Below are 144,179 nucleotides of genomic sequence, written 5' to 3' on the forward strand. Positions count from 1 at the left end.
AGGATAGGTGGGAGGAGAAAACAGGACAGAACACTGGGAGGAAGAGGAAGTGAGGTCAGAGACTCCACAGCTCTCTCGGGAGCAGATGCCTCAGAGAGAGACGCCATGCCCTTCTCCCGGGATGAAGCTCCGACCCAGGATGGACTAGGCTAGAATCTCCCCGGTAAGCGCACCTTGGGGTGCTACATACAGATGATTAGAAATGGGTTAAATTAATATGTGAGAATTAGCCTAGAAGAGAATGGGCCAAGCAGTGATTAAAAGAATACAGTGTCTGTGTAATTATTTTGGGGCATAAGCTAGCCAAGCAGGCGGCCGGGGTTCTGGGAACGCAGCCCCGCTGCCCTTATTACTTCATATGGCGCCCACGTGGACAACTGCTTCCACATAAAGCCTGAGACAGCTTGGGAAGTAATTCTAGAACAAAATGAAAGCATTGTGCCTGGTTTCTTGGTAGCAGCAATTTCTCGGTTCTACTCTGCTTGCTAGAGGCAAGCAAGCGCCTCATCTAAGAGAGGCTTCCTGACTCAGCTTTAGCTGCAAAGCCTGCAGCTCATTAAGAGGTCCTGCCACGAAACACTTAAACAGTGTTGACGAAAAGCTGAACGCATGCTTTTCGGTTTTCAGCCGTAGCAGGAAAAAAGCTGCGCCGTTTAAAAATGCCGGCTTTCTGGGCTGTCCTGCCAGGGCAAACTCTGACTATTTGAGGCAGGAGGGCCGGCTACCAAGAGAGGACTTGAGTGTTGTCTGTTGTAGCTCACTTGCTGGCAGGGACCTTGAAATGCCATACACAGTTGTTGCAGTAAACATGGCTACAGCCTGTATATCCGCCACGAGGCTGGAAAGCTAAGGAATGGACTGGATCCAGCCTGCAAAGCCACGCCTTTAATCCTACTGATATTGCTTGGTAAATTAAAGACTCGTGTGGTCAGAAAAAGAGAGATATACAGTAAAGAGAGATTCAAAGACAGAGAAAATTTCTGAATGGTTTACAGTGTGTTAAAAATATATGCAGACTAAAAGTTGAAGTTCTTGAAGTAAAAAACAAAAAAAGGAAGAGAGTTGTTATGTGTGGTAGCACACGCCTTTAATCCCAGTACCTAGAAGGTAGAGGCAAACAGATCTCTGTGAGTTCGTTCAAGGTGTAGTAGTGTACACCTTTAATCCCGAATGCCTGGGAGGCAGAGACAGGCGGATCTCTGAGAGTTCAAAGACAGCCTGGTCTACAGGGTTATTCCAGGTCAAAGATATACGCTCAAAAAGCAAAAAGTTAACCTAGGAATGTCACAGCTTAGATTCTTAAGCGCCTAGTGATTTAAAGGCGCAAATCAAAAGTGCTCCTGGATAGTAAAAAATTGATTCACAATAGGACAGATTCAGACCACTAAATGAGTCACACTGTTGGATGAATGTACGTAGGCTTGAGAGAGAGAAGAAAAAAAAATATAGAAAATAAAGTTAATGTTAAAAAAAAGGTAAAGTCTTTAAAGAGACAGAATAAAGTAAAGTGATAGAGTAAAAAATAAGCCACGTAAAAATGGAAAATTCACAGAGAGTCTGGATTATGTACATTGTGTTTTCTTTAAATTTTTTGACTGTGAAGGAGCTAAGTACAGAGAGACATTTCATTATATGGGCTGCCAAGTGGAACCAGAACGGATATCATGAGGGTATGATTTCAAAATTTGGATCTAAGGATATGATACTTTGGAAAAGAGTTTCTTATTTTGTTTTCACAGAGGATGAGACGCTGTTCACTTCTTCTATTCCGATGTGGTATGATGGACCACGCCCTCCTGAAGGGTTGGTGTGAACACCTTCAGAAAATTGCTTCGCTCAACTGCCAACTGAGATGAAACTAGCAAACAGGTTATACCGTGAAAGACCTAATTAACGACGCCCCCATTCAGCAGGAAGCAGTTTGGAGAGAAATAACTGCGCCCATGTTCCCAAATATGGTTTATAAACGTTCTTTTACATTTAAAGGGGGATATGATATAGGTATGAATAATTTGCATTAGTATAGATTTTGCTTTATTGATAGAGATTTAAGGTCAATTTTGTTATATGTATAAGTGTTTCTGATTTTGATTAAGGTATTGTGATTGTGCAGTTCATTTAAATATGTACTGTATAATTAAGAAATATAGGTTGTTAATGGATAATCATCGATAATAGTAAAGATTATAGTCATGTTAGTTAGATTTTCTAGATATATAGAGATATATTTTAGATAGACATTCTTCATGTCTTTCAAAGATTACAGAATAGGACATTTAATGTTTTAATAACTGAGGACTTTTCATGACAATGAGACACGTCTGCTCCTGGCAGCACCAATCTACTTCAAGAGGAAGATGGGCATCGAAGAGGCACCTTATGGAGTTTGATAGCCATTTGGGCAAGAAACTGCTCTTGCCTGGACTATTGCATAAACTGGACACAGAGAACCCGCAGAGAGAGGACTACTGAACTTGCCTAAGGTGAGATGATCTTTCGGGGTTCCTGATTCATTTTGAAAGAGTCTGCGAGACATTCTGCAGGACACAACAGATAGTGACTGAACTGACTTTGAATTTTCCTGCTTTATGGAAATGTCTGCTGGATACCATGGGCCTGAAGGCTGAAGATGGATGCCCCAACGGTACAAAAGAACGTTGGGTGACTGTCCAGGCAGCGAGATGTCTTTGTCATTTCTAGAACTAAGTTTCTTAGTTCTTGTTTACTTAGGTAATATATCTTTCTGGAGTCTTTGATGGAGTTAAGAATAGTTAGTTATAGTTATAGTTTTCCTTAGTTATGATAAAGATTATTGTAACTTTTACTTGATAACTGTTTTGTTATATGTAATTTTGCTATGTTAAATCCTTTTTTTTTTGTTTAAACCGAAAAAGGGGAAATGATGGAGGAAGGTCATTGGCTAATAAAGGCACTGCCCTGGCCCATTTTATTGGTTAGAGGATAGGTGGGAGGAGAAAACAGGACAGAACACTGGGAGGAAGAGGAAGTGAGGTCAGAGACTCCACAGCTCTCTCGGGAGCAGATGCCTCAGAGAGAGACGCCATGCCCTTCTCCCGGGATGAAGCTCCGACCCAGGATGGACTAGGCTAGAATCTCCCCGGTAAGCGCACCTTGGGGTGCTACATACAGATGATTAGAAATGGGTTAAATTAATATGTGAGAATTAGCCTAGAAGAGAATGGGCCAAGCAGTGATTAAAAGAATACAGTGTCTGTGTAATTATTTTGGGGCATAAGCTAGCCATGTGGGCGGCCGGGTGTGGGGGACGCAGCCCTGCCGCCCCATATTACTACACTCTCTTAGTTGAACAGATCTAGAAACTCCTTCACAGACATACTGAAGAGTTTCTCTTCTAGGTGACTGTAGACCCTACCAAGTTGACAATACTAACCATTGCAAAGTCACTCCTTGTCAACTTGACACCAAAACGTGTTGATTTTAAGTAATAACACTCTTTTTCTTGGCCTCATAGGCTCATAGCCTTCTCATGATACAAAGTGCATTCAGTTCAAGTGAAAAAGTCTGTAGTTCCATGACAGAGGGGGCATGGGAAAAACAGAACCCCAACCCCAGGAGTGAGAAATCCTCTTTGGAGTTGTTGGTCAGCTTTGTCAAATATACTCCGAAAATAGTATAGCCTGTTGTTACCATTCTTTTTGCCCCACCCCCAGAAATGGATGTTAAGTTCCTAATGCTGAAGACACCATGCACTTCAGGCACACGGCTGAGAGGACCTAAGTTGGATCTGACTTGAAAGCCTACTCCTTGAGGACTAGCTTTTGGGGGTACCAAAAGGAACTATGAGAGATTCCAAAGGAGGAAAGCAACCAATAGTCCTACTCAGCAATGACACTTATGAATTACAACAGTAACCATCATGGCTTAATCACACCTAGGGTGCAATCCACCTTGCAGCTTGGCAATAACCAACAGTTCTCTAATTGAACTGAAAGCCCAATCAACAGAAGAGAAATCATGCCTGGTGCTGGAAATCTAGCCAAGCCAGCCCTGAGTAGTTGTCACAGATCTTATAGAAGAACCTACAATGACCACTTTCCTAAACCAGTATAATTCCCAACCGCATTCTAAATATGTACCCTTATACTCAAGGGTAAGTCTAGCTTTCAGCCCTCAGCTTTCTAAAGAAATGTCTCTTGCAATACACAGAGACCATTACGGAAAATCACAACCAATAATAATGCAGAGAACAAGCCATTGAGTGGTACCCAACACCAACACCATTTATAACACAACTCCTGCACCCAAGGCTCAGGAACGCTTGAGAAGAGGGGACAGTAAGATTGTAAGGGTCAGAGGAACAGGATGTCTTCTGTGAGATGGTGCCCCGTAGAAATGTCAGGGAATCTACACCCATGAATCTCAACAACATAAGTGCCTAAACAAGACCTAAATCAGGATAACAACTACAGACTTGCGAAGGTGGACGGGGTAAAGCTCACAGAATCTCAGGTCCTGGACAGAGCTACAGGCAACTAAGGAATGCTGAGAGCAGGAGCTCTCTAATTGGCTCTCCAATTCCAAGTGGTCAACATACAAGTAATATTAAATAGACTGAACAGGTTTTAGTTACATATTTAGGGATTTATATGATATATAGACAAAAATATATATGTAAACATACAGAATATATATATATACATCAAAATATATTTATCAACAACAATTAAAGAAAAAGAGGACAGTGGCCCAACATTTGAGTATGGTGGTGGGAGAGACTATAGGGAGGAAAAGGAAGATGATATAATTATATTTTAATTTCAAAGAACTGAACGATAAGGAGAACATTTCTAGCACTATTCAAAGTGTAAGTACAGAGTCTCTTCTGCGATTCGGGTGATCTCTTAACTGTGAAGCCCTACAAAATAAAAAATAAATCACATACTTCCAATATGCAGTGGTGTGGAGGAAGCATTCCCATTCCAAAACGGAGGGATTGGAGGCATAAGAAGGAAATAGCATAACAGATCAAAGGGAGACCAAAGCTCACCATGTCAAACACTGAATCCCACAGCTTCATGATGGATATATGGAGTTATGGCAGAATCATACAGATTCCAAAGGTAATTCTCAATCTGGGGGTCTCGAACCCATCAGGCATTGACATTACATAACAGAACAGCAGCAACTTTGTATATCAGGTATTTACATTACATAACATACCAGTAGCAAGGTTACAGTTAGGAAGTAACAACGAAAAGATCTTATGGTTGGGGATCACCGCAACATGAGGAAGTGTATTAAAGGGTTGCAGTGTTAGGGAGGTTGAGAACCACTGGCTCAGTTCTGCCACTCCACTTCTGCTGTGCACAACATACGCAGTCTCTCTTTGCTGGTTCTACTCCCTGCATGCCACTTTCTTCGGTGGCTATCTGAGACACCCTGGGATTTCCATGGCAATTTGTGTTTTCAGAGCCTCTTGGCAGGGAATTCAACCTTGCCACATAGGCCAGCTTTGTTGGCTTTCTGGAACCTCGGCACAAGCCTCCATGACCCCCTCACCCTGCATCTTTGCTGCCCATAAACCAACATCATGTGGATGATGCTACCAACCAGCTTGACTTGGAGGCTGGCAGGCCCAGATGGCAGTTTTGCAGCAGCCTCTCTGCACTGACCCTGGAGAAACTCTTCCCTACATGCTTGTGTCTGACCAGGGAACCTCCTCAATAGCATCCTTACTTTAGACTCACTCTCCTTTTAAACAGACTTGGGTTTTCACAAGACGAAGTCTTCTGTGGCTAGTGTTTTGCCCTATGGCATCTTTCCTGTTGTCTCAAAGCAGAGCAGGAGGTTTCTCTTGAATAGCACGGCTGTCTCTAGCAATCACAGCTGCTTCCTCAGCACCTCCTTGTCAGTAAGTACCACCTCTCCTTGTCAAATTCCATATTTTCCTACACTTTTCCTGCGCTCATGGGTTGCTTTCTCTCACTGGGGACCTGGGTTAACAGTAGGGAGCTGTAGACATGCCACAGTCTTTTTTTTTAAAGATTTATTTATTTATTATGTATACAACATTCTGCCTCCGTGTATGCCCACATGCCAGAAGAGGGAGCCAGATCTCATTACAAATGGTTGTAAGCCACCATGTGGTTGCTGGGAATTGAACTCAGAACCTCTGGAAGAGCAGCCAGTGCTCTTAACCACTGAGCCATCTCTGCAGCAGTCTTATTCCTAGCCTGTCTTGAGTTCTCCTCCACCAGAGAAGTGAGTCCATTACTTTTGAATTCCGCCGTACTTGGGTTCTCAGAATATGGGCAGAATGCAGCCAAATTCTTATCCAAAACATAACAGAATTTGCCAGCAGTGCGTGACAAGATGAAGACACAGCTCTGTGCTGTCACCTGAAACAGCCTAGGGAGTTTGCCCTAACCTTTTAGGGACTTTGGCTCTGGTGAAACAGGTTCCTTAGCTTTGACACAGAAGACAATTTTAGGGGGACACAGCATGAAGTGGAGCTGGAGTTTCTTAATGACATTTGAATATAGAGTTTCTTCAGCACTAGGTTTAAAGGAAGGAGAGAAATGTGTGAGAAGAAAGGAAGTCACACCCGAGAACATGGGTGTGGGCTTCTCTGAGAAACTCACACCCCATTGTCTTTAATAATAGTCATGTATAGGATTTGTGTAGTTTTGAAGCTAATAATTTCGGAGTTGCTAAGGAACTTAAATGAGATTACAGGGTGGCTCCCAAGGGGCCTGGGGACAGGGTGACACTGACAAAGTAAAGCTGACACTCCTGAGGACAGGCGTGTGGGGCTGCATCTTTACCACAAAAAGAGAGTTCCAGAAAACGTCTAGGGAAAGGAATGAGCGTTCCCCCTTAAGGTTATGTACATGTTCGGGGCCCCCCTTGTTAGCTATTTTAACTCATAATATTCATATAAGAAAGGAATATTAGCTCTGTGTCAGTAATGTTTAATTTTAATTGTGCTAGGATTCTCTCTCTCTCTCTCTCTCTCTCTCTCTCTCTCTCTCTCTCCTTTAGGGTCTTGTTATCAAACTTAAGGGTCATAACCTGTGCCCTGACTCAGGCCTGGCTACCTGTCCTCACTAAGTCAATTAAAAGAGTCAAATGAAAAGCGCATGTTTTCAATGTGGCCACATCAGGAAGAGGGACAAAGGGGTCCAGCAAACCCCTCAAATCTGTCTTCATCTTCCAAGTCCTGAGGTAAGATCCAAGTTTAAATGGAGGGCCAAGGATATGCACATCTAAGCAGTCCTGGTCAAGGTGTGGTCCTGCCCACTGTAGACACATCATTCTCTGGATTTTAGTCAGATAAAGTTGAAACAGCGTGACATTTCTTTCTAAGAGACAAGTTTCTCCTCTGACAGGCTCTTTTGGCTTCTCCAAGCTCTAGTTTTCTGGAGAAATTTTCAGTTTTTTGGGGTCCATTATTTCAACAGTCTGATAGTTTAACTGAGAGACACAAGTGTCTCTTTAGAGTATCTTCATTTCTGCCAGCCCAATTACAGTCTTACTGTATAATTCTGACTGGCCTGGCATTCACTATGTAGGCTGGCCTACAACTCACAGAAACCTACCTGCCTTTGCGTTTGCTCCGCAGTGCTGGCATCTAAAGCTACCACAGTATGGTCTTCTAGGCTCTGCTCACACATTCTAGGCTTTTTCAAAGGCTTAAGAACCACAGGGTCAGATTTACCATAGCAACCGCCCCACTTCCAAGTACTAATTTTCTGTATTTCTTACGTTTCTCGTTGCTGTGATAAAATACACAAAACTAAAAGAAGGGACTGTTTTGGCTCACCGTCTTTGCTTTTAATGGTGTGTAGCTTCAACTTTACCATTATGAGGAAATGTAGCGTTTTGATTTACTTGTCCTGCTGTGTGGATCAATGTCAAAACTTTGGTCATGCTAGGCAACCATGGTACTGCTCAACTCCATTCCTCCCCAGATGTACGTTTTAAAAAGATTAATAATAACTTCTTCAAATTTTCTAATTGGTTATCTACTATCAGCTGATGTTTGTTTCATTTTGGCATACTTTTTTTAAAACTTATTTTCATTTTTTCCACATTCGTCTATTATTTTAATTGCATTTGGACCAAATTCTATTTCCCTTGCTACATTTTTGTCTTGTCTTTCTTAGTATTACATCTATTCTAAAGTTTTGAAATCTCCCCGAGAGCTAGCGCATGCCTCTCTCTCACCACCATGAAAGTATATCTAGGAGACATAGACCACATTAGCAGTGACAATGGCATACTGAAGATCACTTTTTAAGTAGCTCCATTCTTTCTCTAAACAGGTACCAACATGCAAACCAACATCCATTATCAAGTAGGGAGATGAGATTCAGGCAAGTTATCAATTGCTGTGTAACAAATGTCAGAAAAACTTGGTATCCACAGTCAGCAGTGACGTTCTCAAGATTATTATTTCTGCTGATTCTGTTGGTTGACTAGAAGGTTATATTGCTCCGCAGAGTACAGGCTGAAGTCATCCCATCCAAGTAGAGCTTCTCTAAATCTGGGATGACCAATGGGGGTCTCATTCTTCAGCCCCTTTCTCCCTATGACTGTTCTCATTTAACACCTTGCTTGGGCTTCTTCACGTACATGATCATTGGATTTCAAGGGGAAAGATTCCAACAGGGCACGGACCAGTCTGTAAACACTTGGCAAGCATTTGCTGCACTTCCGTTGCTGAGAGTATTTTTGGTGAAGCAAGCCACAAGGTCAAATCTCAGACTCGATGCAGGAGGGAGTTGAATAAAGTATCAATTGACAGGTGGTTTATTGAAGGCCACCATGTAAAAGTCTCTCACAGACTAGTTTCTGTCCATAGTCACACATGGATCCTGCCATATCCAGTATTGTACAGGAGCTAACCACTGGTCCATATTTTACTGCCACCAAGTACAATGTCTTGGGCTTATGTAACTTTTAGTCTTAAGAGTTTGAGCTTTTGATTCTGTATCTGTTGGGTTCCAAAAAAAAAACCACACAACAAAGCATATACCTTTTTCGTTTATATTATATGCGATTTTTCTATTTGGAGCAGAAAAAGGAAAAGAGTCACAGAATAATGATTGAAAAATGTCCCATTTGCTGGCAATCTGGGTCAGCATCAAGTATATTTTCTTCAGGAAATTTTCGTAAGCACTAATTCTTACTGGCAATGCCATTATTCTGCCCCCATCTCTTCCCTATCTCTTTCTTGTATAATTACACACAAATATCCACTTAACAGTAAGCATCTGCCTCTGTATCCTCATTCATTGTTTTCTTGAAGGGCTCTTGCTCTTAACTTGTATGGATACCTTCTACTCATTGTTTCATAAATGCTAGCAGAGAGAAATATTCTTTGCCTTGAAATTCCCAGCATGTTCCTTGCACTTCTCTTATGACATTTAGCAATTCCTTTTCTCATAGTCCATTTTATATGCGTTAGTTTATATTTTTTTTCCTTTTTGGTTTTTCGAGACAGGGTTTCTCTGTGTAACAGCCCTGGCTGTCCTGGAACTCACTCTGTAGACCAGGCTGGCCTCGAACTCACAGAGATCCACCTGTCTCTGCCTCCTGAGTGCTAGCATGAAAGGCGTGCGCCACCACCGCCCATCTCAAATGCTTCAGTTTATATCTTGGCTTGGAAACAGTCCTCATGCCAGATTTTCCCTTCATCTACTTGCATATAGTTAGCAAGCTTTCAATGCATGTGTGATGCCTTCCAACTCTAAAATTATCCAAGGGAGCTTATTTACATACGAACTGGCAAAGAACTAAATTTCAAGGGAAGATGATACCTACATCTATTTTACATCTTTTCTGTTTAGGACATTTGATAGTTCAAGTGGTTCTGGCTTTCATATTTTAAGTATCATCAGAACATACTGGACAACAATATTTTAGTCAAATTTTAGTGGCTTTCAATAACATTCTCTAAAGCAATGATTTTCAACCTTCCTAATGCTTTAAACCCTTTAGTACAGTTCCTCGTGTTGTGCTGACCATAAAATTAGTTTCATTGCTTCTTCATAACTGTAATTTTGCTACTGTGATGGATCATAATGGAAAGATCTGGCATGCAGGATATCTGATATGTGACCCCTGTGAAAGGGTGGTTTGACCCCAAAGGGGTCGAGACCCACAGGTTAGGAACTGCTGCTCTGAATGCATGCTTCGAAGTCGTTCATGCAGAATACTACAATTAAAATCATCCCCAGATTTAACTCAACTCAGCTATTTTGACTTTTAGAAAATAGCCTTAACTTTAGCACAAGTTTCAAAAGGATGCCGGTCACGGTGATGGTAATGTTGCTCAGAAAAGAATTTAGTCTAGAAAGCACAGAAGTGGCAGTGCCAAGGAACTGCAAGTACCAACTGTAAAGAGTGGGTGACCACTAACTAGAACAATCAGATGGAGTCTGCATTCTCAGCCAAGCACCACTTCGTCATGACCTGACTCCAGACCTCAAGACACTTTTGACTGAGGACTGCAACAATTGGGAGGGGAGCATTTCAGGTTATACTTAAGATTTCTTCCCGCCTGGACTGTAGCGTTCTACGACAAAAATCTCAAATCAGAACTTTTAAAAGGAATGTCCTCAATCTTTGGGACATTCATAGAAAAGTAGATCTGAAATTCAAAGTTCATAATTTCGTTTTTGACTTGCTGTGGGTTCTTTTTCGTATCCGTGTACTTTTATTTATTGCATTTAGCAACCGTGTCAGAGTGCAGAGTGATAAGAACCAGCGTGATTGAGTAGGCTAAGGTACTGATCATAAACTGCCCTGACCCTGATTTCCCCAGCCTTCCTCTGGCAAGTCTCTCTAACTGGAAGGAGGCGGAGAGAGACAGGGCTTCCTGAAAAGAGACGCTGTAACTAGGCAACTAGGGTACGTCCGCCCGGGACCTTCCGCAGCTCTTTGGAGACGTGCTCCAGCACTCGCTGACGCTAGGATCTGGCGCTGGAGAGTTGGGAATGACTGGGCGTCTCTCTTCTACGTGTATTCAGAACTTCTATGTGATTGGCTATCAAGGGGGCGCGGCGCTCGGGTCGCGGACGCTTCTGATTGGTGCTTTGGAACAGCGGGGCGGGATTCCGCTTACAGCCGCAGGAGGTCCGGACAGAGGCGGCCATGGGACTCGAGGGTAAGTGCGCGTCTTGGCTGTCCTTTACAATGTTCTGCCGCGCTTTCGGACGAGCTTGTGCCGTTCTTGTAAGAGCGTTGCAAACTGTGGAGGAGATGAATCCCACCCGGCCGGAGGCACTGAAGTCGGGTCCGAGGGAGACGGAGTTGAATGGGGCTGAGGGTTCATTGAGAGCTGGAGCCGGTTCCTCGGCTGAGTTTAGTAGAGCAAGGTACTGGAACCTCAGGACGCTTTTTGACTCCCTTTGGGTCTGCTCAGACCTTGCCTGATCTCGGAGGGGTGACTGATGGACCCAGGCTGACCCTCGCTTTGGCTCTAGTGCAGTCATGCGGGGGCGCTGTCCTGGAACTAGATTGAAGTCCTGATCTCTTGATTCCTCAGCCCTGTCCAATCCCGCTCTAAGGCGCCTCAGGAGCTTCTGCTAATAAGCGAGTTCCCTGGCCATGATCGAGAATTTTGAGGCGTTCTTGACTTTGTCATTTACGTTGGACAGACTGCTCAACTTGTAACGTTCGAGTGAGAATTCACCAGATTTACAGCCTCCCTTAACCTATAGAAGCTAAGATTCAATGAGTATGCAATATGTTGAGCTTTTACGCAATAAAGATTTTAGGATAGCCTGCTGGCAGGCAGACTTCTAACAGAACATTGGAAGTGGGTGACAGTCTTTCAGGTAATTTCATTTGATTTATTACTCTATTTTCCTTATCATTCATTTCTTAAAGCTGAATTGGACTAAAGATTCAGATTTAGGTGACACACCGCAGTAGAAGCGTTAAGCTACTTAAAAGTGTTAACGAGACTTTCCTTTCTTTCTGCAAACTTGATGTTTTCTTGCTTTCGTTATTTATTTATTGGTTGCAAGTTCGACCTTCTCTCTTTTCTTCTTTTTCCAGTTTTATATGGCAGAGTACCCCCACATAGCCCAGTCTTAGCTGCTCGGGAGCCCTTTAACCCTCTGCCTCCCAACTCCATGCTCCTCCCTTGCCTCTCCACTCTGTGTTTCCGAGAGTATTTAGAAGTATAGATGAGTTTGTTGGGGAAACTCAACACAAATAGTTTTCAAGTGAGACCTGAAACTCAGCTTTTAGGACAGTAATTCTCCATTGAGTTCTTACAGCGTTATAGATCTAATATAAGGATTTTTGCCATCTTAGACCTCCAAGGCTCTAGTGTTAAAAGTGTAAGCATCTATTGAACTGAGTTTTGAATGAGCGTTTCATATTAGCGTAGCTTTAGGGGACTCCTAAAGAAGCATTTCTTCCAGGTGTTGGTGGCACACACCTTTAATCCCAGCACTTGGGAGGCAGAGACAGGCAGATCTCTCAGTTCAAAGCCAGCCTGGTCTACAGAGCAAGTTCCAGGACAGCCAGAGATACATAGAGAAGCCCGGTCTCAAAAAACCAGAATTTAAAAAAAGAAGAGGTAGGAAAGAGCCCACACAAATAGCCCATGCCCAGTTCTGTGTTTCTTTCCAGAGTCTGTGCTGAAAGAAGGGCACTCATTTAGGAAAGGCCTACATAACTAAAAGGGGCTCAGAAAAGAGAAGGGAGCAGTTTGAGTGTCAGCATTCTTGAATAAGAAAGGAGAAGCTGGATGGTCTGCAGCATGAGTTCCAGGTAATACTTGAAGAGAAACCTCTAGCTCCCGGTGTGTTTTAGTGGAAACCACAAAGCTAACCAGCAGAACCCCTATGGATAAACTGGATCGCTAGCCGAACTGCGCAGCAGCCATCGGGACATTTTCTGTGAGGAGCCAGATGGCAAATATTTTAGGCTCTATGGGTCATATGATCTCTTTCAAAGCCTCTCTGCATTGTAGCATAGAAGTAGCCATTCACATAAGTGAATGAGCCACGTTTCTGTAAATTTTTTTTAATAAAAATAGACAATGTGCCAGTATAATTAGGTTCAGAACCTAGCCTGTTTTAGTATCCTTTTCTGCCTCATAATAATCCAGAACAAAAGGTAACGCTAGAAAGCAACAGTCTTTGTGCTATTCTGTATAATTCTGGAACCTGCTCCTAGTCTTAACTAGTGATACTTTTATGAGTCTTTTTAGGGGTTGCTTGGGTGGCTGCATTTAGCTAATAGTCTGCCTAGAGATTAGGCACAGGTCAGGACATAGAGATGGCTGAGTCCCTTCCTCTCCATGTAGCTTGGAAGCACTTTTTCTCTTTATTGTCTCCCCCATGTCCTCCTTTTGTTTTAGTTTTTTTGGTTGTTTTCGAGACAGGATTTCTCTGTGTAGCTCTGGTTGTCCTGGAACTCACTCTGTAGACCAGGCTGGCCTTGAACTCACAGAGATCCACGCCCCTCTGCCTCCTGAGTGCTGGGATTAAAGGTGTGCGCCACCATTCCTGGCTTCCCCCATGTCCTTCTAGCCAAATAGTTGTGTGACTTCTGTGCTAACTACAGAAGTGAAAGCCATCAGACATTTTATATGCTGAGGTCAAAGATTTGTGTGTCACTTGTACCATGTCCTGTGACTTAAATAGTCCAAATGTAAGGGACATTCTGGGGTGTGGTGGTGCATGCCGGTAATCCCAGCCCTCAGGAGGCAGAGGCTGGGAATATTAGAATTCAAGGCCAGTGTGAGCTATATAGATAAAATCTGGTTTAAGAAAATATGGGTAAAAACCTGCCATATTGTGTTCCCTCTAACTTCTTTAAGCTTTAGAATTTACATTTGTATTATAGAATTGATGCTTCATTTAGATGTGTCAACTAGACACATATAGCATATAGAAAACTCTGTGTAGTGTTGGATGTATAGTGACTTAAGATGTAGACGCTGATAAAGTGATAAGAGGAAAGGGGGAACATATGGGTATATGCTTAATTATTGGGAAGAATTGGTTTGTTACTGTGGCAAACCATTAAGTACTATGGCCTAACATTTAAAGTGTACCAGTTTCCAAGCCAGGTGGTGGTGGCGCACGCCTTTAATCCCAGCACTCGGGAGGCAGAGGCAGGTGGATCTCTGTGAGTTTGAGGCCAGCCTGGTCTACAAGAGCTAGTTCCAGGACAGGAACCAAAGCTACACAGAGAAATCCTGTCTCAAAAAAACCAAAAAAGGACCAGTTTCCTAGCTCAGTTAACACATTGTAGGATCTAGTTTTGCCATATAACATGTCACCATGCTAAGCAAGTAAATGACCAATGAATAAATTTAGGGGGAAAACTTTAAAAATTGCCTTAACGTTACACCTATTTCTTACAGGATTTGGAATAGAAAATGGGATGTGCCTTGAGCTGATGTCCTGTTTTTATCTTTCAGGTGACCAAAGACACATTTCTTAATTGGCTTGTTTTGAGAACTGATGCCTGAACCACGTCAGTATGGCTAATAGAAGACGAGGTGGGCATGGCCAGCCTCCCTCCGTGAAGCCATCCCGGGTTAGCCCTCGAAGTTTTTCCACCAACAGGACCTGCACCCACAATATATGCATGGTGTCTGACTTTTTCTACCCGAACATGGGAGGTGTGGAAAGCCACATTTACCAGCTCTCTCAGTGCCTCATTGAGAGGGGGCACAAGGTCATAATCGTCACCCATGCGTACGGAAATCGAAAGGGCATCCGTTACCTCACCAATGGCCTCAAAGTTTATTACTTGCCTCTCAGAGTCATGTACAACCAATCCACAGCCACGACTCTCTTTCAAAGTCTGCCATTGCTCAGGTACATATTTGTTCGGGAGAGAGTTACCATAATCCATTCCCACAGTTCTTTTTCTGCCATGGCCCATGATGCCCTCTTCCACGCCAAGACAATGGGGCTTCAGACAGTCTTCACAGACCATTCCCTTTTCGGATTTGCTGATGTCAGCTCGGTGCTCACAAACAAGCTTCTAACTGTGTCTCTCTGTGACACAAACCACATCATTTGTGTCTCTTATACTAGTTAGGAAAACACTGTCCTAAGAGCAGCACTGAATCCTGAAATAGTGTCCGTCATTCCTAACGCTGTAGATCCTACTGACTTCACTCCAGAGCCATTTAGGAGGCAAGATAGTGTAATAACTATTGTTGTTGTCAGCAGACTTGTTTACAGAAAATGTAATGAAACAGTAGCTCTATTTGCATTGACGACTTTTTTTTATTCCTTGTAGAAAACTGTTTGATACTTGTATATTATGATTGCTTGCCTTTTTATTTTGGGTGGTGGTTTTATAATGACGTGTAACTATTGCAAGGGAAGGCTGGATGTTAAGTTTATACATCTAATAAGAGAAATGGATAGAGTGGCTACGAATGCTGCCCCAAACTTTGATGTTGTAATGATCACTGAACAACAACAACCAAAGCGTTCACACAATGTTCTCTGATCAGATCTTCGTAAACGCTCAGGAGCCCTGCATGGGTAGTCCGAACAGAATGTGCTGTGTGGCCTTTGCTTTTTGATTGCAGAAGTAATGGTTTCCTAATTGCAGTTTTTCAAAGTTCACGTAGCACATCTGTGACTGTTTTCTTCAGAGATGGCCCTAATGACGGTTCTTATTGGTAACTTCTTATCTTTTGTACTGCTGTATGCGTTATTCAAAATCAGTAGGCCCTTTGGGCACCTGCTGTCCTGAGGCTTGCTGATTTTATCTGGTCATCTGCAAGGCATTGATATAAGCAGTCAAGTGATGAAGGAGTAGGTGGCCCAGGGTCAGAACCTGGCTCATTGCTGATCAAAGATAGGTCACTTCATAGTTCTGCATCCCTTTTTTATTTGTTTGGGTCACAACAGGAACTTAGTGATGGATCAGAGATAACTCTTATAAAGATCTTTGCCTAGATTATCCTCCACTTCCAACTTCTGTTATCTCTCCCGAGTATTGTGTTCTTGCTGCTGGTTTTTCAGTTTCTGTGGCACTAATGGTCCCATGTAGCATTCGTCTTTATTACACATATGAAGCCACCTGCTTATTAACATGGAACTGGTCTCCTGGTGCTATGTGAAAAGCTGTCCGATAGTCAGAAATACCATTGAAGGTTTGCGGGGCGGGAAGTCAGTAACAAATGCTACCTGCTCCCCTTAACTATTTGAATTTGAAACGTTTACACATGGCCGAATTGTAGGGAGCTTTGAGAGCTCTAGGACTGGAGGATGAGCTCACTGCATCCTGCCGCGCTGTCTTGCAGGGGTGCTTTCACAGAGCCAACCATTGCTATTCGGGGTTTCCTTTAAAGGAGGGGACTAGAATGTTTGAAACCATGGGCTGGATTAAAAACTTTTTTTTTCAGTTTTACTCTCCAGTTTAGGTCACCTCTCATCTGACAAGGACTGTTTTTTTTTTGGGGGGGGCATTCATTTATTTGGCTCCTTCAAACTATTGAGCCTTTTTAGAAACTTGTCAGCTTATGTGATAGATACTTAGATTATTCAACACAGTCATAAGGTAAATGGGTACAAGATGAATCTGTGGAGAAATGCCAACAGCCTATGCTCTGTCATGTAGCAGTGTATTTGGGAGCTGGCAGTGGTCGGTATAGGTGATGATTGTCATACTTCTGAACAACGCCCTTAAGTTAGAAAACTTGGTCTCAGTTACATTCTCTGGGATAAAGGAAATCATGTCTTGCTGTTTAATCAAGATGATGTGAGTGGAATTCTGTATTCTATACCCTTTGTGGGATACTGGTGATGTATATATTATAACTTTAAAACTTTGCCCCATTTTTTTTAATCAGATAGCTTACCTTGCTGAGATAGATGAGAAAGTATGACGGTTTGTGTGATTGAAGATCTCTACAGCTACTCATACAAAGGTTAAACATGTTACTTTATCTCGTGAATGTGGTAGTTTAACCATCAGAACTAGCAAGAATGGAGTCAAAATATGGTCGTTCCTGTTTTCAATTCAGTAGTTCAACAGATATACTGAACTGTCACCATAGGCCAGGCGCCTGCAGAATGTAACGTGAAGAGCAAAGGCCATGTCCATAGCTCACATGTGAGAGTTATGATATGATCCATTCCTTCCTAATACTGTAATTAGGGTGGACCAGATTTCTAAGGCCCATTGAAGTAGATTAAGAGGATAAAGCCATGTTGTCCTTGCCTAGCTTTTGTAGAGAAAAGGCTGGCTTCTGAACCTTCTTCTATCTAGTCAGGGTTTCCCACCGTTCTCTGTGTGTGCAGGCACCTCCAGCTGCTTGCTGCAGTGGTAAAGACAACATTTGTATTCTGCAGTCGATAGCCTGTGCATGGCACAGTACCCCACTTGCCCCAACAACTGTAGGGTAGATCTTACCTGCACGTAACAGACAAAAAATCAGTTCTCAGAGAGGGTAAGTAACTCACCCAAGGTTACACAGTAAGTAACAGATCACAAATGTGTCCAGCTCTTGAGTCAAGGTCTGGCCAGTGTTACCCTGGATCAGATCTGAACGTTCTTAAAACATGGTTGGACTGTGCTTTAAAGTCAGTTGGAATCAGAGGGGTTTTTTGGTCTATTTTGTGTAAATGTGGTGATTGGTGGTCATTTTGTGTGTGTGGTTTGTGTTAAAGTCATCTTAGAATCTAGCCAGAGGAAGCTTGTTGCTTTTTGGTTGTTTGTTTTATAGTGAGGAGGGGAAAACCTGCTTTATTCCTGGAGTACTATAACACAGCATTGATCGTGCTGACTGACTCCGTTGCGTATAAGTTTTTTTTTTTAAAATCAGGTTTAAATGACCCTGTACATTTGAAGTAGATTGTGAATATAGCCAGTTCAGTAAATGTCGCCATTGTCTACAGCTGTGATGATTGCTCCCTTCTTTTTTGTATGAAGAATGGGCACTTAATATTTTCTTTCAAAGGCAGGAAAAGGAGAAAGTGTAGGAAGCTAAATGTTAAGTGGTTCTAAGGCATTTCCTGGCTCTCCAGCAATTCAGTTGATGTGTGTAGACTGGAAACGAGGATGGCTAATGGTAAGCTTTCATCATTCAGGAACCCTACAACTCAATTGATTTTTGGTGTACATAGTCATTTTGAAAAACCCGTTGGTGATTGCACAAAGTGGCTAAATTTTGAGCAGCTTCCAGAGACACGGGCAACTTCAAAACCTCACAATAGCCAAAGCAAAATTTCTTACGAAGGAAAGAATCTGTGGGAGAAATGATTTTGTTATGGTTTATCTTGTCAGGTTGAAGCTTAGAGCAGAAAATGTCCCCAAAGAAGTCAGATACGTGGAGCGAATATTTTTTATCTCTATGTTCAGTATCTCAAAGTAAAGACTAAAGGGATTTCCTTTGTCTTTTGAAATTCACTTCTTTGGATCCCTAATGAATGCGGGGACGGCCATTCTGAGGGTGCAAATTGAGACTGTACGTGTAGTGGTGAAGTACCCGAGTGTTTGCCAGGGTAACGTGACTGGGCAATGACAAACCACACTCGCCATCTGATTGTTCCTTTTAGTTGGATCAAAAGAACACTGGATGAGAATCCATAGGGATTCATCATTATCCACATAATTCATGCAATATGAAAGAAGGTGTGGGTTTGTAATCTATGAAGAAAAGACATGCGACCTGTATTTTCCCATCGTGCGTTATAATTGGTCTGTCTATTTTGAGGAAGATTGATGGGAAAAATGGACTTTGTGTGCATATGCAAATTTATGTGTATGCATTTTTTTAATTGAATAAACTCGGCTCAATAGATTATTTCATGTTTACTTTTGAACGTATGGTTGGTAATTGTCGATGAACCAAGTTCCCAAGTAGTGTCAGCTTTACTGTGGCTTTAGCTAGCTACTCTTTATACCTGTAGGCTGTGCCTTATTCTATTGCTTTATATCTCCTGAGATTATGCTTACATATTAGATGAAAACCATTTCTTTTTTGAAAGCAAAAGGAAGCTATAGCCTTAGGTCTCTGAACTATAATGATCTTCCAGCCGAGGTCCTGCCACCTGCATTCCCAGGTGTTCATTCTGAAATTCCCTGTATAAACTGCAGTCTCAACAGAGTGAAAGCAGTAGCTAAGGTGATTGCTTAGCCCTTTCCTGCTGCAAGAAGTGGAGTCATAGACCTGTTGACTTTTATAGCTGGAGACTTTGGACTTTAGAGATATGTTTCTGCATCTACTAGGGCATGATAGGGTGGACGGGTTTTAAAAACTAAAGCTGGAGCGAGACCTAGATTTCTAGTCAGCTGTGTGCTCTGGAGAAAGCTAACAAATGTTAGCTATCTTCATTGCCATTTCCAAGTAGGCAGTATGGACAAGTGAATGTCTTAAAGACTACAAAGTTGAAACAGGATTGCTCATGATTTGGGTATGTAGCAGTAGCAACGCATGTCCGTACCTGTATCTTCGGGTGTTGTAACTCTTGGGAACCAATGGCAGTTGGTTGACGACTCTCCGCTTCTGAGAAGGGGTTAAGAGGCTTGGTATGTCTATTTTAAGGAGGCTAGCTATAGTTGATTCTTAAGACGAGTAGATTCTCAGGGACTCTGGTGAGTTTTTTAAGTGTTAAATATTAATATTTCCGATATTTAACTTTATGATTTCAGGGACTGATTTGCTTAGTGGTATAATCCCTGAACTCTGTCAGAAATACCAAGAATTAAATTTCCTAATTGGAGGAGAGGGGCCAAAGAGAATCATTTTGGAAGAAGTACGGGAAAGATACCAACTACATGACAGGTATTAACGGCTTCCAAGGCATTGTGGTGTGAAAATGACAGTTGTTCATGTTTGCTTTTGACCACACTCCTGACTTATCTGTGCTCCTGCTTCTCTTTAGAAGGGACATGCAAATAGAAGGCATGTTAGTTTCTAGTGTGAATTTCTACCAAATAAGAAAGCTTACAGAATACACAGCTTTTGTCCCTTAGCTGAATATTGACTTGGGTTCAGGAGTTGGAGGCACGGGGTTGGGGGAGAACCTTGGCTGGAAATGGTTGCAGGTTTCCAAGCCATCTTAAGTTATGATTTACGCGTCATGATCTAGTCATGTAAATTGCTGTACACATACAAGTTTGAACATATCTTTTCCTCCATAATTTCTTTAACACACAATGCATGTTATATGAAGTGCTGATTTTTAAAAGGTTTTTCCCCACTTAGAAATGACACTTTTAAACATTTAATTATGATTCTGTTATTAATTTGTTCATTAGCTAGGTGTAGTGGTTCATGCCTTTAATCCCAGTACTTGGGTGGAAGAGGCAGAGGCAGGCGGATCTCTGTGAGTTTGACTAGCCTGGTCTGTGGAGTGAGTTCCAGGACATCCAGACCTACATAGTAAGATCCTGTCTTAAAAAAATTAATATAATATTCATTAAACACAAACTAGTTTTGGAAAAGATGAAATTGCATTGTATGAGCTGTAACCCAACAGGTTTCTAGAGTTGTTTCTATTATGTTGGGGTTTGGCCATATCTTTTGAGGTAGGAAGCATTAGTATCAATAAGAGTAATACAAATGACAAGCTTGGCTTAGAAATTAAATTTCTTTTGTGTCATGACTTTTAAATTTTTTTTACACCTTTCCTTTTCTTCCTCTCATTACAAAAATTAGGGTGCAACTTTTGGGCGCTTTAGAACACAAGGAATTTAGAAATGTCTTAGTTCAAGGACATATTTTTCTTAACACCTCCCTCACTGAAGCATTCTGCATGGCAATCGTGGAAGCCGCCAGTTGTGGTCTGCAGGTAAAACATTCTAAGGGCTTCTCTTGTGGGATTCGTGGGATTCGGTATTTGCAGTACATGCCAAATTAATATCGTTTAGCTTGATCTTTCGCTTTTCCTGAGAAATGGTCCCAGTGCATCACATGCTCTCTCTGGTCTTTTCAAGGTTGTCAGCACGAAGGTTGGTGGCATTCCTGAAGTCCTTCCGGAAAACCTTATTATTTTATGTGAGCCTTCAGTAAAATCTCTGTGTGAAGGCCTGGAAAAAGCTATTTTCCAAGTGAAGTCGGGAACGTTGCCAACTCCAGAAAATATCCACAATGTAGTAAAGGCTTTCTACACCTGGAGGAATGTGGCAGAGCGAACTGAGAAGGTGGGTCACGTGTCGGTAAAAGATTTGCGAGTTCCTCCGTGTTTGCATGCACCTTTGCTTTCTCTCGTGAACAGGCTTGCCCCTTGAGTTTTGGTTTAAGAGCATGAGCCCTTCCAAAAGGAAAGAAGTAATTATTTCTGCATCAGGTTTGGTGCATACGCTTGGCTGATTTTCTACAGAAATCACTGCCCCGGCCTCTGACAATAGGAACAACACAGTCTAGTTTCATTAAACCCCCTAAAGAAGTCACAAAAGTTTCTAGAAGTTCCAGCAGTCAGAAGCAGAAAAAGAAGTGGCATCTTTGTGTTGGGGATGTTTCTAATTCTGCAGCGCATAGGGCCTATTGCTAGCAAATGGGTAGGTGATGGCAGTGTCTGCTCTAAATTATGAATGTCGAGTCAGAATACTTCCCAGAGCTCTTGGAATTCTTCTCCTGATGACTGATACACCGAGGCCACAAAGGAGTATCAAAAATTTAGGTCAATTGATACTATATTAGAATTCAAAATATATGTGAAATTAAGGACAAATAGTCACCAATAAGAAAAGAGCCACAGGGACTTTCCAAAAAGACACATGCCGGATTGACAGATCCTTCAAAAGGACAATTGTGGGAAATGCTGTGGTATTTATTCTGCTCGGTTCCCCTTGTGTTTATTTCTGCCTCATTGCTCATGTTACCGCTTGCCAAGCTGAGGAAAACAACTTGCTTTCTTCGTATATAGAGATCCTGTACCAGGCGGGCGGTGTTGGTGCATGTCCCCAGTCTCAGTACTTGGGAGACTTAGGCAGGTGACTCTCTGTGAGTATGAAGCCAGTCTGATCTACAGACCTAGATCTAGGAAAGCCAAGACTACACAGAGAAACCCTTTCTTAAAAGAAAAGAAAAGAAAAGAAAAAAAGCAAACCAGTAAATCCTGTACCAGAAAGAGAGTTGAGGAGCATGGTGAGGGTTGCAGTTTAGAGTCGGGGATTTATGCTTTGGGTGTTAAATACAGGGAGCAGTAGATGTCCAGCCTGGAGAATCTTTCTTGGTTTGAGATACAAGTTCTCGTTTATGAGATCTATCTCTAAAAGTAGACATATACTATATGTTTCATTGATATAAAAGGTGTTGGAAACAGACATAACTTTTACTGAAGAGGTATATCAACTTAGTGAAATAAGTACCTTTTTTTCTGGAAGTTGGACTGAGTGCCAGTTGCCCGTGGGGGTGCATGTCAGAATCATGTGGACAGCTTCTTCAGACTGCGTACTCATTCTTGCATCCGCTTACCGCCCCAACCACGCCTTAAATTCTGACTTGTTCCTTGTGGAACAGAAATGCAGTTTGGATTATGGTTGGCAGGACTCTTTGGCCAGACAGGTTTTTTTGGTGATCTTGACTCCACCCTGATTTGAAATCATAGCTCTGTAAATTGTGATTTGACTTTGTCATCATGCAAACCTCCAAAGTCTGAGCTGAGTAAGCCAACTCAGGGAAGAATTGCAATGGTGATTTATCAGCCAGTGTTAAAGGTGCTAACCAGCATTTTTGTAATGGTATTTTTTCTTACAGTTTTGCTTTGAGATAATAGTAAAGCATCCTATATGTTTTTCTTTTATATTTCTGCTAATTTGTGCCACAAAAATATTCATAAAAAAGAAAAGGGGGCAAAAAAGAAAAAAAGTCCAGTCCGGCATGGTGATTTACACTTGGGAGTCTGAGGCAGGAGGATGACCATGAGTTCAGGCCAACCTGGCGGAACAGTGAGTTCCAGGATAGTTCTTTGCTATACTATCTCAAAAAGACAGATAAACAGAAAAAAGTAAATCCTTATTTAAAATAGTTATGTTCTCTTCATAGTCGTAAATTGTTTATTACTTAGGATAATAAATGAATTGACCTCAAGTGAAGATGGACAAAAAAGTTATTCTGTCTTTTACCTCACAGACATTTTGATCCTTTTCGACTCCTTTTAATTTGACTGGGTTGCTTAGAACACTGATTGAAAAGTAATTTGGAAAGTTGGGCATGGTGGTAGACACCTCTGAGCCCAGCATTCTGGAGGTAGTAACAAAACGAGCACTTCAGGACTATCCTCAGCTACCTATGGAATTTGAGGCCAGTCTGTGCTGCACGAAACCCTGTCTCCAAATGAAGTTAGAGTTCCTGCTAATAAGGAACATTTTTACTTTTATTTTTTAGTTACAATCCATTGGCCTCAGTCTCTCAACATCATTCTGATTAAAGTGTTTGTATTTAAATTGTCCCCGGGGTAGAAGAGCTAGACACAGGCCTCATGCCTTCGAAGGCCACCCATTGTGACTTTCTCCAGTTTCCAGGGAGACAAGTTTGCACGTCTAAGGTTTTCAGGATGCGGGATGAGCAGCGTTTTACAGAGAAAGCACCAACCCCCAGTTCTTAGCACAGTCCTCTTGGTTCTCCTTAGCGTTGTTTTTACTGACTCTGCAGCTCAGCATCTACCCTGTCTCCTCCCTGCTTTACTTGCAGTGTAGAAGCCCTTTCCCTGTAGTGTCTCCATCCATCCTCAGTACGTTCTGTGATTGTGTGTGCTGCCTGCTAGGCGTTTGTGAGCGCTTTCTTCACCCTGTTGAGGCATTGGCCCAACTCAAGTATGCTTGCCTGCTGAAACCATCTTCTAACCTTATAGGACTTGTGGTATTCTGGAGTCAGCTGACTGCTCTCTGTGCTACTCTGTGTTTAGCCCAGAATTAAGTCGGTGGTAAGCACAGTGCAAAGTGACAGCAAACATGGGAGATTCTCTCAACATGTGCTTGCCAGATGCTCCTGGTCATTGTGGGTCATGGATCACCCTTTGTTACAGGCATGTGGTGGCTCAGAGTGCTCATTGTCACCTTCTCTCTTCTAGGTGTACGAGCGTGTGTCGAAGGAAACTGTGTTGCCAATGCACAAGAGATTGAACAGGCTCATCTCTCATTGTGGCCCAGTGACAGGCTACATTTTTGCTTTGCTGGCGGTGTTCAGCTATCTCTTCCTCATTTTCCTGCAGTGGATGACTCCAGATTCTATCGTTGATGTTGCCGTAGATGCTACTGGGCCAAGGGGAGCCTGGATGTATCAATGTCCTTGTGATAAGAAAGGAGATGAGAATGATAAGGTGTCCAAAAGCAGGTACAAGCAGGCCCAAGTCCACAAGTCTTAGCCTCTTGCAATTCTCCTGTTAGCATTTGAACATTACCTTGCTCTTTTGTGTTTGGGCTTCAGAGTTGGTTTAGTAAATTATGCTACCTCTGTATCATTCACCATTTTTGTTTTCTGAAGAAAGGTAAAACTTATGCAATTCCTGAGTGTGGAAACTCCTTGCACTTCTTAAGATTTTAGGGGAGAATGGTCTAACCACTCAGGCCTGATGTTTTTCAGACGACTGAGATCCCTCTAGCAGAGATGTTTTAATATTATATTTTGGGAGCCTTGGGTGCTGAAAGGCCAAACGTTTCTGGATCTTTTTTGGCCAATTTTAAACACTATCCCATTAATTCTCCGTTACCAGATGTTTACAAGCTTTCTTTAGGGAGGTACAACAGTTGTGTGAACTGTTTTCAGTCCAGTTCATGTAACCTTCATTGAGCATTGAAATCATGTTCTTAGACAGCTACGTGGTCCACTCAAGGGTTACATGTAATCTGATTTCTTGAGCAAGACCACTGATTGGTTGCTGAGACTAAGGACTAGTGAACCCGAAGTGGTGAAACAGCAAACATGCCAAATGCTCAAGCTACCGAACGTCAGGAGATCATCCCTGGTGTGCTCCAAGTACCTCTCTGAACCGGTTTTATGCATTCTCTTAGGAAGAGTCCTTGTCTGCGTGCGTGTGTGTGTGCGTGTGTGCCTGTGTGTGTGTGTATTTGTGCATGTGTGTATGCATGTGTGTGCATGTGAAGAAATGTTGATTTTTTAAGTTCTACAGACCGATACCACTGTTGACCCTAGTACAGGCCCATCCTCTGCTTTTGTAGTGCCCAGTTAAGTCCCCGGAAACACCTTTGTGGTTTCTGAGTAGAACAGAAGAGGTGTACCATCTCAAAACCAGCTGCTATCCTGTCTTCTGTATAGAAGTCCCTCCCCGTCGCTATGGCCTAACTGATTTCTGATAAGTGTTGCCAGGGTACAGAGAGGTTTTCCTCCAGAATGGTTTATTTATAGAGTATCAAATCTGCAAGGTATCAGAGAACACAATCCCTTTGTGGGTGGAATTTCTCAGTCATAGTCATGGCCATCTAGAGCCATGGGTTGTTGACTCCCAAATTACCTATGATATGTATTATTAAGCCTTTTGCATGGGTTTTTGTGGGAAAAGGATGAAATAAAAAGCAGCAAGGCGCTTGTGGGCATTCGATTCTGTCAGTATTGTGATTCTGTACAGGATTTTTTTAATGACATTTGTAAACCTTTTTAATGAGTATCTTAACATGCCTATTACCTGGTTGCCATGAATATAAAAGAGATATATTTGTGTTTTGTTTATATGAAAACACAAATGCTAGAGAGTACTTTTTAAAATGCGGAAGTTAGGGCAGGGCTTCTTTTATTGGAGATAAATTGACCTGGTCCAAACTGTTGAGTCTTACTCAAATTACGATGCATTGAGACAGGTGTACAGAGAGTAAACAGGGCCAGTATTCATGGTAGCCTGAGACATGTTAACGCTTGGCTTTATTTATTCTATACTACTATTTCTTCTTTTGTGTTTGCTTCTAGTTTTTGCCAAAATTATCATTGAATGCTTTGATTGTTCTTTATTTAAGATAAAAATAGAATTGAAAATTAATTTGTTCTTGTACGTAAATATGTAATTTATGAGTTAAAATTGTTTTCCTTTTTTTTTTTTGAACAAGTGGAAATAAACTTATTTGTCTGCCCGAAATGACTTTCAGGCTTCCTGGATACATTAATTGTAACGATCAGTGTTGCACTACTCAGCGTGGAAACTCTGTTCCACACTGCTGCTCACAATTATTGATCAAGGAAATCAACGTGGATGAGGAATTTGTTGAAAAGACGCTGTATTATTTTGATGTTGCAGCCACACACATAAAACCCATCTATTAAAACATGCTCATATCCAATAATAAAGACAAGAATGATTTTTTAGTAGTTTTTTCAGTTTGTCTTATTTTGCGACCAGGATGTTATTTATGGAAACACCCTCTCCTCCCGTTTTCTAAGTAGAGCTAATGTGTTGCTTGGTCTCTTAGAAAAACAGGAAGTGTCCTTTGTCTGATGCACCACTCTGTCATCTTTTATTTCTAGAATATGTGCTCTTTTGTATTCTTGAAATAGCAAGTTCAATTGTACCTTTGTTTCCTGATTCCAATAAGCCCTTGTTTTTCACTGTCAGTTATCACAGAAGGCAAATGAATACATCCACACACTATTGTGTGTGAACTACGTAATTATACTTTGTATGTTGCCAGCTGTTTTAAGAGAAATTTGAATTTGACTTTATTTAAAGAGCTTATTGTTCCCCAACGATAAGTAGTGGTAAGCAATTATTTTCATTTATGCTTAGATTTGTCTCACAAAGGAAGGTGGCTTGATCTTTTAAAGTTTTTTTTTTAATTTTAAAATTTGTGTTTGTGTGTGTGTGTGTTTTGTCTGTTTGTATATCTGTGCAACATTTACATATATGGTGCCCATGGAGGCCAGAAGGTGTTTGATCTCCTGGAACTGGAGTTGTAAATGGTTATGAGCCCCAGAATAACCACATAGAACCTATATGAATTAAACCACTGCTTGGCCTATTAGCTCTAGATTCTTATTGGCTAGCTCTTATATCTTAATTTAACTCATTTCTATTAATCTGTGTAGCGCCACATGGCTGTGACTTACCAGCAAGGTTTTGTCAGGCGTCTGTCTCTGGCTGGTCTATATGGCTTCTCTTGACTCCACCTTCTTTCTCTCAGCATTCAGTTTAGTTCCCCCCCACCAGCTCTATGCTGCCATATCACCGGCCAAGGCAGATTCTTTATTCAGTAACCAATATAAACAAAGCATATACAGAAGGACTTCCCACACCAAGGTTCTCTGTAAGAGCAGCCAGTGCTCTTTTTTTTTTTTTTTTTTTTTTTTTTTTTTATTTTAATTTATTTATTTATTAAGAATTTCTGCCTCGTCCCCACAACCGCTTCCCATTTCCCTCCCCCTCCCCCGATCAATGATAGCCTTTGCTGGAGAGGTTGTGGAGAAAGGGGTACACTCACCCATTGCTGGTGGGAATGCAAACTTGTGCAACCACTCTGGAAAGCAGTGTTTCGGTTTCTCAGGAAATTCGGGATCAACCTACCCCTGGATCCAGCAATACCACTCTTGGGAATATACCCAAGAGAGGCCCTATCATACAACAAAAGTATATGCTCAACTATGTTCATGGCAGCATTGTTTGTAATAGCCAGAACCTGGAAACAGCCAGTGCTCTTAACTCTTGAGCCATCTCTCCGGCTCCAAGGTGGCTTGATCTAAAATGAGATTATCCTGTGGCTGGATTGGGGATGGGCAGGTGCAAGTGAATCTTTGTGTGCATGTATGTGTAGAGGTTGACAATGTCTAGTGTCATTCCACAAGCATCCCCATTTAAAAAAAAAACGAGAGTAAAATATTTTATTATGTTATGGATTCTTTGATAAATACAGCTGGGAGGTGGAAAGTAAGTATTGTCCCCCAGAAGATGCCTTTAAAAAGATTTGCAGACCTTAAGCTGGGCATGGTGGTGCATGCCTTTTATCCCTTTTATTCAAGAGGCAGAGGGTCTCTACCAGCCTAGTCCAGAATTGTTACACAGAGAAACCCCATCTCAAAAAAGAAAAGTTTACTAAATCAGTTCCTATAGAGATAGTTATTCCAATTTGCTGGAGAAAGTCATATTTTTTGACACAAAGCATTTATTTAAAAAGTGCTCTTGGGGCTGGAGAGATGGCTTAGGGGGTAAGATATCCTTGCAGACATCAGTTGGAGGATTCAACACTCATTTCTGACTTTCAACACATACCAGGCACTCATGTGGTGCACATATATACATATAGGCAAAATATTCACATATATAAAATATTTCTTTTAAAGTCACTCTGCTCTTAAAATTGTACTTTTGCTTTCTGTGAGGGCTGCCCTTGGTTTTCAGCTGGAATCCATCTGGAATTAACTAAAACACAAATGGCTGGGCCTATCTGTGAGGGATTATTTTTTCTTAAATCATCTAAAGTGGGAAAACCCACTTCTAATCCGGATCTTTGAGATGTGGGCCACACCTTCTACTGGCAGCCTGTGTAATGGGCATGGAAGAAGGGAGCTTGCTCTTGGCCTGCTTGCCCTCCCTCCTGCTGGCAAGTTCATTCTTTCACTGGCTTTGGAGCCGACTTCTTCAGGATTCCTGTATTTACTGAAGACCAGCTGAGACATCCAACCTTGTCAGATGAACAACCACTGGATTCTTGGACCTTCCATTGGTAGATAGCCATTGTTGGACTAGCTGGACCACAGTCTGTAAGTCGTTCTAATAAATCCTTCTGTTTCTCTCTCGCGCGCGCGTGTGTATTTGTTTTATAAGGTCTCTTCCTCTAGAAATCCCTGATTAATGCACTTGCACTTTCAGTAGATTTTAGAAATTTATTAAAAAAACTCATAGAAACAAGAATAAAAGAAGAAACTTATTAGTGAGGGAAACTAAACACAAATGAGTTTTACTTGTATCGGCCAGCTGCTATGAAAACCCTGCCCAGCTAAGGAAGGTACTGATTCATGGAATCTTCATCTGGAAGCTAGGGCATGGCATTCATCCATTTTGGTATCACACTTCCAAGATTGAGAATGGGTCACATCCTCCAGGAGGAGTGGCCATCCTCTCTGAAGCTTCAAACAAGTGAACAAGCGAGAAGGACCTTGCTGGGGTACCTTGTCACAGGTGTCAGGACTGTCACCAGAATCGTCTCAGCAGTCCAGTCACACTCCCAACTTTCATCTGTAGAAACATGTAAGATAGGCCTTGTATTTACTATTACCTTACCACCAAGAGTTTTTTTTGACTAGTCATCGTTTAGATTGGGACTTAATCTTTTGTAAACCACTACATGAAAAGCAAGTGAAGAACCCCTACGTATTTTCTATGATGAATACAGTGTATTCCCACTTTCTTGTGTTGCTTTGTTACTGTAGCAATGTAGAAGTTCCTTTTATTTTTCCAATCCCATTTTCCATCCTACTATACCAAAACTAAAAGTTTAGAAGGAACATTAAAGTGCAGTTAGGATAGGAATTCCTTATTTTTTTTTTCTTGTTTGAGACTTCTATACATGCATCCAATGTGTTTTGATCAAAGTCAATGTTGGGTGTGAACACCAAGTGTTTTTAACGTTCTTTTTATTATTTATCTTATATGTGTGGGTGCTTTGCCTCCATGTCTCATACCTACAGAGGCCAGAAGAGACCACTGGAGTTACAGATGGTCTGGAATGGCCATGTGCTGGGAGTCGAATCCATCCATCCTTCCAGGCCAGTACTGAGTGTTTCTTATTAGAAGGAAGTTGTTTAACATTGCCATAAATATCAACATACCCAGTGTTAATCTAACTCTCCACATCAGTGTTAGATTAGAACCTACAAACAGTTCTTGGTAACAGGAGCACCGAGTGCTAGGAGGCTTAAAAATAGAAGTCATATGATGCCAATTATAACTCGGTAAAAATTTGTAGCCCTCGGAACCTATGCCGAGAAGAAGCCAACATGGAAGATGGTCCTGCTTTCTATGACTTTAAAAACATTTTTCTGACCATGTTTGCCACATTTTTTTTTTCTTCAAGCTTTTAATTAAAGTTTTCTTGGCTCTCCTAACCCATTTCTATGTCGCCAAAGGAAACAGAAAAGAGGCAGCTAGGGTAGCAGAAGAGATCTATGGTGGACTGTCAGGTAAAAGAAATCCTTCAATTTATTCCCAACACCTCCAAAATTCCTCCTTGAAAATTCAGATGAAGAGTGTTTCTAGAAGGTAAGCTTTCCTTGTACTTTTGTGCTGAGTGCATAGATTAACGTGTACCCTGTCACTTGAAGTAGCAACTGACGTCTGTACCAATTGCTGAAGGATCTGCAGCTTGATTTTCTTGAAAATTGATGGGTCTGGTCACAGTTAGTATCTAAGTAAACAGAATAGTTGGTTCTAAAGGCTATCTCAAGAGACTTTCTACTAACCAAAAGAATTCTTATATAACTTTATTTTTCTGCAGCACTTTGAGTCAAACTAACAAGAAAGGGCATTGTAATAAGACTGGTTTTCCTTGGGAAATGAAATGACCTATTAATTTGCTTGAAAAGCAATCAGTATGGCATGCTGTATGTATGCCTATTGTAGCATCCTTTGCAAAGGGAACTGATGGGCCATTTGTCCCAGGAAAACTTCGTTAAACCCATTTGTACACTAGTGGCTCCACAGAAAGCACCAAAAATGGAGGTTTCCTCCCACTATGAAATTGCTACGATTTGGTTAAAACCTAAAACATCTCATGCTTTGTAGAGGCCAGTCTCCATCCCTTTCCAGAAACAATTCGCCTTAATTGCGGTGCCATCGCGCCAAAGTAACTGAAGCAGATAGGTCCTCATTGCTGGGACTGCCCCTTCACAGAGGAGGAGCAGTCTTTATTCATAAACACTGTCCAGAGTTGCTGTATGTATTTTTAGTGTTCCCGGGGGTTCCTGGATTGCATCATGCTTTAGTTGGTGTCTGTTTCAATTTGCGTCCAGGATTCTCTTTCAAAATAGACATGCTTTGTGATTTCAATGCGCTAGACAGCTTGGAAAACGCTAGGCATCAGTGGCCTTACATAAAGACACAAGAACTCTAAGGCAAGCCATCAGAATGCTTCAGCTAGCTGGTGAAGGAAGTGTCAGAAGGCCTGGACTGTGGAAAGAGATCTCTTTTGGGGATTATATTTGTCACACATTTCAGGGAGGTATGTAACTGGTGGGGGAAAAACCATTAATGCTTCTTTTTCGCTTCAAAGGAAGTGTGATCTAGGAACGTATTTTTGACTTATAAATTTGGGCCAGGACTTCCTAGCATTTGATGCTCTGTTAGATGTGATTTAAATTAGGGACAACCTAATGGGGATAGTTCCGGCAGAGTCTGTAAAAGTTGTTCCTGTGCGTGACTCCTGTCTTCGTGGTCCATAGTGAAGTGTACTCGTTAGGGAGTTAGAGGACTCAGAACCTGTGTAAGCATGCTGTGTATTTTAATCATGAGATTTTAATATGGGGCCAGACTTCCAATCTCTTGAAGAGACTCATTTACTCTAGCACAGCCATGTTGTTCGGGCTGTTGGGATGGTGCCCATTTCCAGATACTGTTAAAGGCAGGTGCTGGGGAGGCTAGTGCATGTAAGTCTAGTTTATTTATTTCATATATATATATATATATATATATATATATATATATATGTGTGTGTGTGTGTGTATGTGCTGTATATGTATTTGTCTATGTATGTGTGTGTCCTATACCTTTCACATGTATGATAATACACTCAGATTTGATGTCTTTCTATAATAAACTGATAGTTACATACCCAAAACAAGGTTTTTTTCTTTTTTGCATGATTCTAACAGTTATTTTTCTTTTGCCATTATTTAGAGTTATCTATATACAGCAGCAGCAGGACTTTGGGAGCCAGGAATAGCGGGGCATACCTTTAATTAAAGCACTTAGGAGGCAGAGGCAGGTGGATCCCTGTGAGTTGGAGGCCAGCCTGGTCTACAAAGTGAGTCCCAGGATAACCATGGCTACCTAGCGAAACCCTGTCTTGAAAAAAAAACCAGGAAGATATTTGTGACAGTGTTATTCTCAAATCAGAAGTCATCTTTGTGGTTCATTCGTCAGACAAAGGTTTGTTTGGAAAATGCATGATAATTACTCAGTAAGTTGACTTAACAAGACTCTCAGCTTGAGGCAAAATTGCTTGGTTCTTCTAGTATGCAAACATATTTGCACCAAATGAAAAGGAGAAATTGCTTAACCTGAATCCTGGCTGCATTTGCTGCCAAAGCTGTAGCCATAAAAGTGGGTGGGGGATTTAGAAGTTGGAACATTTTACAGTTGCTGATATGAGCTTGTAAAAATAATAGAATCTTTTCTTAAAAAGAAAAAAAGCAATTTTAAGGGAAGGGCTAAAACATTAGTTCATTTTTCAATTGCTACACTCAAAATCATTTTTCCCCCAAAGGGACTGATTTTTTTACTGGACAGCCAGCCTTGCCTGACTCCTGGCCATTCCTCTTCAGTATTCTTGCCTTTGTTCCTTTTTGTTTATGTCCCAGCACATATGTAGTCTTTTGTCTTATTTAATTCCCTCGTTACTTCCTTCAACCGTGGCCTAACTGTCCTCTGGGCAGTTCATAGCTCAGGTGCCTGCTGACTGTTTCCAGGTGGGAACAGCGAGTTCCTGGCAGAGGTTCTGCCTCCGCAGGTCACCTGTAGCTCAGCTCTTCGGCTCCTAATGGGTTCAAAGAAGCTTTCTTAATCCAGGTCACTGACCAGACTTCATCTTCCTATGAGAACTGGATGTTCTAGTGAATAACCACTTAATTCCATTATATTATAACATTTCAGGGTTCTCAGAATTTGCATTATGCCCCCCCCCCGCCCCGAGCGAACCCTGTGTTCTTAAAATCTCATCAATTCTAAGTCCTTATCATTATTGTGATTCAGAAATAAGATTCACTTCTTTGTTCTCTTTGATAAATGCCATGGATGTTGCTTCCTACGATTTCAAAGCTTGAACAAAAATTGTACACCATGAGGACCAAATATTGTCAACAGGCCGTCTTCTAGAATCATCTCACATTGTTATTAAAATTTGACAAGGGGTAAAGTCCTTGAATTAAATGTAAAAGAATTACTGGCTTTTATTTTGAATTCTTGGAACTTAAACATATTCCATCTAAATGGATTTTGTTATTAAATAGATAATTGGGGGGGGTTGTCATGAGTTTTATTCAAAGACTCCGAAAACCAGAGCCACAAATCAGAGTTTGAAAGATGTGAGGGAAGAGGTGAAAATGCTCTTGAACACTTTCCCTCCACTTCATCAGGCACGAGCATATTTGTAAACTATCTTCATAATGTATTTGTAGCCCTGTGACCCAGGCAGGGCGCCAAGGAAGTAAAAATAGAGTATCTTGGACAGGAGGAATTGAGTCCTATTTAAGTATTCATGTACTTGGAGAGCTCGGTTACATATTTACTAAAAGCAATGGAAAAATTTTGGATCTGCCAAATAGCTTTATTCCTTAATGTTTTACAATCTGCTCCAATTTGCAGCTAAGAAGGGTATGAGATACTGTGTTGGGAACAAGAATAAAACAAGGCGACCTACACTGTGGCAGATTCAGGAAGATAGTTGTGTGAAGACCCTAACAGGTCCTTTTCAGGGGGCAGTCATCCATAGTGGGACAGAAAAGGTTATTTCCTGGAGAGCGATTTTGTTTCCAGTTGAGAATACAGCAAATTTATTGCACTTTTTTTTTTACAAGGTCCCACTCTGCAGCTCTGGCTGACTTGGAACTTCCCAGGCTGGCTGGCGGACCTCGAGTTCATAGAGATCTGCTAGCTTCTTGAGCACTGGGATTGCAGGTGTATACGACCAATGCCCATCTCAAACTTTGTTTCCCCTGAGACAGACTCAGTCTGAGGCTGTTTTCAAACTCTCTTTGTAGCCGAGGGTGGCCTTGAACGTTGATCCTTCCTTGGGCCTTCTTCTCTAGAGTACAGCATGCTCCAGCTCCCCTGGTTTATACAGCACAGGGCTTCCTGCATGCGAAGCCAGCGCTTTTCCAGCTTAGCTACCTACATCCTCTGCACCTATTTCACACTCTCAGCAGGAATAAGTGGATGCCAAAGCATCCCAAATACAAGTGAATGTAGCACAGGATAAGCAGAATTTAGAGACCAATTGTTCTTAAAGAAAGAACAAGGTCTTTTTTTTTTGGTTTTTTGAGACAGGGTTTCTCTGTAGCTTTGGAACATATCCTGGAACTAGCTCTTGTAGACCAGACTGGCCTCAAATTCACAGAGATCCACCTGCCTCTGCCTCCAGAGTGCTGGGATTAAAAGCATGTGCCACCACCGCCCGACTTCTGAAGTTCTAAACCCTGGCTTTTGGTGTTATTTCTAATGCTTACTAAGCCACGAGACTTTTTTAGTAGGAGCAAAATGAAAAATGGTTGTCATTCATTTTGGCGTGTTCTTATGCATAAAACAACATTCTCCCTTTCTCTCATGGAAGGGTCACTGGGGCTTGAGGCAAAAGGCAGATCAGGGGAAAGAATCTGCTTAGGCAATAGCCTGAATGAATTGTCCCGGTGCTGTACAACCTGGGGCTGTGCCATGGAGATGGGGTGGCAAAGCAGAGATGAAGTGAGGAAGAAATCCAAGGCAGCCACCATTCCCTCTTTCTTGGTGCAGTGGCAGGTGGCAGGCAGCACAGGCTTACCCAGGCGACCTCGGAATCATGGGTGGGAGTCGGGGGGCATCCCAGGAGACTGCATTGATAAGTAGAGGCTAGCAGATGTAAGCAGCTGTCTGTGGGTGAGCAAGCAGCTGAGCCACAGGCCTGGTGGTGCAGGGCTCACATGCCCAGAAGACACCTGCAGCATTTGGCAGTAGATCTCATGATGCTGAAAGTCCCCCACCTCTAATGGTGACAGACTCCCAATAGTGACAGACTTTCGACAGGGACCATGGCATCGGAAAGGCAAGAGCTCATCTCCTGGGGGGAGATTGCATGTGACTCTTTCCACAGCTACTGGTTCGTGCTTCCTGGCTGTTGTCTCCAAGTTGTAAGATGGCTACAGGGAAAGTCAGAAGAAATCAGGAGGGTTTTTGTTTTGTTCTCCTTCCCTCAGTTTAGACAACGTATACAAAACCCATTTTTTTTGTGTGTTTTCAAGACAGGTTTTCTCTGTAGCTTTGGAGCCTGTCCTGGAACTAACTTTGTAGACCAGGCTGGCCTCAAACTCACAGAGATTTGCCTTCCTCTGCCTCCCAAGTGCTGGGATTAAAGGCATGCACCACCATTGCCTGGCCCAAACCCATTTTTTCAAACCTAATTTTGGTGCCCTAATTTCCATTTCAACAGTGAGTAGGAGCACTACAAATGCTAGCGTATCCTGTGACATGCTGAGGCCTAGTGCGTGGGGCTGATTGCCCCTTGGTTCTTTTCATCCACAAAGTACCAGAGAAACCAACACCTGGAAGAAAGAGGTGGGAGGCCCATGAAGAACATGCTGTCCCTTGGACCTCTGCTGCTTGGTGGACCAGAGAGAGCCATGTTCTCTGCTGGGAGCAGGGAGAGATGCTAAGGGCAAATTTAGGAAGGGGTGGAGTCATTTTAAAGGCCATGAGCACAGAGAAGTCCACAAGGGTTTAGTGAACACAGACAGGGCCGGCACCCATAGCATAAGAGACTTCCATCAGTTTGGCTCCTACTATGCCCACTCCCCGTCAGCCCTCATCCCTCCTGAGTTTGCTTTTGACTCCTAATACTCAAGGTGAGTGCGTATTCCTTCTTTCCATGACAGAAACAGAACCCCACAGTGCTGCCTTCTTTGTTTAGGGCTGTTTTCATTCAACATTAGTCTCGTGTGCTTTATCCAAATACTGCCTAGGGTTTGGGTCTAATGGGACTGATAAATAATGGAACGCTATGAGAGAGTCTGGAATTGGCTAACGGATGTGCTTAAGGCTCTTGCTTCTCACAGGGCAAATGACCATCAGATCCTGCGCAGAGGCAAACCCAGTTCATGTTGATATCCTAAGCTAATACTTTTAGGAGTCAGTGGCTGCCGTAGTCTTGTTTTTATGCTTGAACAGGTTACCTCTACAACTTGAGTCTCCCTTACATGAAATGCTTGGAACCAAGACATTTTAGATTTCAGATTTTTTTTTCTCCCAGAGTTGAGAAAATTTGCTATCTTGGGGGGAGGAAACCCTAGCTTAAATACTAAATTCATTCATGAAAATTTCATGTAATATTTAAAATAATTGGGGGACATGAATCTGGGTTTCATGTGGTGGAATTTTCTATTCTATGCATAGCAGTGTTGGGTCAGTGCTCCAGAAGTTTGGGATTTGGGAGCAGTCTATTTTTTTTCTAAAATTTTGACCTCTAGAGTAGAAATGCTTACTACTACTAAGCTGACTAGCTAGCATTAGAAGGACAGAATGCCAAAGGCACACTGAAGAGTTGCTGCTTCCGTTGCTCAGGCTGCTGAACTGCGGGATTGGGTAAAGACTGTCCCGAAACCCCGAGGGCCTGTGTTCATGGCCAGCGTGTCTGAAGCAGAGCTGCCAAGGACTGAGATGGAGACTAACGATGAGAGGCCAGAAGATGTTCAAGGAGATTCAGAAATACTCTGCTCTGCAGATGGACTCTGCCCTCTGATTGACCATTTCATTAGTAGAAGTGATTTGCAGCTAGTTTTTATATCCAGACATGGTATGAAAGTCTACGGTATTCAGTAAATGAAAACGAGGATACAGGAAAGAAGGCTAAGTGAGCCATGTCTTGAAATTCACTTTTCATTGTCATGGTGGATAGCCAAGCAAGGTCCACAAGACATAAACTATATGTAAAACAAATAAAAAACTATCGGTTAATTTGACTTAAAAGTTCATTTTCCCCCTTATGTCCATTTTTTTACCAATTTTTTCCCCTGTTTTACTGGTATAGAGTGTGTTGGGCTCCCCTTTTCTACAGGGTATAATTTTTTGCTCTCAGGGAAACTTGTCTGAAGGTGTTAATTTGGGTGCCCTTAAGAACCAACGTGATGCAAATTTACCGGATTTGCTTCGCTCCAACATGATTGGTTCTCTCACACCATCAATCTTACAAAGTTCCCGTTCTTCTCTAAGGACACATCACCACAGTTTTAGTTGGTCCTTGGAAACTCTGAGTTGGGGAAGGGTGGTACAATGAGAAACACTTCTCTTTTAAGTAAACTGTCACACTCACCAGCTGTGGGCCATCTCGGAAATAAATAGAGATAAAACACAGCATATGTTTGTTTATAGCAAGCCCTTTTTATTTTTTCTTTATTATAAAAGCATTTCTCATTCATTACAGGAGTATAAGATGACAAACCATTTTTATCTATTTGTTTATTTTCTCTTGGTTAAAAATTATTTTCTGGAATTACTTTTAACAGAACAATTACAAGGTCAGTACAAAGAATTCCCAGTCTCTGGCTCCATTCGTGTTTAGCTAACTGCTCCAATAATATCTCTTCAAGCAAAGGGGTCCCACTCCAGGTCAAAGAGTGCATCAGATGTTGTTATGTCTTGCCTTCCACACTCACCTTCCGTCTAGAAAAGGTCCCTATCTCTTCTGCAATTGGCTCCGGGCCAATTCATTTATTGACTGTCCCTTGGTGTGAGCTGCTGCAGGGTTTGCTCCTAAGAGTCAGGTTATGCTTTGGGGGCATGAACAGCACAGATAGGATGATAGGATGTTCTTAACACTGTGTTCCCTCTCATGCCATACACTGTGGCTCATGGCATTTAATCAGATGGCACATGGTGCCAACGTTTTTTAAAATTTTTTTCTTGCCAATGCTTGTGTTTTTCTTTTTTTCTTTCTATTTATTTATTTATTTATTTATCTATCTATCTATCTATCTATTTATTTATTTATTTATTTATTATGTATACAGTATTGTGTCTGCCTGCAGGCCAGAAGAGGGCACCAGATCTCATTACAGATGGTTGTGAGACACCATGTGGTTGCTGGGAATTGAACTCAGGACCTTTGGAAGAGCAGGAAGTGCTCTTAACTGCTGAGCCATCTTTTTCTTTGAAACCTGGGCTGGTCAAAATGATTTGTACAATTTTTTCCAGAATAAAATATGCACATTCCCTTTATAATTAATATAGTGATAATTTGAACCTGATCCTGTTATTTATTCTACTTTTTTTCAGTTAGTGTATTTTAGGAAGAAGCACATTATCCATATTGATGTATTACGTATATCAGCAAGGACTTACGGGCTCCTGTTTTGATAGCATGTATTTTCTTACTCTCTGTTTATTTTGATGGGCAAATTGTCCCATATTTGACTAGAAGAAGCCCTTTTGTGTCTTCCTCTACCTTCTCAACATCTTCTGTCTTTCCTCATCCTTCCTTCATTTCTGTTAGAGGCCACACCACACATGCAAGCGCACGCATGTGCCCGTGCACACACACACACCTCCAGCCTGGGGTCAGCTATTCCTTCAAAAAGCCCTGGTTTAGATTTTCTCGGGGCGTGACTACACTGTTTAAGTTTACTTTTATGTTTACATATTATGAAAATCACATTTTCATACCACTTGTTCCAGTATCACTCCAACCCCGTTGAGTACATTGTTAACCCCCTTCAGTGTTCTAACTAGACCCCTCTAACGGGAGAGATGCGCTGGGCTCTAATGTTGATGAGAGACTTCTTGCAATGCTTGCGGCTTCCAATCTCATCCGCTGGAGAACACTGTTTGCTCGAGGCTTGTAGTGTTTTAAATTTGCACACTTCCATTTCTGGTGAGATTTTGTTTTTAACAAGTTTGTGGACAATGGGAAATCTGAACCCTGGCCACCATCGGGATCACGTAGAAGACACTGACCAGAAGGACCCTTTGCTTTTAAAGAAAGTCCAAGTCCATGGCATTCCATTCAGTATGGAAAGAGGATAGCCACACTTTTAAAACTGCACAGATTTCGCAAACTGGAGCAGGTCTGTTTCCGAAACAAAATATTGTCCTTTGGGATTTTTCTTATGTGGTTACTTCTCAAATGCCCATCGAAGCTGATCAGTCTTAGTGGCAGAGAAATAATTACAGAAAAATAAATACACTCATAAAACAGGGAGGAGCCTGTCCCTTAGATAGCTGCCCTGCGATCTTCTTATTAATCGATCACAAATGGCCCTGAGCACCTGACTCTGTGGCTATCCTAGACTGGCCTTCAGAGAGCCCTGCCAAATAGATTACTGTCTCTCTGGTTTACAGCTAGGAAAACTGAGGTTCAAATGTTTATGGCAAAGGCTGCTTTTGGCAGAGAGTGGTCCAAGTAGGACATGAGCTCAGGCAGCCTGGCTCTACTGGCCCCATGTGCACAACTTTCTAGGGTAAAGTTTGGGGGATCATATCATCTGAAAAGGGTATTTTACATTAAAATGCATAGATATTATTATCAAAAGAATCAGAGAAAATTACTTAAGCAATTCAGAAAAACATCTTTCTTCCTTCCTTCTTTCCTTTCTTCCTCCCTTCCTCCATCCCTCCCTTCCTTTCTTCCTTCACCTTTTCTTTTAACTAAAAGCTTCACCAAGTGTTCTTCCACTGAGCTGTGTTTCAGGTCTTTTCTCTTATTTCTTCAGGTTTACAAAGCATAGGCTTTGAATTTTGGGGTATAGATGGAGGTGAGATAATATTATGGGAAATAGTAAAAACCTAATTGGTTCATTTAGTTCTTCACTTGACCTTAGAGTTACCAGGGACAAGCCCTTAGTTTTGTTTGAAAAAAAAGTATTTCATGTTAAAACCACCCATGGAAAGGCAGCAGAAGCTGAGGTGCCCAGCTCCCTGAATCCAGCAAGTTCTGAAGCATGGTGCAGGTTAGGTTCTTCTCTCCCCTCAAGAGCCGCAGCGGGTGGACAGCAGGAACAGCTGCAAGTCTCCTGACCTTGACCAGAAACCTGATTTGTGTTTCAGACTGCTGGGCTGACCGATCACCGCTCCACGAGGCTGCGGCCCAGGGGCGCTTGCTGGCTCTTAAAACTTTGCACAAGTAAGTAAGACTCTGTCCTCTGTGCTGTGGCTCTAATCTAGAATCTCTCTGTATTTAGAGCGTTGGCCACAGCTGTGCTCAGCCTCCATGCTGTGGCTCTAATCTAGAATCTCTCTGTATTTAGCGATGGCCACAGCTGTGCTCAGGTCCCAGCACTGCCATTCCGTGTCTTCATCTTGCCCCCACCCATACCGTGGCCTCCTCTTGCCTCTGCTTTCTCTAAGAGCTGCTTCAATTTCGGCCCACTTCGCTTCCTTTCCCCTTTGGGAAAACTTCCTGACAGGAAGTTTCTCTCTTAAGGACAATGAAGGGGATCCCCAAATTTATGTCATGCTAACAAGAGCACCTCATGCTCTTGGGGATTGCATTTGTTGGCTATCGATGTGCTATGAATCTCCTCAAAGCAAGGCGATGCTAATCAACAACAAACACTCGGGGATTCTTGAAGTTTCTAATTGCTTGGGGTGCAGGTTCCGGGCAGGGAAGTGGCAGCTAGGTCATGTGATGATTCATGGTGGGGGGAGGGGCGATCTGTTTTCACACACAGTCTCAGGGGCTTCACCACAGGGCTGTGTTATGAAGTATCAGCTGACTTTCTCCAGAGAGGGTGCCTAAGAAGGAAGTCACATTTTTACAAAAACCTTTATTTTAATTGTATATGTATGGGTATTTTAGCGGCTTGTATGCCTGTGGACTATGTGCATGCAGTGCCCTCGGGAGCCAGAAGAGGGCGCCTGATTTTCTGCGACCAGAGTTTCAGACAGTTCTGTGCTGCCATATGGGTGCTGGGAACTGAACCCTGGGTCCTCCGGAAGGGCTGAACCAGCTCCCTAGCCCCTTCACTCTTTAAAGCCTAGTCTTGGAAGTGACATCATTTCGTTCCCTGACGCTCACATTTCAAGGAGAAAGCATTACCCAACTGAGGCAGAGTTAGGAACTGGGCATCACTGGGTACCACTGAGAGGTTGCCCACTTCAACAATGCACATTTCAAGTAGGCTCTGAGATAGGTTAGTAATCACATAAATCTTAGGGCAGATTTAGCTATTGGCAGCACTGTATTTTTATTGCTGAGTGTATCCCACACAGCTAAGGGCAATTGTTTTTAGCCAGCTGGGATAGTGATATTTTGTGTGTGTCCCTCTCTTTTTAGTGATTCATTACTTTTGTTCAGTTTTACATTTTTTATTTTAAATTTATTTTGTATGGACTTCTTTATTTTGCAAACTATATATTTATGTGTGTGTGTATAGGGACGGAGGGGGCATACCGTGGTGAGCATTTAGCAGACCACTGGTGATGGGTCTCTTCTTCTACCATATGGGGACCGGGATCGACTTAGGTCATCAGGCTTGGCGGCAATTGCCCTTACCTGTGGAACCATCTCCATGGCCACTTGTTTGTGAGACATAGTCTCCTGTATCCCAGGCTAGTCTCAGTTTTCTAGTTGGAGCACAAGGTGACCTTGAACTTTTAACCTTCCTGCTTGCACTTTCCGTGTTCTGGAATTCAATCGAAGTATGTCCCTCACCAATTTATGCTGGACTGAGGATCAAACCAGCCAGACAAGCACTTCACCAACTCAGTTCATCCCCAGCTTAACAGTTGTGCCATTTCCTAAAAACAACGTCATCTTAAAGCCTCTCCATTTGAGCTTCAGCACTTAGCATTTCATAGGTTCTTTTTCTTTTGTTTGTTTTTTTGTTTGTGAAGACAGGGTTTCTCTGTAGCTTTGGAGCCTGTCCTGGAACTAGCTCTGTCGACCAGGCTGGCCTCGAACTCACAGAGATCCTCCTGCCTCTGCCTCCTGAGTGCAAATAGAGGCAAAATGAAAACAGAACTACTAGCAACGATGGACTTTGTATTTGATCTTGTCACTAATCTAGTCTCCCCTCGAGTTGTGTTTCTGACTGAACTCAAGGGCGTCACACAATAGGCGGCTCTCTACACTGCCTTTCCTTCCCGCACAGGGCCTTCTTAGGCTCTGAGAGTGGCCTCCAGGTCCTGCATGTGCTAAGCAAGTGACCTACCATGGAGGGCTCCTGTTTGTTTATTTATTTTTGCTTTGCTGAGACAGGATTTCTCTGTGTAGCCCTGGCTATCCCAGAACTCACTCTGTAGACCAGGCTGGCCCCTGCCTCCCCAATGCTAGTGTTGGGCTTCAAGGCGTGCGCCGCTGCCACCCAGCTTGATTCTTTATATGTAAGCACTTTACACAATCATCGGATTCTATCCCCTTTTTGTTGTTTCTTTGCTCTTTGAGACAGAGTCTCATGTTGTTTGGACAGGTCCCAAAATTAGTAGAGGCTGACCTCAAATTCATAATCTTCGTGCCTCGACCTCCCTCCCAAGTGCTGGGATTATAGTGGTGCACCAGCAGGCCTGGCAATGATATCGCCACTACTCTGAAACTTGTTATTTTAGTAGTGTGATTAAGTGAGTAAGGGCACTACAGAGAAGAATTTCAGTTGGTTTGCTACAGACTCAATTCTTTGCTCTTTGCACTAGTCAAACATATAGTCTACTGTTATTTAAGACTTCTTTTTCTTTTTTCATGTGTGTATATATTTATGCCATGTGTGTCTTAGTGTCCTTGCAATCCAGAAGAGGCACTGGAGGCCTTGAAGCTGGAGTTCCAGGCGGTTGTCAGCAATCTGACATGGGTTCTGGGAACTGAACTCTGGTTCTCTAGAAGAGCAACAAGTGCTTTAACCACAGAGCCAGTTCTCCAGCCGCTTATACTCCACTTTTTAAAAGAAAAAAAATTATTTATTGTGTGTCTGGCAAGTCTCTTTACCCGTTGAGCTCTCTTGCTGGCCTATATATTCCACTTTTAAAAGCTTGTTTTACATTCAGGTCATGTGCTAAATGTGAGTAAAACATTCACCCACCTTGAGTAAATGCAAAAAAAGCATTAATTCAGGACCATCTTGGTTGTTGCGCTGTTGCTGACAGCTGGGTAACCTCGAGTCTTAGAAACGATTTGTCTTTTCTGTATGTCCATACCCTCATGCACGCTTAGAAGTCAATCTAGACCACTGGGTCGCGACCTGTGGGTTGCTACCCCCTCGAGGGTCAGATGACTATTTCACAGAGTCACATATCAGATATTCTGCATATTAGATATTTACATTATTATTCATAACAGTAGCAAACTTTCAGTTGTGAAGTAGCAATCAAATAGTTTTATAGCAGAATCACTACAACACGAGGAACTGTATTAAAGGGTCGTCACAGCACCAGGAAGGTTGAGAGCAAATGACCTTCTTGGTGGCACTTCTCCAGTGCAGAGATTTCGTTTTCTTTTTTTTTTTTTTTTTTGAACTGTAGCTGTGCTTCTAGTACAATGCTGCCACCTTGTGGACTAGGTCATTTTAAGCCATTTTCTTTCCCACTACTTTTTCAGTTTTTCCTTTTCTTTCCTTTCCTCTTTTTCTATTATCACCGAATATCAAGTATTCATTTCTTAAAAGGAAGTCATATATGGGAAAGATAAAGGAAAAAGGGAAAGACCCCAATTGTGAGATACACAGGGCTTTTGAAGCCCTGTCCTTAAACTTCCTTTTCTCAATATTCCTTCAACCAGAGAAGTTTCTATAGCGCTATGCGTTTGTGTGTATTATACTATATATACTATACAATAATAGGCACACAGATCAAGCATTTGCCAATGGGACAGATCCGTCTGCCTGCCTCTGCTTGAGTGCTGGGATGAAAGTCATGTGCCACTGTGTCTGGTGATTATTTTTTCTCCTTCCCTAAACCAAACTTTTAGAATATTCCATGTTCCCAGCTGAAATTTCAACATGCTTTCTGTAGTATGAATTTTTTCTCTTGCTTTTTTGTTTAAATTCCTTCTTCCCCAGTAGACTCTTGGAGGAGGGGGGCTTAGGCCATAAATTTCAAAGACCCATGTCCTAGCACATTGCCTGAATCAGAACAAATGACTTTGAGACTCTATGCTGTGTTTAAAGATTTATTTTTATTCTCTCTCTCTCTCTCTCTCTCTCTCTCTCTCTCTCTGTGTGTGTGTGTGTGTGTGTGTGTGAATGCAGATAATCTAGGAAGCCAGAGACATCAGATCCCCCATAAGCTGGTGTTAAAGGCAGTTGTGAGCAGCCTGATGTGGGTGTTGAGAACCAAGCTTGGGTTCTTTTCAAGAGCCATGCTTGCTCTTAAATTCTGGACCATCTCTCCAGTCCCCAATGCTGTGTTTAGAATCCCATGGTTGTGGCTCCTACTCTATTTTAATATGGCACCAGTATCACTGTCCTCACGCGCTTTTCGAAAACAGAAACCCGGTGGGCGCCAGTCTTGCTTTGCTGCGCTGGCTGCAGCACTTCACTGTCTTCTCTCCAAACTGCAGGGGATCAACGTGAATCTTGTGACAATTAACCGGGTCTCCTCTCTCCATGAGGCATGCCTTGGGGGTCATGTGGCCTGCACTAAGGTCTTGCTGGAAAATGGTGCACACGTGAGTACTGCCCCAGCCCTGCCCAGCACAGCTGGATTTGTCTGTCTAGGTCCCTCAGCTAAAACACCTGGGCAGGCACTCCCTTCCAGAGTGCTTACTCACCGAGCAATGGGAAGGTCAAACCCTATCCATCTTCCTCTTTTCAGCCTCTATAAGCCATGTGTGAATATCCAGATGGGGTCATTAAAAAATATTTTGTTGATCTCCTGAGTAAATTGGGAGTATGGGGACCATGGGAGAGGGTTGAAGGGGGTGGGAGAGGAAGGGAGGGGAGCTGAGAAAAATGTAGAGCTCAATAAGATCAATTTAAAAAGAAAAAAACATTTTGTTATAAAACATAAATAACAAATTTCAACAGAAGAATGAAAGACACTCTATTCAATGCTCCAAGTCAACCATCCTTTTAGGTGTACATTACCAAAGTAAACGAGTTTTAGGGATAAAGCACATTGTGAACTGTTTTAGTTTCTGGTCTATGGCAATGATAACACACCTTGATAAAAGCAGCTTAAAAGAAAAAGCGTTTATTCTGCTCACAGTTCAAGGTTATAGTCCATTCTGGCTGTCAGGGAAGTGGCAGTGTTAAATTTAAAGCAGCTGGCTACAGTCATCCAAAGGCCGAGGAAGAGAGCAAAGGTTGCACCGTGCAGTAGTACTCAGATTGCTTTCTCCACTCTGAAGAGGTCTAGAATCCCCTATCAAGGGAATAATAGTTCCACCCACAGGGGGGCAGGTCTTCCTACCTCAGATAAGCTAATCATGATAATTCCAGGGCTGTAGCCGTGGTTCAGAGGACCTGAAGTTTCCTTCCTAGTACCCACATTGAGCAGCCAAGTTGACAATGAACACTTACCATACCCCCAATTCATCAAATCAAACTTAGCACCCCTGCCTTCCATGCTCCTAGTAGTATGGCCAATTAAACAGCACTTAAAGCATTCCACTGCTTTTCTAATCCAAACTCCCAACGTCCATATTTCTCCAAACAAAAACATGGTCAGGTCTATCACATTAATGCCCTAGCTCCTGGTACCAACTTTTGTTTTAGTTAGGCTTTCTATTGCTGTGAAGCGACTCCGTGACCACAACAAATTCTTGTAAGACAAACATTTAATTGGGGCGGTTCACTTACAGTTTGGAGATTCAGTCAGTCCATTATTAATATTTTGGGACATGGAGGCATGCAGGCAGACATGGTGCTGCAGAAGTAGGTGAGAACTCTACACCTTGCAGGCAACAGGAAGTGTTCCTTGATACTGAGAGTAACAGGGAACTCAAAGTCCAGCCCCACAGTGACACACTTGCTCCAACAAAGCCACACCTACTCCAACAAAGCACCACCTACTGCAACAAGGCCACACCCCCTAACAGTACCAGTCCCTTTGGAGAGGTCTGCAATACTCTCAGTCCCTCATCATCATCATGAGTGGATTTCTCCAGGCACACACACAGGAGTACGCACTTGGTGACAATTTTACTGTGAGTTTTGCTCTGCCCAACATTAGGTCAATGGACTGACTGTTCACGGGGCCACGCCACTCTTCAACGCCTGCTGCAGTGGCAGTGTGGCCTGTGTCAGCCTGCTCTTGGAGTTTGGAGCCAAGGCCCAGCTGGAGGTCTACCTGGCTTCACCTATCCATGAAGCGGTGAAGAGAGGTAAGCAAGCCACTCCAGGGCACACCCGACAGTGCTGGGTTGATTGCACTTTACCTAAATCAAGGTCTTGTGTTGGTCCTAATGTTTCCATCTACGTGCGGCTGGCTTGTATACTTACTTCTCAAGGCTGTTTACATTCAACGCAAACTAGGCTCAGTTTCTGTTCGGCCAGGAAAACTGAAAGAGATAAGAATTATTCAGAAATAAATATTTACCAGCTACCATGTGTTTACTAGGCACGCTTTGGTTCTGATTATGTTATCTCTAAAGGAAAGGTTGGCTAAATTAATTAGCGATATTAGCTATTAATTTTTTTAAAAAAATTTGTGTGTATGTGTGTTTTGCCTGCATGTATGTATGTATCCCCTCCTCCCCAGCACTGGAGGCATAGGCTGTTGTGAGCTATCATATGGGTGCTAGGAACTGAACCCGAGTCCTCTACAAGATCAGCAGGTGCTCTTAACCACTGAGCCATCCTTCCAACCTCAGTGGTAAAACTTTTGAGGAAACATGTAAAACGATCATCAAACTTTCATCTGTACCTCAGAAGCACTCCTTCATGAAGAATTAGTTGATATACTGCAAATTAATCATGTTTATCTTGTCATTGGGCAAAGTCTCCATAGAGTAGGCCTGTGAGTTTGTAAGTTCATTTGAATACAACTCTGTACCTGAAGCATTGGATTCCTCCCCATCTGTGTCTTCTAGTCCAACCAAATAAAGTCACAGCTTCTCTTACAGGAGTGGATAAAGAAGAGAATGAGAGCTTAGCAATGGATCGGGAATGGGACTGAGCTTTGGTTTAAGTGCGGGTAATAATGGGGTCGTTTATCCCTCTGCATCTTATAGCCATCCATTTGTACAGTGGTGGCTTCATGCTAGACAGTGAGTTCAGCTATGTTCCTTAGAATCTGAGTTTCACTGCAGTTACCCCGGTACTGAAAAAAAAAAAAAACTTACCCTGGAGGAAACATGTTCATGGTTTTAGTTTGCAGATTTCCCAAAACAAAGTGTTTTTCTTCTAGCACATGGGGGAAAATTGTTACTTCTTTTTTTAAGATTTTTATTTATTTATTTTGTGTATATGAGTGTTTTGCCTGTGTGTGTCTGTGTGCAGCCGGCATTTCCGGAGATTGGAGTTACAAACCGTTGTGAGCCATCATGTGGTGCTGGGAATTTAACCCAGGTCCTATGGAAGAGCAACAGCAAGAGTTTTAACTGCTGAGCTGTCTCTCCAGACCCCGAATCTCTGTTATTTTGAAACCCCATTCTGGAAAGCAGTCCTGAAATTCTGGACATATTCAACAAGTCCCTATTTGAGTGAGGTTATCTTTTATGTTATTTTTTTTAGTTTCTTTTTCTCATATTTTTATTAAAAAAATCTGCTTTTCATTTTACATACCAATCCCAGTTCCTCTCCCCTCCTTCTCCAGCCCCCACCTCCCCCTTCCCACCCCCTATTCACTTCTCAGAGGGGATAAGGCCTTCCTTGAGGAGCCAATAGAGTCTGGCATACCAAGTTGAGGCAGGACCACCCACTCTTATCGAGGCTGATCAAGGTATCCCACCACAGCAATGTGGCTCCAAAAAGCCAGTTCATACACCTGGGATTTTGGGAGTGAGCGAGTCCCATACATTGTTTTTTGTTCTGGCTTTGTGGGTATTTTTTTTTTTGAGACAGCGTTTCTCTGTGTAACAGCCTTGGCTCTTCTGGAACTCATTCTGTAGACCAGGCTGGCCTCGAACTCACAGAGATCTGCCTGCCTCTGCCTCCCGAGTGCTGGGATTAAAGGTGTCACAACCGCCGCTGGGCAAGGGAGTTTATTTATAAATTATTATATATAATATTATATAAACATTATAATTACATAATATATAATTATAAAAAAGTATTTATTCCACCAGGTCACAGAGAGTGCATGGAGATTCTGCTGGCAAATAATGTCAACATTGACCAAGAGCTTCCTCAGCTGGGAACTCCTCTGTATGTAGCCTGCACCTATGAGAGAGTCGACTGTGCGAAGAAGCTTCTAGAACTAGGTAATTGTTAGAACAGTTTTAGTGAGATGAAGCTGCTAGACTTTTTAAAAACTGAATTTAAAGATTGCATTCTTTTCTGTTTGCTTATTTATTTTTATTCATGTTGCATCCCAACCACAGTTCTCCCTCCCACCCCTCCTCCTGCTCCCTCTCACCTTCCCCATCCAGGCCATCCCCAATTGACTCCTCCCAAAGGGCAAAACCTCCCATGGGGAGTCAACAAAGTTTGCCAAATTAAGTTGAGGCACAACCAAGCCCCTCCCCACTACATTAAGGCTGAACAGGGCATCCCACCATAGGGACTGGGGTCCAAAAAGCTAGCTCAGGTATCAGGGATAAATCCTGGTCCCACTACCAGGGCCCCTCAGATAGACCAAGCTACACAACTGTCTTCCAAATGCAGAGGGCCTAGTTCAGTCCCATGCAGGCTCCACAGCTGTCGGTCTAGAGGTCGTGAGATCTCACGAGCTTGCTTCAGCTGTCTCTGTAGATTTCTCCATCATGATCTTGACCCCCCTTGCTCATATATTCCCTCCTCCCTCTATTCATTTGTATTCCCAGGCTCAGCCTGGTGCTTGGCTGTGGATCTCGGCATCTGCTTCCATCAGTTACTAGATGAAGGTTCTATGGTGACAATTAGCGTAGTCATCAATCTGATTACAGGGCAAGGCCAGTTCAGGCACCCTTTCCACTCTTGCAAAGAGTCAGTCTTAGGTGGGGTCACCCTTGTGAATTCTTGGAGAGTTCTCTAGCATCAGGTCTTCCACTAACTCTATAATAGCTCCCTCTATCAAGATATCTCTTTCAGCAGGGTGGTGGTGGCACACGCCTTTAATCCCAGCACTTGGGAGGCAGAGGCTGGCGGATCTCGGTGAGTTCGAGACCAGCCTGGTCTACAAGAGCTAGTTCCAGGACAGGCTCCAAAACCACAGAGAAACCCTGTCTCGAAAAACCAAAAATAAATAAATAAATAAATAAATAAATAAATAAATAAAAAGATATCTCTTTCATTGCTCTCCCTCTCCATCCTTCCACAACTCGACCATCTGCTTCCTTCATGTTCTCATACTCCATCCCCTCCACATACAGCCACCATTCCAGTTTACCCAGGAGATCTCATCATTCTTATCAGGTTAGAAAAGATTCTGATTGCATTGGACACTTGAAAGCTATATGCACAGCCCATCTAGAGAAACACGTATTCATCTCTCAGCTCTGCTTCCGTTGATGCTGGCCTTATGTAGCTAGGATGCTTCTCCCTGGTTGTGGCAATATGGCCACCACAAACACTTGGGCTGTAACAAAAAGGAATATTGGCTCTCTTTGAGTTGCATGCATGGCCATCTCTGAACCAATTGATTGACCGTTGTGGCCAGGGGAGTACAGGCTGCTGATGGGCTGAGGGCTAGATTCTAGTTTACCCTGCAGTCATTAGGTTTCTCTTAGGTTACGTGGGCTGAAACTCTGACAGGAAGATGCCTTTCCAAAGGGAAAACTAAGTATAGAATGTGGTGACCATTTGCAGCAGACCCACCTCTGTCCCCCTAAGACAGTCATTTTTCACTTCAGAATGTCATATAAAGAAACGACCATTCCAGGGACAAGTAGAACATTCCAAAACTATCTTTTGATTCATGATTTAAGGCACCTAGCTACTGATGTAAACTTGTAAGCTATAGGAAGAACCTTTACTTGAGAAATTTGATCTCCAAGATGTTTTTTTTATTATTTATTTTATTCCTTCATTTACTATTTTATATTGATTTTGGAAATCTTTTCTGAGTTTCCAATAATATAAATGCTAAACAAGTTTCTTTCTCTCTTTTACTAAAAAGTCCCCCAAATAACTATGTAACAGGAACTTCAAATATTTTGCTTTTGTTACAGTTTGTGTATGTGTGCACGCAAGCGTGTGTGTGCGCATGCATGTGTGTGTGTGTGTGTGTGTGTGTGTGTATGAAAGCATCTAACTTCATTTTTCTCCAAACTGCTTGGGAGTAATCTTTCCCAATTGCGGAGGTTCTAGGCTTAAGTCACATAGTCTCCGAGGTTGGTTAAATACGCCATGGCGTGTAAGATGCTTTTTTTCCGATTAATTATGCATGCATGTCTACATTGATACACAGACACACACGGACAGCTAGTAAGATGCCTTTATATACAATAATAGCTCATGTGTCTTACACTCACAAGCAGCACTGATTGTGGTCATCTGCTCTCTTAAGGAGCCAGTGTTGACCGTGGCCGGTGGCTGGATACCCCACTGCATGCTGCAGCGAGGCAGTCCAGTGTGCAGGTCATCAACCTGCTCACTGAGTACGGGGCCAACCTGAGACTCAGAAACTCGCAGGGCAAAACTGCCCTTGATCTTGCTGCTCCCAAAAGCAGTGTGGCGCAGGCGCTCCTGCTCCATGAAGGTAAGAAGAGCCGGGTAGGGTATTTACTTCTGCTCCCTAAGCGTGCTTAGGCCTGTCTCATCCCTAGACTAGTCCCCGTTTTTCCCTTTTCCTTATAGTTCGGGATGGTACTGTGGGAAGGGACCAGTCCTGGATGCACTGCAGCGTGTCCTAGGACTTTTCTTTTACACTCTGTGTTTATTGTTGCATTTTATTTTCTACTACAAGAAAATAATCAACAACCTTGAAATGATCCAAGAGTCATGTTCATCTTAGGAAAAGGCCACAAGTGAATACATCAAAGGTTGGCTTTATAACACTAGGAGGCTGCTCGTGAGCAAATTAGAAATAACTCACATGCTGCATAAGGAGCATCAATAACGGCCAAGTATATAGCTTGTGGTCTCATTAGATCAAATCCCCCAGTAGCACCATGGCCTCCTTAATAGAGGACTAACCTCGCTGAGTTCTTGGAAGCACTGAGAACCTCATGGAAACTTATGCTATCCGTATGAATAGAGAAGTGAAGGAGAGCTATGCATGAGAAAAGCGAAGCATAGAGGAATCGGCTTCCAGAAGGTCACACACCTACTAGGAAGAAGCCCTAGGATGCTAGAAAGAGCACTCTTAAAGTTCCAAGACCCGAACCCAAATCTTCTGAAACAATTTACATAGCAAGGGCTCTCACGTTTTGTGAAATCACTCCGAAGGCCTGTGTCTGGCCCAATGAAATGGTTGCTTTATTGTTTTGGAACTAGTTTTTCATCAGTGCTTAAAAAAAAACCTACTGTACGCCGGGCGGTGGTGGCGCACGCCTTTAATCCCAGCACTCGGGAGGCAGAGGCAGGCGGATCTCTGTGAGTTCGAGGCCAGCCTGGTCTACAGAGCTAGTTCCAGGACAGGCTCCAAAGTCACAGAGAAACCCTGTCTTGAAAAACCCAAACCCAAACTAAAACCAAAACCAAAACAAAAAAACCTACTGTGCAAATAAACCACCTGGGGCCCTTTACTAAAATCCATGTTTTGATCAAGGCAGTCTAAGCGGGGTCCTAAGCTCTGTGTATTTAGCAGGCTCCCATCTTTTAACTAGCCCTAATTCATAGTGTCTTGATGCCTAGGCTATCAGTAAATGCTCTTTTATTTGAAGCACCACTCGAGGGATAGTGGTCTTGCTTACCAGATGCTGGTTTGGAAAGTATGTTTGCAACTGCTCGGTGAGAACATAGCTTTTCTTTTCTTCTCTCCGCCACCCCCAACTGGGAGTGTTTTCAGGCTCAGGGTTTACTTGCGTTCCTTATTAGCAAGCTCCTCTCTCCTCGAGCTTCATAAACACACACATTAATTTTGAGCTTCTCAGAGAGAACTGGACAGTTTGTTGTATTACTGTGTTCTACTTAGCTACTTAGTTTCTGAGGTAAGGCTTGCCCCAGATTTGAGGGGCACTGGGTAGGCCTCTTTGCCATTCTCAATCCTCAGCTTTTTATCCAAAGGTGAAGGTTTGCTTCTCTGAACAGCTCTCGGTTGCCTGTTCCTTGTCCACAGCAATCTTGAGTGGCCTCAGGCTGTTTGCATGTGTAGTCTGCTCTTTTTTTTCTGGTTTTCATAATGCCACTGCAGTAGGGCTTTACCTACATTGAGGATTTGTACAAGCCAGTGAGTAATTAGAGCCATGTGAGGAAGTCTTTGTTGATAGGCAGGTGAAGAAATAATGGGATAATATAAATGTCCCTTTATAAGTAGATTCCAAGAGACTGAAATTCAGGGACCAAGAGGATCGAAGTGATTAGAGTCCTTTTTACATATCTACTGAGGTGGAACCCTTGCAAGAACAGAGGGCCCTTTCAGGTGGGGGGTGAGAACCAGGTTTACCGCATAGGGAGTTTGTACTGGAAGGCCCCGGAGGATGTTGGAAACACTTTGGTCCTTGGTTCAGCTCCTCGCATTGGCTGTGTGACCACAGAGGTGCCACTTCCTGCTCCCACCCTCTCTTCTGTTGGCCCTCTGTCCTGAAGCTCTCGTAGGGCTCTGAACCCCAGTGCTTTTTACTTCAGCCAGCCTATCACGTCCATTAGCACAGGCAATCGTGAGTGAGATAGATTTGCCATCGATCCACACTTCTTCCGAGCCTGTGTTCAATAACACAGTCACTGCTGAAGACTCAATAAGGGCAGCGCAGACTCCTCTGCTGGGAGCACGTAACATCATTTGGTAATTCCTATCCCATTCAGCTAATCTTACAGTAGTAAATCTCCTTTTCCACCCCACCGTGAGGCTCATGCCATTTTTTAATTCCCTCTCCCAGGTCCACCTGCTCTTTCTCAGCTCTGCCGCCTGTGTGTCCGGAAGTGCTTGGGCCGTGCATGTCCTCAAGCCATCTCCCAGCTAGGGCTTCCAGAGTCACTGGAAAAATTCCTCCTGTACCAGTAGTTGGGAATTGTTGCCTGCTGTAGTAGATACACTCGGTGGCTGGCTCACTATCCTAAAAATCAACTTACCCATTTAGAGTAACTCTACTATAAATCCAAACACTTGGGGTGAGCAAACTCTTGATTAGTGTAATGGTTGTTAAGAGGCATTCAGAATTCTTGTAGTTTTTAACTCTTGTTAATCAACTTAAAATGAAACTGAAATGGGGGGAAATAAAAGGCTATTTTTGGATGATTCAGAACCCTTGGGCACCTGGGCCTGTGTTCAGCATTCTGAGTATTGCATATACACAGGTAGATATGATTAAAATAAATGCTAAGTACTTAAGAAATGTTCTTGATTTAGTCCCTCTCCCAATATATTTTGCTAGTTTGTTGTTTTCCTAAAATAAATGTCTGCAATGATTTTGATTTCTCTTGTTTTTTTTAAACATATATAAATAGCTAAGCAGGGCTAGAGAGATGACTCAGGAGTTAGGAGCAGTTGCTGCTCTTGCAGAAGACTTGGTTTGATTCCCAGAACCTACATGGCAGCTTTCAACATATGTAACTCCAGTTTCAGAGAATCTAATGCCCTCTTCTGGCTGCTACAGGAATGACACGCACATGGAGCATAGACACATTCAGGCAAAACTTCTGCACACATAAAACTATATGACTCTTTAAGAAAAAAACTAAGAGACAGGTGGTAATTCATGTCTTTAATCCAAGCACTTTGGAGGCAGAGGCAGGTGGATCTCTGTGAGTTTGAGGCTAGTCTGGTCTACCAAGAAAGTTGCAGGAGAGCCAGGACAGAGAAACCCTGTCTCAAAAAACCAAAAAACCAAACCAAACAAAAACAACAATTTTGGAAACCTCACAATTAAATAGGGACTCAGATGACTTTAGTCTTATTGAATAAGAAAGATTTTGAAGAGATTAGCTCATCCACAGGTTGAAATTGATTACTCATTGCTTCTGATATTAAATGTACATGCACACACACACACAAACACACACACACACACACACATTCTTCTGGAGGTATCACTGATTTCAATATATACCGTAGAAATATAGCAACAAAAACAGCATGGGTGTAAACACCAGGCACATTCATCATTGGAGTAAAAATGAGGACCCACATTTAAGTCTACACTCCTACAGCCATATGATTTTTGACAAAGAGACTAAAAGACAGCATCTCCAACAAACAATGCCGGTAAGACTGGACGGCTGTATGTAGAAGAATGCAAATAGATCCATACTGACCAACCTGCATAAAACTCAACTCCACAGATTTCAACATAAAACCAGATACACTGAACCTGATAGAGGAGAAAATAGGAAAACATTTGAAGTTATTAGCATAGGACATTACTTTCTGAACAGGATAGTGATAGCACAGTCATTAGAACCAATAATTAATAAATATGATATCATAAAATGAAAAAGCTCCTATATACCAAAGGACATCCTCACTCCAGCAAAATGGTAGCCTCCAGAATGGAAAAAAATCTTTACCAATTATGCATTTGGTAGAGGGCTAGTATCAAAAATATATTAAGAACTAAAAAAAATTGAACATCAAGAAAACAATTTAAAAGGGGGGGGTATAGAACTAAATATATACTTTGTCTAGTCACTATTCTATTGTTGGGAAGAGACACCATGATTAAGGCAGTTCTTGTGAAAGGAGGTATTTAACTGGTGCTTGCTTCTAGTTTCAGAGGCTTCGTCCATTATCATGGCAGAGAGCATGGTCGCAAGTAGTTGTGGTGCTGGAGAAGTAGCTGAGAGTTCTATATTCTGATCCGCAAGTATAAAGAGAAATAGAGACACTGGGTCTGGCTTGGGGTTTTGAAACCTCAAATCCTATCCCCAGCAAAACACCTCTTTCAACAAGCCCACACCTAATCTTTCTAATCCTTTCAAGCAATTCCACTCCCTGGTGACTAAGCATTAAAATCTATGAGCCAATGGGGGTCTTTTTATTCAAAGCATCATAGTTCTCAAAAGATAAAACACAAATGGCTGAGAAACTTTTTAAAAAATGCTCAACATCCTTCACCATCAAGGAAACACAAATGAAAATTACTTTGGGATTTCAGCTTATCCATGTCAGAATGGCTATATTAAAAATCAAAAAACAAATGATGGCAAACGTTGACTTGGAAGTGGGAAAAGAGGAACGCTTACTCATTGCTGGTGGCAGAGCAATCTATCTGGTATAATCACACTGATTGAAATCAGGGTGGAGGTTACATGAAAAGTCATAAATAGATTTACCATTGCAGGGTTCTCCAGCAGATAGGGCTGAGGCAGAGCCAGTTCCACTGGTCTCTCCCTGGGGCTGAGCGGAATGGTGAGTGTTGTTGACCCAGACCTCCCCGCTGGCCACTGGGGAGAAACACACACTGAGTTGGGAGTCTGTCAAAGCACTCACTTTATTGCATCAGGGCAGGAACTTATATAGGGTTAAGTTAGTGGGCTGGAGTCTTGGGGTGGGGTGAGGTGGAGTGAGGAATAAGGGCCAATATCGTGCCACATCAGCAGTGACTGGGCAGAGGCCAGCCTAGGTCAGGTTGTGGGGAGTCACTCCTCTCTAAACTCAATTTAGGCTCAGGAAGTTACACTGGGCCTCCTCAAACTCAAGTTAGTTAGGCTCAGGAAGTTATACTGGGCCTCACCAAGCTCAAGTTAGGCTTAAGAAATTACACTGGGCCTCCTCAAACTCAAGTTAGGCTCAGGAAGTTATACTGGGCCTTACCAAGATCAAGTTAGGCTTAGGAAGTTATACTGGGCCTCACCAATGTCAAATTAGGCTTAGGAAGTTACACTGGGCCTCACCAAGCTCAAGTTAGGCTTAGGAAGTTACACTGGACCTCACCAAGCTCAAGTTAGGCTTAGGAAGTTATACTGGGCCTTCTCAAACTCAAGTTAGGCTCAGGAAGTTACACTGGGCCTCACCAAGCTCAAGTTAGGCTTAGGAAGTTACACTGGGCCTCACCAAGCTCAAGTTAGGCTTAGGAAGTTACACTGGACCTCACCAAGCCTAAGTTAGGCTTAGGAAGTTACATTGGACCTCACCAAGCTCAAGTTAGGCTTAGGAAGTTACAGTGGGCCTCACCAAGCTCAAGTTAGGCTCAGGAAGTTACACTGGACCTCACTAAGCTCAAGTTAGGCTCAGGAAGGTACACTGGGCCTCACCAAACTCAAGTTAGGCTTAGGAAGTTACACTGGGCCTCCTCAAACTCAAGTTAGGCTCAGGAAGTTATACTGGGCCTCACCAATGTCAAGTTAGGCTTAGGAAGTTACACTGGGCCTCCTCAAACTCAAGTTAGGCTCAGGAAGTTACACTGGACCTCACCAAGCTCAAGTTAGGCTCAGGAAGTTACACTGGGCCTCACCAAGCTCAAGTTAGGCTTAGGAAGTTACACTGGGTCTCATGAGACCTAACATACCATAGGATTCAGCTATGCCGACCAGAGCGACAGCAGAGGACACAAGCTGCTGGTGGCGGGAACCATCCCAGCAGCAGAAGCAGGCTGCAGGGACCGCGCGAAACACCAAGAACAGATCGCCCCACTACAATTAAACCAAAGAGGTAGACATTCGGTTGGGGAGGTCTCTGGCAGAGGAGGAGCCGGGTCCTATTCTTGAAGACCCTTCTGAGGGGTGAGAGGGATCTTGGCCCCCCGGCAGGAACCAGGAAACAGAGCAAGGGCATTTTGTAAGAGGAGCCCCTGGCCAGCAGGGAAATCTGAACCAGTTTTAACAGACCCCTTAGATAGCATCGATAGGAGGAGATGGGCAGGCGTCAAGGAAAGAATTCACCCAATAATCTGAAAATCAGCATGAAAACACCAGAACCCAATGATCTTACAACAGAAGGTCTCCAACACCCTAACACAGAAGAAGTGGAAAAAATTGACTTTTTGAAAGCAGTAGAGTCCCTTAAACAACATGTGAAAAATGCCCTTATAGAAATGGATGAGAAGTATAACCAAAAATTTGAAGAAATGAGTAAATACGTACATAATACCCTGGGAAACCAAGAAAGAACGATCAAACAGGTAATGGAAACAGTTCAAGAATTGAAAACTGAAATGGAAGCAAGGAAGAAAACACAAACTGAGGACCAGCTGGATATGGAAAATCTAGGTCAACGAGCACAGCCTACAGAAACAAGCATAATCAATAGAATACAAGAAATAGAAGAAAGAATCTCAGATTCTGAGGACACCATAGAGAAAATAAACGCTCTGTTCAAAGAAAACTGCAAAGCCAACAAATTCTCATCACAGAACATTCAGGAATTATGGGACACAATAAAAAGACCAAATATAAGAATAATAGGAATAGAAGAAGGAGAAGAGTCACAGCTCAAAGGCCCAGAAAATATTTTGAACAAAATTATGGAAGAAAACTTTCCCAACTTAAAGAAAGATATTCCTCTGAATATTCAAGAAGCATACAGAACACCAAACAGACTGGATCAAAGGAAAACATCCCCTCGCCATATAATAATCAAAACACAAAATATACAGGTTAAAGAAAGAATACTAAGAGCTGCAAAGGAAAAAAGCCAAGTAACTTATAAAGGTAAACCGATCAGACTTACACCTGATTTCTCTATGGAAACAATGAAAGCCAGAAGGTCCTGGATAGAAGTACTGCAGAAGCTAAGAGACCATGGATGCAAGCCCAGACTACTATACCCAGCCAAGCTTTCGTTCTCTATAAATGGAGAAACCAAGACATTCCAGGATAAGAACAAATTTAAGCAATACGTAGCCACGAATCCAGCCCTACAGAAAGTAATAGAAGGAAAACCGCAACCCAAGGAATCCAACATTGCCAACACTGCCTACAATAACTCAGGCATCTAGCAACCCTTCACTAGCACAACTCAAAGAAGGGAGACACACAAATTCTACTTCCAAAAACAACAAGAATATCCTGCATGAACAACCACTGGTCATTAATATCACTTAATATTAATGGTCTCAATTCACCTATAAAAAGGCACAGGCTAAGAGATTGGATACGAAAACAGGATCCAGCATTCTGCTGTTTGCAAGAGACACATCTCAACCACAAAGACAGACATCTACTCAGAGTAAAGGGTTGGGAAAAGGTCTTTCAAGCAAATGGTCCTAAGAAAAAAGCAGGTGTGGCCATATTAATTTCTAACAAAACTGACTTCAAACTAAAATCAATCAGAGAGATCGAGATGGACACTTTATACTCATAACAGGAACAATTTGTCAGGATGATGTCTCAATCCTGAATATTGATGCCCCTAATATAAAAGCACCCATGTATGTAAAAGAAATATTACTAAAACTCAAGGCAGATATCAAACCACACACACTAGTAGTAGGAGACTTCAATACACCTCTCTCAGCAATGGACAGGTCAATCAGACAGAAACCTAATAGAGAAGTAAGAGAACTACTGGAGCTAATGAAGCAAAGGGACTTAACAGACATCTATAGAACATTCCACCCAAATAGGAAAGAATATACCTTCTTCTCTGCAGCCCATGGAACCTTCTCGAAAATTGACCACAATCTCGGAAACAAAGGAAACCTCCACAGATACAAAAAAATATCAGTGTCCACCTGCGTCTTATCAGATCACCACGGATTAAAGTTAGAATTCAACAACAATCCTACCTCCAGAAAGCTGACAAACTCATGGAAACTGAACAGTCAACTACTGAACCACACCTGGGTTAAGGAAGAAATCAAGAAGGAAATTAAAGTCTTCCTGGAATTCAATGAAAATAGAGAAACAACATACTCAAACCTATGGGACACTATGAAAGCAGTGCTAAGAGGAAAGTTCATCGCACTAAGTGCCCACTTAAAGAAAACAGAGAAAGCATACATCGGAGACTTAACAGCACACCTGAAAGCTTTAGAAAAAAAAGAAGCAGACACGCCCAGGAGGAGCAGAAGACTGGAAATAATCAAACTGAGGGCGGAAATCAACAAAATAGAAACGCAGAAAACAGTCCAAAGAATCAATGAAACAAAAAGTTGGTTCTTGGAGAAAATCAACAAGATCGACAAACCCCTATCCAAACTAATTAAACGACAGAGAGAGAACACGCAAATAAATAAGATCAGAAATGAAAAGGGGGACATAACCACAGACACAGAGGAAATTCAGAGACTCATTAGATCTTACTACAAAAGCCTGTATGCCGCAAAACTAGAAAATGGAGAAGAAATGGACATGTTTTTAGATAAGTGCCACATACCAAAGCTAAACCAAAACCAGGTGAACGATCTAAATAGACCTGTTAGTCGCGAAGAACTAGAAACCATTATCAAAAATCTACCTTCCAAAAAAAGCCCAGGACCAGATGGTTTCAATGAAGAATTCTACCAGAACTTCCAAGAAGAGCTAATACCTATACTCCTTAATGTATTTCACAATATAGAAACAGAAGAGTCATTGCCAAATTCCTTTTATGAAGCTACAGTTACCCTGATACCAAAACCTCACAAAGACCCAACCAAGAAAGAAAAATACAGGCCTATCTCACTCATGAATATCGACGCAAAAATTCTCAATAAAATACTGGCAAACCGAATCCAAGAACACATTAGAAAAATTATCCATTATGATCAAGTAGGCTTCATCCCAGAGATGCAGGGCTGGTTCAACATACGCAAATCTATCAATGTAATCCAGCATATAAATCAACTGAAAGAAAAAAACCATATGATCATTTCATTAGATGCTGAAAACGCATTTGACAAAATTCAACACCCCTTTATGATAAAAGTCTTGGAGAGATTAGGGATACAAGGGTCATACCTAAATATATATAAAAGCTATTTACAGCAAGCCGTCAGCTAACATTAAATTAAATGGAGAAAAACTCAAAGCCATCCCACTAAAATCAGGAACACGACAAGGATGTCCACTCTCTCCATACCTCTTCAATATAGTGCTTGAAGTTCTAGCAATAGCAATAAGACAACATAAAGGGATCAAGGGGATTCGTATCGGAAAAGAAGAAGTTAAGCTCTCGTTATTTGCAGATGATATGATAGTATACATAAGCGACCCCAAAAACTCTACCAAAGAACTCCTACAGCTGATAAACACCTTTAGTAATGTGGCAGGATACAAGATCAACTCCAAAAAATCAGTGGCCTTCCTATACACTAAGGATAAGGAAACAGAGAGGGAAATTAGAGAAACATCACCTTTCACGATAGCCACAAATAGCATAAAATATCTTGGGGTAACTCTGACCAAGGATGTGAAAGATCTATTTGACAAGAACTTTAAGTCTTTGAAGAAAGAAATTGAAGAGGACACCAGAAAATGGAAAGATCTTCCTTGCTCCTGGATTGGGAGGATCAACATAGTAAAAATGGCAATTCTACCAAAAGCAATCTATAGATTCAATGCAATCCCCATCAAAATCCCATCAAAATTCTTCACAGATCTGGAGAAGACAATAATCAACTTTATATGGAAAAACAAAAAACCCAGGATAGCCAAAACAATCTTATACAACAAAGGAGCATCTGGAGGCATTACCATCCCTGACTTCAAACTCTATTACAGAGCTACAGTATTGAAAACAGCTTGGTATTGGCATAAAAACAGAGAAGTCGACCAATGGAATCGAATAGAAGACCCTGACATTAACCCACAAACCTATGAACACCTGATTTTCGATAAAGGAGTTAAAAGTATACAATGGAAAAAAGAGAGCATCTTCAACAAATTGTGCTGGCAAAACTGGATGTCAACCTGTTGAAGAATGAAAATAGATCCATATCTATCACCATGCACAAAACTCAAGTCAAAATGGATTAAAGACCTCAATATCAGTCTGAACAGACTGAACCTGATAGAAGAGAAAGTGGGAAGTACTCTACAACACATGGGCACAGGAGACCACTTCTTACATACAACCCCAGCAGCACAGACATTAAGGACCTCAAGGAATAAATGGGACCTCCTGAGACTGAGAAGCTTCTGTAAAGCAAAGGACACTGTCGCTAAGACACAAAGGCAACCCACTGACTGGGAGAAGATCTTCACCAACCTCGCAACTGACAAAGGTCTGATCTCCAAAATATATAAAGAACTCAAGAAACTAGACTGTAAAAGGCTAACCAACCCAATTATAAAATGGGGCATTGAACTGAACAGAGAATTCTCAACAGAAGAACTTCAAATGGCCAGAAGACACTTAAGGTCATGCTCAACTTCCTTAGCGATCAGGGAAATGCAAATCAAGACAACTTTAAGATACCATCTTACACCTGTCAGAATGGCGAAAATCAAAAACACCAATGATAGCCTTTGTTGGAGAGGTTGTGGAGAAAGGGGTACACTCACCCATTGCTGGTGGGAATGCAAACTTGTGCAACCACTTTGGAAAGCAGTGTGGCGGTTTCTCAGGAAATTCGGGATCAACTTACACCTGGACCCCGCAATACCACTCTTGGGAATATACCCAAGAGAGGCCTTATCATACAACAAAAGTATATGCTCTACTATGTTCATAGCAGCATTGTTTGTCATAGCCAGAACCTGGAAACAACCTAGATGCCCTTCAATGGAAGAATGGATGAAGAAAGTATGGAATATATACATATTAGAGTATTACTCAGCAGTAAGAAACAAGGACTTCTTGAATTTTGCATACAAATGGATGGAAATAGAAAACACTATCCTGAGTGAGGTAAGCCAGACCCAAAAAGAGGAACATGGGATGTACTCACTCATATTTGGTTTCTAGCCATAAACCAAGGACATTGAGCCTATAATTAGTGATCCTAGAGAAGCTAAATAAGGAGAACCCAAAGAAAAACATATAGGCATCCTCCTGAATATTAACCTTCAGCAAGCGATGAAAGGAGACAGAGACAGAGACCCACATTGGAGCACAGGACTGAAATCTCAAGGTCCAAATCAGGAGCAGAAGGAGAGAGAGCACGAGCAAGGAACTCAGGACCATGAGGGGTGCACCCACACACTGAGACAATGGGGATGTTCTACTAGGAACTCACCAAGACCAGCTGGCCTGGGTCTGGAAAAGCCTGGGACAAAACCGGACTCTCTGAACATAACGGACAATGAGGACTACTGAGAACTCAAGAACAATGGCAATGGGTTTCTGATCCTACTGCACGTACTGGCTTTGTGGGAGCCTAGGCAGTTTGGATGCTCAACTTACTAGACCTGGATGGAGGTGGGGGGTTCCCTGGACTTCCCACAGGACATGGAACCCTGATTGCTTTTCGGGCTGAGGGGGGGGGGACTTAATTAGGGGAGGGGGTGGGAAATGGGAGGCGGTGGCTGGGAAGAGACAGAAATCTTTAATAAATAAATAAATTTAAAATTAAAAAAAAAAAAGATTCAGCTATGCCACTCCTGCACATATACTCAAAGGACTTGATGTCCTACTAACTAAGTAGAAGGTACAGCCACATCCTGGTCTGCAGATTGAGAGAGAGAGAGAGAATGGTAGTGGACCTGGCTTAGGCTTTTGAAACCTCACAGCCTACATCCAGTGAAAAACTTCCTCTAACAAGGACATACCTACTCCAGCAGGACCATACTTCCTAATCCTTCTAACCCTTTCAATCTAATCCCCAGTGACTAAGCATTAAAATGTATGAGCCTATGGAGGGTATTTTTACTCAAACCATCACAATGTCTATGGGCTGATGAGTGGATAATGAAAATGTGGTACATTTACATAATGGAATATTATTCAGCTGTTAAGAAAAATGAAATGATGAAATTCACAGCTTAATGGATGGAGACAGGAGTAATCATTCTCAGTGAGGTAACCTAGACTCAGAAATACATCCATGAAGCCGGGCGGTGGTGGCGCACGCCTTTAATCCCAGCACTCGGGAGGCAGAGGCAGGCGGATCTCTGTGAGTTCAAGACCAGCCTGGTCTACAAGAGCTAGTTCCAGGACAGGCTCCAAAACCACACAGAAACCCTGTCTCGAAAAAACCAAAAAAAAAAAAAAAAAAAAAAAGAAATACATCCATGAGGGGGCTGGAGAGATGACTCAGTGGTTAAGAGCACTGGCTGAGCTTCCAAAGGTCCTGAGTTTAATTCCCAGCAACCACATGGTGGCTCACAGCCATCTGTAATGAGATCTGTCACCCTCTTCTGGCGTGCAAGCATACATGGAGGCAGAATGTTGTATACATAAATCTAGTAGATGATAACGGCAGTACTTTCAACAGAGGAGAGATGGTGAGATGAACAGGGTGGGGGATGGAAAATAATGAAGCAAGAAGGATTAAATTGGTGGAAGACAGGATGGCAAGACTGAGTGGACTTGGTGGACAACAACAACAACCACAACATGGCACGTGGAGAGGTGGCTTAGCAGTTAAGAGCACTTAATGCTTCTACAGAGGACCTGGATGTCGTTCCCAGCACTGATACCAGGCATCTCTCAACTGCTTGTCGCTCTGGTTCTGATGCCCTCTGGACTCCACAAGCCTCTTCATACACACGGTGCACATTAACTCAAGAACATATGCGTGCACATTGATAGAAATAAAAATAAACCTTGAAAGAAGAACACCTGAAATTGGGATGGAAGAGTTGTGCTGAGGGAGGAACTCTATGGGAAGGAATGAGGGTGGAGTTCATTAAAATATATTTTGCAGGGGAGGCTCTCTTGTTTGGCTGACCCTCAGCCATGCCTGCAGTATGCTGCTTCAGCTACGTGCTACTACAGCCACATACATTTTTTTTTTACTGCTCTTCTCTGAGTGCTAATCTCTTGGGCTGCCTGACTTAACATGTGAGTAGCACAGCATCTATTCCTCTTGGTCTCTTTGGTATTGTTATGAGCAGCATCTCCCTTTACACTAGAAAGCTGATGAGTAATACGGGGGAAAAACAAGAACGTGAAGGATGTGCTAGAAGAGGTGGTGGAAAAAGTTCTTGATTGGTGAGTTGTCAAAGGCAAAGGGGGATATTTTCTAAAATGGAAGGATTTATCAGATGAGGATAACACATGGGAGCCAGAAGAGAACCCAGATTACTCTAAACTCATCTGAGTTTCTTACAGTCACAGAAAACAGCCCAGGAGACAGAAAACTCAGAGGAAGGCAAGTATAAAGATGATTCTGCTTCTGAAGATAAGGGAGAGAAAAGCAAACCGAAGAGGTGCTGCGGAATATTCCTACTCTGTGAAGGCATGCCACTGTGGTTGGTTTAATACAGAGCTCAATGGCTATTAGCTAGGAAGTGGTTAGATGGGCCATTTGGGGACAAAGAGGTCTCATGGAAGAAAAAAAGTAGAATTGCCAGCTGGACACAGAGGGAGAAAGCCATTCAGGAGGAGCAGTTAAAGTCCCCTGTCATATGGCAACAACTAAGATAAATAGAAATTATAAGAGCTAGTGGGACAAGCCTAAGCTATAGGACAAGCTTTTATAATTAATAAGTCTCTCTCTGTGTATGCGCGTGAGAGAGAGAGAGAGAGAGAGAGAGAGAGAGAGGGAGAGAGAGAGAGAGAGGGAGAGAGAGAGAGAGAGCGCTGGCAGACCAAAGAAACATCTGTTTGCGAGGAAGAAAGAGTCAGAAAAGTAAGGAGGCTTTGCCTGGGGTCTGGAGCCTGCACGGATTATCAAAGCTACTGGATCCAGTGGAGACCTCATGTTCCAGATGAAATGAAAGAGCTCTGAGGAGACTGACCTGGTCCCTGCCAAGAAAGGCAATGTCAAGTGCCCACAGGTTGTCATATCCTTCTATGTGGAAAGGCTAATGTGGCATTCCTATCCCTCAGAGGATGATGATAGAAGAAACAAGAATTAGCCCACTTGAGTTCCAACCTTTGATTGTGAGTTTTAACGGGGGAGGAAGGAGTTCTACTTGTCTTGACACCACAGAGGTGGCTTGAGAAGATGTCCTTTGAAGAGCCAGCATAGTTTCTGTGCCCTGCAGCAGCCCAACTGCTTTACATCATTTCAAGCTGTATAATTTGCATCCCCATCCCAGTGGAGTGGTGTTTCAAGGCAGCCATTCTGTGCCTTGCTAAGAAAGCGGAGGGCCTTCCATGCAGGCCACAACCTGTAGGACTTGGGTGTGGGAAAGCAAAGATACTGCTGATCTTCAGAGAGCATCTACACAACCCACAGCCTTCTTCCCGATAGTATTAATCACATTTTTACAGCCTAGCATGTGTGTAGTTTTTGACTATTACTGGTATATTAATTGGTGGTTGGAAGATTGGGGTAGGGAGAGAGGTAGATGGGTAGAATCATTTTGGTTAAATTTGGAGCCTGATTGAGGAAATGGTGAAACAGTAGAAAGAACAACTAATTAATGAATTGGTTCTATGATTTTTGAATATTTTGCCTTTTCAAAAAATTTCATTGGCACCATAGATGAAGATAGAGAAACTATTAAAAAAAACTCTGTGAATATTGAAACCTACAGCCAAGGTGCTCCTGACCTGAGCTCATTGTGGCCCACAAAGGATAAAGCCAATTCCAGAGTTACCAAAGCTGCCATTTGAAGATGGAAATTGACTGAGGAGGGACAGTTTTATTGGAGAGTATATATATATGTGACCATTCTGCCTTAGTGGTGCTAATTCCTGAAACTGGAGAAAAGATCTTTCCAATTATGATGTTATAAATATCAGTTTGTCCATCCCTGCCACTGGCTCATTATTGCAGGAGGGCCTATGGGAGGTGGGAGGTCTGTACTCTTAGGGTGGAAACTCTTGGAGCCTCTGTTCTTTTTTGTTGTTGTTGTTTGTTTTTTTTCTTGGCTTTGAACCCCAAAACTTCTCAGTAGGCTTAGTTACTGATAACACAAATCCCACTGGGTCAGTTTAAGGGTTGAATGATTTCACAGGGTCCCCTGTTCTCAGGAGATTAACTTTCATAGTGGGGTAGTAGTTCACTTGAGAATAAACACTCTTCAGATTAACTGATATCCAAAATACTGTCTTGAATCATGTGATAAAATCAATTTTTTAGTATTGTCTAGACCTGCAAATAGAACTACATTGTAAAAATCTTTTAAAGCATGTGTTAGATGTATGCATAAACTTTGTTTAAATGTAGACTTCATACCATACTGTCAGTTTTTGTCTTTAAACAATGGACTTATAAAAAAATCAAAACATATCATTCATGTATGAAATTTTTAGACAATAAAAATTAGCAAATAACTGGCTTTGCATTCATAAAATAAGCATTAAAATTTGAAGGTCCAATACAAAAACAGAATATAAAGCTTATTACTAACATTTGATATCAGTCACACATTGAAGTGATTGAAGTGATCATTTTATTTACATCTTCTTACTTTTGCAAGATTTATTTATTTTATTATTTTATGTACATAGTTGGTGTCCAAGGAATCAGATCCTCTGCAACTGGAGTTACAGATGGTTGTGAGCTGCCATGTGGGTGCTGGTTATCAAACCCCTGTCCTCTGGAAGAGCAGCAAGTGCTCATAACCTCTGAGCCAACTCTCTAGCCCATCACTTTACTTTTTTAATGTAACCATAACATTTTTTTTTTGGTTTTTTGAGACAGGGTTTCACTGTAGTTTTAGAGCCTGTCCTGGAACTAACTCCTGTAGACCAGGCTGGCTTTGAACTCATAGAGATCTGCCTGCCTCTGTCTCCCAAGTGCTGGGATTAAAGGCGTGTGCCACCATCGCCCGGCTAACAAACTTTTAAATTATGCATGTGCCTCATATTATATTTGTTAGCATTGTTTGTTCTTGACTGTTTTGTGATTTTATATTATCTAATAATTCCAAGTAGTTAATTATGGGGGGTATGGTGGTTCTAATAGTTATGACCCCAATAGACTCATGTGTTTGAATGCTTGGCCCATAGGGAGTGGTACTACTATCAAGTGTGGTCTTGTTGGAGGAAGTACATCACTATGGGGGCAGGCTTTGAGGTCTTATATGCTCAAGCCATGTCCAGTGTGGGACACATTTCTCCTTCTGCTGCCTGTGGATCAAGATGTACAACACTCATCCACATCTCCAGCACCATGTCTGCCCGAGTCCTGTCAAGATAATAATGGACTAAACTGTTGTGCCTTTTTTATTGTTTTATTAATAAATAAAGCTTAGAGTCAAATATTAGGGAATAAATCTAATTGATCCATGAAGCAATGGAGAAATGATCACCTGACCCTTTTATCCACCTTTCCTAATGGAAAAGTGTGCACATCTTTTAAGCCCCTCATTTCTGTGTCCCTCTATCTTCCTTTGAGTCAGCTGGAAAACTCTGGTCCACTCTGTTGGCAGTCTCAAAGTGATACCTAAATAAATCTCCCACAATGTCTTCCTCTTTTTGTCTAAATAAAAGGGAAGGTTTTAACTCCAACATAGCAAAACTATATACAATAAGAATAATTATCGGGTATTGGCTAAGTAAAATGAAAGTTATTAACTTTAACAAAATGAAACTATATTCAATAAGAGCAATTATCAGGCATTGTCTAAGTAAAAAGAAAAAGTATTAACTTTAGCAAAATGAAACCATATACAATAAGAATAATCATCAAGTAAGAATTACATTCAGAATGTCCAGTTTACTTTTATTTGGAAAACTCAGAGAAATGACTCCATTATCTATCTTCTCTTGGTGAGTTCAAAGTTTTGTGCCTAATTTACTTTCTACTGTAACTAAGGTAATCTCTAACTATAACTTCCTAGTCTTCCACCAGACACCCAAGAGGGATGTAATATTACCTGAGTAGACAAGAAGTGCAAAGCAAACAACTTCCGAAACCATAGAAATAATGGAGACATTTGGCTGTCTGGACAATCACCCACGGTTATTCTGCAATGTTGGGGCATCCAAATTCAGCATACAGGCCTAGAATATCTGTAACTATAACTTTCTAGTATTTAACCCACCAGACACCCAAGAGGGATATAATATTACCTGCATAAAGAGGAAGTTCAGAACAAACAACTTCCAAAGTCATAGATATTTTGTCTGGTGATGACAGCATCTTTACGGGACCCCGAAAAACTGAAAGAAAAAAAAGATCAAGTCCTGGGAGCTAGTTGTTGTCCAGTCTTTGTGTGATGGGAAAGTACCAGGCTTATCTGAAGTTCTGACTGAAGTAGCGAATGATGCTGGACCATCTTAGCTAACTGCCTTGAAATTGTCCTGAGAAGTTTTGTAGTCCAAAGTTGATCACTGGGTAGTGTTTGTCAGCTTAGTGTTGTTGCCAATTTTGAGATAGTGTTTATACCTTAAGAAACCAAGGGATTGACTGGGTGATGGTGGTGCACACCTTTAATCCCAGCACTTGAGAGGCAGAGGCAGGTGAATCTCTGTGAATTTGAGGCTAGGCTGGTCTACAGAGTGAGTTCCAGTATAGCTAGGACTGTTCCACAGGGAAGCCCTATCTTGAAAAAAAATAGGACTAGAGAGATGGTTCAGAGGTTAAGAGTACTGGATGCTCTTCCAGAGGTCCTGAGTTCAATTCTCAGCAACCACAAGGTGGTTCAAAATCATCTGTAATGAGATCGGTGCCCTCTTCTGGCCTGTAGGCATATATGCAGGCAGAACACTATATATATATATATAAAATAAAATCTTATAAAATCCCAAGTGATTATGGGATTATTGACAATAGAATAGTTATTTTTTTTCTGTCCCATACTAGGTGCCCCCTCTGACAAGAGACAGAGATTTTGGTTTTTCTTTAACAAGCATGCTTGGGTTTAGAAAAGGAGAGAGCCAATATTCAACTCCAAAGCCACCTCTAATTTTAATTTCTTAATTGAGTTGGAACAACAAAAAGCTATTTGCATTATATGATAGCAGAAACAAACATTTGGAAAGATTTATGATTTTTTTCCTGTTGGAATTGTACTATAACTGCATGTCATGTAGGATTGTATGGTATACCTATAGTATGCTTTATATTATAATATGAAAAAGCTGTTTAATTTTACTAAAGACATATGCTGGAACATTGTCAGTCTTATTTTGTACAGGTATTTCCATGATGACCATAATTTCTAATAAATATGTAATTACAGAATCAGCCTTTTCAGAACTCAAAACAGTTGCCCATTGAAATCCTGAATAAGTACCTGTAAAGTATGGTGCACATACCTTAATTTTCCAAACTCTGAAAAATGAAACAAATCCATCTGCATTCTTAATTAGCATTTTCAAAAGCCAAAGATTCAGTTAATATTTTTATAGATAATGGGTCTGATCTCATTTAATTTACAACTGAAGTCAATCTTTGTAAAAAAATCAGTAAAGGCTTTTTTTGGGCCATGTATAATTTTTATAAATGACTCCATTCTCCTTCCTGATTCTTCAACCAAGTTCCAAGCATTTAAAACTGCTATATGACATAAGGCCAAGGTGTGATCATCAAATCTAAATGGTCTCTTCAAGTCAGCATACTGGCCTTTACTGAGAAGCTGATCTTGGAATTTTCCATACCTCTATCCATACTTTTGCTGTTCTATGATGCTGTTCTACCATACTTTCCATTGTAACTGAGGACTGGCTTCGAATATTGCTGCAGCTATATCTTTCCAGTCTTGTAGAATAATTCTGTCCTGAGTTGCTTGTGAATTTAACATCTCTTTCACAAAGGGTGAGTGCATACCACACGAAACAACTGCTTCCTTAAATATCTTCAAATCTAACATTTCTGCAGGACCCTTGTTAGCTTCTACATAGCATTGGGGTGTCTATCATCTGTTGGCCATTCTTGTATAGTAACTGGATAAATTAATGTTGATTTTATGATAATCATGGACTGCTCCTCTTATGTTTCATAATGCAATGAAGTAGGTTCTGCTCTAAATTCCTTTGTCTCTGTGTGAGTATTTTTATTAGTTCCATTAATAGATCTTTTAAAGGATTTTATCTTATTAGTCAAGTTTTCATAGTTGGCACCAATATCAAACCACTTTTAAAGGATAAAATATGAATTACCAAACTGATAATATTTATAATTGACATTATATCAATCCCAGCTTAGTTGTTATTCCTTCATTTTTTTTTTTCATTTCCAAACCAAACCATCCATTTCTACACAGAAACCTAACTCCTTACATTGAAATATTCACCATTCATAACATAATATTTTTTAAATCTAATTTTCCCTTTATGAATTTCCAGGTGTCTTACTGGGAATTCTTAGACCTGCTGCTGATGACAGGAAAGGCAAGGCTTTACAAGGGTACTGGGCAACCTGAACGACAGCTGGTGATGAGCTGCTGACTCAGGCAGCTACAGAGCCAGCAGGTGGCTGCAATAGTGCATTTGGGGGCTGGGAGCACAACTTTTGTGGGAAGATAATGATGAGAAAGGCTTCTGTACCAGCTGTTCTAGTGCCTGTCATTTTTCTGATGTCAAAGTCCATTCTTTTACCCACATAGTGACCCAAGGTGACAGAAGTAACTGGTTTCAAAACCACCATGTCAGCATGGATGAGAGCTAGATGCTCTCTTCCTCCCTGCACACCAAGGCCTGAAATAGTTAAGAGAGCTGGCTCTGAGGTCATAAGGTCTGGAGAGGTGCCCCTTCCCAATACCAGCTGCAACACTCAGGAGATTAGACCCTGCCCCTCACCTGAGCAGTAAAGTAGAGCCAATCCTGTTGGCGGAGGTGAGGGGGAGCCAGCCCTGTACTTATGAGCATGGCAGAGCTGTTCCCATTACTCATCTGTCCTGTGACAGCATGGGGGGGGGATAACCTCCCCTCTTTCTATCAATGCCTGAGGCAGGTGGAAAATCTGGTCCTGAGGTCATAAGAGCAGGATGGCTGGTTCTGTCCCTCATCCTCTGCAGCACTCAGGAGAGTGGCCCCTATGCCATGCCTGGGCATCACAGTAGAGCTGACCCTGAAGGTGTAGGTGTGGGGGATCTGACCCTGAGGATGCAAAAGCAGAAGAACTGACGCCACGCCGCCCCTTGCTCATAGCAGGAAGGAGTGAACACAGCAGGACCATGCAGGAGAGCTCACCCGGACAGGAAGGACAAAGGTGAGCTGGTAGGCTGACCGACCTTGCAACTCCCCAGGCCCAGAACTAGGGTTGTGATGGTCCACTTCAGCATCCGCTCCATCTGTAATCTGCTGGAACACGCGAAGCGACCAGTCCTGCAGACACAAAGCTGCAGGATCTCCACAACACAGTGCAACAGCAGGATATCTAAGAGGAACCCCAGTGAGGGCCCAGCATTGATAGTGTAACAGAAACTAGAGACCTCAAACCAGACCAAGGACTCTTTGCAATGAACACTTCAAGTAAAGATACATGGACAAAAGTGTGTACTATGTGACTCACTGTGTCATACTGTAACTTCCATGAAAAAAAAACTGATTCTTTTTCCTTTTCTCTTTCTATTTTTCTTTTAAATTTTATTTTACTTTGGAGAGGAGGTTGCCAGGGCAGAGGGTGGATATGAAGGGACACAGAAATGAATGGGATGGGGATGCATGATGTGAAAGACACAAAGAATAAATAAAAGAAGGGGGAAAAAGTCATCACATGATCGCGCCATGAGATGCCAGCTATTGTGGTTTCTTTTATTGTTTAATTAATAAAGAAAGCTCAGGAGTCAAATATTAAGGAATAAACCTGATTGATCCACGGAGCAATGGAGAAATAACCACCTGACCCTCTTCACCACCTTCCCTGATCGAAAAGCATGTACATCTTTTAAGCCCTTCCTTATTATTATGTGTCCCTCTATCTTCCTCTGAGTCGGCCAGAATACACTATGGTCCACTCCATTGGCAGTCTCTGAGCATCAGCCCAAACAAATCTCCAGCAACACTAAACCTCTGAAGCTGTAAGCCAGCTTCAATTAAATGTTTTCCTTTGTAAGATTTGTTGTAGTCACGGTTTCTCTTCATAGCAATAGGAACCCTAAGACAGGGGGTAAATTATTGTATCATATTCCAAAATCAAACCTTGAACCTTTGTAAATATTTTAAAATTTCAAATAATTGCATAAAAAGGCTGGAAATGTGTGCATGAACGTATGTGAAAATTATGGCATTTTTGGTAAGTATATTATCAAAGGCAGAAACTGTAAAAGAAAAGGATTAACTAGAATACATTAAAGTCTTACAGCAAAATGCCATATATTAGGTAAAAGGGTGAGCTCAAATGGAGCTCAAATCTGTGTGTGATGTGTGTGGTAGTTCTAAAACTAATATTCTGACCATTAAAGAGGAGAGACATTCTCTATCCTTGCCCTTAGAGTCCTTATGAAGTGGAGAATGGGAAGCAACAGTTTGACATTCTTTGTGCTGAACATGGTATTAATGCTCAAGTCTCACTTGGTGAGTTATTGCTTATAAAGTCTGAAACAGAAAGGACATACTGGTTACTTTTTAGAAGCTATTAAAGAAATGGTCGAGATTTTTTTATATTGAAAAGAGATTCTTCTATCTTATAATATATCCCAACCACAGATTTCCCTCACTCCACTCCTCCCCATGTTACCTCTCCCCCCTATCTACTCCCCTTCCATTTCCTCTTCAGAAGAGAGCAGGCTTCCAGGAGATGAGAGCCAAAGAGAATAAAGCGAGATACAGTAAGACAAGGTAAAAATCATCATATTGAGGTTGGACAAGGCAACCCAATAGGAAGAATACAGTCAAAAGAATAGGAAAAAGAGTTGGAGATAACCCACTCCCACTGTTAATAGTCCCACAAAACCACCAAGCTGTCAACCATAATATATGCAGAGGGCCTGGTCCAGACCCATGTAAGGACCTACCTGTGCTTGCCATTTCCATCTCTGTGAGCTCAAATGAGCCCAGCTTAGTTTATTCAGTGGGCTGTGATCTCTTGGGAGCCTCCATCCCTTCTGACTCATGCAATCTTTCTTTCTCCTCTTCCTTGGGATTCCCCTGAGCTCCAAGGGAAGGCACCCAATGGAGACCTCCAATTTCAACACTCTCTCTGTATAAGGTCTGTCTGTGGGTCTCTGCACACGCTTGTGTCTGCTGCCAGAGGAGACCTTTCTGATGACAACTGGACAAGGCTCTTATCTATGTGTATATCAGAATATCATTAGGAATCATTTCACTGATCCTTTTCAGACTAATCATGTTTTTTTCTAACCTAGATCTCTGGGCGATTCAGTATATTATTTAGTTTTCTTTTCAGGCTATAGTATACATATTGTTGGTGACAAAAATATATCAACTCATTTGTCGTGAGATGGTCCATCTCTTGTCATCATAAGTGGATACAAATTGAATATTTTATAAAATATAAATCATTGAAGAATTTTTGCAAATCTTGGGGGAAGTTATGGGCTATTTCAGACTCTATAGCATCAGGTTAAGAGGTGACAAGAGCAGAAATAAAAACGTTTGGGTTAAAGAGTTACAGTGATGGGCAACTGCTTTAGAGAAGTATGTTAGGTAAGGTCCTTGTCTTGGTGTTTCTATTGCTGTGAAAAGACAGCACAACCACAGCAACTCTTATAAAGGAAACATTTAATTGGGGTGGCTTGTTTACAGTTTCAGAGATTCAGTCTGTTATCTTGATGGAGGGGGGCATGGTAGTGTGCAGGCAGACAAGGTGTTGGCTGTATTTTGATCAGAAGGAAACAGGAAGTGGTCTGTGACACTGGGGGATATCTTGAGCACGGGAAATCTCAATGCCTGCCCCCCAGAGTGACACACTTGCTCCAACAAGGCCATACATACTCCAAGAAAGCCAAACCTCCTAATAGTGCCACTTCTTATGAGTTTATGGGTCTCAATTACATTCAAACTACCACACTCCACTCCCTGGCCCACATAAGTTTTTTAACAATATCATAATGAAAAGTGCATTTAATCCAACTTCAAAGATTACCATAGTCTGTCACAATCTCAAAAATGTTTAAAAGTCCAGAGTTCAAAATCTCTTCTGAGAATTATGTAATCTTTTAACTTTAATTCCCTTTAAAACAAAAATAAAAAAAAACAGATCACACACTTCCAATATTTAATGGCACAAGATATACATAACCATTCCAAAATGTACAGAAGGGGCACAGTGAGGAAATACTGGACCAAGGCAAGACTGAAAACCAGCTGGGCAAATTCCAAACTTTGTGTCTTCATGTTTGATGCCAAAATGCTGTTCACCTTTATTAACTGCAGCACACGTCTTTCTCTTGGGCGGGTTCCTCTTCCTGTAGCAACTCTTCTTGGCAGGTATTCTATGGCTCTGGCATCTCTAACATTTTGGGGTCTCCAAGGCAATCCAGGCTTCAACTTCACAGCTTCACACAAAGTCCTCTCTAGGCCTCTATTCAGGGACATCCTTGACGCCTGCCTGGCCTCAGCAATGTTCCTTAGCCTCAGGGGCAAATTCCATAACCCCTTTCTTTTATCCTTAACTGCAGAACTATGTGGCCAATGCTGCCAAGTTTTGCTGCTTACTGGGCCTGGAACATGCCCCCTCATTCAATTATATCTTTATCAGCTTTCTGTCCTTCACTAAGCTTAACTGTTCTGAAACTGAATCTCTAGATTGGGCTAGCTCCAAACTCAGAGATCTGCCAACCTCTACCTTCCGAGAGCTGGGATTAAAGGGGTGCACCACCACACCTAGCTGTATGCTTTTCTTTAGTTCCTTTTTACAAGTTGGACATTTAGCTGGCTGGGATCGTGCCTGGAAGTCACCATTCCCTTTATTCATTTCTTAATCTGTTTATCTCCTTGAACACAGAATTTATCTATTCCACTTCTTGGTGCACCTTCTCTAAATCTGTACATTTTGTATTTTTATTTGCTCAGCTTGCTCCTTTTTATTATAAATCTTCAGAGTTAGCACTGATAACCACAAAACAGAGTTTATACTAGGCTGTTTTGAGATTTCCTCTGCCAATGGAATTAATCCAAATATCTTCCCTTTAGCCTCAGGCAGACTCTTCAGACAAGCGCAAAATGCAGCCACATTCTTCACCAAAATATTACAAGAACAATCTTTAGGCAACATACTAAAATAATTTTCTTCTAAAACATTTTGAGGTAGCCCCCATAGTTCATCAAATCACACTCAGCACCACTCTCTTCCATGCTCCTACTGTAATGGTAAAAGTAAAACACTGCAGATCCCCAAATGGTTATAGTGGGCAGCGAGCCATGAGACCACGCTGCAGGACCCCAAAGTGCAGGCAGTGGGCAGTGGGTCCCTAGACCGCGGCAGGCAACGAAGGCAGCTGGGTCCCAGGCAGGAAGCTGTGTGGCGGGTGAGAGACCCGAGATGGATAGGCACACCATGAAGAGTGAAATTGGATATTTATTTAGTGGGCTATGGAAGAGAAGGGGAGAATGGGGAAGAGGGGGGAGAGAGAGAGAGAGAGAGAGAGAAACAAAGGGGGAAGGGGAGAAGTGGGGAGAAGGGAGAGACAGAAGCTGCCTCTTAGAGAGGGAGATGGAAAGGAAGAGACTTAGGCTGGAAGCTGAAGATCTGCTTGTCTCAGCAGACAAGGGAGGGAGTGGGCTTGTCTTGTCTCTTAAAGAGACAGGACAGATCATTACACCTGCTATTATGACCCACTAAACAGTATTTAAAGCATTCCATTGAATTCCTAACCCCAACTCCCAAATTCTATATTTCTCCAAACAAAAATCTGGTCAGGCATATCACAGCAATATCCCAGACCCTGGTACCGACTTCTGTCTTAGTTAGGGTTTCTACTGCTGTGGAGAGACCCCCTGACCAAAGCAACTCTGATAAAGGAAATCATTTAATTGACGTTCCAGAGGTTCAGTTCATTATCATCATGGCAAGGTAAACGGCAGTGTGCAGGCAAACTTGGTGCTGGCTACATCTTGATCAGAAGGCAGTAGGAAGTAGACTCAGTGTCATGCTGAGTGAAACTTAAGCAAAAGAGGCCTCAAAGTATGTCTCCACAGTAACACACTTCCTCCAACAAGGACACACCTTACTTCAACAAAGTCCACACCTCCTAATATTGAAACCCCCTTTGGCAACCATTTTCTTTCAAACCACCACAGTCCCGATGGAGTAACTGATTTTTAAAATTATTATTCATTATGTATATAATATTTGCTAGTTAATTTTTACTGTTGTGGGTTTTAGTGATTTATGTCAATGTATTTTCAGTACAATAATCCACCTTTCCCTCTCTTGGTAGGATATATATTCCAAGTTTCTAGAGGATGCCTTAAACCTTAGGAAGTCCTGAATTCAGTCTGTATGCTTTTCCCGTATCTTCACACTCATAAAAAGTTTATTTTAGAAACTAAGTAGAAGAGATTACTGGTAATGCATAATAGCAAAATAGAACAATTATAATAATATACAAACAACCTGTGTCTAACAGCAGAAGAATAGGCTAAACATGTGCTGCATGTGCAGGGTGCCCAGACCCAACTGATACAAACTATAACACAATTCTTACACTTAAGGCTCAGGGAGAGAGGGTGGAAAGATTCCAGACATGACAGGGAAGCTGCACCCAGGAATATTAAAAATTATGGTTTCTGAAACAAGATCTGCATAGTAAAACCAATTGACATTCTAGCCTGGATGGGGGAAATTTCACAAGGTCTCATTCCTAGATGAGGAACTGTAGGCAACTGATGGTTGCTGAGAGAAGGGGAATCACTCTTTTCTAGGGACCAACTCCCTGATAGGTTATTCTGCCCCAAGTGGTCAGCCCCAGAATCCAAAAGGGACTCAGTAGGTTATATATATTCTTGAAAAAAAATAAAAATTTGGCAAGAGACTTGGCTCTAGAGGAGATCCGAGGTGTCCATGGGGATGTCCCCAGCCAGGTCCTTGGACAGCAGAGGAGAGGGTGCCTGAACTGTCCTTGCCCCACCATCATGCTGATGATTATCTTGAATATCACCATAGTCTTGGTCCTGTGACGGATGGAGATAGAGACAGAAACCCTCATCAGAGCAACAGACTAAGCCCCCAAGGTCCAGCTGAAAGGCAGAAGGAGGGAGAAGATGAGCAAGGAAGTCAGGACCGCGAGGGGTTGGTCCACCAACTGAGACAGTGTGCCTGAGCTAATGGAAGCTCACCAAATCCAGCTGGACTGGGTCTGAATGAGCATTTGGAACAAACTGGATTCTCTGACTGTGGCTGACAGAGAAGCCATTGATAAAGGCACTGGGACTTGTTTTTATGGCATGTTCTGGCTTTTTGGGACCCCAGTCTATATGGGTGCACAGCTCCCTAGGCCTGGATGTAGGGGGGAGAGTCTTGGACTTACCACAGGGCAGGGTTCCCTGCACTCTCTCAAGCAGGGTGGGAGAGGGAGGAGGGGGTGTGGGGAAGCGGGAGGGGATTGGGAGGAGGGAAGGAAGTGAAAATAATGGAAAAATAAAAATTAAAAAAATAAAAATTTATATTATAAAATGAAACATTTCCCCAGCCATTAAAAGAAATGAAGCTGTGTGGTTTGAAGGAATTGTTTTGTAGTCAAAGACAAGTATGTGCTTTCTCTCACTTGTAGTTCTTAGATTTATACATATATATATATATTCAAGTATCTATATATACATAAAAATTCAAGTATATATACATAAAATCAAATATATATATATAATAAAAACGAGAGGAACAAATAGACTAACAGGATGAGGAAGGGTTAAAACAAGGACCATAGGGAGGTACAGTGAGAAATATGCCTAACATACATTGCATAATTGTGTGGAAATGTATATGTGTAGCATGGCAACGTGTATGATGAACGCATACAATAAAATTAAACTTCTAGTAATAAAGAGGTTTGAATATGTCCTCTCCTAGAATACTTTATTGGGCTGTACTCTATTTCCTTGTGAAGATGTGAGATGGTACAACCAATGCCTATGTAAGCAGATGACATCAAGGGAACAGTGGGGGCATTGTGACATAGCACTGGGCTCAGTCAGCCAGGTTACTTGAACATCAGCTGTGTGGCTGTGGTGCCATCCCAGTTGATTTGAAAACCAAGGTAATAACTTAAATGTGTATTGGGGATGGGGTATGAGCAGTTGAGTGGATAGTATAGATACTATATGGAGTGATGGTTTATGTGTTATTATTATCACTATTAGTATTTTAGGCAGGATCTCTCTATATAGCTCTGGCTGTCTTGGAACTTGTTTTGTAGACCAGGCTGGCCTTGAACTCACAGAGATCTGCCTGCCTCTGCTTCCTGAGTGTGGTGATTAAAGGTGTGCACCACTATGCCCAGAACCATATTATTTTTAAAAGGAATCTTGCTGGTATTCCTTGATGGTTTTAAATCCCAATGCTTTCAAGATCTCTAAGTTATTCATTCGCACATTTGCAAAGTTCATTCAACATCTCTAATATTTTGTTCGCATTTTATTGAAGATGTATAGTTAGTTACTTTTCTGGTTGCTTTGGTAAAATAAGTTAACAAAAACAACGTAAGGGAGGAAGGGACTTTTTTGACTCACAGTTTAAGAGACAGCGCAGTATGGAAGCAAAGGCTCGGCAGAAAGAGGTAGACGCTGCTACTCCGTTCACTTTCTTCATGCTGTTCAGTCAGCCCAGGATACTAACCCGGGAATGGTGCTGCTCATATTCGGGCAGATTTCCTGCCTCAATTAACCCAGTCTAGAAGCTCCTTCACACACAGGCCCAGGACCTTGTCCACTAGCTGTTTATAATCCCTAGGAACCTGACCATATTACCCATCATAATGTGTTTCTCCTAAAGTCATTCTTGCCCCCCCTCATACTTCTAATATGATCCTGCCCAATGCAGATGGGTTCATGTATAATTGCCTTATTTGTGGTAACAATGTTTATCATGGAGAAAATGCATGCACTGGATGCTAACAGCATAGCTGTTTCTTCAGTATTTCAGAAATAGTGCCTGAAGCTGCCATGCTGAGGAAGGAATTACAGACTAGACACAGCATATCTGAGGCAGATGTTCTTCATATTGAAGGACTTCATATTTTTTACCCCACAGCAAATAGTGGCCAAGGTCTCTCCACTTGTAGTTCTTAGATTATTTATATATATATATATATATATATATATATATATACATATATATATAATAAATCTATATATATAAATCAAGTATCTATATATACATAAAAGTCAAGTATATATACATACATTATATATAATAAAAACCAGAGGAACAAATAGACTAACAGGATGAGGAAGGGTTAAAACAAGGACCATAGGGAAGTACAGTGAGAAATATGCCTAACATATTTGTGCTCGTTTGAACGCAGAATGTATTCTCCCCTTTCTTTAGAAGATCTCATATCACATTGAATACACTGGTCACAAAAATTAACCAATTTAACTTGTGAAGAATGTGTACCAGGTTTTAACTTCTATTTACCCATGTAACTCCATATATGTATGCACATGTCTACACACCTCTGCATAATATATGTGGGAAAGAGTATATTAGTACTTATCCATATATTTTAAATGAAGTATTCACAAGCTGCAGACATCATGATAATTCACCACAGCTAGGGTTAAGAAAAGGTGAGGGGGCAAAAATAGAGGCTGAAAAGCATTCATTTATTTCGTGTTTGTATTCACACTTGTACACACACATGCGCATGCATGCACCCCATTCCGTGTACGGAGGTCAGAGGGCAACTTGTTGGAAGTTGCTTTCCTACTTCCATATGTGGTTCGCTAGGACTGAACTCAGATCATCAAGCTTGGTAGCAATCTCCTTTTATGAGCTGAGCCATCTCACAATATAAAAGTGGGAGTAGAAAAGATGCCAGTTTCCAAGGTAAATTCTATAGTATAGTTTTTTTTTTTAAATTCTGTACCAAAGCAAAGAGCCCTACAATGATCAAAATATAAAAACTAATTTAAGCAAGATAGGCTGTTGTTTGTTATTTATGATCCTTCAATATTGGGCAATGTGAAGAGTCAAATTTATAGTCCCAAATGACAATAAAGAGGGTCCCAGGTTGTTGGCCCGGGGAGAGGGAATTCATCAACCTTTTCTATGTGTGGAAGGAGTGGAGCTGGCACACTTCCTCCTTGGCCTCGAGTCTCATCTAGCTATGCTCCAGTACTCCATAATACGTCTCCCAAGAACACAGAGGTTCTCTCCTAGATCCCAGAGCAGCAGTGAGAGGGACGAGGTGAGATATGGCGCGCTACAGTGTAGCCCGCAGGCAGATTTATCTTTCCATGTTTGGGACGCTATGTCTTTTCTGTCTTGTTTTCACCATTCAAGATTCCATTAAACTTCAGTCAGTCATCAAGATTCTTTATTTTTCTCTATTCTAGAAAGCTTCTTATTTTCAATTCTGTCTTTTGTGCCCTTGCTTTTTTTTTTAATGATAAAGCATTTTTTTTTTATCTTGTCTTAACTTTTATGCAGCTACTTTTAAAAAACATTCATGCAGGCATATAACGTGTTTGGATCCAATCAACTCTCCTTTCCCTCTAATTCTTCCCCTATGCTCTTCCTTCTCTGGTTTCACATCCATGCACATACATGCAGAACAAAGCGGCCTTGCTGGTTATTAAATTAAACAAAACAGAGAAGAGCTACTGGTACAGTTTTAAGAGTCCAGTCCTAGGGTTACATAGGCAATTTCACCGTTTGAGTTCACCTCAAGAATACTCCATTACGCTATTTAAAATTATGTTCTTGTTTGAATCTTATGGTACATCTTCAGGGGCAGGAATGGATGAGTGCTGTCTAAAGAAACAGCAGACTTCTCGGCTTGCGGCACTTTCATCCACAACAGCAGAACGATAGGAACTTTGCCTAGAAGCAAGTGATTCTACATTAGAGAAGTCGAGTGCCTCTGGGCGCCTAAAGGATTTGCACTGGGAACATTGCTGGCTGCTTGCTTCTGCAGCAACCTTGACTGATTAGAAGTCTCCCCCATGCCTCAGCTTCAGTCCCAGCTTACGTCTATTGTTTTTGTTTGATCTTGAGATAGGACTTTGCTATGCAGCCTTGGCCTCGTACTTACCAAATAGCCAATGCAGGCCCCAAATGTGGAAATCCTTCCACCTCAGCCTCCTCAAATCTGAGGTTACAGGGCTGAGCCATTGATGGTGACTTTCAAGAACCCCCAGATTCTCAGAGGGAAATGAGCTAGTAATCTGTAAGTGAGGTGTGATTTGGTTATCTAAATGAAGATGGGGGCACAGACACTGGCTCCTGTAAACAACACCACTTGGAAGGAATGAGTATGACCCTGCCATCTGCTGTGCAGTGTTTTTGTTCTTACCCACCCTGGACAAATTTCACTAAAAATAAACACATAAACACACACTAGCATACACACACACACACACACACAGGCACACACATACACTGATGGGCACAAGGGCTCACTATGACTTACTAACACTATTGATCTTTTATGGCTTATGATCAGTCATCTTCTTTTCTATAATCATAGCTCATACATGTATTATGCAGTTCAACTTTTATCATACTAGTTCTTTAAAATGCATGCAGCTTTCCTGTAGGGAACTATTATCAAGCAGTTGACAGTCCAGCTCCCATCTTATTTGCTCGCAGTGCTCATCATAATAAATACCGTGAGAAGATTCAGTGCCGGTAAATTCCTTCCCAAGTGCGACAACCTGTAAATGTTCTTTTCTGCCATTTTGGAACTTAGATTTGACTGTGGGAAAATAGCATCTTATTCAAACTGAATTAAATGTAAGAAAGTTGGACTCTGAAGATTTTAGTGGGAACAAATGGCAATAGTATCCAGCTGCCCCAAGAGAGCTCTCTGTTTAGACCCCTCCTCAACCTTCTACGTCGGAAGTAAACTTTTCACTCTCTGCCAAATACGTTTACGGTTCTGCATGTCTCTGCTGATACAGCGCTGGAAGATTTGCATGCATGCCACCTTCCCTGTAAAGCCTGCAACCAGAGATGGTAAGCAATTTGGTTGCAGTTATCCCAATTTTAAAGGAGCAGTCACTCTTTAAAACTAAAATTTTTACTGAGAAAATTACAGCTTCATGTATAGTTTCAAAGAAATAACAAGACAAGCCCTCCTGTGCACTTAGCCTGCCTCAGTGGGAACATGAGACCTCTTTGCAATGGTATCGTAATATGTCACCATCAGAAGTCAACATCCATGGCCCGGGCAGATAGATGGCTCACTGGGTAATGTGGTTTTCATCCAAGTATGAGGATCTGAGTTCAGATCTCCAGCTCACATATAAAGGCCATGCAGGTGTGGAGGCTTACCTGTAATTCCAGTGTTCGGTAGGTGATGACAGAGGACTCCTAGAGAAAGCTGACTGTCAGCACTAGCTGAATCGATGAGTTCTGGGTTCAAGTGGGAGACTCTGAACCAATGTATATAAGATGTACAGCAACTGAGAAAGACACCTACCGTCAATCTCTGGCTTCCATATGTGCATGTACACACATGTACATTTACCCCCCACATGAACACATGCATGCACACAACATATACATACATGCTCAAAAAAAGAAAAAGGCAACATTCATGTAATCTACTGATTTTTTTCAGTTTCCCCTATTTACTTGTATCCAGCCATGTGTGTGTATATCTTTGGTTTCATATAATTTATTATATGTGTAAGAGCATGCCTTTAAAAAGATTTATTTTTAAGTTTTTAAATTTAGACACATATGCTTGTCTATGTGTGGGTATTTGAACATGAATGACAAGGGAGGCAAGAACAGAGCATTAGGTCTCTTGGAGCTAGAGTTGTGTCACAGCTCTGAGGCTGGAAAGGTTCCCCCAATACAAGTGTTACAGCTCTGAGGCTGGAAAGGTTCCCCCAATACAAGTGTTACAGCTCTGAGGCTGGAAAGGTTCCCCCAATACAAGTGTCACAGCTCTGAGGCTGGAAAGGTTCCCCCAATACAAGTGTCACAGCTCTGAGGCTGGAAAGGTTCCCCCAATACAAGTGTTACAGCTCTGAAGGGAAAGGTATCCTGGCAGTTGGGAGCCAAGAAATACCACAAAGTCATGTCACATAACAAACCTCATGTAGGAGATTTATTGAGAAAGATGCAAGAGGGTGCCTACCTCTGCTCGGGCAAGAAGCAACAGGGAACTGAGCAGGAGGTAGGCTTATGTAGGCTTTCTTTGGGGAGGAGTTCTCCAAGGTGGAGATTTCCAGAGTAGGGATTGGCGAGATTTCAAGCCAAACTGGAGAACTGGTGGGATTTCAAGATCAGGGACTGGTGGGTTTGAGTTCAGAGATTGATGGATTTTTGAGCTCAGGATTGGTGGGTTTGAGCTCAGGGATGAGATCAGAGATTGGCGGATTTGGGCAGGTTTTCAAACCTGGAAGTGGACTCAGACCTCTCACCCTACAAGAGTTACAGGCAGTTGTGAGCTGCCTGATGTGGGTGTTGGGAACTAAACTCTGGTTTTCTCCAGCCCCATAAGAATGTAATCTTGAATTAGTATTTCCGTTCTTTGGAATCTCTTCACTAGAGAAACTTGCAGATATGTCCAAAACAATGTATGTAGAAACTGCTTATAATATGTATCTAGCGGTCCAAAAAAATGATCACATCCTGCTACCATCATTGGGAACAAGGAAATGCTCTTTTTTTATTTTTATTTTTATTTTTTTATGTTTCAAGACAGGATTTCTCTGTGTAATCCTGACTGTCCTGGAACTCATTCTATAGAGCAGTCTGGCCTTGATCTCACAGAGACCCACCTGCCTCTGCCTCCCAAGTGCATTAAAGGTGTGTACCATGACCACCAGGCACAAGGAAATACTTTTGTCACAATGCCAAATGCAGTGGAGAATAAAGAAATGAATATATCTATATATGGGGCAATAGAAAGCTTTCCAGACTAAATGTAAAATCTATAGGACAGGATGATAGCAAAATTACACTAAAGATGTGCAAGGGTAAGTGTATGTATGCACAGAAATGCATTAAAAATCTGAAGGATGCCACCAAGTGCCACAGTGCACACCTGTAATCGTAGCACTCTGGAGGTGGAAAAGAAAAGAAAGGGTTTGCTACTGGTTAGAGGCTCACCTGACTAAAAAGTGTGCTCAAGGTCAGCCTGAACCACAGAGCCATCTTTTATTTGAAAAAGCGAACAAACAGCACGCAGTGGTTACAACTGGTTACAAAATGTTTCAACCACTCTGGAAAGCAGTGTTTCGGTTTCTCAGGAAATTCGGGATCAACCTACCCCTGGATCCAGCAATACCACTCTTGGGAATATACCCAAGAGAGGCCCTATCATACAACAAAAGTATATGCTCAACTATGTTCATGGCAGCATTGTTTGTAATAGCCAGAACCTGGAAACAACCTAGATGCCCTTCAACGGAAGAATGGATGAAGAAAGTATGGAATATATACATATTAGAGTATTACTCAGCAATAAAAAACAAGGACTTCTTGAATTTTGCATACAAATGGATGGAAATAGAAAACACTATCCTGAGTGAGGTAAGCCAGACCCAAAAAGAGGAACATGGGATGTACTCACTCATATTTGGTTTCTAGCCATAAATAAAGGACATTGAGCCTATAATTCATGTTCCTAGAGAAGCTAAATAAGGTGAATCCAAAGACAAACACATAGGCATCCTCAGGAATATTAACCTTCATCAGGCGATGAATTGCAGTGGGTTTTTGATCCTACTTCACGTACTGGCTTTGTGGGAGCCTAGGCAGTTTGAATGCTCACCTTACGAGACCTGGATAGAGGTGGGCAGTCCTTGGGCTTCCCACAGGTCAGGGAACCCTGATTGCTCTTCGAGCAGAAGAGGGGGGGGGGACTTGATCGGGGGAGGGGGAGGGAAATGGGAAGCGGTTGTGGGGACGAGGCAGAAATCCTTAATAAATAAATAAATTTAAAATACCAAAAAAAAACTAGGACACGCAAAAAAAAAAACAAAACAAAACAAAAAAAAAAAACAAAATGTTCCAACTGAGAACCCAAACATCTCAAACAAATCTCTAGGGTTTGAAAGCCGGCCTGTCCTTGAGAGTAGCTCAGAGACTTTTGGGGCTAAGATAGTCTCTTCAACCTGGAAGAGAAGGAAAGTGGGAATCTTTCCTGAGCCAGTGATGTGGAGCGTGTAGTGTCCTGGTGCCGGAGAAGGTCACGGATGGTGAGTAGATAAGGGGCAGGAAAAGCAGCAAGCCACTGAGGCCAGGAGGCTCTGCTTATACCAGGCTTCTTTCAAACCCATTGACGGTGGCCATATGAGTGATTGCCTGGATCCGGCACCCGGGAAGAAAAGTGGAAATGGAAAAGTCACCTATACTGAAAGCCTAAATCCTCCTGTAGGCAAACTGAGCCGACCTTAACAAAACAGTTCTCTTCCCAATGGGCAATTGAAAGGTAGTGGGTCTCTTTCACACCTGTGATCCATTTCTCTAACCTCAGCCGTCTGGCAGTTATTTACAGGTAGAACTAAAGTGTGTACAGGAAGGGCAACATGGGACATGGCGTGAACTTGCAGCCCCCCAAAGAGGAAAGCAAGCCCTTTCTGTCCCTCTCCACCTCTACCCCGTGCATTTTTGTAACATACAGACACATTTTTCCATAAGACACTCCCAGCAAAATTGAAACCACATGTGCAGATGGCCAGGCTGGGCTGTACATGTTCCCGTGCGAGCAGTTCCTCTGAGCTCTTGCAAAAGCAGCTTTCTCGGTTCTTGGATGCTGGGGCTTGTCTGAGACGCCCTGAAGTAGCAAACAGATCTCAGGAGTCTGAACAGTGGCCTCCTACACAGCCACCCAGCTCTTTTCATTACCCAAAAGTTACCAAGTGTAAATTTCTTTCTTGATAAACTCTAAAGCTTGCCCCCTGATTGGTCTCAGTTTAGAAAAGAAGGGGGCGTGACATCAGCAACTTTGCAGACTTGAGGCCTGGGGGACTGTTGTGGACTTTGGCCAGTCTCCAGCCTGCTAGGTGGAGAGTACGTGTGTGTGTGTGTTTGTGTGTGGGCATGCATGTGTGGTATGCGGTGTGTGTGTATGTGTCTGTCTGCATGCGAATCTGTTTGACTACAGGTAGTACTCACATAACCCTGCCTGTGCTGTTCTCTGCTGCAGACTGCCTGGACCAGGACGTGTGCAGTTCAGCCAACCACGGAACTGGAAATTCCCAGGGACACCAGGAGCATGTCATTCGGGTTTTCCTGAGCAACTGAAGTGGAACGTAGTTTGCTGACCTACGAGAGTACCATGGATGGTGAACAAGGGGGCAGGAGTGACAAGCCAGGAGGCTCTCCTCACCTCAGATTCCTTTCAAATCCTTTGATGGGGGGTGAGTCATGGAAGCCGGGAACTCAGAGTGCCGGGGTGGGTGGCTAACATCAGGAGAGAGAAGAGAACTGGACTGTGTCAGTGAGTGGGTCTTTCTGTGGGATATCTGCAGGGCAGCTAGCTACTAGACAGACATCCATCCCTAGCTTGCTAGTCTGCATCCCTAATGTGGTTATTTAAAAATCTACCTTTATCTGTAGAGTCATAAAGGTGAAACAAATTTTAATTATCTAGGAGCATTTTCTAGTGGTGAAAAGTTTTGCTGCAAGGAATCATTCTTTTGTGGGTCAGATGTATTACTTATTAAATAGGAGGTTGAAGAGTTACTTATAAACAGCAGGGTTTGGGTCTCCTGTGTGGTCCAGGTTGGCCTTAAACTCATTCTCCTCTTGCCTCAGCCTCTGAAGTGCTGAGATTACAAGTGTGTGTGTGTGTGTGTGTGTGTGTGTGTGTGCATGCATATATGTGTGCATCACCATTATTGGGTCCTATAGGAACACTTAATTTGCTAAAACATTTCTTTTTGTTAAAAGTTCTCCTAGACATTTCAAATTTGGTGAGGCTAGGCTTGTCAAGGATGCTGGCTGATGGATTGACATTAGAAAGAAGTCTTAGAAAATACTGGAGGGTTTCCCACAGGTGTGAAATGCACCTGCTGGGTGACAACGCTGCACGCTGGCTGGTGGAGAGTCTCATGCAGTCACTCGCTGTCACTCTCCTGTTAGCACTCAGCAGCTTCAAGATGAAGCAATCCTGGGCCTAAGCGTCCAAAGAGACAGTATTCCGTTCAGTTCACTGGTAGGCTGCCTGTAACACTTGTCTGCTAGAAGGACAACAAACAGGGGTTCTAAAGTCCTCTAGGACTTAATAATGTCATTCTGCCCCGGTATGTAAAGGGAAAATGGGAAAACGATAGAAGGCAGACAGTACAAAATGCCTTCCATCTCTGACTGAGGAGGCAGGCCTGCACATTCTTCTTTTCTCTCCAATTTTCCTTGCAAACTCTGCCAACCCTCAGGGGTGAGCAGAGCGTCCATACACAAAGACAGAGCTGAATTTATTAGAATGCATAGAGCACACATTAGGAGTAGTAGGGAGGTCGAGTGACATTAAGACTCACTGTCAAAAAAGAAAAAGGGTTTGATGACTATTTTTAAAGCACGAATCCCCTCGTTGTTGGAAACGGGAATTCAGGAGCATTCTGAACAGTCGCTCCACAGCAGAGGTTTCTGCTTTTAGATTTGTTTTGTTTGTATGTGGGGAGAAGAACTAGCCACTTTCTCCTGGAGGATATGCTGCAGGCTCTTCCAGCTAGGACGGAGAGTACCTTGGAGTCAATTTTGTGAGAATTAATTTGGAGAGATGGAACTGGATGATGAAGTGTGTGTGTGTGTGTGTGTGTGTGTGCGCGCGCACGAGTGTGCGTGTGTGTGTGTGTGTGTGTGTGTGTGAACATGAAAGTGAGTGCATGCACTATATACCTGCGTGTGATGGTGGCGGACACAGGCCAACATTGGCTATATTTCTCTACTGCTCTCTATCTTGTTCTTTTGAGACAGGGTCTGTTTCTCATTGAACCTGGAGTATACATTTTGGCTAAATAAAGGGGAAGTTTGAAAGGGTACTGCCTTTGGAGTGGGGTGACAAAGGAAGGATGCAGAGTTCTCTCCCTCTAACTATGTTATATGTCCATGTCCCTGTATGTGTGCATATGCATGTATATATGCGTGAAGGTCAGAGGTCATTCTTATGTGGAAAGCTTTTTAATAAGTCTCTCTGGCTCATCAGAGTTCTATTTTGGACATAAAGGAATGAATCCACATAGCCTGATGTTATGGGGCTAAGGATGGAAATGAATACAGGTTGAATGCGAGAAGCCTCAGAATGTTCTGCAGAGGGCTTGTGGCTGAAACCCAGGGAAAGGAGAATTTTTCCAGTGGCCAAGAACTGGCACCTGGGGGGCATCAAGAATGTGAAACCATTAAGTTCAACAGAAAAGCAGAACCAGATTTCTGATACTACTATTCCATGTAGCCTAAAGGGTTAGCAGCTTTCAAAGACACAAGAATCACAGGATAGATGCCCGGAAACTTGGCCATACCTGCTTGCTTACCTCCTCCGTCTCTGATCCAGAATGACAAACTCCCTCCCACCTTCCACACCCAGCAGAACCATTGCACCCATGCAGCCCTCCCAGGTTTTTTCCTCTTCCCAAATAGACATTTTTTTTTGCTCTCTTTGCACCAGGGGTTAAAAAAAACCCTCAGCAGTAACTTGTTACATTTTGTTTACACTTCTGAGGCCTTGACCTTGGTGAAGTGTGGAATGAGGAACATTCAGAATGTTGTTTCCAGAGTTGGCTCCAAGATACTCAGCTCAGTTGAAGGTACCCTCTGGCTCAAGGACACACCAGAGGGAAGCCTAGGACTGGGTATGGTTCATTCTTTTCTCTGCGCCTTTCTCTCAAGGAAGAGAGAAAAGGATGGGAAGATGGAGAGCCATTTCATCCAGAGATTTATTTAATGCTTGAATTTGCTGTCCCAGGGACAGGGAAAGAATACCATTCCTCCCCTGAAAGTACTTTGTTAGGAAATGAGTTGTACCTCCCCAAAGATACTTTGAAATCCTAACTTGTCTTTGCACTTCAAGAAGAGACTGCTATTGATAAACTGAGTGGCTGCAGGTATCATCACTAAAAACGAAGCCTCACTGGCGTGGCTTGGATCCTTAATCCCTGAAGACTGGTGTTTCAATAAGAAAAGGAGAGGGAGCATTCAGAGAGAATGATAGGAGGCAGAGGAGAGATTAAAACAAGGCATCTACGAATCAAGGGAAGCCAAGGATGGACGTCCAGTATCAGGAGCTAGAGGAGGATAGGAGGGATTCCTTCCTGAGACTTGGAAAGGGCATGTCCTTGCTGAAGCTGTCAGGCTTCCTTTAGACTCCCAGCCTCGACAACAGCAAGAGAATACATTCCAATTGTCTTAAGCCACCTAGTTTGATGTAGTTTGGAACAGAATTTTAGGAAACTAACTCACATTGGTTGTAGACACTTCACAGAGTACATTGAAGGGTGAATTAACCTCCCTAACTCCATCTATCATCCATCTATTAGTTAAGTTTAAAGCAACATGTTTTTTTTACATTTATTCCTTTTGTATGTGTGTGAATGTGTGCCTGTGGAGGTCCCGAGGACAATTTGTGGGCATAGGTTCTCTCCTTCCACCATGTGGAGCCCGGGGATTGAACTCAGGCCATTGGGCTTGGTGGCAAGTATCTCTATCTGCTGAGCCGTCTCTCTGGCAAAGTTGGTTTTCATTTGTTTGTGGGCCAGGAAGCTCATACATCTACAGGTAATTCTTTCTTTATAAGATTAAACCCATCCTATTAGAAGAGAATTTTCACATTTAAGCAGAAAGCAGGCAAGAATCACATAGAAAGAAAGTAGGTTTCATTTGGGGATGGGTTGGTTACTTTAAGATATTGTGGTGACTTGGCAGAGGATGCTCTGAAGGTGTCTTCTCTGTGAAAACAGAAGAGGTGATAGTGGAGAGCAGGAGGGAGGAGGGTCCAGAGAGGGGGAAGAAGGGAAGAGGGGAGGAAAAGGGGGTGGATAATAGATGGAATAGGTATGACCATCTTGCCCAGCAGGTCTCGTGTTCGCTCCACCCTCTCCTCATAAGATTCTTCCCCAATGTTGTAGTATCAGCTCATGCCACCAAATTTGCCTCTGCCACGTCTCAGATACTCCAGTCTCTTTAGAGCAACTCCCTCCTCCCACTTTTGACCTTGCAGAATGTTTCCCAACGTGGACGGATTTATGCTACTGCCCCGCATTTACTAGAGTTCTTTGAGCTTCCTTAATAGCTCTTTTCAGAATGCAGCAATTAGTGCACTTTAAATCTCTTCTGAAATAATGGAAATCTTAGAAATTGTTCCAGAAAGCACAATAAAAGTGAAACGACAACCTTCCTAATGTGCCACAGGCTTGATGGAGACGCTCTCCTTTTCTCGGGTAAGTTTAATGCCACTAATTGGAGGACTCATGGAGTAGTTTTGTCTTGAGTGTTTCCTACGTTGTTCACTCATAAATCACAATGCTGGATCCATTCTGTTATCAGTGACCTCGTTTGGCATCCATTTTGTTTTTGGCTGTAAAAACAGATATAGACCATAGTTGAACAAATGCTCTTAATGAGTATTCAATATGCCAAGAGTGTGTACAATCTGTTGCATACAATGACTCTCAAATTTCAAAGACTGTGGTGGAGTTGATATAAAAAAGGTATTGTGGCCCTGAGCCTCCTGGTTATCTCATGGATAGTCTCCTCCCATGAGCACCGTCCTTGGTCTGATAGGAACATTGTCCCCTCTTTGCTTGTTCTCTTCTTTCTAGCTGGCACTTGTCAGGAAGTGGGAGAGGTTGCCTTAGGATTTTGTTGGCCATAGATTGAGCCTGTAGCTCATTGCTTACTTCAGACATGTGTCCTGGAAACTCTTGGAGAAGGGTGTTCTAGGTCTTTCCTGAGTTGGCTGTCACACAGAACAAAACTCAACTTTCCTTCCCGTATTTTATAGAGCAGAGGGTGTATGGATTATTTCTATCCTGCAACATTATGGTGTTTGATTTGTCCTCGCTTTCTCTCCCTCATCCGCTCCTTCCATCTCTCCCTTCCTCCCCCTTGCATGTGTAGTCTGTGCTGCGTCAATGCTAGAAAAGTGTTAATGTGTTACTCTTACCGGTATCAATATTTAGGTTTTTTACTTACTCTGCTATTCTGAGATATGCTAAGGGTAGAGGCCTTGTATGCACTTAAGAAAGGTTTAGGATAAGCTTAGACCTATGTTTTTCTTCTGGGCAGGAGCATGAGCTTAACAAATGTTATATCAAAATGGCTTTGGGGTTAGAAGGGTAACCCCTGTCTATTGTTGATGGAAATATATCGTGAGACAGCCACTTTGGAGAGTACTCTCAAGAGGCTAAACAGAAGTCTCATTTTTTTTTGCGGGGGGGGGAGTAGATACAAATAATTGAAAACATACATCTATCCCAAATATGGACAGGGATCTTTATAACAACATTATTACCAACCCCAAGGTGGAAACCACACAAATTTGCTTCACCTGGTGAATGAGTCAATAAAATGTAGTCTATCTATAACAATGGTTATTTGACTATAGATGGGAGGAAGTGCTAGTACATGCTACAGGGTGGATGCAGCCTAGAGCATGCTGAATTAAAGGCATCAGTTCCAAAGAACCACATAACATACAGTTTCACTTAGAAGAACTGTCTAGAATAGGCAAATCCTTGAAGACAAGAAACAGATCAATGGTTGTCGGCAGTTGAGGCAGGTGCAGATATCTAGCGAATGTTAATGGCCGTGAGGCTTCTTCACAAGGTAATGAAAATGGCCCGAGATCGATTGTGGTGCTGGTTGCAGACTCCTGTATTTATAATTAAAAGCATTGGGCTATATATACTTCCAATGGGCAGGTCATATGTGAGTTGTAGCTCAATGAAGATGTTCACTAGCTATCCAGATGTAGATATTAGTATTGTCAGCCTTGTGGTGTGTTCTCAAACCATATTTTATACTTCTAAAAGATGCAGGCTGTCTCTGCTCCCTCAATACTAAATTGTGCATGATTTCAAAGCATCCATTAGACTTGGTTTGGGTCTTGGGGGAGGAGCATCATTCTGTATTTGCTGTAACAAAGAGGAATAATGTTTCTTTGATGACTAAGTAGGAACCGAGACCCAGTTTTGGGCCTTCAGTTAATAATATAGTTGCAACACTTTAATGACATCTGGGCAGAGATGTAATTTAGGCCCTAAATGACCTTCCTGGACTGTTTAGGCTGTCAAATATAATAATCTTAGACAGCATTAAAAACGCAGAGGGTTTTGACAGCTGTATTTCTTAGCAGCTGAGTGCTTGGAAGAAAAAAAAAACAAGCTAACCATGTCACACTCAGCCGTTGGTGTCCAGTTCACATGCACTAAATCTAATTTTCAAAACCATCCTCGAGATTTGTCTTTTCTCGCAGAGGATGTTCTGTGAATGGTGTCCTCCATGATCAGCATCCAAAGGATGGGATTACCTGCATTTGTATTCTAACTCAGCATCCAACCTTTCCGATTGTATAATCTGAAATTAAAACTCCCTAGAAGCAGTGGTGCTTTTCCTGAGAGAATTAGGAACCTCTGCGCATGCTGTGAGGCTAGGTACCTAGTTCAAGATTTCGAAGCTAGGAAAAAGCCATTTCCCTTAAGGTGTTTTGTCTCCAGACCTTAATGACCCCAGTACGAAAGCACTGGCTGGGCTGCGTGTAGGTGGCCCACACGGCGTCCTTTCATGTACTAAATGCTTAATGAGTCCATCTGCAAGGATGGTAATTTGCTCCCTGGGACAGATTTGCCAGGGCACTGATGGCTCCAGGTGGCAGGCAGCCCTCAGCTAACGCGCGTTAGGTACAGAGTGTTCTCATCTTCCTCTTCATGGTCTTTCAGTCTGCTGGGCATTAGCAATTCCCCACGCTCTCAGGCTCTCTCAGCCTTTAATAGCCCTTTAGTGCCCATGCAAGGAGCATGGAGCATTAGATAGTCGCACCTTGCCTGCGTGCCGTGTGCTCATCAAAGCAAGGCAGAGCTTGGAGCCGATGCCGACTCGGGCAAACCTCCCTCATTGTAGCTTCCTGCATCTAGTTGTTCTGGAAATCAGATGCAGCTTGAGAGGAGAAACAAATCTGGTCTATGCCGCATTCAATTATATCTATACTTAATTACAAGGGCAGAGGAAAGCTTAATGTGCTGGATAGGGTTTACGGGCTTCTTTCCTGAAAATTTGTAGCCCTCTTGAATGATAGTAGACCACATTTGCCGTTTTAAATGCAGTGCTTACGGGGTGTAATCAAGGCACTGTTTAGTGTCATGACAAGATAATAATAGTAGCTAATACGTATTGAGCCATGGGTAAGTATATTTCTGTCTTTACCCAGAATTAAAGTGAGCGTCAGAGTTTGTTTAGGGGGCTACTGTTCAGAAGAGGTCAACTGGGTCAGAATTTACGGTTCTTTTAATCTCATTAGGACATTGGTTGGGGGGGGGCGCAAATGATGCCACAATTTCAAGGTTAGGCTGAATTCTGATTTGTGCTTAATATTGGGACAGATGGTACCCTACAAATAGATACAGTGTTCCTTAGACTGGATTCCAAGCCCAATGGTGTAGGTAATTATATGATTGCTACTATTCGTGCATGCTACTGTTTGCTGAGCTGCCAAAGTTTGTGTTTTCACGCAGGAAGGGAGACTGGCAACCACAGCTGAACTCTCTAATGCTGGTAATTAGCAAACCTCTCGCCTCACTAAATGAATCCTTTGCCTTTGAAGCCAGTATGAAAATGGAAGTTCAGTCATCTACCTGGCATTGCAGCTTGCCTCTTTAAAATAGTAATTTAAATCAGAGTTGTTTTGGAACGATGTATAAAACCAAAAATTGTATGCATTTCTGAGGTACTGGGTAATGGCTTGATCCATGTTGAAATCATGTTATAGATAGCTGTCTCTTCAAGCACTGGTTGTTTCTTAATGCTAAAAATATCAACAGTTTTGTAGCTCTTTGATGACTGTATCAGGCAGATGCTATTTAAAATCACCCTAGGGAGGAGCAGTGGACCATAGTGTCCTCTTCCTCGCTCAAAGAGTGATTTAGTATCCACTAATCAATCTTCTTTATCTCTTCTCTCATCCTACTCCCCCAGCCTCTGGTGACCACCGGTCTCCTCTTCATTTCCTGCATAGGAGCTAGATCGTGTTGGACTGGTTTTTGGTGTTAGGCTTACTTCACTCGACATGTGTTTTCAGTCCTTAGTTTGGGTGCTGATCTAAGCACATGAGCATGATGTAACTCATTCCTCTCTTTCCATGCAGATGTCGTGTCTGATTGGTCACCTCTGCACGATGCTGCCATCCATGGCCACCTGCTGACCCTGAGGAACCTTATCAGCCAGGTAGCTCTAAAAATAATACTAACAGTGTCAAGTATCTCCCATTGCTATATCAGACTGAGAAAAGAGAAATCACAGTGATAGCAAGACAGACCTTTCCTCAAGCAAAATCTGCAAAACGGGGCTTTTTTTTTCCTTTGTAGGCTTTCACAACGTCAGTGTTTTGTGAAAACCTAAGCACACAGTGGGAAGCGAGCTAAATAGTTGTTCGATGACTTACCAGAAAGTGGTACTTTATGTTCCTTTCCGTTTTCTAAACAAACCGTGTTCTTATATTTATCAGGGGGAGATGGTTCAGTCGGTAAAGTGCCCATTGTACAAACATGAAGACCTAAGTAGGAATATCCGGAACCCCCCCACACACACACACAAAAAAAAATCCCCAGCAAATATTAATCTGGGCACAGTGGCACTATAACAACACTCAGAGCACAGAGACGAGCAGATCCTTGGATTTGCTGTCTAGGCGGGTGATGAAGGCTGGGTTCAAGAAGTGACCCTGTATGAAAAGAAGAGGTGGTGAGCAAAAGTGAAAGATAGCTAGTTTTCTTCCTCTAGCCTCCATGTGGACACAGCACATGCGTATGTGCTCCTACAGAAACACACACAGAGACTTGTAACGCATGAGCAAGTTCACCTTGCAAAGTGTGGATTTTCAGCTGTGGCAGCTCCATCTCTCAGGGGGATAATTTCTAGAGCCATGATTGGCCATCATACTAGAGTGGTGCTAATGCATCTAGTGGGTAGGAGGCAAGGAAGGCATTGAGTGTCCTGCAGTGCATAGGACAGCCCTCATGTCAAAAATGAGGCGGCTCTAAATGTCAGCAGCACAAGACTTAAAAACTCCTAGTGTAAAATAAATGCTTGGAAAATGTCCTTTTATATAGGTGATATTCAGTGATATTTTCAGTTTGGTCAAATTTCCAGTTGCTTGTGGCTCTCGACAGTTTGATTTTAGTTTTCTTCTCCTTAGGTGCAATTTGCCTATACTTACTGATTTTTGTTGGCTTTAAATTATTAGAATCTTTTGCACAGACACTTTAAAAAGCAGTTTACATTCTAACAAAGTCTTTGTTCAAAAGGTTCTATTCTCTAAAATGTTACTGTATGATTGTGAGTGCGCTCTCTCTCTCTCTCTCTCTCTCTCTCTCTCTCTGTGTGTGTGTGTGTGTGTGTGTGTGTGTGTGTGTGTAGAACTAGGGATGGAACCCAGGAGATCCTGATCTTGCCCAGGATAATATAGTTTGCTCTTTTGAAAGCCAGCAAAATCTATGGACACACTATCAAAGAAAAGTTTCAAATACATGAAATATAAATCAGGGAAAACCTATCAAAATATTGAAACAAATGTGTGATGTAATAACATAGGGACTTTTAGATTGATTTGTTAAAGTTTTAGTTGTGATTTTGAAACTGCCATGATTCTGAGCAGGGTGACACGATCTTAGCAATTATGATTCACTGAAAATCTCTGGGATAGCTATTTCAGGACACGTAAAGGCAGTTAAAATAAAAGTGAATTCAGAAAACACCTCAATTTGATGGACCTATCTAAATTAAGAAATTTGCCCATAAGTATTTTATTTCTAACATAGAATTTATATTACCATAAGCTACTGTATTAAGACAGTTTTGGAAGCAGCAGCCTTTTATAAATAGATTCTAACACATAGCTCTAGCTAAAAGATGTTAGGCTAACATTTAACATTTCAGTAAAATGAAATATTTATGATAGTAAGATAATATGAAAAGTCATCATTGATGCGTTTATTTATCACTTGTTTTATCTGGGTTTTGTCTGTTTCATTTTTATTTGATGTGTATGGGTGGTTTGCCTGCATGTATTCTTATGTACCATGTGTGCACAGTGCCACAGGAAGACAAAAGAAGGTGCTGTGTCCTCTGGAACTAGTGTGATAGACAATTGTGAGCCACCGTGTGGGTACTGGGAATTGAACTTGGGTCCTCTGGAAGAGCAGAAAGTGCTCTCCTCTCGTGAGCCACCTCTCCAGCCCTATGTGTCACTTGTTAACAGGAAAGGTGCTTTTTTACATTTGGTATTTGTATATTTACTGACCATTAACTTAAAGCCATGCCTTTATCTAAATTCTATGAAGGCAGTTGAGTTGTCGTGTTTGGACATCAGTCACTGCCATTATAAAATGAAACCTCTAATACCCACCTCAATATCCAGCTCAAAACTCTGGAATAAACACTTATCCCAATAGAGTGGTAGGATACAATAACCATGACTTCTTGCTAGTGTTTGAGTTAGTTGACAGAACCTTGACTTGGCCAGGCTCAGCTCGAAGCTGTGGCACACACATCTTTCTTTGACCTCTGGCTACCCAAGGGATTTTTCTCTTCTTGGCAAAAGGCTGTTGCATAGCAGGAGAAGTTAAATCATTCAAGGATGGAATGCTTCCAATCCTGGTTTATGTCACATCTGTTAACATTGAATTGGGTGAATCAAATCAAAGGAAGAACATATTTTGTCAACTATGATGTAATACAACAATGAAAGTATATAGATGAATCTGACCAACACATTGACTAACACAGAATCCATACTTCCTGGGTCAGTTAATAAAATGTTAAACACGTGAGAGAAAAGTGATTGTCCAGTGTTAGATGTCAGCTCAGCAATCCCTTTGGGTACCAGAGGTGGGAGTAATCTGGATGGCATACAGATGTTTTCTTTCTTTACCTGTATGCAGATGACGCAGGTGTATTTTTTTTTGGTGATTCACTGATAACACTTAGGGTTTGTGAGCTGTTTAATAGATCTGTTATAGTTCAACAAAAAAAAAAGCATTAAAACCCGACAATGCTGGTTCGTTAGGTCAGCAGAAAGCAGTTAAGCTGCCAGAGATATAACAGAGAACTTAATTTGGTGGTGTTCCCTCCAGATTTTGTGTTAGAATTCCCATAGGGTGCTGCTTGGCGGGGGTCTTTAAAATTATGGACCCGTCACTGGACCCGCTAATGAAAGTCTGTAATCCCAGATACTCTGGAGCTGAGGCAAGAGGACTACAAGTTCAAGGCCATCCTAATTTACAGTGTGTTCAAGCCCAGTCTGTGCAACTCAGATCCTATCTCACATGTTTAAAATGGCTGGATGTGGGGTGGGGGATAGCTCAGTGGTTTAAGTGCTTGCATCTCAAGTGTATGGACTAGGGAATGGATCCCCAAACCCATATGATGCACATGGGGATGTGGCCCACTTGCAATTCCAGCCTCTGAAGCAGAGACAAGAGACCCCGGGAACAAACTGGCTGACAAAACTAGTCATGCCTTCAAGCTCTGGGTTTGACTGATAGAGCCCCCACCAATGAATAAGGAGGAAGGACAATTCCAGACATTGACCTTTCTTCTTTTTTATTTTTATTTTTTGGATTTTTCGAGACAGGGTTTCTCCATAGCTTTTGGTTCCTGTCCTGGAACTAGCTCTTGTAGACCAGGCTGGTCTCGAACTCACAGAGATCCACCCGTCTCTGCCTCCCGAGTGCTGGGATTAAAGGAGTGCGCCACCACCTCCCGGCTGACCTTTCTCCTATACAGGAAAATGTGCCCACATGCACATGTTGCCATACCTACACACTCACACAAATACAAACATTCATACACACACGCACATAACACACACAAAACATGAGAATGGAAACAGAAGACAAAAACAGAAGACGAAAAGGGATTTGGGTATAGCTCCAGTGACAGAGCACTTGCCTAACGAATGACAGGGTCTAGGTTCAGTCCTGCGTCTTACAACAATGAACCAACAAACAACATGGTAGCTGAACTCAGCCTCCTTTCATTATGTTGCCATCACTCTTGGGTGTAGCTTGGATACCAGGACCTTTTGAAAGCTTCCTCCATGATTCCTCTCTGTAGTCAAAACCAAGAAACATCTCAGTTAATTCTCACCACAAGCAAGTAGGGAAAAGTAGATTTTTATCCTTCAGAAACTTGAGGAAAACTGTTAGCCCTTCTTGCCTTTTGAGGGTTTCTCTTGCTGGGAAAAAACCACTATGACCAAAAGCAGCCCAGGGAGTAAATGGTTTGTCTCAATTTATACTTCCAGGCCAACAGCTTATCATAGAGGGACATCAGGGCAGGAATCGGGAGGCAGGAACTAACGCATAGGCCATGGAGGAGGGTTGCTTACTGGCTCATGGCTTACTCAGCCTACCTTTTTTTTTTTAGAGCACTCAGGACCACCTGCCTAGGGGTGGCAAGGCCTACCTACAGTGAACTGGGCTTTCCATATCAATCATCAGTCAAGCAATACAGGCTTGCCTCCAGGCTGATCTGGTGGGCACTTTTTTTTTTCCATCTGAGGTTTCCTTCTGACGTGACTCTAGCTGTTTTCAAGTTGATTCAAAATTAGCCTGCACAGATGCCCACTGGGATATTTAAAAGGCTAATTAGAGATCAGGACAGAAGCTAAATTACTTGCATTTAGAAACTGCCAACTGATTGAAGGCTAAGTGAGAAGGAAGAGAAGATCCCAGATAGTGTTGGCCTGACAATTACTGAGTGCTAAACTTTTGCAGCCACCATTTTCCAGTCTTAATAACTTTAGAAGGCAGGTGCAGTTGTAGCCATTTTACATAGGAACATGTTGTGTTGTAAACAGGAGGAGCGGGCTGCTTCCCGCTCTCCGGCTCCCGGCTAGCTTTACCCGAAATAATTACATGGAAACTATATTCATTTAAATGCTGCCTGGCCCATTAGTTCTAACCTCTTATTGGATAACTCTCACATATTGATCTAACCCATTTGTAATCATCTGTATTGCCACTTGACTGTGGCTTACTGGCATGAGTCTAACCAGCGTCAGTCTTGGAGAGGATAAACATGGTGTCTGCCTGACTCCGCTTTCTTTCTCCCTGCATTATGTTTGGTCTACTCAACCTATCTAAGCTGTTGTCCTATCATAAGGCCAAGGCAGTCTCTTTATTTAACCAATGAAAGCAAAACATAGAAAGAAGACCCTCCCACATCAATGTTACCTTAGGGATAGGTAATTGGCTGCTAGTCACACTGCTTGTTAGGTCCTGGTACTTGTGTTTGACCTTGGGAGGAACTGCCAGCCTACTTCCTGAGCTCTCAATTGTAGAGATCAAGTAAGCTCTTCATGCCACTTAGAGAAATGGGAGTGGCAAGGATGTTTTTTTCTTAGATTGGAACAGGCTGACTTTATATTGCTAGTTGCGTCCCTAGGTGATTGTGTCTTGGAATAGAATTTGAAGATGCACCAGGGATGATTAAGAGCATGGTTGTGTATGCGTGCGTTTGCATGCAATCACATGTAAGCAGCATAGAAAAGAATGTACACAAAAAAATCCAAAACGTTTGAGGAGAAACTTTGAGAAAGTGCCCATCCTGGGAGAGGTACAGAGGAAAGGACAGAGTCAGTGAAAGAGAAAAACCATGGTCTGAAGATGGAAATCAGGTAGAACAGTATGTTAGAAGCCAGAGGAAAGGTTTCTGGAGGTCACAATGAATAAACAGCAAAATCAGAGGTGGAAGAACGTGGAAGACTGAGTATTGCATATTGGGTTTGACAAAGAAGCTACTGGTGAGCTTTACTTATTTTTATTTTATTTTTGATGGAGCACACAAAGAGGCAAGTTTACTTTGGGCATTTATATACAATCCTGGTTTACTTATGACATTTGCGTACAATCTTCGTTTTGGTTGATCTTGTCCCATGTTCTCTTTCCCATCTTCTCCCCCATCTCCAATGAAAGCTTTTCACCCTCTAGTGGATTTTATCTTCCATTCTAAGATCATTAAGAGAAGTTTGGGCAGGATCGCATAGTAGAGAGGAATGTCTGATAGAAGGCAAAACCAAGAACATAGGTAATTTTTGTTGGGGTGGGGGATAGTGAAAACAAGGAGGACCCTGAATGATGGCTGGACAGAGGCTTTGGGACTCAAGGATATGAAAGTGTAGGGTGCAAAAGTATGTCTGAAGAGAGAACTGGGAATGGGAGAATGTAAGAAGGTAGATGACATGAGGCTTTATGGGTGGAGGAGGGACCCCATAATTCTAAGGGCTGTCAGGGAAAGTCCATATGTTCCTTCCTCAGAGAAAAGATCAAGGGGAAGGAAGATTGTAGAAGGTGCAGAGAGGCTTTAGGGGTGGGGATAAGGGGGCCGTAGGAGTGCCATGTCAAATGGCTGAGATATTCTTGGTGAAGCAGGGCGGGTGTGAATGTGAGGGAGCCAGGTCATCACCAGCCTCCTTTCTGATGAGAGTACAGAAGGAAGTAGGATCCAGGGACAGAAAAGCTGACGAGCCTAAAGGTCTTTGTGGTTGGCTCCAGCTAGGTGGACACATGACACTTCGTGTTATAACAGAGTGTTACTAGGGACTGAGCTCTATATTGGCTCAGTCACCAGTCCTCAATCCTGTACTACCCAAGCGGCCTACCAAAAAAGGTGTGTGGCCATGAGCTGAAAGAAGGTGGCAACTCTTAAGAGAACCATTACAAAGAAGCTGTCCGGTCAGTATGTGTTTGCGCAGGCAGAGCTCCCTGGGGACTTAAAATTACACCCTGATCTTACACAATTCAGGTTTGTCAATTAGTCAGACAAATCCTAAGATCATTGAAGGCACAGCTGTGGCTTGATGAACTCTAAATAAGATCCTAAAGGTTCAGAAGGAGACCTAAAGGAATTTTTCTGTGACGCAACTCTATAATGGATGGTTAAAAGGTTTCACACTGGGGACTCATTTCCGCGTTGCCTTGGGTTTTCCTGGGTTTATATACAAGTTCCCAAGTGTTGGCTTTGAAAGAGCTAGAGGGCTACTTTGAATAATACAAAATGAGTAAAAATTTCATTAAAAGGACAATTGTCTTTTATTTCATCCTCTGTTAGGTAAAAAAGCAGCCGTGTGTGTGTGTGTGTGTGTGTGTGTGTGTGTGTGTGTGTGTGTTACTGGAAATTGAACCTAGGGCCTTACATATACTTGGCAGTTAATGTACTACTGAGCTATGCTACCAGCTTTTTTTTCTTTTCTGACTTAGGGTTTTTTGTTTGTTTGTTTGTTTGTTTTTAACTCAGCTGGTGCTAGCCTTTGAACTTTGCTCTGTAGGCCAGGCAGGATTTGACATTTTGATCCTAAGCAGCTGGGACTGCATGCCTATGCCACCAGGCCTAAATTTGCAGTTAACAGTTTCATCATGAATTTTCCTACGTGCTGCAGGGTGAATGGTGTAGATTAGACAAAGAGGAGAACATTGATAATGAAAATTTAAACGAAACAAGAAGATTTGGGGTTGTGCTTTCACTAAAATGAACAAATAATTAATAATGGCAATAGTAAAATAATGAGTGTCATGTTGTAAAGTCCATGGTGATGCTTGGGAAAGGGATATGATCAGTCAGCTAAGTTCTGCTGGTGTCAGACATCGGGAGACGTGTTTTGCGGTGTCAGGGTGTACAGATGGAATCTGAGGTTCTGGAGAAAAGGAAACTCAGTATCTTCCTTCCCTATAAAGAGCAGAGTGGGCATTGAGAAAGACGGTCAATGGCATTGGAGCCTCTCATTTACAAACATATTGAGCCCTTTCCCCGGCTCTGGATCTGAGCCCCTGTGAACTGGGGCGTGAGCACCGAGTGATTTGATATCTCAAATTGTGTGACCCTGCCAATGAGAAGGTAAAAGCCAAAGGCACAAGATGATTAGTTGCTGACCCACTAATGAATGTCCACAGAAGTCGAAAAATATGTGTCAGGACTAATGGAGAGTAAGGCCATTTATTGGAACCTTTTTAGGCAAATTTAGACTATTCCAGGAAGAAAAGTTATAATACATATTTGAGTCATTGATTAAATTGGCCATGCATAAGGGCTAGGGAGATAGCTCAGTGGATAAGAGCATTTGCTACACAAATATGAGGACCCGCGTGAAAAGCTTGGTTGGTCACATTAACCTGCAACCTCAACACTGTAGGGGTTAGGGAGGGAAGGGACAGAAGGCTTGCTGCAACTCTGTGACTGCCAATCAAACTCTAGGTTTATTGAGTGATGCTGTCTCTAAGGCATACGGAGGATTGTCATAAAGTAGGACACATGCACCTGAACACGCATGCGTGTCTACATCATACCTGTACACCTACACACATCTCTCTCTCACACACACACAATTAAAAACAACCCTAAGCATATGTAAATTAAAACGTACTTTTATTGTATCTGTGTCTCCAGGACAACATGTTCTAAGATGGGGTAGGGCTAGGGCTCTGAAACTGCTCCTGGATGGACCACTTTTCATGTCCTGCTTGCACTGAGCTCAGGATCTAGCTCCTGGACTACGCATTTTCCCAGAGCGTGATGGATCCTGAGGCTAAACTTTTAGACATTTTTTTTGCATTTCCAGACCTAGGTCTGATTGTGGGAATGCAATTGGATCTTTGCTTTGGGACTTTGTATCTACTAGGGTTCATCTGGTGCTTGGCCCTGTATCATTTGGCCCCACACCACTTGCTGTGTAAAAAAAAAATGCTCAAAAGTTAGCAACATGAAGCAACAAACAAGTGTCTTTGTTATAGACTTTGTCAGGAATTTAGACAACATTTTGATGGGGCCAGGACTCTCGAAAGAAAGTCTACTCGTAAGACTTGACTAACGAAATATCTGTACCCAGGCTTACTGAGACAGCAGCTGACAAGATCCAACTCCTCCTGAGGGTCTCACTTTCTGACTGGTTGTTGGGTGGGGGCCACCCTCATATTCTTATCAAGGACTTCACCAGAATAAGCCCAGAAGATGCCAACTAAAGAGAGCAAGCCAAATAAGAGTTGTTTACTCTTGGAAACAACCTTTATATATTATCTTAATTAGAAGCAAATCTTGATATGAATGCAGCTCAGTGGTAGAGTAGTGGCTTAGTGGAAGGGAGGAGGAAAAGTAGGAGAAGAAGGGGAGAAGCAGAGGTGAGAGAAGAGAGGACCGGAGAGGGAAAGGGAAGACTACAGAAGAAAGAGTAAGGGAAGAACAGCGGAAGAACCTAGGAGGAGGAGAGGAGAAGAAGAAGAGGAGGATGAGGAAGACTGGAGAAGGAAGAGCAAGAGGCGGCATCAGAGAATACTGCATTAAAGGAGAGCCGAGTACACAGGCCATTACTACTAGGAGACAAGACTCACTGCAGGGCTTCCCAGGCAATGCACACACACACACACACACACACACACACACACACACACACACACACTCACACAAGCCAGGAAAACAGAGGCTCACGTGTGCTTTCCCTCACTCTCCTGTCATACTTGTCCTTCTCAGTAAGTACTGGGTGAAGCCCACTGTTAAATCAAGCAGATTGGCAAACAGTCTACCAGATGAGCCACATCCCCAGACTCCTAGGTATCTGTTTCTTGAGTGTATATAACAGTGAAATTGCTGAGTTGCTGACTTCAGTAGATCCTGGCAAAGTCATTTCCTTTGTGGCTGTCTTATATTAGGCTCTCATTTGCACTGTGGAAGGGGCCACTTTTCTTGTCTTTTTGTTTTTACACGACGGTGACGACTTTAGTAGACTTTTTTTTTTATTTTTGCCTGCCCATATGATTTAACTTTTCAGAGAATTCACATAGCACTGGAATTATGTAGCTGAAAACCAACCTGCGGGTACTGTTGCCTTCTCCCCTCTTTTGAAGCCATTTCTCTTCTTCTAGGGCTGGCCCGTGAACATCATCACAGCCGATCACGTGTCTCCACTCCATGAAGCATGCCTGAGAGGTCATCTGTCTTGCGCAAGTGTTTTAATAAGTCATGGAGCTCAGGTAGGTGAAGCTTAAATAATAGAAACAAGCAGTGTCAAAAATGAAGGCTGGCTATTTCCATCGCTCTCAATAATTTCCAGTACTTTGATTAGTCTGATTTAAAATGTGAGGAGTGAACCTTTTCAAGAGTATTATGCCCATCAAGTACATGTACTTTACCTGGAGGTGGACTGTTTAATTTTTAGCTAGAAAGCTCTATTAGTTCCTTTTCTGTTGCTGTGATAAAACACCATGGCCATCTCCTGCATGTCCTCGAAGCCTTGGCCTTCTTTGGAAAGAGGGTGTGTCAGTGAACTCAGTTTTTTTTCCCCCACAATATCTTCATTTAATAGCTACATCAGCTTATATGATTAGAAGGGTCTGTGTGTATTTGGGCTTGTTTGTAGCTGCAACATCATGACACGGATGCTAGTTTGTAAATTTCGGTGAAATTTCTAACATTAGAAAAATAGCTCCAAAATATACAACTTTATGATCTTGCTAACCAGTGTTGTATCTATTTGCAAACATATTTAAGTAGCATCTTGACTGGCTATATAAATTCTCATTGATCTGACCCTACCATCTTACCAATTCTCTCATTAATGGATGAGTTGAACAAAATCTTGGCATATGTTAAGCATATTTGCACAAGAATCAACCTTTTAAATGAAAAAAAACCCAGTTTTTTTTAAAATGTCAATTTCAGATTATTCTGGCTACTGTCTAGGATAGATGTCTAAAATGGACACATTAATTTGTAAGCCATGCTATGGATCATCACAACTAATTTCAAAGTTCATGACCCCAAGGAGGGCAGGGAGGAGATCGAATCTTCAGTAGCATCATTACTGCCTTATATCTTATACTTTGGTTTTTTTTAAATGACAATTTGGTGGTCCTCATTTTACATAAAAAGGTGGACTTTAAGGCTCAGAGAAGTTTAAAAAAATGCTTTGAAAGTGGGAGGGTTAACGTGTGTGTGGTCCACGTCAGTCACTGTCTTCGTCCTGTAGCTGGGTTTTCTCCACAGGTGAACGGCATGGCTATAGACTGGCGAACTCCCTTGTTTAATGCCTGCATCAGTGGCAGCCAGGACTGTGTGGATTTGCTTCTAAAGCATGGAGCCGCTCCCCATCCTGAGAGTGATCTGGCCTCTCCCATCCACGAGGCTGCAAAGAGAGGTAAATTCATGGGGAATTGGGAGGTTTTTACCCAGTCCTACTGAAATGGGAAAGAAGAGGGACGTTTCCAAAGGCACCTGGTAGGAGGAGCATCAGTATGACGGGACTGTGAAGGCAGACTCTTGGGCTCTGCTCCAGTCCCATTTAATCCAAATCCCTTCAGGGGGTTCTGGTGCACAGTTAAGTTTGAGAATCACTCTTTCAGAGCTATACTTTCATAACAAGGGATGGTACATAGTAGACTATGGATCTTTGTGGAATACTTGACCCCATAGAAATCAAGTTTTTTTTTTAAGTTCCTATTTATTTGTATGAATCAATAGGTATCACACTAACATTTTCATTTGAGGCTATCATGTACCTCGGTCATATTCAACCTCATTTCCCTCTCCTGCCCTTCTTCCTCTTCTAAGTAGTCCCCCTTCTACTTTTATGGGGTGTGTGTGTGTGTGTGTGTGTGTGTGTGTGTGTGCACATGCATATATAATCTAAGTTTCACATATGAATGAATGTGTGTTTTGTATTTGCCTTTCTGGGTTCGACTTATTTTGCTTAACAAGATGCTCTCCGATTACATTCCTTTTCTTGTGAACAATATAATCTCAGTCTTCTTTATGGCAGAATAAAACCGTGCTGTGCATGTATCATATTTTCTTTGCCCATTCAGCTGTTAATGGAGATCTGAGATGATTCCATATCTCAACTACTGTGAACCATATTATGATAAGCCTGGGTTTGCAGATATCCCTGTGGTACATTGGCTCAGGTTCCTTTAGTATATACCCAGGAGTGTTGGTCTAGCTGAATTGCATGGTAATTTCACTGCAGTTTTTCTGGGGGACCTCCATAATGCTTTCCATTGTGGGTGTACTGGTTTACATTCTGACCTGCAGTGGATAAGGGTTCCTTACCAGCATTTGTTGTGTGCGTTGTAAAAACAAACTTTCATTTTCTGTTTTAGGGTGTTAATAGTGGTTTAGGGTCATCTAAGTTTGACAAGCGAACCATATTTTCAGTCAGTTCAGGGATGATCTTAGATTTTTTTTTCTCCCTGTTGCCGTGATAAAATACTTGGACCTTTGATGAAAGCAACTTAAAGGACAAAGGGTTGATTTTAGCTCCCACTTCTAAGTACAGCCCATCGTGCTGGGGATTTCAAGGCAACAGGAGCCTGAAACAGCTGGTCACATGACATTTACAACCAGGAAGCAGAGAATAATGGATGCACACATGCTGCTGCTTAGCTTGATTTCTCCTGCCCAGGGAATGGTCCTGCCCACAATGAAGATGAGGCCCACATACTAATTAACAACAATCAAGATAACCCCTCATAGAAATTCCCAGATGCCAACTTCAATCAGATAAATCCTCACTAGTGTGCCTGGAGGCTTACCTTCAAACTGATTCTAGATTCTGTTACATTGACAGTTGTCACAAGGGAGCAAATCTTTTTATAATGTAAGATTTGAAGTTTTACTTTTCTCTAGTGTTTATCGTCACTGGCACACCTATACTTTGCTGGAGGACTTTCTGTTTACCCAGTGACTTTCCAGATGGCTTCACATTCAACCAGACCAACCCATGTTGAGATTATCGGGGAAAAAGCATTGCCATTTCTTAATGAAGAGCCATACCAACTCAACATATTTACCGGATACATACAACTAAAATGGCTCAACACGAGACCGCAGAGAGACAATGTTTAAAGTATGACATTCTGGGTCAAGGCAAGAGTGAATCTGTTTGACCAAACTTTGTTTGTCAGACTGGGCTTTGCTCCCATGGGATTTGGCAGTGTCTAAGATTTGCCTCTGCTCACTGTGGCCCTAGTCCTTCAGTCTTTGCAAGCTGTAAGCTTCATTCCCTGTGCTGTATGCGTCCTATGTCTTCCTTTGGGGGCTATCTTTATGCCCGTCTCTCCATGGCTCTTTTAAGCACACAAACAACTAGCAAAGGGGAACGGCTGCAGGTGCCATTCTAACCACAGTTGCAGATGTGGATGGTTGGAGCCTGCTCATCGGCACCCTCCTTTGGTTTTTGGGAACCAAGGCCAAAACCTTATTCTCCTCTTCGTGGTGTGGCGTGGATGTCCAGCGGCGGAGCTGGCATAAGGGACTTTGGAACAGATATTTACTCCGCTGCCAGTATTTGAAATCATTCTCCATTCTGAGTAAAAGAATATGGCTTTTGATTGCTGGATATGTTGGGGATACATTCAAGCACACACAAAAAAAAACTGGGATTGTTGTTTAGGGAATTTGTACCATAATCCCTTTCTTCTTCTTTTTGGGCTGTAGGCCATGTGAAATGCATCGAGTCCCTTGCAACTTTTGGGGCCAATATTGACTATAACATCAGCCACCTGGGCACTCCTCTCTATGTGGCTTGTAAAAATCAGCAGGTAGACTGTGCCAAGAAGCTTCTGGAGTCAGGTAAGACAAAAAAAAAAAGGCGTGCAAATGAAAAGTAAATTAAGTGAATCTTAAAGATCCTTCTGTCATACTAGAGGGAAGACTGTGGCAAGGGGCTTGAGCGAGACCACACTGTCCCGATGGTTCACACTTCAGTTCTCTCACTTCTAACTAGCATGGCAATGAAGAAGAAGATGATGATGATGATGGTGATACCGCCCATACCTTCTTCCAGGGTGGTTGTTCCTCATTTATCACTAGTTGGTCCTCCCTTTCCTCTGCCTCGTTCTGGCTGGACAGTCATACGTTCAGCTTTGCACAGCTTGCAAAACTCCCAGCTTTTAGCTGACGCTTCCTATTTGGGACTGTCTTCTACATTTCTTTCTGATTAGGAATTTACTCTGCCATAAATACTTTCCTGTTCTTGAAGAGATGTACTAGCATTCCATATCTCCCTTCAGTTGTCCAGAAGGGAGTCCCCTTCTCAAAACTGAGAACACTATTGCAACTCTCTAATTATCTGAATTCTGTTCCCCCTTTAGGACTCCAGCAGTCTTGCTCTTCCCCAGCGCTCTTGAGTTTGCTACTTCTTTTCACTTAACTGTTAGCCATTCTTATTCACAAGTTTTCTCTGCCATTCGCCCTCCTTCCTGTTACTACTTTTAGGTAGAGTTTAAGCTTTGAGATATTTAAAACTCTTATCCAGGACAAGGCCATGTCTGGCATCTCTCACAAATTAAAAAAAAATATTATTTAAAAACAACTCAACATTTGTTGAGTGGGCACCGGTTTTTGCGGAGGGAGATGAGCTCAGGTGAAAGAGTGACCTGCGTATACCTCAGTAAGAAGCAGTGTCTGAGCTGGGGTAGGGAATTGTTTAGAGGGTAGGTAGAGTTGGGTGGGCATATTCCCAGAAATCCACCTGACTCCTAAAGAGAATTTGCCACCCTTCCTGTGTGGTAACAGGACCCATTATTCCACCTCAGGAAAAAAAAATACCTTCCGTAATTGGTTGTGCTTAGTGATCCAGCTTACAGAGTCTCAAGTGCCCATGGCTCTAAACGCAATGCTGCCTGTTCGGTGTGTGAACCTTACTTCATCATGTATACAGGGTTTCCCCATCTCACCTCATGTTTGGTCTGTCTAATATAATGAATATGCAGCTTTCATGCTTTCCGGATTTTTCTCAGTCGCATCATGCCCAGGAAGAATACTCTGTGGTGAGTTGGTTAGCTCCATATGCTAGTCAGCCCACACTGGACTCCCAGTCACATTGCCAAATAATAGTTCCTTTTATTATATTTGTGTAAATGTGTGTGTGTGTGTGTGTGTGTGTGTACATGTGGAGGCCAGAGGTCAAAGGCATTCTTCCTCAGGAGCCATCCAGTTTGATGTTCAGAGCAGGGCTCTCGCTGGGACCTGGAGCTCCCAACAGGGCTCAGCTGGCCCCAGGTGTCTGCCTGTCGCCACCCATCAGCACAGTAGGATTACGAGCACGTGCTACCACACTCACACTTTTCTCTGAGGGCTGGTGATTGAGCACAGATGCTCATACTTGCATGGCAACCCCTTTACCAAGAGAGCTGTATACCCTTTGCCCAGTTTCCCTCTTACTATATTAAATGATAGAAAAAGGATCAGTTCCCAGTCTCACGGAATTACGTTCATCACAGATTCCCCACTTTTAAATGCCTTTGAGACTCCATGGTGTGAGAAAGTGTGTGGTTAGCTGCTGCTCCCCTTTGACCTCTTTTGTTCCTGTGACTGTCTAGGAGCATCTGTGGATCAAGGCAAAGGCTTGGATTCACCTCTTCATGTCGCTGCCAGGATGTCAAATGGGGAACTGGTGCACCTGCTGATGGACTTCGGAGCAACTGCTCAAGCTAAGAATGCTGAAGGAAAGCGGCCCCTGGAGCTGGTGCCTCCGGGGAGTCCTCTGACTGAGATCTTTTTGGAAAGAGAAGGTGCCTCTCCTTTCTTTGCCCGAATCTAAGCCATAACCCCTGATATTCCTTTGATCTTTAGCATGAGACAGAAGTTCAGACTTCCAGTCCAATAAAAGGTTGCTCTCTGCTGTCATCATGCATGGGAAACCGGAAATAATCCCACAGGGCATAGCATTGTTTATGAAGTAAACAGCCTTCTGTTGCTTGATGTTTGAGTCAGGTTGTTAGGCCAGTTTTTAAAGAGGTCGGCTATTATTTCAAAGTATTTGATATTTAAGTGAACTGAAGCATGCTTTATATCAGTGGCTGTCAACCTTCCTAATGCTGTGACCGTTTAATACAGTTCCTCATGTTGTGGTGACCCCCAACCATGAAATTATTTTTGTTGCCACTTTGTTACTGTAATTTTCCTACTGTTCTGAATCCGAGTGTAAACATCTGTGTTTTCTGATGGTCTTAGGTGACCCTCTAAAGGGCTTGTGACTCACAGGTTGAGAACCACTGCTTTAGAGACATTCAGCGGAAACCTTCTAGGCATTGTCTGATCCCCCGAGATGTCTTAACTGCTCCGTAGAGCAGCCAAACCACAGAATAATTGGTTGCTGGGGTTAAGATGCAGAGAACCGAGAGTTTAGGGTATTTGTTTAATGAGTCACGCCAGTCAAGATACATTTACTCTTGCAAGTTAACCGCACTCCTCCATAAATAAGGCCTCACACTGCTCACGCAAATAACTGAACAGTGGTGGGCACAGCAGAAGGGCCATTTCTGGGAGCAAAGACCCCTTCCAGGTTGGGAGGATACCTGATTGCATCATTACTTGTCCTGGGAGGAAGTTCAGGACCTAATTCCTTCCAGAGGCTTGATTGTGCTTTGGTTTTGGACTGTGGGATTTTGAAGCTGGCTTCCCTACCCCAAGGACTCTGATGTCAAATAAGCTGGTTGTTTTCTAACCACGGGCTGGGAAGTAGGGCCAAAGCTGGGTGGAATGGTAAGGTGGGCCAAACTTCCCCCTCCTCCCACTGCTTCAGGGCAAATGTCCAGCTTGCAGTTGCCTGCATTCTTTAGCCTTTCAGGGCAGGCTAAGGAAGACTGATGTAGGTGGAAGGAGTCAACTAGAGAGCTCTTTCTGTCAATCAGTTGGATAGTCACTGGGCATTTCTGCCTGCGGCTTGATGATTTCTTGTTTTAAGAAGATTCTGTGAAGCCTGGCAGTGGTGGCGCACGCCTTTAATCCCAGCACTTGGGAGGCAGAGGCAGGCGGATCTCTGTGAGTTCAAGGCCAGCCTGGTCTACAAGAGCTAGTTCAAGGACAGGCTCCAAAACCACAGAGAAACCCTGTCTCGAAAAACCAAAAAAAAAAAAAAAAGATTCTGTGTATACATACAGGCTCACTTTCTCCAACAGTCCCCAGGGCCCACAGAAATGTTTTAATTTTGGTGAAAACAAGAAGAAAGGCAAATCAAGCCTAACTAGAATTATATTTATTTTTATACTAACATAGTTGTAAAATAATTTGTAATATTTTTTTATTGGGAATATGACACCCAGAGTAGCTGTAACTGTGCCCCGGATCCTCTGAAATCATATAGTAGGGTGATTAGAACTCATTCCTCTTCATAGAACCTTTTAAGATTTTCAGATTGTATTCACTTATGGTTTCCTTTTTTTTTAAAAAAAAAAACTGAGACAGGGTATCTCTATGTATCCTGGCTGTCCTGGAACTTGCTATGTACATCAGGCTAGCCTTGAACTCACAGAGATCTCGCTGCCTCTGCCTTCCTGTTGGAATTGAAGGTGTGCGTCACCACTCTCAGCTTGATGCTCTCTTTCTACTCTAGTCCCCAAAGGTATTCATAGAGACCTGTGCCATTCCTTAATTTTATCTCACACTTGGCATGGTGACAGTAAGGCCTAGGATCCTACTGGTTTAGGAGTAGAGCTTGGTGGGATAGCACATGCTTACCACAACGAGAAGCTCTAGGATCCACCCTAAGGACATCCAATTTTACCCTGAAGAAAATCACCTCTGTTTTGCCTTCATGAGTCACTTTTGGGATTCTGGTGAGGCTCCTTCTTAGCTGGCAGATAGCCCACCACAAACGGTCCCAGGCAAGCACAAAAAGTGAGATCTGGAGGTGTTAACACATCAGTTTCTGGGTCTGGATGTCCTTGCTGATTCAGCTTATCTGATGCTCTGGGCTCAGGGAGACAACTTAAATTGCTGTCCTTCAAGAGTGTGGGGACTGGGGACTATTTAACTGTGTTGAGTTGGGCTCAGCATGGAAGATAAAAAAGGTGGTGATCTCCCTTTCTTTGGGAGTGAAGGGAAAGGATTTTAAGAATATTATCCTTCCTCCGCCCCCATGCTTGGTACCTAAAACTCTTTTTCATGGCACAGATTGAAAATGTATAATGACTCTCTCAGCCCACCAAGCTTGCTCTGAAGCCATCTTCTTCATTGAACTTCATGAGCGCTTCCCACAGTTGCCCTGACAGTGTGTCTAGCATGTATTAGTCACATCCTCCAGCACTCCTTAGTGAAATTACGTTAACTCCCATTTCTCCCTAAGTATATGCTGTGAAGTTTGTTGTTGGTCTGTGCCTTGGGCATAATCTGGAAGGTGCCCTATTCAACTGGTCCCTTCTAGAAAGTGCTCTTAGGGCCCCAGCTAGAGCATACACACATCTCTTTGACAATGTTTGTTTGAACGTCTTGTCTTCCATCACCTGAGAAACCCACAACTAAGTTGACTTTCGCTTGTGGTGAGGCTGCAGGACAGTAGGGACCACAGCATCATTTCAGCTGTCGTCTCAAGATTGACTTCACAATAGAATGGCCCAGGGCCCGTGGCATTAACAAAATCTACGCTCACAGGTGCAAAGCGACGATAATTGAAGCAGTATCTTTGGGGTGGGACACAGGGTCATGTAGTCTAAACTTCCCCAGCTCCAGCCAAATCTAAATTGGATCTTTGATCGAAGGCTACTGTTTCATCGCGTTAAGGGTATATATAGTTTTCTTTTAAAAATTACCCAAAAATCCCTGTGGTGGTGATGAATGCCTTTCATCCCAGCACTTGGGAGGCAGAAATAGACTGATCTTTGTGAGTTCGAGGCCAGCCTGGTGTACAGTGCTAGTTCCAGGACAGCCAGAGAAGCTGTCTGGAAAAATCAAAAAAATTACCAGAAAAATTCCATTTTTATTTGGTGTAAGGAGCAGAGGTAGGGTGGGTGATTATACTTTCCCTTCTATACTAAAATAGGGTTCTAAACCTTGGAACCATTGGCAGAGTCAAGAGCTGTGCTGTGCTCCTGACTCCAGGAAGGAAATCCTTCCCTTTTCTTTTCCCCTTCCCAGCCTGTTGAGATCGTCATAAGATGTAAACTCCTGGGTGTTTCCTGTGCACGTTTCTGTTACTTCAGTTTCCACCCGTGAGCTGAAGCTTTGGGATATCTTAGAATACAGAGTAGAAAATGAATTACGTCTTAATAACATGAATTTAGGATTCATTGGGAGCCTAGTATATTTGAACATCTTTAAGTTGCTAAAATTATATCATAATCATACTTTCAGCTAGAACAGTGATTTACTTTTTAAGGTAAAAGAACAGCACCATAAAACATAAATTTTATTTTTATGATTAAATGTTTCATATAGTCATTTAATCTTCAAGTTAGTTTCCTTAAGCATCTGTTAGCGAAGGTAATTTTTAAACGTCTTTCACTCTGTCATAAATTAAAATCCAGTGAGGGGCGGAGATGGCTGAGCAGTTCCGGGTGCTTCCTGCTATTGCAAAGAGCAGGGTTCTGCTCCCAGCCCTCACATCTGGCAGCTTCCAGCCGCCTGTAACTCCAACTGTGGGTGATCCTATGTCCTCTTCTGGCCTCCAAGGGTACCCTCATGTGAGCATACTATCATTTATACACATACTTATAGTTAAAAATAAAAAATAGAACTTAAAATACCAAAATGATTTTACTTCAGTTAAATGGGAAAAGAGAGAACATAGCCTCAAAATGCCCCTTCATGTATGCACATAATAATTAATGATGGAAGAGAGACCATGAATTTGAAAGAGAGCAAGAAGAGGTATGCAGAAATATTTGGAGGGAGGAAAAGGAAGGGGAAATTCATGTAATTATATTATAATCTCAAGAAAATTAAAAGAGTTAAAAACAAACAAGCAAACCCAAGGGAACATGACCTTAAGCGTGTAGTATTTATTTCTGTATAAGAATATTATATATTGCATGATTTTAAAGGCAGTCCTAGGTCAACAAAGCTAATGTGTGACTTGTGCCATGCTCTTTCTCCAGGACCCTTGTCTTTGATGCAGTTATGCCGCCTGAGAATCCGGAAATGCTTCGGCGTTCGGCAGCATCATAAGATTACTGGACTCCTCCTCCCAGAAGACCTGAAGCGCTTCCTTTTACACCTTTAATTGCGTGGAGAGTGGAGCCACAAACAAGTGAAAAAAGTTGTTGAAACCTCTGCCGCTGGAGTTTCAAATATACTTGTTTATAATGTTTGAATGTTTGAATAGTGCTTTCTCCCCCCACCCTCCATCCCTGCTGGGTGGTGGCGGCACAACGCACCTTTAATCCGAGCACTGAGGAGTCAGAGGCAGGCAGATCTCTGAGTTCAAGGCCAGCCTGGTCTACAAGAGCTAGTTCCAGGACAGGCTCCAAAGCTACAGAGAAACCCTGTCTCAAAAAAACTACATTTTCCCCCACCAGTGAGACCCTTCTTTTTAATGGGACCACACTGGGTACTTTATGCTATTGGTTAGAGAGCCCAGAGACTGTCCTCTGTTTAAATATGACTGTCTACAAAATAGCTATTGGTTTTGAACATGTCCTACAAGGTAAGCACACAACAAGGAACACGTTATGCAGCTTAGCTTCTAATTGAGCCTTCACAGCAAACCGCCCAGGTGGGTACTATTTACTGTATTACCTTTGCCAGGTAATAGGCTGAAGCTCAGACTGATCAATACATCCAATTACCCAGATCGAGGACAGAGGAGCCAGGTGCAAACATAAAATGTCTGCTGTTAACCAGGACGATTTCAGCTAAGAGAGAATTTTCTGTTATTATGGTCCTGGCTCCTACTCCATGGCATGAAAAGGGAGACAAAGAAGGACAGTGTTTATGTGTTTGTATCTAATGGCATTAGCCTTTTCTCATTTTATGGCACAACTGTGGCTGTATTAGATATAGCAGTAAGTTTTTCCTATCCCAAATCCCATATGAATATTTAACCTATTCTAGAACCTCACTGTGCAATATAGTTGCTGCTGTTTAAAGCTTTCAGCCATGGGTGATTTTTCAATCCCTGCCCCCCCCAACTTGAGACATTGACAATGGCTGCAACCATTCTGAATTGTCTTTACTAAGGGGATTTGTACGACAGGAAAATCTTCGTTGTGCATGATTTGAAAGATAGCTGGTTAGAGGCCAGGGTTCCCCTAACATGCTCACAGGACAGCCCCTCACCCACAATCAAACATTATCCAGGTCAACATGCAGAATTCATTAAAGCCACATAAAATTAAAATTTCAGCTCAGGGCCATCAGCCACACATATCAGGGATTTATAACCTATTCGGAAAGTGGCCACTGTGTTGTAATTCACAGACAGAGTTGAAGAAACTTCTATTGGACAGTGTTCCTCAAATGGTCAGTTAACAGATTTTAACTGCTTTCCAGTTTCAGATTTACAGGAAACCTGTCATGCAGTTTATCATGGATGGTTGCAGTTATCTTTCTGAGAAATGAATTTGAGGTTCCGTTATATCGTTATAAAGAAAGAAAATATTGCAGCCATTTAAGGAAAGTCATTACATATGAGATTAAATGTGGCCTATAAGATTCCCCCCAAATATATCCAATATAATTTTTCTGTGATTCTTACTTTAATTTGCTATAAGAAAATTGGTTTTATATGTTTTTCTTTGGGTTCATATTAACCTTCATCAGGCGATGAAAGGAGACTGAGACAGAGACCCACATTGGAGCACCGGACTGAAATCTCAAGGTCCAAATCAGGAGCAGAAGGAGAGAGAACACGAGCAAGGAACTCAGGACCGCGAGGGGTGCACCCACACACTGAGACAATGGGGATGTTCTATCGGGAACTCACCAAGGCCAGCTGGCCTGGGTCTGAAAAATCATGGGATAAAACCGGACTCGCTGAACAAAGCAGACAATGAGGACTACTGAGAAGTCAAGAACAATGGCAATGGGTTTTTGATCCTACTGCACGTACTGGCTTTGTGGGAGCCTAGGCAGTTTGGATGCTCACCTTACTAGACCTGGATGGAGGTGGGTGGTCCTTGGACTTCCCACAGGGCAGGGAACTCTGATTGCTCTTTGGGCTGACGAGGGAGGAGGACTTGATGGGGGGAGGGGGAGGGAAATGGGAGGCGGTGGCGGGGAGGAGGCAGAAATCTTTAATAAATAATTAATTAAAAAAATAAAAAGAAGCTTGCACAAAAAAAAAATTGGTTTTAAAAGTCCCGACAAATTTTTCCAGAAGATGGCGCTGTTGCCCCATGCTTATTCAAGCAAAAGCATTGCTACTCTTAAATGACCAGTCACAAAATGGTTTACCACAGAGGCTCTGGAAATTTCCATTTGGGAATGAAAACTTCGTGGTGATAGATTCTACTGACAACAGTTTCTTTGTCTGGTGCTATAGTCCATAGTTCTGGTTTGATTGAAGACGCTCCCCTCCCGGTTTGTCTGCTTTGTAACTTGACCATCTTTCCCTTCACTGCTCAGAATTTATAGATAGCTAATGAATGTAAATATTCTTGCACCTTGCCAATTCATTCTATTGCATTCATTCACTGAATTTGTTCATTTAGGGATTAGTTAGTGCCTGCATCTGTTTCAGGCACTATTCTAGACACCAAGAAGGCAAAAGTTAACGAGATAGGCATATTTTAACAACAGATACTGTTTTCTAGCTCTTACATTTCAGTAAAAGAGTCTTTTGCCAAGGGGCAGGAGCTGCAAGCCTTTTGCCAGTGTTTTCTTTTGGAAAACATCAGTTTAGGTCTAGGGAATTGGCTCAGTAAATGCAAGCATGGCAACCCAGGTCACTATGATGATTCCCCAGGACCCATGGCAGCATGTTCTTTTAAGCCCAGTGCTGGCAGGGGCAAAGATAACTAGCCAAAATGGTAAGCTACAGATTCAGGAGAGGCCCTGTCTCAAAGGGGAAAAAAAGGAGAGCAACTGAGGAATACAGTGTAGACCCAAAGCATACACGCATAAAGGCACAGATGGGCATGCACATATAAACATACAAACACTGTACACACACACACACACACACACACACACACACACACACACACTATACACTGTCAATTAAACAATAGCCTGGTGTTTCACATAAAATGTCCCAGACAAACCTTTTCTATAGTAATCCAAAACTGTAACAGAATTGCTAGAAGGACATTTTTCTTCTCAAGTATTATAGTCAATTAAGCAATTTCACAATCTCTATAACAAATGGTCATCTTCACAAAGATGCTGCCACCACTGCCCTTGTTGCAATGTAGAGGAAGGCTGACGCACCAACTTAGCAATACTCAGAAAGCAGGCTCCTTTAACAGACCCACTTATGGGAGTATGGATGTGACCGTGTTTACTAGTGGCATGCACCTTTGAAGGCTTTGTTAACCTGATGCAGTGCAGCCAGTCATGCTACCAAAGCTGCACCACTGACGGTTAAACACCCTCTCCATCCTGGCTAGTTTTATGTCAGCTTGACATATGCTCAAGCCTTCCGAGAGGAGGGAACCTCAATTGAGAAAATACCTCCATAAGATTGGGCTGCAGGCGAGCCTGTAGGACATTTTCTTGATCGATGATTGACCTGGGAAGGCCCAGCTCACTGTTGGTGGTGCTGCCTTTGGCGTGGTGATCCTGATTTCTATAAGAAAACAGGCTGAGCAAGCCAGTGAGCACCTCTCCGTGGTCTCTGCATCAGCTTCTGCCTCCAGGTTTTTGCCCTGCTTGAATTCCTGCCCTCACTGCCTTTGATGATGAACTGTTACACGGAACCGGGAGTGAAATAAACCTTTTCCTCCTCAAGTTACTTTGTATAATACAAGTCATGTGTATTATCACTGCACTGAAAACCCTATAATACCCACTTACAAGAATGATGGATGTAAGCTTAGCTTCATGATATCTTTTAAGATAGTAAGCATTTTATCTGCTTTCAGGTCACAGCCTGACACATTCCGTAGACTAATGTATTGTTGCTTTACAATATTTTTCTTGTTTTGGTTCAGTAGGTGTACATGGCTAGCATAATTCACGTTATGATGAATGAAGAAAGCAAGAGAAAAGGACTGGAAAACGATGGCTTTTTAAAATTCTGGCTTTGGCTGACGTGGTCTGGTACTCCGTGTACCAATCTGGAGTGGCCAGTCAATAAACAGACACTACTGGTTCAGGAGCAGGGAAGCAAAGAGTGCTCAGCTGTCTATTCTGGGCACAGGGGTGGGGTTTTCCAATACGATTAAAGCCTAGCCTTTGGGTTTCAAAATAAGATCAGGTCAGCATCGTGTAGCTAAATGACTCCTATTTCCCAGGGCTCACTTAAAGGGAGGTATGAAGCATTAGTGCCTTATATATTCATCTTTACAACTGTTGTAGCACTCCACAGAGAGGTGCACAGAAGGGCTCAATAGTCACGGGGAGCAAGTGGCAAAGCAAGGGTTCAATTTAGATGTCAAGTTTCTCATCAATCACGGGCTTTGCCAGTTTTTTTTTTATTTCTTTCTTTTATTAAGCAACCACAGAGCTCCGTTCTTCAGGTTGCAAACACCTTTCCTAGTTTCCTGGTGGCTCCTGGAACATGGATTGAGAAGCAGGTCTGTAGGTCAAAGGTCCCACTGTGATGCTGAGAAACAATGCTATGTGCTTAGGTCTGGACATCACACAGTGCTTTCTCGAAATCGCATGAATCAGCATGAGAGACCCCAAACGTGGTAACTCTTGGGGTGAGTGAGTCAGTCTTGCCCTTCCAGTGAGTTCAGGTAGATACAGTACCACATTATATAAACCTAGAAGATCAAGCTTGGGATTGCAAATTAACTCTTTTGTAAGAGCCAAGAACATTGTGGACTGACCTTGTAAGTGACAAAATCTTTCCCTGTCATGGGGTAGGGATGTCATGTGATAGGGATGTCTCCTATTCTTTGGATGATACTGATTGCTCATTTGGTACTCCTGTGTTTGCTGTTTTTTTTTTCTGGCTGTAATAGTTTTAGGCTGCTACACAACAAATTGGTACAAATGTATTGGATTAATGCAACGCAAACTGCTTATGCCATTGTTTCTCTACGGCAGAATTTTCCGCACCAAGAACTAAATTCTCTGTTTAGAGTCTCCATGGTGCTGAAACCTCAGTATAGTAGTTCTCGCATCTCTGTGACCAAGTCCCTAAGAAGAAGCAACTTGAGGGAGGAATGTTCGATTTTGGATCATGGTTTAAGGAGATGTTGTCCATCGTGGTGAGAAGTCATCGCTGCAGGGAGCAGCTTGCAGCTTGTAGCTGGGGAACCAGGAGCTTGAGGCTGCTTGCTCATGTCTCAGTGGACCAAGGAACAGTGAAAAAGCAATGTCAACCCTCCTATTTCCCTTTTTATTCAGTTTGGCTATGGGATGGACGTCACTCCCCCCACCCCCCAAACTCATGGCAGGTCTTACCTTAATCCCCTTGTTAATTCCTCTTTGGAATTGCCTTCATAGGCACTCCCAAAAGTAGGTAACACTAATGTCTGAGGCATTTATTAATCTGATTAATTTGGCAATCAAAATTAATCATCACACACATATGTTGACACAATTATTTTTATGCAGGGTATAGGACTTTTTTTTTAAATGAGCTTATTGGCAGAAACAAGTTCCTTACTGTTGTAGGACTGTGGCCCCCGTTTTCCTGATGACTGTCAGTCAAGGGCTCTCTCAACATCTAGAAACCACTGAGTGCCTTGCTACCTATTTGAAAGTACCAGTATAGAAGTTTACTTCCTCTCAGTCCAGGAGGAGCACATCTCCTTGACTTCCTGTCCATGAGCAGCTGGAAAATACTGTCTGCTTCTGAGTCAAGTCTATCTGGCTTTAAGATCAAGAGCTTTGGATGAATTTTAGAATGCCCCTAGCCGCATATACCTGCGGATGGCTAATCAAGTTTGTGTTGATTTGCTTGATGTCGAATATACAGGAACACAAGAATAATTATTTTTGCCATTTTATCAAACATGTACATAGCACTGAATATATGACCCCATGTTGGACCTGGAGCAAAGACTTTCATAAATATCATACCATATTAAAATTATAATGCTTTATACTATCACAGTTATATTCATTTTATAGCTAGAGAATCTTAAGTACCGAAAAGTCAACTGACTTTGAGGATGTCTCCACAAGAATAAAGCCACTGATGTAGCTGCTTAGGGAGTTAGTTGTCATGGGGGGTACTACTGTCTCATCTGTACCCTGACGTTTAGAGAGGGACACAGTAGCCCTCTGCTCAAGGCACACACCTTCCATACTCTGACTTCCTCCTGCCTGGTTCCCCGACATCACTGTCAGAGGCATTAGTTGTCACTCACTAAGGGGTGCTCTCGGATCAAAGGATGGGTCTTATCAGATAGCTTAGCACCCAGCTTCACAGTGCACACCATCACATGTAGGAGGAAGAGGCCTCTGGTAGACGCAACGCCTCCACAGCGTTGAAGCTGAGACTGAGGAAAGGTAACCAGGTGTGGTTTCTGCCTTGGACGCATCTTGATGATGAATATGGCAAAACTCCATGTCACTGTTCTTTCAGTACAGAAAGGAGCTCAACCTTCATGTTGTAGCCTTCATGATGCGAGAGAGGACAAGGATGTTCTATGGCCTAATACACAATCCAAGACCTTTAGACTCCTTCAAGTATATAAATACTCACTGATTTGACAAGATTGATCCCCCCCCTTTATTTTGCAAAATCCATTGTGAGACTAACGCAAGTAAAATTGATTTTTGCTCACTTTCTTTCCCACCCAAGGCCTATTTGCTCACTCCTGGTGATAGGAGATTTTCTAACTTTCTATGCCCTTTTGAAAAGCATGTCTATTTCTTTCTTTCCTTTTTTTTTGAGTACAGTGAAATCAGAAGGTTCCTTGGGCCTGTATAGAAATTTTAATGTGATATTTTAGGTGTGTAAACTTCATAGGTTCAAAAATATAACTCTATTGTATTGTAGTTGGAAGTTCAAAAATTTCTACTGCAAAGCTAAGCCATGACTGAAGACTGGGGATGAGTCCACCTTCATTTTCATTCAGTTCACATTCTGTGCGTGTTACTTAAATAAGAATGCTCTTCAGAAAGCCAACAGCAGAAATGTATTCCTCTGAGTTGCATTGTCCAGGAACAAATGTAGTGGGCTGCATTTTGCTTTTCAGTAGAGCACATAAAATGTTTCCTTGCCTTTAGTTCTCGGAAATGAATTTAGCTGGTCATGAGCCACCATCAATCTGACTGGAAAGTCAAGCTCTCTCACAATCCAGACTCCGGCGAAGGGGTAAGGAGAACTGTTAAAGGCCTTATGCTGCCCAGAATATTGCAAGAAGGATACTCTTGATCATTCAGGATGCTTCTTTTCAAGGCTCCTGTGGTTCCTTGTAGCCACGAGGCACAGGCAGCCATGTAACTCAGGCTAACGGTGGAAGCCCTACTGCCTGAGACCTAGCCTTCCTCCAGAGAATTTGTAGCAGCTTCTTTTTCATCCCATGCTATACCTCTTCATGCCTCTGTGTGGGAAGAAGACATGAGTAATTGCTTCTGGGACCCACCTTAAAACCAGAGTTCTCTTTCGTTTGGGGGGAATTAATGTCTCCCCATGTTATTGTTCTCTCCCTTTTAGCTCTGGGAAGATGAACACAGTTCTCTTAGTGAATTATGGGCATCTTACCCACGAAAGTGGGTGCTCAGTAGAGACTGTGACCGCCTTTAGGGAGCCTCAGTCACAACTCACCAGGGGCAATGCTTTGGAGCCTAGAGAAGTACAAGCTTAGATAGTTCCTATTTTCTCAATTAGACAGGATAACTGAGTATGCAGAGGTCAAGAATTGAAAAAAAATAGAAAAATTTCCCCAAGAGTGGAAAAATAAACTTTATTATAGAAATGCGTTAGGATCGTCAGTGTGTGGGATGCCCTCCTGTGAGCTGAGGCTGTGGTGGTGTTTATCCTTCAGTCACACTGAGTGCTCAGGTGCAAGTGTGTCATAGGTAGAGCACAGGGAAAACGAGATGATGGAGTAAATGAGAAGGGTACCAGAGAAGTTTGTCAGGCTACACTGGACAAAGAGGGATAGGAGGACTTGAGGAGACAGGGCTGGTAGATAATGATATCTCTCAGTGGCTTAAGTGACTCAAAGGACTGTCGGCATCTGGGTCATTCTTCCACAGAGAATTAGAAGAAAGACTGAGCATTATTGAGAATCTTGAAACTCATATTTTAGAGGCAGTTCTGTCACTGGAGAGATCCTCCAGGAGAAAATGAGTAGATTAGGTGGAATAGAGCAAATGATTCTTGGAACTGAGGTTTTCAAAGACAAAGAAACTAAGATACAGTCTGAATTGTATTGTCATGAGTGGAAAAGTTACCCACAGCAATGACAAACATAAAAGACTAGGAGAAAGATGAAGAAGGTGGGAAACCTGGTCTAAAAAGCACACACTTCTCGACAACTACAGGGAAGTTGAGAGGTGAGTGTTTCCCTCCTACAGTGGGAATTTCAAAGAAGTTGGGCATCTCAGGGAGAAGAAAGAAATGGTGTAAAGCAGAGTTTGGGAAAAAAAGTTTGGTTACCAGAACAACTCCTTCTTGCCTTCTATTTGTTTTTAGACCCTTGTCAGTCTATAGCCCAAGATGGCCTTGAACTTACATGAAACCCACACTGGCCCCTCAAGCTCATGACAATTCTTCTGTCTCAGCTTCCCAAGTGCTGGAATCATATCCTAAACTAGCCTCAAAGGAAGGTTTAAGCTCTGTTCCTGGATTTCTGTCCTTATATTTAAAACTTTACTGGACCAAGTATGTTTAATATGTGTGAATAGTGCATGTCTGTTTTAGTAACATTGAATTTTGACAGTTTACTGCCGGGTCCTTTACAGTGAAAAAAAATGTTTTTCTGATCTCTGATCTAGAATTAGCAATGAGGAGCAAAAACATTAACCTCTCAGCAAGAAGCAGGCATAATTATTATTTTGATAAATTTTTTGCAGCATAAATGTCAAATCCTTTGTTTCTCTTAGTCTGGGTGCAATGCAGGTCAGTCAGCAGATGGACAATTGTGACATAGCTGAATCTTCCCCATGATGAGTCAAATTACTGGGTGGCTGAAAACACAAAATGGATGATTGCTTTAGTTTCGGGGCAGGGATCTATTTTTCTTTTTTAAACTGTAAAGTAAGGTAAATTTCAAGATAGGCTGTGATGGCTATCAAGTTGATGGGATTTATTTTTTTTTCCCAAGCCAAACTGTATCCAGCTTTATTAAAGACACTTTCCATAAACAATCATGGTTTTCCAGGCAGAACATGGGCAGACAATCAGTAACAGTATACAAGAACTTCCAAACTCCCTTCTTGTATGACTACCAAAATCAGAAAGCCACTATAAAACCTGGTGAGTCTTCATTGGATGCTCTGCAAAGGGGGAGGAGTTTAGAGTGAGGGTTGACATTTCACATCGAGGATGTTGTTTCACAACTCTTCACAAGCCGACCCTGACTTTCAGGAAATGAAATGAAAATGGCAGAATTATCAATCTGCAGATCCACAATCTTCTATAAAACGAACCGCTGCGCTTTTGAGGACACTCAATGATATCACTGCAAAGTCCGGATTGCCCAACAGACTGGCAAAACCAATTTTGGGGATCAGGTTCCAACAGGTCTCTGGTCTTAAGGGAGTTAAGTCTATGTTGATGGTACAGGGGGAGGAGGATATAAAAATGAACTGAGTTTTCCCACACATGTCAACATGTCCCCAGGACGCCTCTCCTGGGAGCCAAGAGGAGTCTTTCAAAATTATCAGGGAAAGATGTTTTCCATCATGAACCATCATTCATCCAGCTTGGGAGACACTGCTAGTGACACATGTTCCTCCCCACCCAAAACAATGAAGTGTTCTGTGTGCTAACAACATAGCTTAAAAAAAAAAGTAAAACAAAATTCTGCATTTTTATAAAACTTGACAAAAAATAGTATTTCAAACTGTACAGTCACCAGAAGTACACAGTTATCAAAACCGCACACATTTCACTTGGCGTCTCCAGCACCTTCAGCTTTTTGTGCCTGGTCTGTTTTGGCGTCTCCATTCTCTGCAGGATTATTGGCATCCTTACCAGCATCGGCCTTCCCCTTCTTCCCCTTGGGTACCTTCTCTCCCTTCTTTGCCGGGGCCTTTATAGGCTTGGGCTCTGGCTTTGGAGGAGCAGGTTTAGCAGACAACCTTGCCGATCTTCTCTGTGGCTCGTCCTTCACCTTGGCTTTATCTCCTTTAGTATCCCCTTAAGCCTTTCTTTTGGGCATCACTGCTTCTTCCAAGTTGATGGGATTTAAAATCCCCATGGAAACACCCCTCTGGTGATGTCTGTGAGGGTGCGTCTAGAAACGTTTAACTTTGGAGGGAAGAGCCACCATGAATATAGGCAGCACTCTCCCATGTGCTGGGGTCTTAGACTGACTAGGAAAGAAAGAAGTGAGCTGAGTACCAGAATGCAAACTTAAGCTGCCTCATGCTTCTGCAGTCATGCCTACCCGCCGTGATGGACGGACTGTACCTGCAAACTGGGATACAATAGAAAACAGTCCTTCCTTAAGTTATTTTTGACAGGTATTTTGTCATAGCAATGAGAAAAGTAACTTATGAATATGTAAATTTTGGTTAGTATTCACTGTAAACTTAATGGCAGGGCTATGTGTCTCAGGGTAAGTGCTGACTAAAGAAGAGGCTAGTGGGCCTGTAGTTCACCTCCAATTTACTGTCCTAGCTTACCTTATTCTTGCCTGTCATTCACAAACATGGAAACGGTCTTGCATGGCTTTTATCCACAATTTGATGAGATGGATACGGGCAGCACTCACATGGTAGGGAATCTGTTGGCCTGACCGTGCTCACTCCCATTCCTTCTCTGGAAGGTTTGAATCAAACAGTAGAGTAACTTGATGAATGGACAGTTGAGTCACGTGGTGAAAGACTAAAGTAAGTGTTCATGCTTATGTGTCACTAAGCTTTGTGAAACTTCTTTATTCCTGTTGCTTCTGGAACCTGGAATCTATACCGAGTCCTCTTCTGTAATATCTTTATCCCTTTCCTTGAACTAGCATAAGCAGATCCTGTTCATTAGAACTAAGTGGTTCTGATATAGTTGTGAGTACCAAGTCAGAAGTGGACAGCATCAGTTGTCCACTTCAGGGTTTTGTATAAGATGTAGTTCCCAGGTCAATAGTTCTTTATGCCTATTGTTCTCAGAGAATATGGAGGCAGCAACAAAATTCACATTTATACTCTTAGAAAGGCTGCTGGTGGCATGAATTCAACCAAAACAGAGTCAATAGTCACACTAGATATAATTGTCTGGGTTTAATAGAACAGACTGACTATTTGATTTAAGGGCCATTGCGGTCATTTGCCACCCCAATGCAGTATAAGGGATTCTTTAGATAAAGCTAACACACAGCATTGAAGGTACATATTGTTTCTTTGGAAGATTTAGTAACTAGTGCATCACCTGGCCATTTTCCTCTCTGCACTTTCCCACACTGATATTAGCTACAGTGTTTGTATTTTAAATGTCAAGTCTCAGTTGTGCTGTGGAACTGTCTAATTGCTGGTGATGAAAAAACTTAATCAATTTCTGCATTGCCTGTAGCTGCCAGCTGTTAATGATGGAAACATTCTTCTGGCTCATTAATAGGTTCAGATGCCATGGATTCCTGTGTTAGCTGGGATTAGTGAAACTTCACAATGCTATTTGTAGTAGAACAAGCGAGGGGGAGAAATGTGTACCATGCCAACTGCAAGAAAGACATGCCACCAGGGATCTAGAAAGAATGGACAACAGGAATCTTAATGCCTCACATTCTGAGGTTTTAAATGTATTCTTTTACCTACCCAGTAAGATATTTTCCCCTCTGATTAATGACTAAACAGTTTGCTGTCTTTCGTTCGATAATCTGTTCATTGGAGGCAGCTGTTGTACAGTGGGTTCCCCCACCAATGGTGGGATGCCAAATTAGTTGTTCAATGAGGCTGGCAGATCATTTTCCTTGGGCTGTGAATCTCTGTATCCCATGTGATTTCCATTCCGTGTCAGGACTGGAGACAGCTACTTTAGAAGAGGAAAACTTTACTCTGATATGCTAAGTTCATCTGGGCTGTGTTTAAAGAAATCAGCAAAAATAAATAAAAAATAAAAACCCCCATTAAAACACAAAAACCAAAAGCAGCCAACCAAATAACAATCGAATAGATCTCTGTCCCCATCCCCATTAATCTTCTTTTGCTTAGGTTTGTCACAGTGGACAAAGCTCCCTCTTGAAATCGTGATCCAAAGAAGAATGGGCTTTTTCTTTGAAGTAGTTTTTTTGTCATTAAAAGAATGACTCAGAAATTAGTGAGGTAATTTCATTTTCTCCCAGGGAGGAACAACTGGGCAGTGTTTCCTACATGGCTGCTCTCGAAAGAGAAGGTGGTTTTAAGTGCCAAACTTGACAACACAACAGCAGTTTGGGTTTGTCTCCTTTGGCTTTGAAACAGCTTCTGATGCTGGTAAAATAGTTCATGTACAAGACCACAGGAAAAATTTCAACAACCGATTTGTACAGTTTACCAATTCTTGTGGTGAAAGTACATCTATAACAGCCAATCTTAAGCTGCTAACATAAAGCTGTGAAATGTAGCATTTGGCAATACATTTGTGCAGTCAGCTCTTGGAAGCTAATAGTGTCTGGTTCCAGACCTAACTGTCTTTAGTGATTGGTAGATCATCTACAGTGTGGCCAGCCACTGTTTACTGCTTCAGCAGGTTGTCAGCTGATAGGGAGGGTGGTGAGAGATTTGTTTTTGTTTTTTGCAAGAGATGTTTTGATTATGTCTTCTTCAACTGCATCTCATTTATTTGGTTCATACAAGCCAAAGAGGAGTCCACGTGATTTGAAGAGGATTTATTTGATTACTCTAAGTGAATTGTGTGTGACCATCTCCCATCTCATGTTTTTCTTATGGCAGTACAGAACTGTGGAAAGAACATTGTTTAGGGCTGAGGCTGGTGGCATATTATGAAAGCATTTAGCCTTTTTTCTAGGGTCCTCAACTTCTTATTGGTTATTTCTCTTTGGGACAAATTACATACCACCTATCATCTGTAACAGGAAGAGGCCATGCCGCTTGTTTGTCTCAGCTGCTTGGTTCACTTTGTCCTGAAATAACCACACAGAAACTGTATTAGTTAAAACACTGCTTGGCCCATTAGCTCTAGCTTCTTACTGGCTAACTCTTATACTAATTTAACCAATTTCTATTAATCTATATATTGCCACATGGCAGTGGCTTATGGGGTAAAACTCCAGTGTCTGTCTCTGGCGGATCCATGGCATCTCTCTGACTCTGCTTTCTTCCTCCCAGAATTCAGTTCTGTCTTCCCTGTCTACCTAAGTTCTGCCCTATCAACAGGCCAGGGCAGTTTCTTTGTTCATTAACCAATGAAAGCAACATATAGAGAGAAGGACCTCCCACACTATTTCACCTTTTTTGTTTAAACAAAAAGGAAAGCTTTAACATAGTAAAATTACATATAACAAAACAGTTATCAAATAAAAAATTCAGTTACAATATTTATATCTACTTTATCCTTTATCATAACTACGGAAAAGCTATAACTATCTATCTATTTTTCAACTCCATTAAAGACTCCAGAAGGATATAATATAACCGAAGTAAACAGGAAGTGCATTGTAAGCCAGGCAGCCGGGATGAACAAGCAGCCCCTTCCTCCAACAATTTCCTTTCTCTTGTACTGCTTTGTTTTTCTGTTGCTGTGATTAATACCATGATTAAAAGCAATTTGGGGGCAGGAAAGGTTTATTTGGTTTATACTTCCTATTCACAACCCATCACAGAAGGAAGTCTGGGTAAGAACTCAAGCAGAAGAGGCCTGCTCAGATCCTTTCTTATACAACCAAGGACCACATGCTCAAGGATCCACATCAACAGTGAGTTGAGATTTCTTACATCAATTAGCAATTAAAAGAATGCCCCACAGACATATTCAGGAGCCAATCTGATGGAGGCAATTATTCTATTGAGGGTCCCTCTTACCAGGTGTGTCAAGTTGACAAGAGATGCTAATTATGATACTTTATTCCCCCAAATTTATTAACAAAAACAAAATACTAGAGCCTGTGTGGTGACTCATGTTTGCAATCCTAGCACTAGGGAAGTTGAGGTAGGAGTATTCACGCATTCAAAGGTATCCTGGGTTTCATAGTGAGTTTCAGGCCAACTTAAGATACATAGTGAGTTCCAGGTCATCCTGGGCATTGAGGGAGATTTTCCCAAAGCAACAAGAAGTGCCAGGGATGATAACAAGGAAGCCACCAGCATCCCATGTCTCAACAACATGGCTCACCACCTGGCCAGAGGGCCACGACTGGGCTCCAGGATGACTGATTGCCTTTGGTGTGCTGTGGGCATCTTTGCCCTAGATAAACTGATGGCGGAGATGACACATAAGGCAGCTTTTAGGGTGCTAACCTGCTCCCTTCTCAGATTCTGGTCCTCTGGAAAAAAAACAGTTTAAAGATTCCAAACAAAACAAAATAGCAACAAAAACTACAGAAAGATCGAAGCCAAGACAAAGCACAACAAAGCCCCACAGCAGCAACCAACTTCTTAACCGAGTCAAGAACAAAGCCCACAGTGCTGTCCAATTTTCTATTCCTCTTGTTTAACTTTATCTAGGGAGTTTTGAAACCATTGTACAATGAACAGAAGACAGAAACAAGATGTCAAACAGCACATAACCTAAAGCCTACAACAAGCTGTATAGCCTCCTCTGAAAGAATTTCACTGATTTAGCAGTTAAAACTGTTTTTTTTTCAGACAGTAAGGCCCATGACATACTAGCAGAGGGACCTGAATTTGATTCCCAGCACCCTTGTGAAAAAGAAAAGCTGGGTGTTGTGGCTTAGTGATGAAGGAAGAGACAGGTGGATCCCTGTAGTTTAAAGGTCAGCTCTTAGACTAATGACTAATCTGGAAGCGCTAGGTCCTAATGAGGGATCTTGTCTTAAAAGACAAAGTAGATAGGTCCTGCAGGACACTTGGGGTTGATCTTCGGCTTACAGAACATGTATTTATGTGCATATACACGCACATCCATCTGTATATACACATGTACACACACAATTTTGAAAAAGAAAAATAACCTGGCTTTTCCCAGTGAAAATAGCTTGCTTATTGAAATCACTGATGAATTTTGAACTCATTGGTAACTTCTAACCCAATATGAACAAATGTCTCAGACCATAGACTGATACATAGATACTAAAAAGCAAAACAATAAAACCCCCAAATACACCTCCCTCCGAAACCTGAATCCCAGCACCTCTACCACAGATCTGGTAATTTAGAATCCTAATCAGGATGGAGAATAAAGAGGGAGTGTGTGTGTGTGTGTGTGTGTGTGTGTGTGGTGATGGAACTCAGGTGTTCGCACATGGTAGGTAATATTGCATCTTTGACCTACATCACTAGATTCCAGAATTCGTGTTCTTAGAATACTCCTCAGATGACTCTGATACAGATCAACGGTTGGAAAATCACTGCTGTAGAACAAACAAGCAGTTGGTTATTGTTCAACTGGGCAGAGTCCAAAGTCACTGTTCATTTTCTTGATCAGAAGTCCAAGCAGGGGCATTTACAGACTAGTGCTTCCAGTGATGAGAAACATAACCCCTGAATCAGCAGAGCATCAAAGCAGTTCAATGTTAAAATTTTAGATTCCCACCCAAACTTCAACGTTAATGTTGTTGAGTGACAAACTCTGTGGTGTTTGCCAAATGCCAGCCATTTTGTTTTCCCACTTCTATATCAGAGTCCCTCAAAAAAAAATAAACAAAAACAAAAAACCAAAAGTTTCTGAAAGTATTAGAGCAACTGAAAGAGATACCACACCTGAATGATTCTGATTGCCTGCAGAGGCTGAAATAACTGTCAGAAAGAGAAGTACTTAGCTACTTGTGGCCTTTCATGGACATCAGGTTTTGGTTTTGAAGTCAATGTGGATTATGTGCATCAATTCCTATTGCAGCTGGCTGTCATTTTACATCTCTGTCTCTTTTGATAACTGACTTGAATATAATCAGAACGTGAACACACTTTTTATCCTTTTCCATCTTTCTAAGCTTCTGTGCACTGATTTTCAGCCTCAGAGCTGAGCCAAACCTGCCTTGACCTCTCAAAATGATTTTTCTGTTCTCGCTCTTTTTTTTCAGTTTACTCATTGGCTATTTGTAGAAAGTCTACTATGGTCCATATAATGAAAATAATGCAGTAAAAAAAATTAAGCCAGAAACTTTGCTTTCATAGAACTCCTAGAGTAAGCAAAGTAAGAAAAACAAGTAAATCCATAACAAATGAATTGTATAATATAACATATAAAATAAATAAGTGAAATATATATTGTCATGTTAACAACTCAACAGGAAGTGAGAAGGAGGGATATATTTGAGTAGGAATTGTGGACTCATAACAGTGGCTGTTAAGTAGGACATAAGTTGCTGAAGAACACTTATGGGGCCCTAAAGAAGAATGCCAATTGTTTTTTTTTTCTAAAGAAAAATCAGACACAATACAGAAAGAGCATTAAAGTAATCTATACAGCACAAATGTGAGGTTTGTGTTGACAACCTGATAGAATCTAGAATCATCTTGGAGACAGGCTTCTGGGTATGCCTGTAAGGCATTATCTAGATTATATTAATTGAGGTGGGAAGAATTGCTGTGATGATTTGAATAAGAATGCCTGCCATAGTCTTATATATTTGAATTCTTAGACATCAGAAAGTGGTGCTATGTGAGAATTAGAAGGTATGCTTTTGTTGGAGTAGGTGGGGCCTTGTTGGAGGAAGTGTGTCACTGGGGACAGGCTTTGAAATTTCAAAAGCCTAAGCCAAATCCAGTTGCTGTCTCTTCCTGCTGTCTATGAATTTGGATGTAGAACTCTCAGCTGCTTCTTCAGAACCCTATTTGTCTGCATGCCACCATTCTCCCTGCCATGATGATAAAGGCAGAATTCAGACCCTCTGAATTGTAAGCCAGCCCCAACTAAATGGTTTATTTTATGAGCTTCTGTGGTCATGTGTTTCTTTACAACAATAGAATGCTAATTGTTGACTATAGGCCGGTTATTTTTGCTTTATGTCTAAAAGTCACTTATGAGTGAGTACCTATTATATTTGTTTTTATAGGTCTGGGTTGCCTCACTCAGTATAGTTTTTTTCTCGTTCTGTCCATTTGCATGCAAATTTCAAGATGTCATTACTCCCCCCCTCCCCCGCTGTGTAGTACTCCATTGTGTAAATGTTCAACATTTTCCTTATCCATTCTTCAGTTGAGGGGCATCTAGGTTGTTTCCTGGTTCTGGCTATTATGAATTATGCTGCCATGAACATAGTTGAGCAAATGTCCTTGTAGTAGGATTGAACATCCTTTGGTATTGCTGGGTCTTGAGAAAGATTGATTCCTAATTTTCTGAGAAATTATCATACTGATTTCCAAAGCAGCTCTACAAGTTTGCACTCCCATCAACAATGAAAAAGTTTTCTTTATTCCACATCCAGCATAAGTTATCTTTAGTGTTTTTGATCTTAGTCATTCTGACTAGTGTAAGATGGTATCTCAGAGTTGTTTTGATTTGCATTTCTCTGATGGCTAAGGATGTTGAGCATTTCCTTAAATGTCTTTTGGCCATTTGAGATTGCTCTGTTAAGATATTAGGTCCGTGTCTCATTTTTTTTTTGGATTATTTGTTATTTTGAGGTCTAGTTTCTTGAGTTCTTCATATATTTTGGAGATCAGATCTCTGTCTGATGTGGGATTAGTGAAGATCTTTTCACATTCTATAGGCTTCTGTTTTGTCTTGTTGACCTTGTCCTTTGCTTTACAGAAGCTTCTCAGTTTCAGGAGGTCGCATTTATTAATTGTTGCTCTCAGTGTCTGTGCTGCTGGGGTTATATTTAGGAAGTGGTCTCCTGTGCCAATGCGTTCAAGTGTACTTCCCACTTTCTCGTCTATGAGGTTCAGTGTGGCTGGCTTTATGTTGAGGTGTTTGATCCATTTGACTTGAGTTTTGTGCATGGACATAGATATGGGTCTATTTGCATTCTTCTATGCACCAACATCCAGTTACACCAGCTCAATTGTTGAAGATACTTTCCTTTTCCCATTTTATATTTTTAGCTTCTTTGTCAAAAATCAGGTGTTCATAGGTGTGTGGATTAATATCAGGATCTTTGATTCAATTCCATTGGTCCACCTGTCTGTTTTTTATGCCAATACCAAGCTGTTTTCATTACTGTAGTTCTATATTAGGGCTTGAAGCCAGGGATGGTGATGCCTCCCGAAGTTCTTTTATTGTACAGGATTGTTTTGGCTATTCTGGGTTTTTTGTTTTTCCATATGAAGTTGAGTATTGTTCTTTTGAGGTCTGAGAAGAATTTTGCTGGGATTTTGATAGGAATTGCATTGGATCTGTAGTTTGCTTTTGGTAAGATTGCCATTTTTACTATGTTAATCCTACCTATCCAAGAGCATGGAAGATTTTTCCATTTTCTGATGTCTTCTTAAATTTCTTTCTTCAAAGATTTAAAATTCTTGTCATATAGGTCTTTTAGTTGTTTGGTTATAGTTACCCCAAGATATTTAATGTTATTTGTGGCTATTGTAAAGAGTGATATTTCTCTGATTTCTTTTTCAGCCCATTTATCATCTGTATATTGGAGGGCTACTGATTTTTTGAGTTAATCTTGTATCCTGCTACATTACTGAAAGCGTTGATCAGTTGTAGGAGTTCCCTGGTGAAATTTTTGGGGTCACTTATGCAAACTATTATATCATCAGCAAATAGCAAAAGTTTGACTTCTTTTTTAATTTCTATCCCTTTGATCTCCTTTATTTTGGTCTTATTGCTCTAGCTATAACTTTAAGTATTATGTTGTCTTGTGCATATTTTTATATAACCAGGATTGGCAGCTAAGACCTCTGATGGTCTCATTGTGACTGTGAACAAACTATTAATCTTAGTGTCACCAATATACTCTTCTGATAAGCTGGTAAAAACATCCCTCAAGCTTTTCACACTCAAATTACACTATAATCACAAGGTTTCAAGCCCTGTAAAGGGGTCAGTGCTATATAGGTGCATTACTTATTTTAATACAATGGCCAGCTTAGGCCTGTTATAACAGTGCAGAAATTAACTGTAATGACTCAGAGTGAAATTTCAAATAGCACCTCTAAATTCAAAATTTTCATTTCTAAACAGCAGGACAAAATGTTGAAGTAACTGTGCTGGTTAATCTAGTTACCATCTAGATTGGATCTAGAACCAATAAGAGACTTGCCCCTATGTGGGCCTGTGAGAACGTATCTTAGATGGACTAGGTGAAAGGGGATGCACCTCTTCCAGAGTGGCTAGAACCTTCCCTCAGTGTCCCATATATAAGAGATCTGAGGGAAAAATCAGTATTATCGTTGCATGCCTGCCTTTGTTCAGTGCTGGTATATGCATCTGTTCTCTATGGCTACTGCTGCTACCCTCTGCTGACATTAGGACCCATATTCTTTGGCCTTCCAGTGTGGACTAAAGAAGAGCAACTCTCCAGAAATCTTTTAGGCCTTCATTGCCCTAAATGAAGACGTTAAAAGATTTGCTAGTTCTATTTTTAAAAACAGATTTATTTTAATATATATGTATATGTACACACACACACACACACACACACACACACACACACGGGCGGGCTGGTGTTTGCAGAGGCACTAAATGGATTTCACATCCCTGGAGCTAGAGTTATAGGCTGTTGTCAGCTGCCTGACAAGGGTTCTGGTAACCCAACTCCAGTTCTTTAAAGGTACACCAAGCTGCAAGCACTTTTAACCACTGAACTATCTCTCCAGCTCTTTTTTTAAAAGCAGAAATGACACAATGAAGAAATAGGACTACTGAGGCATTGGCCTCATTGCAGGAGCAGATTCCAGGCTCTCAGCCTCCCCAGTTTGAAGACAGCCATTGTTTGACTACTCAACCCATATCATATAAGCCAACACCTTAACCCCTCTTTACAATATATTTTCATTCCATAAATTCTGTTTCTCTGAGAAACCTTAATAACAGTGGTTAAAGTACCCACTATCCAGAAACCCTAAATCAACTGTTTTTATTTTTTTCTCTTCTACATACAGAGATAAGGATGAGCAGGGTCATTTAGCAGGACCATGTTCTGAGAAAAGTAAAGTAGTTTCTGAGGGTAAGATTTCATAAAGAATGGGGGAAATTTAGTAGAGGCCATCAAAGATGCTGGGTGCTGGGTGGAAATCGACATTGCATGGTCAAATCCTTTACAGCTCCTCTTGACTTTTGCTTCATGCTGCACCCAAATGTGTCAGTTCACAGAACAGGTCTTCTTAACTTGGCAGTATACAGAGAGAATTTGGGATGACTGTACATTTAAATTTTAAAACATTTCATTTTTACTGACCTCTAACTGAAATAGACTGTTTCTTTCCAAGACTGTTTCTTCCCACTTAGAGTCCTGGCAATGGCAATAGTCTTAGCAGTATTTAGAGCTGCCAATCATTGATGTCACAGAACTTTTATAGCAGATTACTGTCATGGTAATATCCTGATCTATGTCTTATACTTGGTTCTTCTTTGAAATCACTGTAGTTATTAGCCTCCTGCTGCTACAGCACACATGATCATAGTCTTCATTTCTCCAGATCAGACGATGCACTGTACGTTTTCAAAACCAGAACTCGGTTTTGAAAGCAGTAAACTCTGGAGCATTTAGATGTCTTGAGAGATAGTCTTGACCCTGCAAAATGAGCTGTGGAAGCTTCCATTTGCCACAATGTATTGCTCCAGATTGACTTCTTTAATGTTTGCATCCATTGAAAGAAATAATAGAAGTCTATTATATATTTAGCATGATGTGCCCAAGTCTTATCAAAAACTGTTCCAGAGCTTAATGTGCTTTAATTAGGATTAAATGACAATAGGCTTTGAAGGTCTTCTCAAAGTTTGTATAAACATGTGTGTTGTATTTTTTACTATTACTTATGGTCAGAACAGAAAAAGCTCCTATACCATAATTTTCATTTTACTTATCTTGGAAGACTCACATATATGTATAATTTATATATATATATATATATATATATATATATATATATATATATATATAAAATTCATGGAACTTTACCAGCTACAAAGTAAGTAAATAAATAGATAAATAAATAAATCTGAGCTCTGCAAGAACACTTCTGATTACCTGTTCCAAAAAGATATGTAAGGTCTCTAGGATAACAGCTGGTATCTTGAGAAATTGAATTTTCTAGTGCCAGGTAAGGTTGATGAGATATTAGTTCTGAAATGGAACCTATCATATAAGATTTGACAAGCTTGAATTAATACCTAATGTTCTCAGAAGAGGTGGGAAATGATTGGGGAGCAATCAAGGAGCATGTCTGAATAGGCCACCAACGTGAAAGCAGATAAATATGAAAATGCATCCCATTATCAGATCAGCGGTGTACTGGACTGGGCTTATTTCTGCTGAGGGCAAAATAAAAGCTTAAGGAAATGTGTGAGCACTGCAAACAGCCAGTAGCAATGGTGGTTTCAGGTAACTAGGGATTTTTGTATAGGGCTTGACTATTCAGACATGCTTTGGGCTGAAGGATCTTTTAAAATAATATTAATTAAAAACTTACATGGGCTGAGCAGGCTATACATATATTTCTGCAATTAGAATGAAAAAAGGCCATGTATTTGAAAGAGAGCAGAGAGGGGTATATAGGAAGGTTTGGATTGTGAAAAGGAAAAGGAGAAGCATGATTATATTATAATCTCAAAAAAAGAAAAAAAGAAATGAATTGAGAAGGAAAAATTTCTGCTAGATCCTAGACTCCCTAGGCTGATAAATATGTGCTTGTCAGTTCTGATTCAGTTCCTCAACCTCTCTGCCAATGGTCTAATAAATGCTGACAAGCAACATTTAACCAATCAGGGCCTACAGGATCATTGTCTTCTTCAGGATGTTATACAGGGAATGAGAGATACTCAGCCCATTGCCAGGGTGCATTTGACCATGGCTAGAGATAGTCTGTGATTATCACAGCTGGATAGAGTTCTTGGAGTGCATTAGGCAGAGGTAAAGGATGTTGCAGGTGTACCACAGTACAGGGTCATCCTTTCATAGTGAAGGATTTGCCAGCCAAAGTTGCAAGGAGTGGCAAAGGTGAGCAATGATGGCATAGGGAGTGGTGCTTGTCACTGCTTGATAATGTCAGGCTTGCAGAGGTGAATGAAGGTCTTGGAGGTGGAACAGCAGTGTCCGGGTAGAGAAAGGACGTGATGGCATGCTGCTACCTCTCTTCTGATCCATTTTTTGAACCCAGCTCTGCCTTGGCCTTTAGATTGTTTCATGGAAAGCATTCAATTCTCTCCTGATTTTGTTTTTTCCCGTGGGTATAAAAAAGGCAGGTGAAACTGGAGAAAGCTATTGCAAGTCTGATATTCTTTTTCTGACCAAATCAAGAAAAATAGTGAAAATGAGGTCTTTCATTCAATCTTTTAGTGAAATATCAATATATCACATTATTATTGATTTTTTTGTATAGCAAAAATAATCATTTATAATATACTCGTATATCTTACCACCCTAACTAATTAATTAAAATCAAGAATTTGAATAAAATCATAGCTCATGTAGTGGGATGATTAAAGTATTTTAACCCTGAAGCAAACTCATGGTTATTAAGTGCTCTGATTTAGATATGAAAAGAAAACAAGAAAAAGTTTACAGTAAAATATGTTAACACACAGCTGTAGCAGAAGTCAAGAAGGGACAATGGTGTGGGAGAATTATCTGTATTCTGTCAATCATGTATTTTAATAAAACACTGATTGGCCAGGCAGGAAGTAGAGGCGGGTCAACCAGACAGGAAGTAGGTCGTGGGTCGATGAGAACAGGAGAATGCTGGAAAGGAGGAAGCCCATTCCTCCCATTCCAGCCCAGATCACCGAGAAGCAAGATATAACCTGCCTGGCAGAAAGGTACTGAGTCATGTGGCTAACATAGATAAGAATAATGGGTTAATATAAGCTACAAGAGACAATAAGAAGCCTGAGCTAATGGGCCAATCAGTTTTATAACTTATGGAGATCTCTGTGGATTTTCTTTCGGGTTTGCTGGCTGTGGGGTACTGGGTAGGACATAAACCCCAACAAGCAGGCACCTTCATGTTACAGGACAATGAAAATGAATGGCAGTAAAACAAGAAATCACATTTTACCTAAGTTGTAGGAGAGGATAATAGCATAAGGCTGGACCTGCAGCAGATTGAGAAGTAGGGCAAACTTGTTAGGAATGGCTGTCCTTAATCACTTCTGGTGGCACATTTCCCTATCACAGAATCCAGGGTTCATTTGTCTATCCACCTGTGGTTTACTGGCTGCTAACTATTTATTCCTGCTCTGATATTTGTTAATGAAAGCCCAAGATATTCCCTAGCAATGTAATTAGGGATCCGGGAAAACAGGAAGTCTTCATAGCCCAAGAGAATGACTTCTATTGTCCTGTTTTAAGAACAGATGTTCAGATGTTGGAAGAACAAGGCTCAGATGGGCATGTCGTAAATGCTTCCCATCCCTGCTTAGACTATGACCTGTCTCTTTTCACTTAGAAAAAATGATTTGTTCTAGCACAAGTCATACTTTTTGATCCTTACATCCCAGGTATCCTGATGCAGTCTCATGACAGAAATGTGCCTGTATAGCAATGACTCCCAAATCTAAGAACTAAGGAGTGACAGTCTGATTTGGGAACACCAATACAAGGAAATAAGCAGAGCCTTGCCTTCCTGGAGCTTGAAATTCCATCATAGTGCATTGAAAACAAATGATTGGCAAGAAGGTGGAGGCGGACTCTTTCTAGAATGATCCAGTAATGAAGTTCAGGGGAATGGAAGTTCTTACTGGTGCCTCCTTTACCTATATAATCGCTGCTAGCTCTAGCTTTGATTTTTCAGCCATAGCAGAGATGGAAAATTCCTTGCAAAGCTGGACTTTACTCACACTTACAAGACTCTACCTCAAACACATACATCTTCCTGCATTCTGCTTCAAGGACTCTTCTGTCACCTTGGAAACTCAGTTGTCCCATGTATGAGCAGAGACTAGACTACGAGGGAAGCTCCTCCAGCAACAAGACTCACAATGAGGGAAGCAATAGCTACGCACACTTTTCGCCTTTTACAGTTTTAGCTATTTTTTTCCTCATTTTCGGGTGAAATAAGGTCCCTGTTTAGCATAGCAGAAAAAATTATATTTATTTGTATTAGTTTTAAATTATGTATACATGTTTTTCTGTGTGGGGTTACGTGCACATGAGTGCAGATTCCCTCAGGGATAAGCGCCACTGAATTCCCCTGGAGCCAGAATTACAGGCTGTTTATAAGCTGCCAAATATGGGTGTTGGCAAGAGAACTCAGGTTCTCTTTGAAAGCAGTATGTATTCTTAACTAAGCCACCTCTCCAACCCCAAGCATAACAGTATTTCCATAATGTGATCTGAAGTTAACTTTTCCTGCTCTTCTGTTCCCATCTTTCCATTTAGTCCTTTCTGCCCTCCAAATGCTGTCAAGTCCTTTTGCTTATGTCTTGGTATTACCAGCGCCAAGGGAACCCTTTAATTGTACACTGATGTATTTTTACTGTGCCTATTCACATACTAAGTTTGGACACTGAGTACTGTTATTTTCCCTTTAAGGATCTCCTGTGTTACAGGGGTGGGAAGAGTAGAAATTACGCTTCTCACATTCCCTTATAATCAGAAGCAGATGACAGAGGCTGCAAATTTGCCCTTGAAAACTGTCCACTCTCACACTGGAGCTACTGATGGCAATTTCTGCAATTCTTCTGTTTTGGTCACGTTTCCTGACTTTTCCATACCTTTCCGGGGCTTGTATATGCCTCTTAACTTCCTATGGCAAGTCTCTTCCTGCTCCTGGTTTGTGTTTTTGCGTTTTTGTGACCAAATCCAAGGTGATGTAACTATAATTCCTAATTTTAAGATTAGAAGTCTAAAATAAAATTTAACTTGTAAATGGCTGTGGTTAAGAGGTAGGAAGAAGATGATAAGATACAGCTTATGGGACAAAGCAAAGACAAAGTAGATATATTACATTGCATGCAGAGGTGAAAATCATTTCAAGAAGAGGGGGATCCTTGATGGTGAATATTCTATTCCCTCCCAAGTGCTGTCAACCTGAATCTATCAGATGGATAGAAAACAGTTTTAAAAATAGATGTATTGGAGTGTTTTGTAAGCCCTTGAAAGTGAAGGGAGGAGAAAAAGATAAGCCAACCATGGCAACCATGTTTATATGTGTGTAGTGACTGAATTATCTGACTTCTTATGGGTGCTGATCCTGGGAATTCCAAACTGCATGGTTCTTCAGAGGGAAAAATAAAATTTACTGTACAAATCAAGGATTTTGAGTTACACTGCAGTTCATAAATCTACCATATAATAATTTCTTTGACAGACCAGCAAAGTAGCATTTTAAAATACAGTATTTTTAATGTTCTCTGGATCTGTCAGAGGGTAGGAAGAAAGCTTGTTTTCTCTTATTTGTTAGAGCACAGCAGTGCCCTAGTCATGTAAGTCAAAAGGTACTAGTCATAAAAAGAATTAATGCTTACATTATGTGTTTGAGTTGGATAATTATTTGATATTCTCTAGAAAGCTATTTTGCATTACACCCCCAGAGATTTAGGGATAAGATTTTTAGTTAGTGACTTCAATTCATAATCCTGATTTTGGTAAAATATTGTAGATAAGTTATAGAATTTACCTCTTTGCAAAGGCATGTATATTAGTCAGGGTTCTCCAGAGGCATACATTCCGTATGGTGAATGAATGAATGGGATGGTGGTTTGAATGAGGCTCATGCATTTGAACACTTGGTCCTTAGTTGGTGACATTGTTTGGAGAGGTTATGAAACCTTTAATAGGCGCAGTCTTGCTGGAGGAAGCACAACACTGGGGTTGGGATTTGAGAGTTTATAACTCTCTCTCTCTCTCTCTCTCTCTCTCTCTCTCTATTTCTCTCTCTCTCTCTTCCTTGTTTATGGGTGAAAATGTGATCAGCCAGCTTTCTGCTCCTACCAGCATGCTTTTTCTGCATGTTGCCATACCTTCACCACCATGCTAAAACATCAAATCAAGAGACGTGTTCGGGATTCTGAGAGCCCAGACAGGTACCTGAAGGGAGCTGGAGCTGAGCTTCTGGAAGAGATGGCATCCTTCTTTGGCTTAAAGGGCTAAAAAGATTTTTCTAGAATGAGAGAAGGATGAAAAGTATAGAATAGATGATAGAGGCAAGAAACAGAATAATAACCTATGTAAGAAATCACAAGCAGTTGTCATAAGGAGTAAAGGAAATAATTCACGAAAGCACCAATGTAAAAACAACTCAAAGCTCAGAAATTTGGTAAATTCAAACCTTGTATTTTCTTCCCTTTTTACCTACTCGTTGTACATCCTTTGAGGAAATCGTGAGGATTTCAAATGTTAAATAATATTTGTGTAACTAAGAAGTACTTCCCGCAATCCACTACTTTTAAGGAAATGATTTCCGCCTTGTAGAAACTACCTTAACAAATGTTTTGGAGTGAATTTATTCATCATAGAAAGTGCTGCCTTGAAATGTGGGATGCTTTTCAAAAGCCACTTTTGGGTGAACAGATTGTGTTGCTGCTGAGGGAATTCACAGGAATGAGGCAATCACTGTAATTCAAATAATTTCTCCTCGTTTAAGAGCACCAACTGTTTATATTAGGACTGACACGATAAACTTATGCAGCATCTCAGTCTGGTTGCCTCTGAAATTTTTGGCTGTCAAATGGTCATCAGCATTGGGCTGGCTCGAATCGCCAGCAAGAGCCTTTTGATCTCTTCATCAAAACCTTTTCTTATCAGTCACCACGTTTAGCCTCAATTGGATGGCTTATATGTGATACCACTGCATGCAAAAAGTATGGTCTTTTAAATTCATTGTGTGACACTATTGGAATGTGTACCCCACTATGTTATAAACATACAAATAACATCCCCCTACTTTCAAACACTTCTAAGTGTAATAGAAACAGACACACAAATGATTGCAACAGGAAGTTATCACTTAGACAATATATAGTGGAATGATACAGGCAGAGAAATGAATTCTCTTTATTGTAGAGACCAACAAAGCGGGAGAAACATTGCCCCAGGGAAGGGAAGAAGGAAGTAATCTATTTCACTGAGAAAAAAGAAATTGGCCTGGCATGGTTGGAAGAACATGTTGGGGAAAGGAAGGAGATGATGTTGGGAAATCAGCCAAGGATCAAATTTTGTTTGGAATTGTGTGTGTGTGTGTGTGTGCGCTCTGGGTAACATTAGCTTTCACATACATACACACACCTCACTATGGAGGCTATGTCTGCTTTATAAATGTTGTTTTCTTATTTTCTTAGATGCATTATTATAGGAACCTAGTGTATTTTTTTTTAACTCTTTGGGGACCACCACCCAGCTCCCAAATAAATACACTCTGAGACTTACTTTTTGCTTATAAATGCCCTGTCTTAGCTTGGCTTGTTTCTAGCCAGCTTTTTCTAACTTAAATTATCCAATTTCTCTTAAACTACATTTTGTCTTTGGGCTTTTTACCGTTTTTTAATTTATATATCTTTCTTTCTTACTTCATGGCTGACAGTGTGGCTGGGTTGCTGGCCCCTGGCATCCTCCTTTCCTTCTCCTTTTCTCCATCCTCACTCTTCTCTCTTGTCTAGATTTCTCCTTCTATTTATTCTCTCTGCTGGCAGCCCCACCTGTTTCTCCTGCCTAGCTGTTGGTCGTTCAGCTTTTTACTAGATCAATTAAGTGTTTTAGGCAGGCAAAGTAACACAGCTTTACAGAGTTAAACAAAAAGAACATAAAAGAATCTTTGCATCATTAAACAAACATTTTATAGCATAAATAAGTATAACACATCTTAAACTAATATTCCCCAACAACCTAGCGAATTCTTTGTAGCTCACTAAGGTAACAAAGCTAATTGTTGCAATTTCTTGATAAAGCATCAAGTAAATAATATAACTTTCACTTTTCATTTTCAGTTCTTTACTCAGAAGCTCACTGCATGCTGAATAAAGCCCAGCCCAGCCTGTTTTCTAGGTTATTGAATCTGAGAGGATATGATAGTCATCACTCCTATGTCTGAGATATGTTTGAAAATGTGGGCTTGGGTTTCTAAAGAACTGTGCAGACACATATCATGATCTGACTCATACTGTTGAAAAACTATTTCAGGAGTGTAATGAATTGATATATGGGAGGCAATGAATAAAAAAAAATCACGGTACAGGGATGAGTGAGGGGATGACTACATTACCTGCAGAAAAATATTTGAAGATTTTAACTGAAACAAAGAAGCAGAGAGGAAGAAGGATGTGGAGGTATTCTAGGCAGGCCTGTGGAAGCTGGTAACTGAGGAAGAGGGAGGCAGAGAAGACCAGAGTGGCACTCAAGTTTCTCACTTACATCATCTCTGTATAATGCTTCTACGAAGAAGAATGTGCCAATTGGGGAAGGGGGTTCTCCTGCAATGCTGTGGGAAGGAAGGACAGTTAGTCTTTTTGGAAAGGCATAGGGGATTTCTAGGACAGTAGAGGTCAGGTGGTGGTTTGGTGCTGGGATTTAGGAAATCCTGGTGGTAGGTGAAGGGAAACATGAAATTTAGTGAGGAGGGGAGTTGGAAATGGAATGAGATAGAGACCAACAGAAAGAAAATAATAGCGGATAAGGGCCCCCTTCTGAAAGATCTTTTGTTGGGATTTTATCTGTGACTTTGGTTGCATAACTTTGAAGGACTCAGTCTTAGGTTGCCCTCTCTCATCTTCTGAAGGTAGTCATACCAAGTTCTATCACATAAATGTTGGTCATGTACCAATGATTCCCAAACATGTGAACTAGGAAGTTATCACCTGATTTGGCAGCTCCAGCAGCCTAGTGACAGCTTGGCTTCTCTGAACTTGGAATGTGGTCACAGTGGGAAAACAAACGGGAGGTGAAGAGGTTGAGATGACATCAAGCTCACTACCGTTCTACATTGTGCTTCCTTCTCTCTCTGATGTGGGATTCCTGTCCTATATGCTGTGAATATGTTTTATTGCCATTGCTTAATAAAGAGGCTGCTTTGGCCTAAGGCAGGAAAGAATATAGGTAGGCAGGAAAACTAAACTGGATGTAGGGAGAAAGAAGGTAGAGTCAGGCAGATGTCAAGTATCTGCTGAAGAAGATTCCGGAACATTACCAGGAAATCACAGCCTCATGACGATAAATAGATTAATAGAAAATTTTAAAATATAAATTTAAAATGTAAAAGATAGCTAGGAATATGCCTGAGCCATTGGCCAAACAGTGTAGTAACTGATATAGTTTTATGTGATTATTCAAGTGTGGGTGGCCGGGAAATGAAAGGATAGTAGTCTCTGTTTATATTTTTCTTTGTGAGTGTGTTTGTGTGTGTACATATTCATGAGTATGCATGTGGGGGAGCTCGAAAGAGAACCTTGGGTGTCTTTTTCAGGTGTTGTTGACTTTGTTATTGTGATACTGGGTCTTTCACTTCCCTGAAGCTCTCACCAAGTGTACTAGGCTATCTCGGTGTGCTAAGTCAAGCCAGCAAGCCAGCAAGCCTCATTCCTGTTTCTGTCTCTTCAGTACTTGGATTAGAAGTGCATGCTACTATCACCCTATTTTTAAACATAGGTTCTGGTGATCAAACTTGGATCATTATGCTTTCATGGATAGAAGTTCATTGACTGAGCCCCATCCCTAGCCCCATATCATCTCCTGATACCTTTGAAGAACAATTATTCCTTGTATGAATACAGACTATATATAAATCTAAGTATCTCCAAGAACCAACTTCAAAATGAACAAAGCAAAGCGCACGTGCGCGCGCACACACACACACACACACACACACACACACACACACACACTCATGCGCGCGCCTTGAGTAGAGGAAGAGTTTTTTCTCTGGTGGAATGGAGTCCTGACTTAGCACACTGACATTGTCTTTTCCTCCTTCCCCATTATTTCCCCTTATTCATGCTCTTGCACCGACTCTCAGATTCAGCGCCCCAGTCTCAGGCTTTGGAGAAATCAAGATAAGACAGCTCTTCCTGATAAGCTCATTAAAGTCAGCCATCCTGGGTTCATCACTAAGCAACACTTTTCATTACACAGATGGCG

General features: G+C 41.9%; 3 protein-coding genes and 2 pseudogenes across 3 annotated transcripts; 4 read left to right on the plus strand and 1 right to left on the minus strand.

The window, feature by feature from the left end:
• The first annotated feature begins 12,636 nt into the window (after window positions 1-12,636).
• On the plus strand, window positions 12,637-26,245 carry Piga (phosphatidylinositol glycan anchor biosynthesis class A). Its single transcript, XM_041639905.1, is given in 7 exon segments — window positions 12,637-12,771; window positions 14,432-15,211; window positions 19,636-19,768; window positions 20,645-20,777; window positions 20,923-21,129; window positions 24,003-24,265; window positions 26,029-26,245. Coding segments are annotated over 6 exon segments (1,629 nt in total). The 5' UTR covers window positions 12,637-12,771; window positions 14,432-14,493; the 3' UTR covers window positions 26,204-26,245.
• Window positions 26,246-29,768: 3,523 nt separating this feature from the next.
• Asb11 (ankyrin repeat and SOCS box containing 11) lies at window positions 29,769-53,337 on the plus strand. Its single transcript, XM_041640001.1, is given in 8 exon segments — window positions 29,769-29,926; window positions 29,929-30,049; window positions 39,867-39,946; window positions 44,308-44,415; window positions 45,921-46,071; window positions 47,977-48,111; window positions 50,337-50,528; window positions 52,810-53,337. Coding segments are annotated over 8 exon segments (972 nt in total). The 5' UTR covers window positions 29,769-29,866; the 3' UTR covers window positions 52,935-53,337.
• Window positions 53,338-54,128: 791 nt separating this feature from the next.
• LOC121439442 lies at window positions 54,129-64,750 on the plus strand (annotated as a pseudogene).
• Window positions 64,751-86,092: 21,342 nt separating this feature from the next.
• On the plus strand, window positions 86,093-113,947 carry Asb9 (ankyrin repeat and SOCS box containing 9). Its single transcript, XM_041640033.1, has 7 exons — window positions 86,093-86,174; window positions 94,109-94,188; window positions 103,875-103,982; window positions 104,995-105,145; window positions 107,443-107,577; window positions 109,329-109,520; window positions 113,823-113,947. The coding sequence occupies exons 1-7, from the start codon at window positions 86,093-86,095 to the stop codon at window positions 113,945-113,947; spliced, it is 873 nt and encodes a 290-aa protein (XP_041495967.1).
• A 9,107-nt stretch (window positions 113,948-123,054) lies between these two features.
• On the minus strand, window positions 123,055-124,118 carry LOC121439491 (annotated as a pseudogene).
• Window positions 124,119-144,179: the final 20,061 nt, after the last annotated feature.

The sequence above is a fragment of the Microtus oregoni genome, unplaced genomic scaffold (assembly GCF_018167655.1).
Source record: "Microtus oregoni isolate MIOR12 unplaced genomic scaffold, Mior012 000061F_ref0000440, whole genome shotgun sequence".
Lineage (NCBI taxonomy): Eukaryota > Metazoa > Chordata > Mammalia > Rodentia > Cricetidae > Microtus > Microtus oregoni.

Bases quoted from the DNA above. Each gene is read 5' to 3' on its own strand.
- Asb9 (XM_041640033.1), top strand. From the start codon at position 86,093: ATGGATGGTGAACAAGGGGGCAGGAGTGACAAGCCAGGAGGCTCTCCT. The intron at 86,175-94,108 runs GTGAGTCATGGA...CTTTCCATGCAG, and splicing joins TTCAAATCCTTTGATGGGGG to ATGTCGTGTCTGATTGGTCA. The intron at 94,189-103,874 runs GTAGCTCTAAAA...CTCTTCTTCTAG, and splicing joins TGAGGAACCTTATCAGCCAG to GGCTGGCCCGTGAACATCAT.